Source organism: Urocitellus parryii, chromosome 5 (assembly GCF_045843805.1).
Source record: "Urocitellus parryii isolate mUroPar1 chromosome 5, mUroPar1.hap1, whole genome shotgun sequence".
In the NCBI taxonomy this organism is placed as follows: domain Eukaryota; kingdom Metazoa; phylum Chordata; class Mammalia; order Rodentia; family Sciuridae; genus Urocitellus; species Urocitellus parryii.
In genome coordinates, this window is record NC_135535.1 from 176,071,941 (window position 1) to 176,216,119 (window position 144,179).

The window sequence follows — 144,179 nt, forward strand, 5'->3', positions numbered from 1 at the left end:
TCAACTTTATGATTTGAGGAAAGAACCTTTGTCTGATCCATCTTCATATCCCCCAAGTACCTGGAACTCTAATTCGGTCTTCAACTTGGAAAGGACTCAAGGAATCATTCTTATAGACTTCAATACATAAGTGGTAACAACTTCAACTATACAATATTAATAATAACCAACAATATGTATTTCTACTTTTAAAGTGTAAAACTTAATTTTTACTCAACTATATTGAGAAATTTTGTCTTTTGGAATGCAAATACAGCCTGGATAAAAGCCACCAAGCACTACATTTGAGGACTTTAAAATTTAAGGAAATTTGTGATTCAAGCAGAACTGAAGTAAAATTCGGAAATTTGGTTAATCTGATTTTTGCATTTAACATTTAACTAATTTTATGTACAATATGGCTGGAAATAAGTCTAATTATAATGCTAAATAGCAAGGTTAAGTATTTTCTCCCTTTGAATTACTTATAAATTTTTTAAATCATAGTAAAAATCCTTAACTACTTAAAGAATGAATCTAAATACTAAATGACTTTTTTCCCCCAGTACTGGAATCAAACCCAGGAGCACTCTACCACTAAGCTACATCACCACCCTTTTTATATATATTTTTTTCACTTGTAGTTGGACACAATACCGTTATTTTATTTATTTTTATATGGTGCTGAGGATCGAACCCAGCACCTCGCACATGCTAGGCAAGCGCTCTACCAATGAGCCACAACCCTATCCCCATTTTTATATTTTATTTTGAGACAAGGTCTCACTAAATGCTGAGACTGACTTCAAAATTTGCAATCCTCCTGCTTCCACATCCCCTCGATTACAAGTGTGAACCACTATACCTAGCTACCAAATAACTAGTTTGTATTTGTCCCTTGTTAACAAGAAGGTTATACTGGATTGATGGATGGATAAGTGATAAAGCACATATATCAACATGTTAAAAACATCAATTAAATCAGTGGTTGAGGGCCAGGGTTTTGGCTCAACAGTAGAGCACTCACCTAGCACATGAGAGGCCCTGGGTTCGAGCCTCAGCACCACATAAAGATAAATAAATAAAGATATGTGTCCAACTAAAAAATAAATATTTAAAAAAAATAAAAAGTAATAAATCAAGGGTGATAAACTTTCTCTGTAAAAGTTCAGACAGCAAATACTTTAGGTTTTACAGTCTCTGTCAAAAGTATTTAACGCCTTGGTGTAGTGCAAAAGCAGCCAGACACAGACAGGAACTAATGGCCATGAATGTGTTCCAATAAAACTTTATTTACAAAAATAGATCAAGGAAATTAGAATTGGTTCACAAGCTATAGTTTGCCAACCCCTAATCTAAATGGTGGGTATATAGGTATTCACTATGTAATTTTTTTTTACCTTTTCTGTATATATTGAATACAATATGTCTATGAATTATCCAAAGGTTTTAAACAAGTACCCAAAAATTTAAATATTAAAAGTTTATCCGGGCTGGGGTTATGGCTCAGCGGTAGAGCACTTGCCTACCCTGGGTTCAATCCTCAGCACCACATAAAAATAATAAGTGAAATAAAGGTATTGGGTCCAACTACAACTAAAAAATATTTTTTAAAGTTTATAAATTGTTACCAAGTTTTGGTTCTTGTATATGTTCTTTGATACAGCCTTCAGATGGTATAAATTAAATATCAAATTTTCTTAGTTGTGTATTAAAATCACCCTGAGCAGTAATAATTAATCCAAAAATGGTTAATCCTTGGCAATGGTAAGAAGAAAAATTTTCCTCCCTGCTTTTCTTGATCAAAGCTACAGTGACTTTCCACTTAATTGTGACCTTTCCATTCTTGTCAGGAAAGGGGAAGTGGATTTTTTTGGCACTATTATTTTATACACAGTGTATGTGCCTTTTTGCAGGTCTTTTTTTTTTACATTCCATTTTTTAAAGCTGACATTATCTAAAGTTGACAGCAGTGACTTTTCAAATTATGTTATTTCCCTTTGAATAATTCCATCTACATGGTCCTTAATACAATTTGACATATTTTCACTTTCTTAACAATGTGAGCTATTTTAAAACTACATTTTATGGAAGTTGTGACCCTGATTACTTTAAAATGTTAAAAGGAATCTAAATTTGTATGTGTTTAGAATATCAGCTCTTGTGAACAGAGCAAGATGACAACCAGGCTGTAATACACCTTTAGGATCATATGTCCTTCTTAAATTGAGCAGAAAAAAAATTGTTTTGTAGTCACTGCCTTAATTCTAAATCCAAACCAGATGTTAGGAGATCGTAGTGTCCCAACAGAATTTTTCTTTGAGCCTATGAAATCATCTGGCCTTAGCACTAACTGCTCAGACCAACTGATCACTATAGGAAACAAAAAAAGTATGAGCCGGGAAGAAAATAGTCTATGTTGTAGGATCAGTTTGGCCATCCAGTCATAAATGCTTCCATTTGCATTGTGATTCCCAGTCCTACTGGTTGCAGGGTCCCTGCCTAACTCATACTACTCAGCTCTTTCAAGTAAATCTCTTGTGTAAAACCCAGTGGATTTCTTCAGAGGATTCCAGGACCTGGCCTTCATCCTGTGCCACAGTCATTTACACTAAGCACACGTGTTCCTCATTCTGGGTAGTTATTTTAAATAAATAAACTGAGGTTGGGAGGAATTACATGGCCTCCCTTCCTGCTCTGCAAATCCTGGCAACTCTGCTCTTCTATGTCTGACTCAGCATCATCACTTCCTGCTATCTTGCCAATGCCCTCTTTGCATTCAAACTCTGAAGTCAAATAAATCAGTGTTCAGCTCTCACAATTATCCTTATTAGTTCTAGATTTTGATTAAGCTACTTACTCCTACAGAAGTACTCAGATAATGGTTCCAAAGGGTAAGCTCAGGTTTTAACCCTTGGAACCTGTGAATGTTCCCTTATACAGAAATTTTTGGAGTGTGATCAATTAAAGGTCTTGAAATGCAGAAACTATATTGATTATCCTAATCAGTATAATTATCCTAATTAGTATAATCCTAATGTTGTCCCCAAATGCCATCACAAATGCCCTTAAAAGATACACAGGGAGAGTAGACACCACACAGAGAAGACAATACAAACACAGAGGCAGAGATTGGAATGATGTGGCCATTAATTAGCTAAAGAATCAAATAGCCAACAGAAGGTAGAAGAGTCAAGTAATGGATGCCTCTCTGAACCCTCCAAAAAGGACCAGCTCTTCCAACACCTTGATTTCAGACTTCTGGTCCCCACAATTGTGGAAGAATAAATTTTTGTTGCTGGTTGTTTTATTTTTTGTTTTTGTTTTTTGGTTGTACACATTACCTTTATTTTAACGATTATTTTTATGTGGTGTTGAGGATCGAACCCAGAGCCTTGCACATGCTAGGCGAGCATTCTATAGCTGAGCCACAACCTCAGCCCAATTTTTGTTGTTTTAAGCACTAAATTTGTGGTCATTGCTAAACCTCAGTTTCTTCATCTGTTAAACAAAAATAATATATGCCTTGCTGGGTTGTTATCAGAACAAAAGTCATAAATATAAAATACTAGTTAATTCTCCAGCACAAAGGAGGCGTATAGTACACAGCAGTAGCTACTTTTTCTATTATAATTATCTTTATTATTTTTTAATATGGATTTTTTTACCCTAAGCCTAAAACTATTGTTTTAAGAATCAAAACAGCCTATAATTGTTGCTACCCAGAAGGCTGAGGCAGGAGGAACACAAGTTTAAGGACAGTCTCAGAAATTTAAGGAGACCCTGTCTCAAAATAAAAAATAAAAAGGGCTGGAGATGTAGTTCAGTGATAGAGTGCCCCTGGGTTCAATCCCCAGTACTGACGGAAAAGAAAAGAATCAAATCAAACCATACCCAATGGTTTCATCTTCATATAGGAAGAATTGCAATTCATATTTATAATTCATAGCAAAATAGTGCCTTTCATCAAGAAGCTGTCTTCTTGCTATATTATTATGATATGTCAGATCTATTCATGTCAATAATCAAATAAGCCGTGTCGCACATTTCCAAGTATCTAATTGTGCATTTTACCATAAATTATATGTTGAAGATGGAAAATAAACAGTTGCAGCTGTCTTGAAAACAGCAAATCTAAATTTGAATTGCTGGATTTTAGAAAAATGACAGATCGTTAATATGCTACTATTTGTTTAAACCAACATCAACTCTTACTTATTCAGAAGCTGAACATTCATGGAGATATAATTAGGGGAGAGTCGAAGTTTTACGTGATGCAAGATTGGCTAGAGGTGTACTATGTAGGGAAGTAATCATTCACCTAATAAATGATAATGAAACCATTGTGCTGAGTACTAGAGGGTATAAGGGTGAATAAGAGGGAGTCTTTACTTTGGAGGTACATATACAATAATAAAGGACATATAAATATAAAAGATAGATTGAAATTCAGAAAAATAGTAAAGCTAACACAAGAATTTATTATATGCCAGGCACTGTATAATCCTTCCTATGCATGATCTCATTTAATATACTCAATGGAGTATGAGTTTGTTGGGATGAAGCCAACTACTATGTATAAGCAAAAAGCTTTAATTAAAAAATAATAATAAGGGGCTGGGGTACTGGCTCAACACTAGAGTGCTTGCCTTGCATGTATGAGGCACTGGGTTCAATCCTCAGCACTAAATAAATAAATAAATAAAGGCATTGTGTTATGTACAAAAAAATTTTAAATAAATTATTAATAATAATAATAATAATAATATACATAGTGGTGTTTTAGTAAGCTTAATTTGCCCAAGTCACATCATTTAAGAACAGGAGCATAAAAAAGCCACAAGATCAATTTAAGAAAAATGTCAAGGAAGATAAAATACAGCAGTTCACAGGAGAAATTAATTCAAATTATTAATTATTTAAATAAATTGCTCATTTTGAAAAAACAATTAGGGCACCTCTTCCAACCAGCAGACTATGGCAGGAGCCCAGACTGCCCACACCAGCCCATGCAGGACCCTGGCTCTCAGTAGGTCCGGTTCACTCCTGCCTCTGGCACAGGACTGCCCCTTCCAACCAGCAGACTACTAAGGGAGGTGAAGCCCAGTGGCCCAGATCCACCTACACTGGCCTGTGCTGGTCTCAGGCTCACAGCAGGCCCAGTCCACTCCTCCGCCAGAGGGGCAAACACCTGCCAGAGTCTAGCCTCTGGCATAGGACTGCCCCTTCCAACCTACTGACTACCAAGGGAGGTCAAGCCCAGTGGCCCAGATCCACCTACACTGGCCTGTGCTGGTCTCAGGCTCACAGCAGGCCCCGTCCACTCCTCCGCCAGAGGGGCAAACACCTGCCAGAGTCTAGCCCCTGGCATAGGACTGCCCCTTCCAACCTACTGACTACCGAGGGAGGTCAAACCCAGTGGCCCAGATCTACCCACTCCAACTTGCACAGGACCCATATCCAGGATGCAGTAGCATTCATTGAGGGACACCAGCAGGGTCTGGAAGTCCAACATCAAAGTGAGGTACAGACAATCTTCACAGGTACTACAAGAATTTAGAGAAAAAAACTGTAATGTCTCAGATCCACACTGCAAGAAAGGAAGACACATAGACAACATGAAAAAACAAGGGAGGAAAGTGCCCCCAAACAAACCAGGACACTACAATAACAGAACCCATGGACAGCGAAGTTGATGAAATGTCAGAGAAGGAGTTCAGAGGTTCATAATTAAAATTATCTGTGAATTTAAAAATGACCTAAATGAGCAAATACAGGCAAAAATTGACCACTCCAATGAGATAAAAGAGCAAATACAGACAGCAAAATATTACTTCAAGAGAAAGATAGAGACTCTGAAAAAACAAAATAGGAAATCCTTGAAATGAAGGATACAATAAATCAAGTAAAAAACTCAATAGAAAGTTAACCAAAAGACTAGATCACTTGGAAGAAAGAACATCAGATAATGAAGACACAGTATATAATCTGGAAAATAAAGTTGATCACACAGTGAAGATAGTTAGAAACCATGAACAGAACATCCAAGATTTATGGGACAGCATCAAAAGACCAAATCTAAGAGTTATTGGGATAGGGGAAGGCACAGAGTTTCAAACCAAAGGAATGCACAATCTCTACAATGAGATAATATCGAAAAATTTCAAGCATGAAGAACGAATTAGAAAACCAAATACAAGAGGCTTACAGGACTCCAAATGTATAAAATTACAACAGATCTATACCAAGGCAATGAAAATGCCTACCATGTAGAATAAGGATAGAATCTTAAAAGCCACAAGAGAGAGGAATCAGATCACATATAGGGGGAGACCAATTCATAGCTCAGAAGATTTTTTTTTTCAACCCAGACCCTCAAAGCCCAGGAGCTTGTGGAACAACATATACCAAGCTCTGAAAGAAAATGGATGTCAACCAAGAATCTTATATCCAGAAAAACAAAGCTTTAGATTTGATAATGAAATTAAAACCTTCCATAATAAACAAAAATTAAAAAGAATTTACAACTAGAAAGCTGCACTACAGAACACCCTCAGCAAAATATTCCAAGAAGAGGAAATAAAAAACAATGATGAAAATCAACAGAGGGAGGGATTAAACTAAAGAAAAATCTAATCAGAGGAGAAACCAAGTCATGTTAAATACCAAAAATAAACAAAAATGGCTGGGAATACAAATCATGTCTCAATTATAACCCTGAATGTTAATGGCCTAAATTTACTAATGAAAAGACATAGACTAGCATGATTGGATCAAAAAAGACCCAACAATATGCTGCCTCCAAGAGACTCATGTTATAGAAAAAGACATCCACAGACTAAAGGTGAAAGGTTGGGAAAAATCAGATTCACATGGACTGTGGAAGCAAGCAGGGGTTTCCATCCTCATATCAAATAAAGCAGACTTCAAACTAAAGTCAAAACAGATAAAAAGACACTACATACTGTTCAAGGGAACCATAGACCAACAAGACTTAACAGTTATAAATATGTATGCCCCCAAATAATGGAGCATCTACATTCATCAAACAAACTCTTCTCAAGGTCAAGAGTCAAATAGACCACAAAACAATAATTTTGGTGACTTTAACACACCTCTTTCACCACTGTGTAGATCGTCCAAACAAAAGCTGAACAAAGAAACTACAGAACTCAATAATACAATCAATAACTTTCACTTAACTGACATATATAGAATATTTCATCCTTCAATGAACAAGTACACTTTCTTCTCAGCAGCACATGGATCCTTCTATAAAATAGACCATATATTATGCCACAAAGCAACTCTTAGCAAATATAAAAAAGTAGAGATACTACCCTGCATTCTAAGATCATAATGGAATAAAATTAGAAATCAATGATAAAATAAGAAATAAAATCCACACCAACACTTGGAGACTAAATAATATACTACTGAATGAACAATGGGTTACAGAAGACATCAAGCAGGAGATATTAAAAAATTTTTAGAGGTGAATGAGATACAACATATCAAAATCTCTGGGACACTATGAAAGCAGTTCGAAGAGGAAAGTTCATTGCATGGAGTTTATTCCCTAAAAGAAGAAAAAGTCAACAAATAAATGTCTTAACATTACATCTCAAAGCCCTAAAAAAAGAAGAACAAATCAATACCAAAAGCAGCAGAAGATAGGAAATAATTAAAATCAGAGCTGAAATCAATGAAATTGAAACAATTGAAAAAATTGACAGAATAAAAAGTTGTTCTTTGAAAGAATAAATAAAATTGATAGACCCTTAGCTATGCTAACAAAGAGAAGAAGAAAAAAAACTCAAATCACTAACATGTGATAAAAAGGAAATATCAAACATACACTACAGAAATACAGAAGATAAGTAGAAATTATTTTGAAAACTTGTACTCCAGTAAAATAGAAAATATTGAAGGCATCAACAAATTTTTAGAGTCATATAATTTGCCCAGATTAAATCAGAATGATATACACAATTTAAACAGATCAATTTCAAGTGACGAAATAGCAGATGCCATCAAAAATCTAGCAACCAAGAAAAGCTCAGGACCAGAAGAATACACACCCAAGTTCTAAAAGACCTTTAAAGAAGAACTAATACCAATACTCTTTAATTTATTTCAGGAAATAGAAAAAAGAGAGAGCACTTCCAAACTCATTCTATGAGGCCAATATAACTCTGATTCCAAAACCAGGCAAAGACACATCAAAAAAAGAGAAAACTTCAAACTAATATCTCTAATGAACATTGATGCAAAAATTCTCAATAAAATTCTGTCAAATCGAATACAAAAACATACCAAAAAGATCGTTCACCATGATCAAGTGGGATTCATCCCAGTGATGCAAGATTGGTTCAACCATATGAAAATAAATAAATGTAATTCATCACATTAATAAACTTAAAGAAAAGAATCATATGATCATCTCAATAGATGCAGAAAAGGCATTTGAAAAAATACAACACCCCTTCATGTTCAAAACACTAGAAAAACTAGGGATAACAGGAACATAACTCAACATCATAAAGGCTATCTATGCTAAGCCCCAGGCCAAAATCATTCTAAATGGAGAAAAATTGAAGGCATTCCCTCTAAAAACTGGAACAAGACAGGGATGTCTTGTTCCACTTTCACCACTTTTATTTAACATAGTTTTTGAAACACTGGCCAGAGCAATTAGACAGACTAAAGAAATTAAAGGGATACATATAGGAAAAGAAGAACTCAAATTGGAACTATTTGCTGATGATATGATTCTATACTTAGAAGACCCAAAAAGTTCCATCAGAAAACTTCTAGAACTAGTAAATGAATTCAGCAAAGTAGCAGGATACAGAATCAACACCCATAAATCAAAGGCATTTCTATATATCAATGACAAATCCTCAGAATTTTAGAACCTTATCTTAAGTGAGGCAATTTCTGGAAAACAATCCCAATATTTCCTTTCCAAGTACAATCATCTGTATAATTCCCAAAAGAGAAGCAGACAATAATCCTGGCTTCAATAAAATAATTAGAAGTTAAAAGAGAGAGAGAGAAATGAAGGGGACTGGGGATGTGGCTCAAGTGGTGAGCGCTTGCCTGGCATGCACGGGGCCCTGGGCTCAATCCTCAGCACCACATAAAAATAAAATAAAGATGTGTCCACCAAAAATTTAAAAATAAATATTAAAAAATTCTCTCTCTCTCTCTCTCTCTCTCTCTCTCTCTCTCTCTCTCTCTCTCTCTTCCTCCCTCCCTCCCTTCTTCTCTAAAAAAAAGAAAAGAAAAAGAAAGGGAAATGAGGAAAACTACCCCATTTACAATAGCCTCAAAACCAAAAACAAAAATACTTGGGAATAAACTTAACAAAAGAGGTGAAAGATCTATATAATGAAAATTACAGAACCCTAAAGAAAGAAGTCAAAGAAGACCTTAGAATATGGAAAGATCTACCTTGTTCTTGGATAGGCAGAAATAATATTACCAAAATGACCATATTTCCAAAAGCACTATACAGATTTAATGCAATTCCAATCAAAATCCCAATTACATTCTTCATAGAAATAGAAAAAGCAGTCATGAAATTCATCTGGAAAAATAAGAAGACCCATAATAGCTAAAGCAGTTCTTAGCAGGAAGAGTGAAGCAGGTGGCATCACTATACCAGACCTTAAACTATACTACAGAGAAATAGTAACCAAAACAGACTGGTAGACCAATAGTACAGAATAGAGGACACAGAGACTAACCCACAAAATTACAGTTATCTTACATTGGACAAAGGTGCCAAAAACATGCATTGGAGAAAAGATAGCCTCTTCAACAAATGGTGCTGGGAAAATGGAAATCCATATGCAACAAAATGAAATTAAACCCCTATCTCTCACCATGCACAAAACTCAACTCAAAATGGATCAAGGACCTAGGAATAAAACCAGAGACCCTGCGTCTAATAGAAGAAAAAGTAGGCCATAATCTCCATCATGTGGGATTAGGCCCCAACTTCCTTAATAAGACTCCTGTGGCACAAGAATTAAAATCAAGAATCAATAAATGGGATGGACTCAAACTAAAAAAGTTTCTTCTCAGCAAAAGAAACAATCTGTAAGGTGAATAGAGAGCCTACATCTTGGGAGCAAATCTTTACCCCTCACATATCAGATAGAGCACTAATCTCTAGGGTATATAAATAACTCAAAAAACTAAGCACCAAAATAAATAAATAAATAAATAACCCAATCGATAAATAGGTCAAGGACCCTGAACAGACACTTCTCAGAAGAGGATATATAATCAATCAACAAATATATGAAAAAATGTTCATCATCACTAGCAATTAGAAAGGGATGGGGATGCAGCTCAGTGGCAGAACTCTAAGATTTCATCTTACTCCCATCAGAATGGCAGCTATTATGAAGACAACAATAAGTGTTGGCAAGGATGTCGGGGGAAAGGTACACTCATATACCACTGGTGGGACTGCAAATTGGTGCAATCAATATGGAAAGCAGTATGGAGATTTCTTGGAAAATTGGGAATGGACCCACCATTTGACTCAGCTATGCCTCTCCTCGGTCTATACCCCAAAGGACTTAAAAATAGCATACTACAGGGCACAGCCACACCAATGTTTATAGCAGCACAATTCACAATAGCTAAACTGTGGAACCAACCTAGCTGCCCTTCAATAGATGAATGGATTAGAAATGTGGCATTTATACACAATGGAATATTACTCAACAATAAAAGAGAATAAAATCATGGCATTTGCAGGTAAATGGATGGAGTTAGAGAAGATAATGCTAAGTGAAGTTAGCCAATCCCAAAAAACCAAATGCCAAATATTTTTTTATATAAGGAGGCTTATTTATAGTGGGATAGGAAGAGGGACCATGGGAGAAACAGAGAACTCTAGATAAAGCAGAGGGGGTGGAAGGGAAGAGAAGGGGTATGGGGTTATAAATGATGGTGGAATGTGATGGTTATCATTATCCAAAGGACTTGTATGAAGACATGAATTGGTGTGAATATACTTTGTATACAACCAGAGATGTGAAAAAAACTGTGCTCCATATGTGTAATAAGAATTGTAATGCATTCTACTGTCATACATAAATTTTAAAAAACCAATAAGGTAAGAAGAGAAGAGCACAAACATACAGCACAGGAAATTTCAAAGGGAACATAAATATATATATATATATATATATATATATATATATATATATATATATTGAATCTCTATTAATAAAAACTTTCTGAGCCAGGCATGGTGGTACACGCCTTTAATCCCAGTTACTTGAGAGCCTGAGAAAGAAGAATCAGATCATAAGTTTCAGACCAGCCTCAATAACATAGCAAAACCCTATCTCAAAATAAAATTAAAAAGGATGGGGATGCAGCTCAGTGGTAGAACACTTGCTTAGCATGTGCAAGGCTCTTGATTTAATTCCCAATATTAGAGGGGAAAAAAAGAAAAGGAAGAGAAGGAAGAAAGGGAGGATTGGAGGAAGGAAAGAGAAAAGAAATTATATATATATGTATAGATATGTAGAGATACACACACACACACACACAATGAAATCTTTCATGCGAAGGTGGTAGATGTGATAGAATAATACCAAAGAACTTTTTAAGTGTGCCAAAAAATATTCCCCCAAAGATATTAGGTTATAGTCCCATTGGTTTCAGATTGGTTCTTGCATGTCTTAAAGAGAAATATGTAATTCATATGCTAAAGAGTATAGAAAAAGAAGAATTTTTTTTTGTTCACTTTACCAGATGATATAACCTTGATAATAAAGCCTTTAAAAATGGGGAAAATAGGGCTGGGGCTATAGCTCAGTGGTAGAGTGCTTGCTGCGTACATGTGAGGCACTGGGTTTGATCCTTAGCACCACATAAAAATAAGTAAATAAAGATATTGTGTCCATCTACAAATTAAAAAAAAATTCTTAAACACTATTTCCTTTTCTTTTTTAATATTTATTTTTTCATTGTAATGAACAATACCTTTATTTTATTTGTTTATTTTTATGTGGTGCTGAGGATTGAACCCAGGGCCTCACACATGCTAGGGGAGCACTTTACTGCTGAGCCACAACTCCATCCCCCAAATAAAAAAAAATTAATGGGAAAAATATATTTAACTCACATTTAAGAACTTTAAATTCTAAAAAAATTACTAAAAATTATCCAGTAGTATATTTTTTAGAATTATCTTAATTTGTAATTCAATTAACATAATTCTCCATGTTACCAAACTAAAAACATAAAAACTATATGATCATCTCGGTAGACATATACAAAGAATTTGACACAACCCAACATCCATTCCTGCTGAAATTCTCAACAAACTAGGAATAAAAGGGAATTTCCTCAACACAATAAAAAATAAGCATGAAACCTGCAACTAATATCAAACTTAATGGTAAAAAAAAAGCCTAAATGTTTGCCACCTAAGAACAGAAACAAGATAAGAATCTGCTTTTGCCACTTTTATTTACCATTGAACTGAAGATTCCAACCAGTGTAATAGGCAAGAAAAGGAAATAAAAACCATGTTGACTGGAAAGAAAGATATAAAACTGCCTTCATTCACAGATGACATATCTGTAACAATCTGATAGAATCTACAGAAGAAGCTATTAGAACTAATAAGTGAATATAGAATGCAAGATCAATATACACAAATGTAGTTTTACATATACTAGTGTAAGGGTCTGGCGAACGTCGGAGGAAGAGACTACCAAGAGTCCAGCTCATGCAACAGCAAAAGGGGTTTATTGAGGATCCAATCCAGCACGCTGGGGCTCCAGGCTCACTCAAGATAGGAGAGCAGCCAAGAGCCCTGAGCAGGGGTTGAGCAGTGCTTAAGTACACTTTTGGGGGAGGGCAGGGGCTTTGCATACATCACAGTCTCCTTTAACAAATCACCATATACCGCAGGAAAATCAAACAACAATTCCCAAACATGATTAGTACATTCATTGGCAGGAACAGGTCGGGCGGGAGTGATAGGTCAGTCCTAAGAAGGGGGGTACATTCAAACTGATTGGTTTGGGCCCTGAGATGCCTACGTGCCAAGCTGCACAGGGTCCTAGGTTATTAAACAACTAAATGGTCTGGGGGAATATCTACTGGGCAGTCCCGGGAATTGTTTTAACAGCTACAGAAATTTCAGGTTTTGAGTGCAGTTTAGAAACTTTACAATACCTGATCCTTTACATTTTAACTCAGGCTTTGCAGCTTAGAAGCAGCTTTACAATGCCTGGTCCTTTACATTTTAACTCAGGCTTTGCAGCTTAGAAATTTTACCCTTTCACTAGCAATGGGGAATCAGAATTTTAAAATAATACCATTTACAATAGCAAAAAAAAATGAACTATTTTAAGGACAGATACAACAAAAGATATGGAAGATTTACAATTTGAAAACCAGAAAACAATGGTGCCATTCTTCTGCATCTTAGTAAATAACACTTCCATTAAACCAGTTGCCCAAACCAGAAACTTGAAAGTCATCATTGATATTTCATACTTCCTTAATTCCCAGATATAATCCATCACCAATTCGTCCTGATTCCGCATTCAAAATATATCTCAACCCACATTGTTGTAAGGACTTAGCCCTGTCCTAGCCACCTTTGTTCCCCTTCTTATCTTTTGTTATAATCTTTTGCCTTGATCATTCCACTTCCACTATTTCCCTTCCCAGTCCATAGCACACTAGCCAGAAACATATTCTCAAAGTGTAAATCTAATCAACTCTCTTCAGTGGCTTCTTAATGAAAATCCAGAACCCTCACATCTACATGATCTGGCTTCTGGTATCTCTTCAGCTTCATCTCATCTCTTTGATCTCCCATTTTCCTCGAGCCACACTGCTACTTTCAAGTCTTCAAACATAACAAATTCTTTCCACCTCATGGGGTCTGTATGTGCTTTTCTCTCTTCCAAACCACTCTCCATGAGTCTTTGCCCATCTAACTCTTATTTATCCTCTGGCCACAGTTTAAACATCACTCCCTCAAAGTGGCTTTCCTGACCATTATAATCCCCAATTTAAATAAGATCTCTGTAGGTCACAATCTTGTGCTTTGCCTTCATAGAATTTATATTGTTTTGTGTTGTACACCAATTTAAAAGGTTATTTCTAATGTGTTTTCCCATTAAGGCTAGATATCTATATCTATATAGATATATAGGTATATATTTTACTATATAATTTACACATATAAATATCATATATATATGGAGAGAGAGAGAGAGAGAGAGGGAGAGAGAGAGAGAGAGAGAGAGAGAGAGAGAGAGAGAGAGAGATTGAACTCAGGAGCACTGACATCCCAGCCCTTTTTATTTTTTTATTTTGAGACAGGGTCTCACTACACTGCTTAGGACCTCCTTACATTGTGAGGCTGGCCTCAAACTTGTGATCCTTCTGCCCAGGCTTCTGATCCTGGGGTTACAGGCATGCACCATTGTGCTCAGCAAGATGAGATTATACAAAGCATGAGGACAGATACCAGGGAATATTGGTTTGACTCATCACTTTTATACCCAACACTTTACACTGGCACACAGTCTTGTGTTTTCATTTTTGATTCTCAATTTTTTTCATGCTTGTATTAGTGAATATGTGAAGATTCAGCTCAAGCTTCAATTCTTCTATAATACAACCACCCTCACTACCTGCCAACACTGGTAGATTTTAGCACTTGCCTCTTAGTTCTGCACTTAGTTCTGTACCTATATGCCGCAGTCTGGCTGGGCACAAAAATCATGAGCCACTCACACCTTGTAGATTCAAACAGCAACTCTTTTTTTTTTTGTTTGTTTGTTTTTTTTTTTTTTGTTTTTAAAGAGAGAGTGAGAGAGGAGAGACAGAGAGAGAGAAATTTTAATATTTATTTTTTAGTTCTCGGCGGACACAACATCTTTGTTGGTATGTGGTGCTGAGGATCGAACCCGGGCCGCACGCATGCCAGGCGAGCGCGCTACCGCTGAGCCACATCTCCAGCCCAAACAGCAACTCTTTATTCACCGGCACTCTACACACGTTCTGGGGAAATCCACGTTCTGGGCAAAATCCACGTTCTGAATCCCAAATACTCTCTGAATCCCGCTCAACTCAACAGAAACTCAAGGAGCGGACATGCCTGAGGCAGCAGGATACGCCTTATTCCCAGCAGGGTACACCTTAAACCTGGAACCGCCCTAAACCCAAGGAGCAGGATACTCCCTAAAACCTGACCCGCCCCAAACCCGGATCCGCCCTGGTCCTTGAGCAAGGTCATTTTACTCAAGCATACATGCAATGCCACTGCAAATGACCTGGGTCCAAAGGCAAGCCCATTTCCACAATGGAGAGTCCTTCCTCTAAGCAACATGGAGTAGGCTGACAAAGAAATTGCCATGCGTCATTCCTACTTGGCAATGGCTCTCAGCACCTATAACTCATATTGACAACCAGTTTCACTAAACTTCAAGTTCCTAGATGAGCCAATATTCCATGTCACCTTTCAACCTTCACATATGCTATTCCTTCCTTATAGCAAAAGGGGGAACCCTTTTGCCTAACACCTCTCCACTCATCTTTGGGGTCTTAGTTTGGACATCATTTCCTTCAAGAAATCTCAATATCTCCCCAACATTTTTCATTGTAATTATCCATTTAGTTAACCTCATCCCTGTGCAGAATGTGACCTTGTAAGGGTCCGGCGAAACGTCGGAGGAAGAGACCACAAGAGACTGGCTTCATGCAACAGGCAGGAGGGAGTTTATTGGATCCTAATTCAGCGCGCTGAGGCCCAAGGCTCACTCAGGAAGGGAAAGAGGCCCAGAGCCCAGAGCAGAGGTCAAGCAGAGCTTAAGTACACTTTTTGGGGAGGGCGGGGAGGGGGGGGGCGGGGGGGGGGGCTTTGCATACATCAGAACAAATCATCATAAGGCGCGGGAAAATTGAACAACAACTCTGAGACATGATTAGTACATTCATTGGCGGGAACAGGCTGGGCAGGGGTGATTGGTCACTTCTAAGCGGGGTACGCATTCAAACTGATTGGTTTTAGGGCCTAAATAACTACGTGACATACTACACAGAGTCCCAGGTTATTAGACAACCAGGGAGTCAATGAGAATATTTACTGGGCAGTTCCAGTATTGTCCTAACAGCTACAGGGATTACAGGTTCTGGGGGTAGCAGAGGAATTTTAACAATACCTAGTCTTTTACTTTTTAACCCAGGCCTTGCAGTTTAGAAACTTTACAATGCCCGGTCTTTTACACTTTAACTCAGGCTTTATGGCTTAGAATCAGCTTAGAAATTTTACCTTTACAACCTCATGACCTGTGTTTGTCTTGTTCACTGCTCTTTCTCTAGAACATAGCACAAAATCTGTCACATAGTAAATGGCCAATAAGCATATGCTGAATCAATGAATTTGCAAATACTTACTAGCTGTTAATTTTTAAAAGAAGAAAATTAATGTATGTAGTTTTCAAACTCTAGGTATTCTCTTCATTTAGCCAAATGTTTCAACTCACATGGTTAGAATCAATTTATGTTGGAGAATTAATTAAAACCCTACTTAAACAGTTCTCTCCCTATAAAGATGAGAGTAGACCTGCTTCTACTGAATCAAATCAACACTTTTCTGTAACAATCATAATAGTAATAGGAAATTCTAAAATGACCCTCTACAGGTTCCAAAAATCACACTCTACTGCTGAAAATATTACCATTTTAACTTCATCTCTCACTAATGAAATAGAAATAAATAAGCAAACCAGATTCTCTAAATTGGCTTCCAGGACAATTCCAGCACTCTCTGTGTTAAAATTTCAGGGGGAAATGCAATCATTGCATAAGATGAGTGCCCAGTTTTCCAAACAGTCAAAATTGGCTTTTTCAGAAGAGCAACCTTGGAAGTATGCAGAAATCAATTGATTAGGCAAATGCACACTCAGCAACTGCAAAGTTGGCATAGTGTTTAAATCAGCAAGCAAAAACCAGGGAGACCTTCACAGACACTATTCCAGTAAAGATATACCCTGAGAACAGAGTACAGCAGGTAAAAATGACTAAACATTCTGATATCAACTCAATCACCAATGGTATATGGCATGTGCTGTTTTTTATAACTATGTTGTAGGCACCATAGTTTGGCTCAGTTGGCATCCATCTCAACCTTTTCTTTCTTGGTTTCTTCTACTATACTGAAAAAGCTAAATAAGCTCGTAGCCAGTTTCTCTTCCAATTAGGGGTGGCTAAAAGAATAGTTTGGGATAAATAAGACTCTGGGAAAGTATTTCATGATAAAGGAGGCAGAAGTAACTAGCACCACATTTCCCTTATCTTTCTGCTTAGACCATGAACTAAATGTCTGCAATGGTAGTAGCCATCTTGAAACCATGAGGCAACACACCAATATGCAGAAGACAAATAGATAAAATGCCTGGAAATTTGATGATGTCTACCCTGTACTGCCTTCCTTCTGATCTTTTTGTTATATAAGAAAAACAAACCCTTATCTGTATGAACTACGATTCTTGCAGCTGAAAATATTTCTGAATGATACTATGACAATGTTACTCAAAATATGGCCTGCAAGTCAGCAACATTAGCATCAGAATACCTGGGAGCTGTCAGAGATGGAAATTCTCACCTCTGTCTTTCTCCCACCTCCATCCCCACTGCCGTTCAAGTTCTATTTCCAGCCTTCCAATCTTTCCTTCTCTTCTAGTTTTCATTATGTCATTTCTTGGATATTTCTCTTCCTTTCTCCATGTTTTTATTGGGACTGAAAAGGTTAAATATTAGATGTGCATAATGCATTACTGGTAAGAGTAGATGGTACAAAAGAAAATCATAGGCATTACCACATATCTAGTTTGCACTTCAAATTTTTAAAATACAAAACCAAAGTCTTGATTTTTATTTTTTTCCTCTCAAACTGCTCTTCCCCTGGTGTTAATTTCAATTAATGACATTTCCATTCTCCCAACTGCTTGAGTCAAAAACTTGGAGTCATTCTTGACTCTTTTTTTTTTCTACATACCACATTTGATCCATTAGTAAATTCTTTTTGCTCCACTTTCTTAACATATCCCCAATCCTAATACTTCTCACCACTGTGCCATTTCTACCTTGGTTTCAGCCAGCATTATGTATTACCTGAGCCACCATAGTAGTTTCCTATTTGATTTCTCTGCCTCCATCTTTGCCTCCCTACAATCTATTTTTCAAAAAAATAGATGAAGCAATCTTTTCTAAAATGCAGACATATTATGCCTTTGCTCAAAACTTCTAATGTCTTTTACTGTATGAAATATGAACTCCTTATCACAATCTAAAAGGCCTTACATGATCTGGCCTCTGGCTACCTCATCAACATCAGTACCTACCACTCTTTTCTCGTTAACCCTGCTTCAGTATTGTTGGCCGTCTTGCTCTCACTCAGCCATGGCAAGCACATCCCTTCTGAGGACCTTTCTATGTCTTATTCCCTCCCCTGGAGTGCTCTTCTTCCAGATACATTTCCCCTCGCCTACTCAATTGTCACCTTATCAAAGTTGCCCTCCCTGAAAACTTTCTCTAAAATAGAATGCTGCCCATCTCATGCTACCATTTACTTTCTTTTACTTGATTGCACACATTGCGACTTGACCTTGTATTAAATATCCATTACTATTTACTTATTATCCCCAAAGTGCAAACACAAAACACACATCCCAACATCTTAAAAAAATGCTTGACATGTATTTGTTAAATTAATAAAATTCCTGTAGACCTGAGTTAAATATATACCATATTACCATTCCCTACCATTTCCTCTACTTTTTCTAAATTGATAGTTAAGGCAAATTTTATTCATTGTCCAATCAACACTTAAGCCTCCTATTCCACTTTTATGACTAAAATTCTATTTGTCAACTAAGCACAGACTGGCTTCAGCTAGTCATAGGTAATTGTATTCTATGTTTCCATAGATAGTTAAATAACAGTTATTTGATCTCATTTTGTAAAATAAGGTGTCCTACTTTATAGCTTAAGCTAGAAGTGTAATTTTACTAAAACGTCTCTCTTCTCAAATAAAAAGACAGAGATTTGGAAGTATCAAATTGTTCATATTTATCCCTTCCTTCATGGAACATAAATTTAAGGAGATGAGGCTACTACCTTGAAGTTACCAAGTGGTATATATAAAAACTGAAGGTCAACCCAATAAGGATAGCAAAGTGGAAAGACAGGCCCTAAATCCTTGCTAATATCATTGAGTCATCAGTTATGCCTGAAACTGCCCGTTTCCAGAGTTCTTATTAAATATCAATACATGTTCTTTTTTAAAATTTTTTTTAACATTTATTTTTTAGTTATAGGTGGACAGAGTATATTTTATTTTTATGTGGTGCTGAGGATCGAACTCAGTGCCTCACACATGCTAGGCAAACACTCTACTTCTGAGCCACACCCTCAGCCCAATACATGTTCTTATAGTTGAAGCTATTGTTGGTTAAGTTTTCCTTTATTTGCAAACAAAATCTAACTAATTTAATTATTTTATTTATGAATGTTTGAGGAGAAAAATGTGATTTTTTTTCTTTATATAGAACATTCTAGATAACAAATGGGAGATAAGGAGAAATAAAATCAAGAGAGGAGGAAGGAATAAACAAACCCAAGTAATTTATGAATGAAATAATCCTGAAAGTAAAGCAAGTTATAAGAAATAGGGGAAAAAATACTCAACATCTTCCTCACTCATCATCTAACCTCAACTTCCTCTAATCTTTCTTTTTTTAAAAAAAAAAGTTGTAAATGGACACAATATCTTTTATTTTTATTTATTTATTTTTATGTGGTGCTGAGGATCAAACCCAGGGCTTCACACATGTGAGAAGCGCTCTGCCGCTGAGCTACTACCCCAGCCGAGGCCCTTTTTTTAATATAGAAGAACCATAAAATAAAATGCTACTTTTATACGTCTACTACCACACTGTAAAACCACTAATAGCTTCTCATCATCTACCACATAATGTTTGTCTAGTCACCAAAGATTCCAAAACCAGTCACACCAACCCATTAAATTTATCTCCCACTATTTTCTAATCTAAACCCTCCAGCTTAAGTAAAAATAAAAACACTCTCCTTATTGTCCTCTTACTCTATGTTACATCTAAGCCACTGATCTTTCCACTCCCAGTGGTGAATGATTCAATAGACAAAGTAAGTAGATATTGAAAACACTACAACTCAATAATGATGGACTGATCCACAATTTTCCAACCAGAAAATCTGGAATAAATAATTTCATCAGACATACACATTTTATGATTTACAATTTTAGAATTACTTTATTTTCAATTGTATATGGTGTGTGTACATCATAATTTTTCTTCTAAACATTAAATTGAGTCTTGACCACTTAGAATACATTTTTTTCCTCTTATCTAAATCCTTCCTTATCCCTTGAGTCCAAATTAAAGTCCAATCTTCTCCAAGAAAACTTTCCAGACCAGAACAAGGTCTTCCCTTAATTAAATGTGTACAATTTTTTAGACTCAAAATTTCACTTAAATATATATGTGTATTTGTATTATAATATTTTATGTGAATTATAATTATCTCTCTAATAAGACTGAAAGTTTCTTACAAAGAAATCCTCCAAAATGCATTGTACTTTTTAAAATCTCTCACATACTAACACAGTAAGAATGCAATGAACACTTGTTAAATGGAAAGATTATAGAATCACTGACCTGCCAATTTATGTAACCATGTGCAGATGAACATTTAAACATAAAAGCTTTATTTTCCAAGAGTTATCAGCTATCTTTTGAGCCAAAGAGAAATTCTAGCTTAAGCTAGACACCACTATCAACATCAATAAATTGAGCCAAACTCTCTCTTGGGATTTGGGTTGTGGCTTGGCGATAGAGCGCTCACCTCGCACATGTGAGACCCTAGGTTCGATCCTCAGCACCACATAAAAATAAAATAAGTGAAATAAAGGTATTGTCCAACTACAACTAAAAAACAAATATTAAAAAAAAAACAGCCAAATTCTTCTTTGGGAACTGCTGCAGGAATCCATCAATTTTAACCAATTGCTCCTTGCAAAGTCTTCCTAAGGAAGAGCCATAAAGAGTACTCAACTGATCAGACATCAATTTCCTCACCCAATACCATCCCTTCCAAAATGCCCAGCACCATTACCAAATCAAAAGTATGAATTTTTAATCGGAATATAGATTGGCAAACAACAGCATTTATGCTGTACCAAATTGATTGCCAACATATTTCTCACCCTTTCCCTTAAGACAGTCTGGTACCTGCCTCAGTGACAAAAATTGGTAGCTGATTCCTTCCCCTTTCAGTATTAGTGGACTATCCTGCTCTCTTATCTGGAAATCATAACCAAAGACACTCTCCATGAGCTATCTCCAACATGCCATAGGGAAAGAATAGGAACTTGGGCACCCCAGTTTTAAATAGTGCCACTTCAAGAGGTATAAGGAAGACCATATTTTTCTTCTAATTTGGACAGAGCCTATTTCCTTTTTTGTAGTCATTAGTTGATGTTCTTAGTAGGGAACAAGTAGAGTAAGCTTTTTCCAGGATGGGCTTATACCCTCAGAAATATATCATCCAAAATTAAAAGCCAAATTTCTGATTGTTTCTCAGTTTGCACCCACTTAGGCACCAAAACACCTCATTCTTTAAAAAATATTCTAACAAAATTTAGAGCCAAATTTATACTTCATTCTGCCTGTGCCCAATGACAAGTCATTCCAATTCTTTTTCTCTTTTGTCTATTTTATTTCCCTTCTACTCAATTAAAAGAGAAATCTTTTTGTCACTGGTATTCACTGCATTTCCTATTTTTTCCCTTTCCTGTACCCAGGCCTCAGTTTTCCTGCCCTCTGCCTGAGTAAAAGAAAAAAATTATAAACTAAATTGTAGGTAATCTATAATTGATATTTTAAGTTCAAGATATAAAAACTGAATATAAATATAATTTGACTCAATAGATAATTTATTTCTGTATACATCTGAATCTAGTTACACAAAATGTTTTTAAGGAGAAACTATCTTTCCTTGGGAAATCTGTTTTGGAAGATTGCATGCTGTCAATATCACATTATAATAAGGTAACAAAAATAAACTACTACAAATTCCTTCCTATTGGAATCAGTGGTAGAAGTTTAATAGGCAATTCAGGGCTCCAGCTTCAACTTTAATCAATGTCAACTCTCTGATAAGTAAGCTGTTAATGAGTAACTAGCTGCAGAGTAAGATCTCAATTTGATTGCAGCATGTTATGTACAAACCAGACCATGTTTTTTTTAACACAGTTAAAGAGTAACAAATATGTTTTTAAAGGCCATGGAAAAGTACCACATTTGTGGGAAAACTGAAAAAAATAAATGCTCCTAATTACAGGGTAAGTTATTTTCATATTCTGGGCTTGATTTTTCCTTAACATATCAAGAAGATACAATATGAAATATTGAGCTACAGAAATAATAAACAACTTATTGTATCAAGAAGATACAATATGAAATATTGAGCTACAGAAATAATAAACAACTTCCACCAACATTTATATTATTTAAGTCTTGGTTGTCCAGTTTGAGGACTAGGTCTAACAGTTCAAGCACAACCAAGATATTTTTTAGCCTTCCTTTGAGAACTCATCAAGATTTGAGTACCAATTCTATCGTTCAAGAGCTGTCACTTAAGAATATAATTGAGTTTTTTAATTCTCAGTTTTCTTATTGGTAAAGCAAAGATCATAACCGACCTCAGGAGTAGTTGAGAGACTACACATAAAGTATCAAATTTAATGCTCAGAACATATTGAATTTCCTTCAAATTCTTTTCCCACATGCTCCATCTTTAAACTTCACTCTTACTGTTATGTATCATTATGGATGTATGACGATCTCTTCCACTGCTTGATAGCAATGAGTTAGACAAAAATCTTTTTGTTGTTAGATGTTCTAGCAAAATATATCTTTTGTGTGCAGGTAATTTTAATTTATATAAATAGTACTATGCAATATATTTCATTCTACTTTTTATTCTTTTCTGACTTGGGGTTTGGAGGAATTCTTTGCTTCTTATTGTGATTTGGGAAAAATATAAAATCTGTCTTTCACAATTCCTTTTTGAAGGCAAATTCAAAAGTGAGATTTTATAAGTCAGGAATGCCCAAACTCACTTGGAACAACTTTATCTGAAGAGATTAGATATACATGGAGAGCAAATAAATGATGAAAGGGTGCAGAAGTTTTTATCTTAGATCTTTTGTGGGAGGAGGGGTGGATGCCCTAGCTGCACAGGGTTGGGTTGATCATATTCTTCACTTAAAATCCCATTATCATCATTGGTCTGTGCAGGGCCTTGCCCATGTTTTATTTATTTATTCTCCCATTAATCACCATCCCCTGCTCCTTCCTCCTTAATCTCCCTGTAGGCAACTATGCCAATGAATGAATATCTTTTTGTTCATGTTCTTACAAAATACATGGTTAGCATGAAAAAATTTGATAAAGGTAGTTTTAATTTTCTTAAGTAGTAGTGTGCATCTGATTATCTTTTGTTTTATTCTGCTTTTAAGTTCATCTATATGCCATATGTAAATCTACATACTTACTACTAGTTCTTGCCTTATTCCCATGGTATGCAATTTCCACATTTTACCCAGCCAGTCTCCTAGTGTGGGACACTCAAGAGAACATTCAAACATTGGCCACCATAAATAATGCTGAAATTAATATTCTTACATGAGCTTCCACGTGAACAGCCAAAGCTATGAGGAATGGTGATGTATGTACACAGTATTTCAATATGAAAAAGCTGACTCAGCCATAAAGAGACCTGGAGATTCTAGATATGGAACCAAACCAGTTAGAGAAATAGGCTAAGAGATCACAATCTTAATTTTTGCTTAGTTTTATTTTAAGAACAGAAATTTAAAGATTTCAAATGTTACTTCTTTTTGAAATTTCACCTTATAATAGCAAAATGATCTTTGGGAAGAATCCTACTGATCTGTTTTAATAAAACTATCATCTGAAGGGGGGATTTAAAGCAAAAGCTAATACATCAAAAACCATCACTAGTGCAAAGTTAGCAAACCAAAATTTTGTAATTTAAAATAAAAGCTTTTTGGAATTAATTTTTAGAAAACAAAAGTTACCTCCTAAAAAAAAACACTACCTTATGTTTTTCACTTATACAATTTGTCCATAGTAAAAATAAAATCAAATTTTTAGATAAAGATGAAGTTGACTATCTTCTTAATTTATTTCTAATAAATAAATGAACAAAATTCCGTCCAAATTCATGATCTTATAAAAGTAACTGAAAATACAAGAGATCATGTGCTATTAAAAACAACGATGCTTTAAATAACTTGAAATGCACATGTGTTGATTCCATTAAAGTAACATTATCCTTGAGAATGTACATTTTAAATCTAAAGAATATATGTATATGTCCTAAACCATAATAATTTTGAACAACAATTAGGCTATTTCTAGGAATAAGGCAATAATAGATCAAAAGCATTACATTTCTATAAACAAGATGTCTTATAATTTTAAAACTAATGCATAAACAAAAACAAAAAAATGCAGCATTTTTAAAAAGTAATAAATTTTAGCTAATTTAATTATATGCCATTACATATTCACAAGAATAGCTAAAATCAAGATAATATCAAGTGTTGAAGAAGATACAGATCAACTGAAATCATACATTGCTGATGGGAATATATACTGGTACAACTCCTTTGATATATAGTTTATAATAACATTAATTATATCCACACCCTATGGCCTGGCAATCCTACTTTTAAGTATCTATCCAAGAGAAATGAAATTATAGGAACACACAAAGATTTTACACAATTACTCATATGAGTTTTATTCATACTAGCAAAAAAACTGGAAATAACCATATGCCCATTAACAGGAGAATATATATATATATATATATATATATATATATATCCCTATATTATATATATATATCCCTATATTATATATATATATCCCTATATTATATATATATATATATATATATATATATAGGTAGTTCCTATCTCATATCCATGCTATAAAGTAGCTCTTTAGTTGCTCAAAAACACTAACATTATGAATCACTTTGTAGCATACATATAGATTATACATATCTATATGAATACCATTCAGAAATTTAAAAGAATGAAATATGGATCCTCAAGGCAATATAGATATATCTTACAAACATTAGGCTGACAACAAGAAGCCGTAAAAGAGTACATACCATATGTTTTTATGAAACTCATGAATAGGCCAAGCCAGTGGCTCACACTTGTAATCCCAGCTATTCAGGAGGCTAAGGCAGGAAGATTGCAAGGCCACTGCCGGCCTTGACTACTTTGCAAGACCCTGTCACAAAACTTTAAAAGGGATGAAGATATAATTGAGTGGTAGAGGGCTGGCCTAGCAAGTAATACAACAAAAACAACAAAGAAAAAAAAAAGAATAGGCCTTGGAGGGAGACAGAAAGGCTAATTGAGAAGGAGCATGATGTAACATATGATATAACTAACTAGGATAATGAAAATGCTTTCTACCTTGATTTGGGTTGTGTTCATACAGGGATAGCCATAGGTAGAATCACTGAGATATATATACTTAACATCTCAGTGTCGAAAATTCCCGTTCACAGAATCTTCTTGTTGTCTTTAAAACCCAATGTCACTTACATTCTCCTTATACAAAATCAATGCTGTTTAAATTGCCAGAATTGATGGCAGTGATTTCAAACTGGTATTCAAAGGCAATTTGTCAGTTTCAGAGGAAAAAACAATGAAAAGACTTTTTTATCTAAAAGAACTTTTTTATATCATTTTGCATTAATTTTTATATTTATAAAATTTGCAGTTTTTTTACTATTAAGTTGGGTTATATTCTCTGGTTCAAAAATATATATCAAACTCAAAAGTGATTAATTGTAGTATAAAAATAGTACCAAACATAATAGAAATATCATCATTAAGAATTCTATTACAAGTATACAGTGGGAGAACAGAACTAGAATTGGTACAGAGTACTTTGAGTATACTTGGCTTCACATGAAATCTGCAAAAGAAAAGTACCACTAAGTATAATGATCAATACCTGGAACATAGGATTTTTGAGAACTGATGATCCATTTGCTCATGGTCGCTAGAGCATTATCTATTACCAAAATGTTTCAAACAGCTCATGTCATTGAAACATTATGGTAAGTAAAGCATCATGAACTCTCCAGTAACTAATATGCACAAAATTCTGTTTTCCAGTCTTAAACTGAGATACCTTGGTTGCCAGGGGCAAAAAGGGGGCCAAATTTTAAAGGCACCACTCGAAATTTCATTTCTTATAATAAAAACCAGTATAAGTTATAGTACTGGTAAGAAGTTTAGAATAATAGCCATAATTAATAAAATTGATGTTTTTCTCATAGAAATAATAATGGGCTATTAGCAGAATTTATAACACTGAATTCTGAATATCCGGAATATAGCTTTGGAAGGTAGTTGCTATCATATATCCATGCTAGAAAGTAGCTCTTTAGTTGCTCAAAACCACTAACGTTAAGAATCATTTCATAGCATACATATGGATAATACAGATAACAGAATGCACTTGATGATTTTATGCATTTATAACTGAGAATCCATGCTGCAGAAGAAGAAATTATGGTTAGCAAATATTTTGTGAAATGGAAAATGTATAGTGAGTGGATTTAGTAGTAACAGAACGCTGGGTATGGACAGAACCAGTATATGTTGCCCATGCAAATGAAACACCAACACACAGGTGGCTATGGTTACAGAGCACAGACAAAAATTGACATATACCTTCTGGTATTCACTTGGTGTTGTAGGAAACAGACAACTGTTACAATGATCAAGATATGGCTAATAAGAACACTAAGCTTGGGATGAGAACAAATTTTAAAAAGGTCAAAGTTTTTTATGCTAAATAAAACAAGTAATTACATGAGCTTTTAAAATCAAGACAGAATAAAATTTTGCTCTCAATTCTGATAATGTTGGTAAAGATCTTTTTAAAGACTTCCATAAGCTGCATATCTGAGTACCATATCTAGTATCTTGACTAGTCAGACTTATTTTAAGGTAAAAATATGCTGATAATCCTGAGGTTAAAGTGTTGGGATTTCATGAGAAAACTACATTGTAATAAAAATGATTCAATAGACAATCATTTCACTCTACAAATATTTGGGGGTTTTTTTACTCTTCAAAGAAATAAATAGATGGTATATTATTGGGCATATTTTTAAACTACAAACAAACACTGCAACAGAAATGTCAAGAAATTTTTCTTAGAGTTGCAAACAACCAAATTTTGAAGTATTAGTATCTATATCACTAACTGGAGAATTACATATGTTCTTCTCCAAAATATATCTCTGGAAATGTCTCCCCAAAATTTCAGGATCCATATTCAACCCCAAAGTCTTCACAAAGTCTGAAAACATTTCTTCCCATCTCTGATGCTCATAATTGTGAATTAACACTTTCTAATTTAGAAGAAAACAAAGAGTAAGAAAAGAAAATATAAAATCTGACCTAGAGCTCTAGGCATCCATCATCAAACCTATCAAAGGTTATTGTTAATCATTTTAATGTTCTTTATTTTTGAATATGCTAATAAATTTTAAACCTCTCCACTGTAGAATTGCATATGCTATAAAAATTCATTAAGTGACCTATGGACCTCATAAGTTAAACATGGATGGACAGTAAGACATGATAAATGAGAGTTTCACTGTGTGTTTCTGGGTATCACTAATTCACAACTAGTATCCAAGGAACTAAAAAGAAAGAGTTGTTCTCTTCCTAGACTAAAGTCACAGGTGACCATGCTATTACTATGTTATTTTTATCCATAAGAAAACTGTAATCTGGATAAGTAAAATGAGCAAAGTCATACAGGTGATAAACACCAAAAGCATATCTGACTCTAGTATTCACATTCCTAATTCAAAATCCTGGCTTTATACCATTCCTTCTCAGAACCAGAGCTGTTGAGTACTTTTGGTATATCAGTAGACTTTAGTTTTTTAAAATATCAATTTAAGGGAAAACTTATCCTGTAATCTTACTGAGCTGGTAGCTGCCAACTACACTTCCTACACCATAGCCAGGTGCTGGTTGTTCAGCTTACATTAAAAAATATTCTGCTATACTACAAAATTATATTTTTCCTGTTATCTTAGGGAGCATTCAAAGCAGCCCAAAGCAGTGCATACTTGAATACAGTACTGCTTTTATTCTGCTTCTATTCTGATGACCCTCTATTCCCTGAACCAAAGCACCGGTTTATCTCCCTAGCCCAAGATCCCTTTCCCTACTTGCAGGCCTGAATATAAGGTAAGGAGCATCAGAATACTCAATGCTTTTTTAAAAATACTTCTTAAGCCTTAAACATGGTAGTTTGCAGTTGAGCCATGGGTTCATATTCACTTTATTTGCTAGTCTTTTAAAATTAGTAGAACTATTTCCACTAGATGGCTGTCTTTACCAAGAACTGTAAAAGCTATTCCAGCTTGTGATGATTTGCAAGTTTAAAGATTCGTATGTGCAGCCATTTAGAAGACTTACTCATACAAAGCAACTATGATGTTATTTTCTCACTCCTACAGAGGAAAAAGTCAGTATGTTGAAAATGTAATGAGATTTTTAAATAGAAGAAAAAATTTCATGTTGAAGATTTTCTTAAGAAAATAATGAGTTTCACCCAGAAGACAGATAGAAAGCCAGACGTATATAAAAATTATTTGTGTAATTGCTAATGTTTTCAGATGAAATGTTCATTATAAAATTAAGTGTTCTATATTTAAAGGAAGAGATTGACTATTGCTAGTTGTAGTAGGCATTTGTTTGGCATCTTATCTTCAGTGATAAAGGGAATTTATTATATGTTATAATTTCAACTGATGATCAGTGAAATTTGTTTACTTCTATCCCACACTTTGTTATTTGATTAGTACTTGATGCCTTATTATTTGACTAGAAGAAAAAATCAGCAGCATGTTTAGAGAGGATTAGTTCATGGTTGTTCAGTAAAGATTTTATTTAAATGTAACAAAACTAAAGAAAAGTATGCAAATTGTAAGCATATAGCTTGATTACTTTTCAAAGGAATGAGATTAATGTAAATATTTTCACAGAATTGTAGATTTCATCTTAAGTTTTTGGGCTTTTTTTTTTTTTTTTTTTTTTTTTTTTTGCTATTTGTTTGGTTATCCAAATAACAAGAATAAGAACTAGGACTCTAACAGCTACCCAGAAGCTTATTTATGCTTCCTCCTAGAAATGTCCTCAAATGGTGACCATTTTCCTGACTTCTAGTATCATAGGTGACTTTCATCTGTTTTTGAAGCTTATCTGAATCAACTCACTTCTTTTGCTTTCCACTATGTTTGTTAAAATTTTCCATGTTGTTTTCACAATGTATTCATCCTATTTCTGGATACTTGGCTAGTTTCTGGTTTGGAGCTATTATGAGTGTTTTATGAAGTTTTTGTTTTGTTTTGTTTGTGGTGTTAAGGATTGAACCCAGGACTGCATATGCTAAGCATGTGCTCTACCATATCCCCAGCCTATAAGTTTTTATATGTACTGTAAGTCAATATGTGTATTGACTTATGCCTAGAATTGGAAATGCTAGGTCATGGGTTTTGCATATATTCAGTTTTAATAGATACTGCTAATTTTCTACAGTTGTTGTACCAACCCACACTCCCACTAGCAGTACATAAGGGTTCCGTTACTTCAATGTCTCTTCAGCACTTGGCATTGTCACTCCTTTAAATTGTAGCCATTTCAATGGATATATAATGATATCTCATGTGGTTCTAAAGTACATTTCCCTGAAGACTGATAGAGTTGTTTGTACATTTATTGGTTGATAATGTTCTAATCTTTTGTTCATTTTCTATATTTTCTCATTTTATGTTAATTCATATGAGTTCTTTATAAAATCTGAAAGTCATCCAGTCAGTGGTCAGATATAAATATATTGTAACTATCTTATCCTACTCTAGGGCTTGACTTTTTATATTTTTAATGGAATCTTTGATAAAAAAAAATTATCAATTATTGTCCTTGATGGTTAGCATATTGTTAAAAAAAATCTTCACTTATTCCAAACTTATAAATATATTTCTTTTGTGCTTTTTTCTTGGAGCTTTATCAGACTTAATCTAGCTTCAATTGCTTTTGGTCTATTGTGTGAAGCACAGGCAAAAATTTATCATTTCATATGGGTATGAAATTGTTCCAGTATCAATTTTTGAAAAGACTATTATTTCACTACTGTACTATTGTTTCTTCTTTGTCATAAATCAGATAATTGCACATACTGTCGGTTTTATTCTGGATTTTTTATTCTATTTCTTTGATATATTATCTCTCCTTGGGTTCATGGCCTTCATTATTAACAGTAATGTAAGAAGTCATGATATCTAGTAGTCTAAGACCTACCCCCCAGCTTTGTCCTTTATCCTGACTGTTCTTGATCCTTTACATTTCCATAGAGATTTTAGAGTCAACTTATACATTTCTACAGGAGGAAGAAAAATAACTGCTGGGATTGATATTGGAAATGAACTAATCAATAAAACAATTTGAGGGAAGACACACACCTATGTGGCTTTGTATTGTGTCAATTTCGCTAGGTAAAACTACATCTCCCCAAATCCCCTTCTCTAATCATTTAGGTTAGGGTGGACCACAAGAGACTTATTTTGCAGAATATTTGACATGAAGAACAAAGCAGTAGCAATAATTTTTGTGTTCCAGCGTCAGAACAGGCATTGTTATAGCTCATGTACATTGATAACTTTCTTTTGGATCACCTCATTGGTATGGGAACAACAGTTGGGCCTGTAATTACTCCAATTTCCTCTGATTCCTCTTTCAGCTTCTCTGTCTCCTTGACAAAGTTTTCCTCCTGCTAGACACCCAACATCACCAAGTTTGAAGGTAGTGAGAGCTGGGCTCATATAGGTTTCTATCCTAGTCTACCTCCTAATATTCTTCCTTTCTCAACTACTTGCCATACAGAAATCAAACTCTAGCATTAAATGAAAGGAAAACAGCCTTTTAGAGGCTGTTTTATGAGCTCCCTCATTATGTAAGTTCAAATTCTTTTTAACTGTTATATATTCTGTAGGGGAAGACACTAGGAAAACAAAAAGTTAACCATGTATTATGGTTACTGATTGGATTTAGCAAGATATTAGAAAATAGGAAGATCTCAAATAAAATTGGCTGATTTCAAACAAAAATTAAAGGGAATAAAAACAATTCATAATTGTGGGCATTAAAGGACCAAAAAAAAAAAAAAGAAGGAAATTGAGAAAAACTTTATACAACAAAGAGCCATTAAGATTGAGATGGGGCCTGGGGTTGTAGCTCAATGGCAGGTGAGCCCAGCATGTGTGAGGCACTGGGTTCCATTCTCAGCATTACATATAAATAAATAAAAAATAAATTTCTATCAACAACTAAAAAATATATATTAAAAAAAGATTGAGATGGGTTGTGCATCTATGAATATCTAAGAACAAATCCAACTGTTGTGTATAATTACAATGCATAATTTAAAAAAATAAATTAAAAAAGAAAAAGATTGGCACCATAAGTCTAGAAGAGATAAATTAAAACACACTCAAATTCACACTCAAACCCAAGTAGGTATTAGATGCCTATAATCCTACCTAGGGAGCCTGAGGCAGGAGGATTGCAAGTTCAAGGCCAGCCTGGGTGACTTATCAGGACTCTGTCTCAACATTTAAAAAATAAATAAATAATAAGGGCTCAGCGGTAGAGCATCCTTAGATTCAATCCCCAGTAAAGCAAAATGATCATGATAATGATGATGATATTGAGACAAATGGAAAAGAATAAAGGAATGGCCTCCTTCCCAAGCCCAATGGCCTTAAAGTAACTATCATTAAGAGAGAAAAACTCGATGGCATTCAGGAAGCAGGAAATAATCAAGTTTGAGAATTGTATCTGCAAAATAATTTAAGTGCCATTACAGGTATATGAAATTAACTACAAGCAAATTAATCTGAAACCAATTAAGTTTAGAAGGAATTGTTTTGCCAAAAACAAAAACTAACAGAGTCAACCATAGAATCTGGACTGAAAAATCATTCAACAATTCTAGTTTTAAAATAAACTTTGGGTTCTAAAATTTGCATAGCTGCAAGCAGGCTGAGAAAACTGTGCAGTCCCCATAAAGGGTATATTCCTCAACAACCTCTTCATGTATGGCCATGAAGAAAAATAGACAAGGAAGAATATCCAAGAAGGTAAAATCAAGAACCATGAACAGAATTCCTCAAAGGGAACAGAATTAAGGTCTAATAAAAAATTAGCCTACGTCTCCACATAGGAGATATTTATAATGAATGCTTCAGAGGATTTTATAGCTACTATTGACCAATGACTGCTATTAAATATTAAGAGTATGGTATTGGAAGAAGGATAATAAATCAATCAGTGGAATGAAAGAGAATCCCAAACTAATTCGTAAATATGAGGAAGCTTGACGTGGCACTGTAGTTCTCAAAGTAGAGACCACTTAATAAGTGGTGCTAGAAAAATTTGTTATCCTATAATAAATCCCAAAATCAAGTCTATGAATACTAATAACTTAAATATAAAGGTAAAAATTTTTAACTTGTAGAAGAAAATAAAGAATATCTTTACAGCCACGTGTTAAAGGAGAATTCTTAAGAAACAAACTCTAGATGAAAATCTTTATAAATTCATCTACATTAAAATTGAGACATCTTCTCATTGAGAAAGTCAAAAACAAACTACAAACTGGGAGAAGATATTCTCAACACATATAACTGACAGGATTAGTATCCAAAATTTATGAAGAATGCTTATAAATTTATAGCAAAAGATAAACAACATGATAAAAATGGACAAAAGACAAACTCCTCTAAGATTCAAGTTGAATTTAATCTTCACTGCAATAATATTAAAAGGTTTGGCCATTGAGAGGTGATTAAGACCTAAGGGCTCTACCCTTATGAATAGAATTAGTACCCTGAAAAAATGGCTTAAGTTTGAAAGGAGTTCTCTCTTGCTTTCCATCCCTCCTGCCATGAGAGCACAGTGTTACTCCCCACAGGCTGCAGGAACAAGACACATCTTAGAAGCAGACAGCAGTCCTCACAGTACACTAGGCTGCTAGCACTTTCATCTTAGACTTTCTAGCTTACAGAACTAAAATAAATGTTTTTTTAATTTATTATAGATATTTATAAACAATAACCCAGTCTTGAATACTTTGTTATAGCATCACAAACTAAGATACTCAATTTTATTAGCTTTTTTTGCCATCTTAACCTTTTTATTTATTTATTTTTCTTGTACTGGGGATTGAACCCAGGGGCACTAAACCACCAAGCCACATCCCCTGCCCTTTTTTATATTTTATTTAGAGACAAGGTCTCCCTGAGTTGCTTAAGGCCTTGCTAAATTGCTGACGCTGACTTGGAACCCACAATCTTTCTGCCTCAGTCTCCCAAGCTGCTGGGACTACAGGCATGGGCCACGGCACCTGCCTTATTTTAACAATTTTTAAGTGAATAGTTCAGTAATCTTAAGTATTGTTATACAACATTTTTCCAGAAATTTTTCATTTTATAAGACCAAAATTCTATAAGCATTAAACAATCTTCCATTTCCCTTTCTCACCTGCCTTTAATAACCACCATTCTACTCTCTGTTTCTGTGAATTTTACTACTTTAGATACCTTACATAATGAGTTGAATTGTGTCCCCAGCCCCCAATTCTTCTGTTGAGACTCTAATCCCCAGTAGCTCAGAATGTGACTATATTTAGAGAATGAGTCTTTAAAGAAATAATCAAGGTTATACGGGGTCATTTGGTGTGGGTTCTAATCCAACCTGACTGGATTCCTTATGAGGTGAGGAATTTTGGGCACAAAAGAGACAACAGAGTTGTGCATGTGGAGGAAAGGACATGTGAGAAGGAGAGAGGCCTCAAGGAGAAATTAACACCTTGATTTTGAACCTTCTTGCCTCCATACAGTAATAAGTGTCAATTCTTTAAACCATCCATTTTGTGGCATTTCCTCATAGCAGTCCTCAGAAAACTAGTACATTTAATTCAAGTCATATACATGGAATCACATACAAATAAGACAGTCACATACATGGAATCGTATGTGACTGTCTTATTTCACCTAGCATTGTATCCTTAAGATTCACTCATGTTGCCAGGTGCAGTGGCCCATACTTGTAATCCCAGTAACTCAGGAGGCAGAAGTAGAAGAACTGCAAGTTCAAGGCCAGCCTTAGCAATTTAGTGAGACTCTGTCTCAAAATAAAAATAAAGAGGTGGGCTGGGGCTGTATCTCAGTGGTAGAACACTTTCCTAGCACGTGAGAGGCACTGGGTTGAGCCTCAGCACCACATGAAAATAAATTAATTAATTAAAATATTTAAAAATAAAAAGGGGTGGGAATGTGGTTCAGTCATTAAGCACCTCTGGGCTCCATCTCTTGTACCACCACTCCCACAAAAAAGATTCACTCATGTCATAGCATGTGACAAAATTTCCATCATTTTGAGGGCTCAATAATATTTATATAAGTGTGTGTGTTTGTGTGCTTTGCTTATTCATCCATCCATTCATGGACATTTGGGTTTGTACCCCTCAGCTCTTGCAATGCTCTTATGAACATGGATGTGCAAATATCTCCTTGAGATCCTGCCTTCAATTCTTTTAGAGATACAGATACTAAGAAGTGGATTGATATCTCTATGTTTAATTTGTTTGAGGAACTACCCTATTATTTTCTATAACAGGTGACAATTTTTTGATTCCACAAATTGTGCAAAAGATTCTAATTTCTCCACATTCTCACCAACACTTGTTCTCTCGTATTTTTTTTTTAATAGTAACTTACATCCTAATGGGTATGAGGTTATAGCTCACTGTGGTTTTGATTTGCATTTCTCTAATGATTATTTGCTATTTCAAAAAAAGTCAACTACTATCTCTCTGAAATATCATTTACATTTACCAAGATGGAAAATTAGTCTGCCAATACCAAGGGTGGGTGATAAAAAATGAAAACTCCTATATGCTGCAGGTGGGTATAGACATTATTAACAAAATCCCTTTGAAAAACAATGTTACCTTGGAAAGTGAACATTTATATTTCCTGTAATCCTTTCTTTCAGTGTTTTTCAAAACTTGGGTCACACTTACTAGTGAGTTCTGTGATGCATTTTAAGAGTCTCAATTAGCATTTTTTGACACATAGGACAGGTAAATAGGATTTTGTTATTTTAAGAAACTTTCATTGGATATAGGCGAGTGTGTTTCCTGGTTGAAGACACCAAATGAATTTCTTATACTATGAGTAGTGCATAATGTCTGAAAGCCTCCCATACTAAATTCTTGCACAGGTGTACTAGAAGAGTGGAAAAGAATGTTCATAACAAAAAAATTGGAAACAAACCAAATGTCCAGCAAAATTGTAAAATTGTGGTATGTTAATTTAATGCAACTCTATAAAGCAATGAAAAGAATGCATGAGTCTCACAAACCGTTAAGTGAAAAGAAATTACAAAAAAAAACCTGATATTTTTATAAATCTCAAAAATAAAATAAAATAAAAGTGACCAAGCACAGTGGCTCAGCCTATAATCCCAACTACTCTAGAGGTTTAGGCAGGAAGACCACAAGATAGAGAACAACTGGGCAATATAGCCTGACCCTGTTTCAAAAAAAAAGAAAAACAAGTAAAACTAAACAACGTGTTGTTTAGGGACACGTACATCAGAAGCAAATACATAAGTGGAAATTACTGAACAAGAAACAGTAATAAAAATTGGGAATATATTTGGCAAGTTGGTGAAATGAGGAAGAAAAACAAGAAACAATCATATTGACAATGTTCTAGTACTTTGGTGAGTTCAAATGCACCAAAATTTTGATTTATATTAAGCATTTCAAGTACATACGATTACTTAACTTACATATTTATAACAACGTTCATATTTATAAAAATGCTTTTGTAAAAAGTGGACATTCTCTTCTAGCACAGCAGTGAGTCAACACTCCCAAACAAAAACTGGATTTCCTGAAAAACAGGTTAATACGATAGGGGAGAAAAGCTTGTCAGCATGCCAAAGGTCAACATGAATAGTTACGCAGGCAAAACCTATCTACTTTTTTTTTTTTTTCTTGAGGTCAGGAAAATCTTTCACAACTATGCCTCTACATTGAGCAGGAAAATAAATTAGGTGCTTTCCTTGTATTCCCTGGTCACAGAAAAAAAAAAAAAATCACAATTCAGAAGCCTTTTCCGGAGATGTGCACGCCCAGCATATTGGCACCACTGCTGTGCCCTGTACAATACTGACTTATAGACAGGTCTTCCAGTCAGCACTAAGCACATAACTTGCTATGAAAAAGTAATTCAACAGAGCCATTCCTCTCAGTTGTTACTTTAGAATTGGAATAACTTTCATCACTTTCTTGATTTCCTTTATCTTGGGGCAGTTCTTCCAAACTTGGTTCACTTCTGAAAAGTGGCTTACAAGAAACAAAAGCAGTTGCGGGGGCTTCAGGAGAGAAATACGGTAAAGAAATCCTACAGAAGAAAAGGAAGCTTAAAATACAGAAAATTTCCACCCTAACACTCCCAAAAGAATATGCAAGAACGGAGAGAAACTTCCAAAGGCTCTTTTTCAGTATATTAACAGGAAGAAAATTCATCTCGGGAAATCTGTGCCCTCTCTTTTTTTAAAGGCAATAGGCAGAGGCGCTCGGTTTCGGCCGAACCGCTGTAAAGATGGCGGTGGGACGAAGCCCCTTCTCCAGCCGCCACCTAGGACTCTCGCCTCATATTTCCCACAAACCCCTCCGCGCGGCCCCACTCGCCCAGAGCTGCCCGGCCGGTGTCCCCGCAAGTGCGCACGCGCGGAACGACGTCACGTGAGCTCCCAGGGCTCCACCGAGCTGGCAGGAGGGGCCTTGCCAGCTTCCGCCGCCGCGTCGCTTCAAGACTCGGACGGCTGGTTCTCGCTGCTTCCGCTGCCGCGGGGCAGCCGGAGGACACCGACCGATGCTAGGGGCGCGCGGCGGCGCGGCCATGGGACTGCGCCGACTCCGGTGACAGCAGGGAGCCAAGCGGCCCAGGCCCTGAGCGCATCTCCTCCAGGGGGCCTCGCCCTCCTGCTCGCGGGTCCGGGGCTCCTGCTGCCGTTGCTAGCGCTGCTGCTGGCGGCGGCGGCCAGGATCATGTCGGGCCGCCGCTGCGCTGGCGGCGGTGCGGCCTGCGCGAGCGCTATAGCCGAGGCCGTGGAGCCGGCCGCCCGTGAGCTTTTCGAAGCGTGCCGCAACGGGGACGTGGAGCGAGTCAAGAGGCTGGTGACGCCCGAGAAGGTGAACAGCCGTGACACCGCGGGCAGGAAGTCCACCCCGCTCCACTTCGCTGCAGGTAACCCAGGCCAGCGCTGCCTCCCCTAGCTCCCGAGCCCACCTGTGCACCTCGGGCTTGCAGGCCCGAAACCACGCCGTGCTCCTCTGCCCCCGACCTTTCGCTCAGGACGCTGGTCTTGGCAATCTCACTCCCATCTAAGTGGGAGATTAAGGAGATTAGGGGTGGGTTAGCGTGCTGTACTCTCTGGAAGTGGGGTTTTGGTGTGTGGAGGGGTTGGTTTGGTTGGTTTGGGGCTTTATTTTCTTTTACAGTATCAACAATACCTGTACAACTTCCGGTCTTGCTACCCTGAGAGGCCCTTAACACACAAGAAAGAATGGGGAACATAGTAAAAAGACCTTCTGATTTGAAAGAAATAATACTCTCAAACATTTATCGTTATTGCAGGCTCTTCTGCTAACTCTTATCAATACGTTGAGTTAAAGTCTAGAGACCTTTGTAAAGTGCTAGGATGTAATTTATAAGTTGGTTAATCGCTATTGACACAGCGTTAATTGGTTTATCAGAGTAGCCAATCATTAGCAAGTTTCCACACAGACTAGAACTGAAAAAAGCAAGTTGGAAGAACTGAGATCTGATTTAGGTTGGGTGTGGGTAGTCCCTGCAATACAGTGAAAAGATGGTGTAGGTTCTTTAGCTTGGGGCTAACTTTGTCACATTCTGAGATTTGGAACATTTGAATTACTTTCTCTTACTGTTTATTAGATTCATTTTATGACACTAGAATGTTAAATTTAATTGAAGTATTTGAAAGAGCCAGAAATGGGAATAGGACAGTCACCTTAATTCCATAAAGCCTGTATGCTTTTTTCACTTTCAGGAAAGGTTGTGACTATTTCTAACTTCAAGTGGTTGAAAATGGGAGAAATCCTCATACTTCGATAATCCTGTATTTTACTTGATGTATATCATGATTGTTTTAAAACATTCTTTTTTTTTAAAGCTGGGAGATACATTTTAAAGTATCCTTGTTCTTTGGAGGCAGGAATGATGAGTGGAGGAGCTTGAGAAAGATTTCCTTGTTCTTAGACATTGCTTGTAGGGTTTCTACCAATTGGAGATTTGTTTGCTTTAACCTGTTCCCATTTTAAAATGTAAATACTACCAGGAAACATGCTTTCTTGATCAATTGCACCTTTGTTCTGTTTCTCACTGCAGAGCCTTTTTAAGAGAAAAAAGCTTGGGTGGACCCATAGTTGTGAGAACTAGAAAAAACTTGTGGGCAATGGAAATAAAAGCAAGAATACTGAAGTCATATCTCACCTCTTTAGCCATTTTGCTTTAGATTTGGGTGGTCATTACTGCCTTCCTTCAGTTAATTTGAATTGTCCTGTTTGACCATGTAGTCAACATTTAACCAACTGATTTGGCAAACTGTTACAACCAACTGATACATAATCCAAAGGGTAGTATTACTTAGATTATGTTCACTTGATCTGTGAGATAAAAATAGCCAAGGAAGATCTTAGTTGCTACCTTTCAAGAATTTGGTGTATTAGTGAGTTCATAATCTGAAAATAGTAATATTTAGAGGTGTAATGTTATGGTATTATCTTCTCACTGACCTTGTTTCTCCTCCACCGTCCCACCTTCAGTTCTCTCCCAACATTTCAAAGTATCTTTTACATAGATTTTATGTTCAGATTGAAATGGAAAACTTAATATTTGAGGAACTGGTCCACTGCTCACAGTCTATTCAAATTCTCAGGTTTAGGTTATAAGATTAAGAATTGAAGTATAACCACTTTATGTTAGCCTCCCAAAATAAGTAAGACTGGAGGCTACAAAGAAGGATTCTCAGACAGAAATGCCTGATAACTATCAAAAGGAACTGCCAGAGTAGTTTTTAGTTTAAGGCCTACAGCTATTTCTAACCTACACAGGTAGGCTTGGTGTTTGCTAGTATGATTATCCAGCCCTGAGTAACAAGATTAAAGGTTTCTCTATTAGACACAGAGGTCATACTAGAAAAAAGATTTTGCAAGATCAGATGACATTAAATTATTAAACTGTATCTTAAGAAAAAGGACATCTATAACCCTAAAAGTTAAATGTTGTGTTCACATCCCTGACAATTCTGGCAATGTGACAAATATCCTTAAAGATTTACATGCTCAGATAGAAGCCATGTCCTCACCAACTTTGTCATGGGAACAATATCTTAGCTCCTGGTTCTCTGTTACTTCATGGTGGAAAACATTGTTAGTCTCTGTCTTTGGCATCATACTCATTGGCATATTCCTGTGCTGTGGCATTTATTGCTGCATCAATCTGGTTCCAGTACTAATGAATTCTTGTTTCTCTTATAGACCACCCATCACTCAAATGGCCCTCCAGCCTATTACTTCTCAATCGGACTTCTATCATGGACCACTCGATAGACCCGATTTTTAAAGGGGACTCCAAACTGCTTGCCCAACATCATCCCCTTTCAGCCTGAAGAAGCCAGAACGATCTTCACCCCCTTTCCTTACAGCAGTAAGGAGTTCCCAAAATTAGAGGTGGGGAATGAAGCCAGATTTAAAATTAGGTAGTCAGGGTAGTTAGGTAAATTGGGTCTAATATCGAGTGAAATCTAAAATGGAGGCCATGTTGAGAATGAATTTCCGGAAAAGTTGAGCAACTCTTGAAAAATATTAATGAAGTCCCAAGAAAAGCCCTAGGCCCAAAGAAGTGTTAATGAAGTCCTTCCTGCCCAGATTACTTCTTTGGCCCACCTGTTTCCCACCCCTCAGGCCTTCCAACCTACATTCCATCACTGAAAGAACTATAAAAAGGGGAAACAACCGCACTTCCACGGATTCCACCTCTTGGGTCCCCTTCTTCCTCCGGGAGAAATCTTTTCTGCTGTCCTTTAATAAACTTCTAATTTCTACTCTGAAAAAAAAAAAAAAAGAATTGAAGTATAACATTTTAGCTAAAGTTTTCTAAGTCCTGCATTTAAACCAAAAGGTTAAGAAATGTTTTTTTAAAGATGGTTTTGTAAACTTAATCTAAAAAAAATTATATTAAAGAGGCACTTATTTTCTTTAAGTATACTCAGCTTCATTTTTCTCTTAGTATTTGGAGAATACATTTCACAGGTTGTTTTGTAACGTGATATATCAGTCATGTTAATGTATATGGAAGCATTCTGTTGGGTGCTCAACATAGGTGTTGGTACTGTGTTACTGCCTAACCAAGCAATTACTTGTCTCCACACATTGTAAAGGAACATGGGAGGAGGGTCATTCTTTTTAAAAATCTTTTTAGCCAATTAAAGTTTGGAGATTTTATTGGTGGGGGGGCATGTTTTGTCTTTGGTTTGCTTCCCAAGGAAGAGAAGGAATGAGATGTGTGTAGACCTCAGAAAATGCAGAACAGTTTAGAAAAAAATTTGTTTTGTCTTTTCATTCAAAGAAAATCTTTCTTTGAATGAAAAGACAAAATCAGTTCCAACCCTAAGGGAATTAAATTGTTAATGGAAAAGGTAATTAACATAAACAGAAATTTTTCTTCTATTATTGTGTGTTTTTTTTTTTTACTAATGAACTAGATTACATATCTATAGGTAACTATGATTTAAGAAGTCATTTCTTAAGAGAAAAGTTATTCTGGAAATAACATCCTTTTTCATCCACCCTCTGCCTGACCCCTAACCACACGCAGGATATGAATGATTTTTTTGTGACACATCATAGAACTTGTAGAGGCAAGTTGGTGGTAGGGTGGCATTATCTCTAATTCTACTAAAAGGAGGAATATCTGAAATTCTTGACATTGTAAGCCCCAAGAAAACAAACTTCAGTAAGAAAGACTGCTTCTCTAACTTACTTCTGAAAAATAGGAAGTGACAGAAACTTTGGAAAAAAGACACTTAGTGCCCATTGTAGTAAAAGAAATATGGCCTTCCTTAGAATCTTAGAACTCAGAGTGAGGGCGTAGAACTCCATGACTTAAGACTCTTAAATATTCTTTGGAGCATACACAGAAGTAGCATTCAGTAGTGAAAAATGTTTATTAGGTTCAAGAAATTCAAGTATATATATGGCAAAAAGATTATATGTGTAATTGGGAGAATTACAAGTTGAAAATAAACTCACATCATGAAGTCCCCACTGGTTAATACTTGTTTTGATTGATAGTAATATTATTGTTCCATATCCATTTAGACTGAACTTGAATTATTATATGCAGTTATATAGATTGATTACTAAAGGGAATTTTTTTTCAGAGAAGGAAAGTAGAATTAGAGTTTCTGGAACATATGCAAGCAACAGATCGGAAAACTAGGGGTACTTATTCGAGAGATGAAAAACTAGACCATGTTATTATCTTCACATGTGGAAGAGTCAGTCATGTATGAGTGTATATGACTAGTGTGCCTACAGCAATCAGAACTAAGGACAGTAGGATAAATGTTACAAGGATTCAGACAGACTAACCATCTCAGCTGTGGAACTGGCTGGAAGTATCCAAGCAGTAGCTAGATTGTCATCTTTCAGAGATGTTATAGAAGGGATTTCTACATTAAGTGGGCAGTTTGACTTAACAGGTCATTATCATACTGGTAACCAAAAAAGTAGAATGGTTCCTTCAAGATTTTGACAAGTAAGGTGCCAAAGATAAATGAAATTTTTAGGGTTGCTATTTGTATCCTTCCCACAAATGATCCTGTCAAAGACCTCTGAAACTCCTTCAATACCATTTCCTTTTTGACTATAGGCCACCATCATATTTATGGGAGATGAACATGGTGTATCTTCTCTGCCTGTGTCTTTAATTATAGATTATTATTTTCAGAATTTTTTTAATGTGAGAAATAATTAAATCATGAACAGAAAACCCCCGTATCAATTATGATCAGTCTGTTCAAGAATTCAGAATCCTTGCTGGATGCGTTGACACACACCTGTAATCCCAGCAGCTCAGGAGGCTGAGAGTAGGATCTCGAGTTCATACCCAGTCTCAGCAACTTAGCGAGGCCCTAAGCAACTCAGGGAGACCCTGTCTCTAATAAAATATTAAAAAGGGCTAGAGATATGGCTGTGTCAGTAAGCACCCCTGGGTTCAATTCCTGGTATCAAAAAAAAAAAGAATTCAGAGTCTCTACATGACCAGTGAAGCTCCACCTCTTGTACAAGAATGCTATCCTAATTAGAAATACTCCAGGTATGTATAATATGTCAAAATACACTCTTCCTGTAGTGTATAACTAAAGCCCCCAAAATCACTTTGTATCTAAATATGTACAAACATCCTGTGCCAATCAAAATTTTTAATTTAAAACAATGGTTATCTTCAAGAATGGCAACAATTGCTTTGCATGTATTGAGCATGGCCTACTTACTAGACAGTGTGCAAGTGCTGCATATCATCTTATTTCATTCTTATGACAATACAATTATCTATATCTAAACCATTATTAAATTTTTAGTACTGTATAGTCAATCTTAACGTATTTTATCACAAAGCAATGAGATAAAATATATTATTTTAGCCCTAAAGCAAGATTGACTATTGGTTCCAAAAGATTTACAAAACCAATTAATTTATGAGTAACTACCATATTATATAGTGAGATTTGATGCCTGCAAATGAGCTTCCCTAAAAATATCAATTTCAGTCCTCACCATTATGTTTGATGTTAACATAAAAAAATTTATCACTGTGTCTGAATGGATTTTCAAATTTGTGATATCTCTTATTAGGCTATAAATGCCATTTGGTGTTTTATTGTTGTTGTTTGGTTGGTTGGTTGGTTGGTTTTGGTTTTTTGTTTTGTTGTTTTTTTTTTAAGAATTCAGATTTTTTTTTTTTTTTTTTTGAGGAGATCCTCAATACATGTTGAAGTCTTTTTTTTTTTTTTTTTTTTTATTTTCTAGTTCTCGACAGACACAACATCTTTGTTGGTATGTGGTGCTGAGGATCGAACCCGGGCCGCACGCATGCCAGGCGAGCGCGCTACCGCTTGAGCCACATCCCCAGCCCCCCAAGAATTCAGAATTCTTGACACACTAAATCTCCAGCTATCTTAATCAAGATCTTGAGCTAAGTGGCTGGGGTAGTGGTTCAATGATAGAGTGCTTGCCTAGCGTGTGTGAGGCACTGGGTTTGATTCTCAATACCACATATAATAAATTAAATAAAGGTCCATTGGCAGCTAAAAAATATTTTAAAAGATCTTGAGCTAAGCCATTTTATTCAACTCCCCTTGAATCTAGAGTAGATAGTTGACTTCAATAATTATTTTGGCATACTCTTCAGTGTTCCCCAATGCAGATGGTCAGAATTTCATCATCCTAGTGCCATGACATTATTCTTTTCTAAGTTTCTTCTTGTCTGGCCAGATATTATATCTGTTCCAAGTTGAGATGGGTAAAGCCCTCTCCCTTATATTCCTCATTATACAGAATACATGTGGGAAATAGCTTTTCTGGATTTTTGTAAACTAAAGTAATTATCAATTGAGAAATGTAAAATGACATTCCTTTGAAAAATCTGTTGAGTAGCCCCTGCTATTTAAGACAAAACTGAGGCTCTTAATTATACTTTCCCCATCTCCCAGAACTCTGAAATTTTCTGTTTCATGGCATTTGTTCCTTTTTGTTTCTGAACTTTTTCTCTGATAAAACTATGTGATGTTGACCTATGTTTAGATTAGTAAGACATCATCATCTTATATTGGACCATTTGTATCTTCAGTGGCCTGTGCCACCTTTGGACTAAAAACGGGGATGAGAGTGGTACTAAATGTAACTTCCTCAGAGTCTAGGTTGGTTTTTTTTGTAGTGACTTCTACCTCTGTGCTTTTTGGAAGCCAGTTAGATGAAAGCATATTTCCAGTATATGCTGCAAAATATGGTACTGTTAACAGTGGTCATGATTGGCAAGACAAAGACAGTTCCTGGAATTGTTGAAATTAATGACATCTGAATAATAAAGAAACTTTGACAAGATAGAAAATGAATAAATTGCTTGTCTTAGTGATCCAAAGTCATCAACTCTATTCCCTGAGAGGGTTCTTTGTTTGCTATTCCCAAAAAAAATGAGGCTTAGATTAAACAAATATTTATCAAGCCCCACTGTTTGCTAGACATTGGCCTTGTCCCTGAGAAAACTGAAATGAACACAATACCTGTAATTAAGTGACACAGTTATTGATCAAATAAACTTTCTAAATAGACCTTCACTTCTCTGTCAGAACTTTATAGTAGATTCATACTTGATGTATGATTTCCTCAGGATTTTTAAACAGAGCAGTGTTTGACAATGAATGTTGTTCCGTAATTATAAAATAAACTATAATGTGTCCTGAACATTCACGACTACCAACTTTAGGTTTCTGATTCCTTTGTAAAGAGACTCTTAGGATATGGAGATTAGCATTGACTCTTAGGATACAACTGTTCACATTTTACCTGACCAGTGAGAACATGATCAGAATATATCCTATAAAGCTATTTCCCCCACTCAAGAATCACTGTTTTTAAGACCATAAGAATAAAGATTTCATCAAGGGATTACCTGAGAGTATGGGAAGCATCTTAACTCTTTAATATCCCAACAGTGAAAGATTTTTTATTTGTAAGAGCTGCCTTCTAGCTCCCTCCAAGTAATTTCCTTTAGTGCCAAAGTGTGGCTTTAAATATACAAAAATCATCTTCTACTGTATTAATGTAGCAAACTATTGCCACCTAACATAGTCCTTATGATGTGACTTTGGAAACACTGACCTCTCTCAGTCTCCAGCCTGCTTTAGACATCTTAATCAATAAGGAACTATGTTGGCATATTGTTGACAACTAGTTAACAACTAATTGGTAGTTGGATGACCTAATTGAGGAGGACAGTGTGATCAACAGTGCCCAGATAGTGATAAAGGAAGACTGAAGTCAGGACTAATGATAACTGACTTTACTTCTACAGTGCTGTTCTTAGTTTTACTTTACTCTCTGTTCTGAAAGCCTGATTTATTAATATAGCAAATGTCAACAGATATTATATACTACATACCAGGGAAGCAGTGATGATCTAGAAGATACATGACTCTTACCTTTTATGGAAGTAAGAGAGAGGTAAGAAATAGTTACAAATTGTGATACTACTGTGAACAGCAGAAACCAAAATCCCTGCTTTTATGGAGCTTGCAGTCTAGTCAAAGAGATGGGGAGACAGACTAATAAACAGTGTTAATATAGAAAATAATGTGGGTGGGCAGAATGGAATGCTTTAGATAGGATGGTCAGAGATGACCTCATTAAGATAGTGACATTAAACAGATTAGACAATAAGTAGAAGTGAGGCATAATATGTTCAAGGGAAGAACATTCCAAGCAGAAAGATGGCCTTTACCAAGTCCCTAGCACACTTTTTTTTTTTTTTTTTAAAGAGAGAGTGAGAGAGGAGAGAGAGAGAGAGAGAATTTTTAACATCCATTTTATTTTTTTTAGTTCTTGGCGGACACAACATCCCTGTTGGTATGTGGTGCTGAGGATCGAACCCGGGTCGCACGCATGCCAGGCGAGCGCGCTACCGCTTGAGCCACATCCCCAGCCCCCTAGCACACTTGATAAACTAAAAGAAAGCTGGATCATAGTTGGGAAAGAGAAGAGTGGTATGAAATTCAGTTAGAGAAGTGATAAAAACTATTTTATTCAAGTAACCCTGTAAGCCACAATAAAGGGTTTGAATTTTATTCTAAGAGCAACCATTTGGAGATCATGAGTTATTTTAAAGAGAGATGTATTATGATGTCTGTTTTTGAAAGATCACTAGGGACATAAGTGGAAATGAGAGGCCTACTTAGGACACAGTTGGAATAGTTCAGGATGGAGGTGATACTGGTTGGATTCAGACAGTGTCCATGGAAATGGAGAGAAGCTGCGGAACATGTGGAGTTTGAGATGCATTTGAATTATCAAGAAGAAGGTATGTCAAGTAAACATACTGAAACTTAGGTGAAAAATCTAGACCAGAGATTTAAATTTGAAGGCTATATATTTAGATAGTTTTTTAAAGTCATAGGAGTAGATAAGATTGTATAAAAAGATAACTGAGTCTTGAGGAATTCCAGCATTTAGAAATTGGGTAGAGAAAGCAGCAACCCCACCCCCACCCCACCCCCGCTGGGATGGGGGGGAGATATGACATGTCCAATACTTGAACTCCTCATCCTTTGCCGCGAAGTGTGTCTTCTGCAGCTTTCCCCTTTCTCAATGGATGGCAGCCATACATCACTAAAGCCAAAAACCTTGGGGTCATCCAAAACTCCTCACTCATATTCAGTGGCTCTTGTTCTCTCTCTCTCACCCCATATCTAATCCATTAGGAAACTGCTGGCTCTACCTCCAGAGTATCCAGAGTCTTAAACTTTCCACTATTCTGACAAGTACCATGAGATTATGGTCTAAGCCACTGTAAGCTCTCACGTGCTTTTACCCATAACCTCTACAATCTATTCCAAGAGTAGTCAGAGTAATGTAAGTTATGTCATGTAATTTATCAGCTCAGAACCCTGTGGTGACTCTCCATTTTCCTCAATTTAAAAAATGAAATTCTTTTCTTTTTTTTTATTGTTGGTCGTTCAAAACATTACATAGTTCTTAATACATCATATTTCACAGTTTGATTCAAGTGGGTTATGAACTCCCAATTTTACCCCGTATACAGATTGCTTACAGTGATCTTCAAGCCTCTTAATCTGTTGTCCTTATCTGGTCCTCATCACTTCTAACCTCATCTCCTATGCTATCTCTTTCTCTCTCTACTCTAGCCACTCTGGCTTTATTACTGTTGGCCAGTAAGGCTAACTCCCTCATCTTTTTTAAGCTTTTGATCAACTGCTACCATCTCAGCAAAGATGTCTGTCTAGTCAAGTAAGGACAGGTGTGTCCCTTGGATTTGGCAATGTGGAGATTATAAGTGACCTTATTGAAAGAAGTTGTAAGGAAGAAGCAAAGCCAATCAAATTTGGGAAAATAGAGAGGGGAATAATATAGATTGGGTTATGTGAAGGAGCAGAGAAATGGTAAAGTGACTTTAGGGAGAATACTTTTTATAAAATGAAAGGGATTGGAACATGTTAAAACATTGAACATAAGAATGATTTAATTAGAGACAGGGAGAGGTGGTGTTCTCTAGTCAACTTCATGAATATTTATGCATGATTCAAATACTGTCTGTATGATCATGACCAAAAAGTGTCTCCAGGCTCAGACCAGTTTCTCCAAATTAGCATCCACAGAACTTACTACTTACTAGACGTTTGTCCTACAAATGCTTCAAATTTAAGCATTTCCAAAACCAAATAAATCACTGTGTTCTACCAATTTTCTCTTCTCTCTCTTTAGATACTCTTAGCAACATTGTATGAAATGATAAAGGACTGGAAACAACCTAATTATTCATGAGAATGGAACTAGTTAGCTTTTGATTCTTCCAGTAAAGAATATGTACTACTAGTAGTGATTTCTAGGATATTACTACATTTTTCTTTAAAAGAAAGGAACAAACAGTATCTTTTTAATAATTAGAAGGTGTTTGCTTATACATATATAAAATAATTTTGGAAATATAAGCAAAAGAAAATTAGAATGAAGGGAAATAGGAGGTTTGGAATAGGAGTTGAGAACAAGGCTTCATAGTATCCCCTTTTACCAATCATGTGAATATACCTATTCTGTTTACATGAACAGTGTGAATGAGACAACAAATCAGTCTCAGTTTTGACCCTTATCATCTATCACATGGACTTTGGCAGTGGCTATCTAAAATCTTAAGGACCAGACAGACCTTACTACTTCTTTCTCTTCTCATTTTACCCATTTATCCACACAATCACCAAGGTTATCTTTCTTTTAAAAAGAAAGGAGGCAAAAAAGCCAACTTAACAAAGTGGACTACTCTGAACAAGCCTTTGTAAATACTAATGTGTTGTGGGAATGTTTTTCCAACTGTTCCTAAGAGGTGGCTCAAAGATACAGGGATATTTAGATATTTTCTTTTAAGTCTGAAAAAGAAGGATATTCATTTCGTTAATTTGAACTTCGTGAGTACCAGCTGAGTACCAGCATTAGCTATTTAACAATAAAGATAACATAAACATGCATTGAAATTATAAATAAGATTTCCTTGAAATCTTCTGTCTGAAGAACACCAGTCCATGGAACAGAGTCCATACACCTCCTTAGCATGACAAAAGGTTCTTTCTGATTGGCATGTGCCTATTTTAGCATTCTGTGCCATGGCTGTTATGAAGGATTTACTCCTTCATACCTCCTTTCCCAGGTACTTTTTGTTTTTTTTCCTGCTTAACCTGTAATGTCTTGCCCTTAAATTGTGAGCTTTTTTTTTTCTTCTCTTTTAGTTGTCAATGGACCTTTATTTTATTTATTTACATGCGGTCCTGAGATTCAAACCCAGTGCCTCACACATGCTAGGCGTGCTCTCTACCACTGAGCCACAACCCCAGCCCCAATTGTGAGCTTTTTAAAAGGAGGAACGAGGATACGAGGATACTCATCTTTGTAGGCACAGAGCCTAACAAGATTAAAACAAAGTTAATCTTTTTAACCATCTTTAACTCCTCAGTTGCAACCAATGTCCTGTCAACCCAAGAAGTCTACCATTGTTTTTTCATCCATTCCCATGCTAATCATTTTAGGATTACATTCAGAGTTGAGGATTTAAGAATATTCTTTTCCTCTCCTTCAGCCCATAGACAAACCTCTCTCTGCTTTAACTTCTGCCTGGGATCCTTTTCATTTCATGATTAACAACACTAAAAGGATATTAAGTATTAATATATGAAAATTGAGTTACCATGCTCTTCCTTTTATTTGGTTTGTGGGGGTGGCTTTTGAGCAAAACTATGGAAATTAAGTAGCTAAAGGAGGACTCCTGGGAAGAAGTTGCTTATGTTGTGCAAGTGGCAGGTTAAGGGCTCTTTTGAAAACATCTGATTTGATTCTTTTTTTTTAGTGTCACCTTTTCTCACTACAAAGACAAATATAACCTATAAGCGGATCTTGTCTTACTGCTATCTCATAGTCCCCCACAGAAACATTTTATGAGACAGATGTGGGAAAGAATTCTAGTAAGAGTTAGTTTTGTCACTATTTCATAATGTAGTGGTTTATATACTTAAGTTATATACTTTGAACATGTGAAAATATGTGTACACTAAATATGCAGAACTCTTTATTTACAATTTGAATCCTTATAAAGCTATTTAGCTTTTGGTCAGTTATTTTGTGATCTTTCTCTGAAGATGATAGTAGCACCAACTAAGGCACTACTGCTGTACCTCAGGCTACTTAGCAGTGCTACCCTTTAGATTTATCATTAAGAATAGTTACTAACATTTTAGATCAATTTTTCAGTAATTAATCCTTGGATTATTGAATCTATTATTTTCCATTCTGAAACATTTTAGCATGACTTGGACTCACTGAGTCTAATTTATTAAAATAATTTGTTTTCTTCTAGGTTTTGGACGGAAAGATGTAGTTGAATATTTGCTTCAGAATGGTGCAAATGTCCAAGCACGTGATGATGGTGGGCTTATTCCTCTTCATAATGCATGTTCTTTTGGTCATGCTGAAGTAGTCAATCTCCTTTTGCAACATGGTGCAGACCCAAATGCTCGAGATAATTGGAATTATACTCCTCTCCATGAAGCTGCAATTAAAGGAAAGATTGATGTTTGTATTGGTAAGACTATTTACTTTTCAGAATTTCCCAGAAATTCTAACTGTTTAAGAGTTTATATTGAATTATTTGTTACTATCATCAAATTCTGCCATACTAAATAAAATAAGAACACTTCATGATTTTTTTAATTTATTTATTCTAAACAGTTTGTGATTTTTAATCTAACCACTGTTTACTGAATTGCCTTTTTGTGTATAATACTTACCCTAAATTTCTTTGCAGAATAGTTTACAAAGTTCCTTTTCTGTGGAAACATGCATTCTCTTGGGAGATAAAATACACAACCAGCTAAAGATACAGTGGAAGTGAAGTTGACTGTTAAAAGGAAAGTGATTAGGGCTATGACTAGACTGGAGTCAAGTCTCAGAGCCCAGTTTCCTAGAATCTTTCTAGTCTTTCTAGTGGGACACAGGTTAGGGATTTCTTTATAAAGAGCTTTGAATTTTAGGTTATGGAGCCTGATGTTGCTAAGTAAGTAGTGTGCAATATTGAAAATAATTGAGGTGAACAATTTCTCGAAAGTAGTATATTTTAGAAACAGTAATCTGGTAGGGAGCTGGGTAGAATGCCAGCATCAGGGAAACTAGTTAAGAAACTGGAAAATAACCCAGGTAAGAAATGAGAGAATGACCTCAGGTCACTCCAGGAGATTAAAAATGACAGATTAAGTAAGAAGCGTTTGGTGGAAAAAATATTATGTCGAATATTTGAACCTAACAAGTGAGACAGGATTTGCCTGACAGGTTGATCCCTGACAAAAATGATACATGAGAAGGCTGTTTGAGATTTTTTATTAATCAGGGATTTGGGATTCATTGTCACCTTAGCTCCATTGTTTTTCCTGATTCAAAACAGGAACACTTAAAACTCTTTTAACACAAAGAAAGGCAGGTCTGAGCACCAGGAAAAGTCCAGGAGCTCTGTGCTGGAATTAAACTGGCCTTCCTCCTCCAAAATCCTCATTTACTACACCAAAGTCATTAGTTTGAAATGGGTCATTTATTAAGATGCAAAATGAAGGACTTACTTACCTTTGTCCAGTTCTCCTTTTCTGTGTGTTAAATTATTCTTGCCCTTTGGTCAGTCTACTCTTTGTACCACATAACGCATCCCTAGTGCCTTGGGATGCGTTATGTATTAAAATTGTATTAAAATTATTTATTATTATATAAATAATTTTAATACAATAACATGGAGTTTTCCAGATGTGGTTATGGATCCATACTCTCCAGTGTAGTAGCTAAGGACTTAGAATGGAGGCTAGTCTTAATTGAGTGTGCTATAAAGTAAAATATACACACTATTTCAAAAACTTAGTACCAAAAAATAAAAGAATGTAAAATATCTCATTAGTAATTTTATATTGATTATAATATGAATATAAATATTGAATATTTAATGTATGTAATGTTAAAATTAATTTAAATTTATTTTTAATGTAACTACTAGAAAATTTTAAATGACATTTGTGGCTTACATTCTAACACATTTTATTTCTATTGAATGGCACTATTAAAGACTAGAATGAAATGGAAATTAATCTATTAAAGAACAGGGGCTAAGCTGAGCTTTTTTGTTTGTTTTGTCTGTTTTCTCTTAGCTCTTTATTTATAGAATGTCTTGGAATGTCTTCCTATAACAAATAACAATATGAATCATAGCATAAGGCTTCTCCTCTTATGTGCCTTAGATTATATCTTTGAGGAGTTTTTTTTCTTTTTAATGTATTTATTTTTATATGGTGCTAAGGATTGAATCCAGTGCCTCACACGTGAGAGGCAGGCGCTCTACCACTGAGCTACAGCCCCAGCCCCTCTTTGAGGTTTATTGATGACTTTTTAAAAGAATTTACACATGTACAAAGTATTTTAGATATGAACAAAAAAAATATTTACCCATGTGATTTTTTTTTTTAATCCTACACATCTTATTTATGGGCTATCTATAGCTTTAGACATTTCATTTATGTCATGGTAGAATAGTCTCCATTGGAATGAGAAAAGCTTTCAAGCAAACTTGCCCTTTTTTCCCTTATGTACTTACCTGTTGTTAGTCAACTCATTACCATCTATATAAATAGCCAAGGAAAATCTCCCATTAAACTGAAGGGAAACTTATTTAGTGTGTCTTTAACACATTAAATACTAGACTATTTTATATATTCTTAAATTTAAAATATAACATTTACCATGTTATAATATGAAAGATTTTTAAACTTCTTTGAAACTTCTGGAACAGAACTCTTAAGAAATTGATTTACTTCAAAAAAAAAAAAAAAGAAAATTATTTATTAAAATCAGTCCAGCTGGGGTTATGGCTCAGTGGTAGAGCACTTGCCTAGCACAGGTAAGGCACTGGGTTTGATTCTCAGCACCACATAAAAAAATAAATAAAGATATCCTGTTCATCTACAATCTCAAATATTTAATGATAAGTTGCAGTGACAGAGCAGCAAGGACTATATTCAAAATGTAAAATGGACTACTATTACATTTTTTTAAAAAAATCAAGTTAATTATAGTTACCATTTCTTAAAGCAGTGTTGCTATTTTTCAGTGCTCTTACAACATGGAGCTGAGCCAACAATCCGAAATACAGATGGAAGGACAGCATTGGATTTAGCAGACCCATCTGCAAAAGCAGTGCTTACTGGTAAGTCTGTGTACTGTCTTTGGTTATTCCAGGAAGACTATAAAGAACAAACTTACTAGGTAGACCATCTGCCTCCTGCAGTTAATGATCTCAACAAGGATTTTTAAACAGTTGTCAGTTCAGTGGCTATTTTTTTTCTTTTCAAATTCATTTAAAAATTTGTCATTGTTATCTTATTAAGTGTATTTGCCATTGGGTATTCAGGATACTTTTTAAATATCCCTGAATGTTTCAAATGTATCTACCCCTTTATAAACTATTACTTCGGGAGGAGGGAGTGTACTTTAATCATTTTTTACATATCCTTTCAAAAAAGCACTAATCGTTATCTTTTACTAATTATCTTCATAACAATAGTCTGTGCATACTCCATTTCAGTACTAAGAGTACTAATTATTGTACTCTGCTCTAACATATTCATGTCATTGAAATCCATCTTCAAAAAACTTTGGGACATAAAGAAGCCTTGCTTTAGTAATCAGTACACAATTCACATTGTAAGCAATAATTTGAATGTTGTTTCAGCAAGTCTTTATACTAATTTAAATTTTGTTGATTTTATACTTTCATTTGTATTATTTTATAAATGTTTTCAGCATAGTTTATAATTAATCATTTTTGTATATGTAAAATAGTATCAAATAGAAACAGTCAATGTTGAAAAACTCTTTGGATTCGTAAGGATTTAATATTTATGTTCAATTAGTGATGCAGTAGATTTTTTTTGTAATATTTGTAATGTTGTTATATTAGGTTTGTTTTGTTTTGTTTTGATTGTTGTTTTATTTTCCTTTTGGTGCTGGGGCTTGAACTCAGGGCCTCACGCCTGCTAAGCCTGTACTCTATCACTGAGCTACACCCCCAAACCCCTTATTTTGGTTTGAATGTTTTGGATACATTTGTCAATTATGTTAAAAAAATAACATCCTTATTTTAGGGGAAAAGAAGAAAAGAAAAAGTTCACCGATAATCTACCAGCCCAGATAAAACTTTGTTAATATTTCCTTCTGGGTTTCTGTTTCTCTGTGTATATTAATTTTTTGTAGGTGTAGTCATACTTAATTACATAACATGGAATCTTTTTTTTTTAACTTTCATAACAATGATATTTCATGTCCTCATGTAAGTATTAAACTGCACGATATTCTGTTTATTAACCCCTTTCCATTTTAGAAATTTGTTTTCAAATTTATCTGTTTTAAATAGAATAGGCATCTTTTTGCATAAAACTGTCATTGATTTTTTTTTTTTTTTTATTTCTTCTCATTCCCCCCCTAATTCACAGGAGAATATAAGAAAGATGAACTTTTGGAAAGTGCCAGGTATGTACTGATGTTATTGAATATACACCATGAATTTTTACGATTAAAATTTTTTTAATTTTTACGATTAAAAATTTGTTTATAAAAGTATACATTAAAAGAGAATGATAAAGGGAAATCAGTAGAGGGACCAAAGGGTAGAATGTAGAGAGGAGGGACAGGGGAAGTGCTGAGGAGTGGTATTGCTCAAATTGTATCATTATATTGTGTATTGTATGCATGTATGAATATGTGCAACTATAGTGAACCAATAAAAAAATATATGGTAGTGGGGATGAGAATGAGTTTTGTCTTAATGGCCCTAATACATGCCTCTAGATATGATTTGATAAAGAATATAAATTGCTGGACTGGAGATGTAGGTCAGTGATATAGTGCTTGCTTAGAATTCAAAAGGCCCTGGGTTCGATCCCCAGCACCATACAAGAAAACACACATAAATAGCTAATACTTTTTTTGTGTTCTAGGAGTGGCAATGAGGAAAAAATGATGGCTCTTCTTACACCATTAAATGTCAACTGTCATGCAAGTGATGGCAGAAAGGTACTTCCTTTTGTAATTAAGTTTGTGCTTATCTCCTGGTGATGGGTAAATTAAATTGAGTAAAGTACTGATTTTTTTTAAATAGCAATTCAGATTAATTCTTAGTTTTAGTAAATGACTTGGCACAGTGGCATACATCTGTAATCCAGGTATTCTGGAGTTTTGAGACAGGAGGATCACAAGTTCAAATCCACCCTAAGCCACTTGGCAAGATCCTGTCTGAAAATAAGAATGGAAAGGGCTGGGCATGTACCTTAGTAGAAGTAGATTGCCCCTGAGTTCAGTCCCTATTACTGGGATTTAAAAAAGAAAAAAAAAAGCAAATTTAGTGGAACTTTATTGATAATAAACATTTTAAGTTGTTTGCTTCCCATATGCAGTAGTGAACATCAAACTTTAATATGGTGCCCTCAGTATATATGTTATATTTTATTTAAAAAATTAAATTGATGTTATACAAGTTGTAATTTGATTTTCTGGTTTTATATTTGGGATTTTACCTTTTTATATATTTTATTCATTCATTATGTGATTTTATTAATTTATTTGATTAATATTTCAGTCAACACCATTGCATTTGGCAGCAGGATACAATAGAGTAAAGATTGTACAACTGTTATTGCAACATGGAGCTGATGTTCATGCTAAAGATAAAGGGTAAGCATTTGAGCAAAAATAAGGACTTTGTTTGCAGTTCACTCTGAAGTCTTATAAAAAGCATGTTTTTGACTAAACAACATTATCATTTATTGAGTTTTTACAATTTACAGGTTACTCTGAGGATAGAGAATTATAAAACCTTAAGCCTCATATACAGTACTTTATGGATCATGAAAGATAACTGATAAAGAGATCTGTACCAAGTGCCAGGTGATAGAGAGGGTTTTCCAGGAGTGGGTCTATCAGTGAGGGATGAAGTGGTTGGGAAATCCTTCAGAAGGCGGTGGTACTTGACCTTGACTTTAAAGCCAAGTCTTAAATAAGAAAGCAAAGTGGGGAACATCACTCTGTAAGAGAATCGATGTAAGTTTAGGTACTAACTCAGATGATATAGTACATTTAAGAAACTATAACCGGCGGGCTGGGGTTGTGGCTCAGTGGTGGAGCAGTTGCCTAGTGTCTGTGAGGTACTGGGTTCAATTCTCAGCATTGCATATAAACAAACAAAATAAGGTCTGTTAATAACTAAAAATAAAAAATACATTAAAAGAGAAGAAAGAAACAGTGACCAGGGATGTTGCTCAGTGACAGAGCACCTAACTTGCATGCACAAGGCCCTGGATTCAATCTGTGGCACTGAAAAAAAAGAAACAATGAATAGATCAACTTGACTGAACCAGATGATTCATATGTGGAACAAATAAAAATTTAGGATTGGAGAAACAGGTAAGAACCAGATTTTAGAGAAGTTGATATCCTATCCTGAAGAATTCAAACTTTATTCTTTCATCATAAGCAATCTATGATCTGAAACAAGGGGATTTTTTCCCCCTAGTGGAGTTTTAGGAGGCGTATTCTGGAGCAATGTGTAAGGTTAATTGAAGAAGGAAGAGACTGGAGCAAAAGGAGCAGTTAGAAAAGTGAGCATTATAGGAGTTTGGACATAATGAAGATCTTTAATGATGGTAGAGAAAAATGAAAATAAAGGCATAGATGCAATAGATATTACAGTGTAAGAATGGACAAGATGGCACAGTCTAGACATGAGAGAATGTGGAATAAAAGGAAATCTGTTTTACATCCTGAAGTGGAATGAGACCCAAAAGTACACATAATGAAATACAACAGTGAAAACTAGGGGAAAACAAGTTCATTTTTACAACTTTTGGTTTAATGTGAATATGATGGGAATTCAAATGGAAATGTCTACTACATATTTGGGAATAAAATTGAAGTTTAGGCAAGTAAAGAACCATATATTTAAAAATGGTATGGCAGAAAGCCATTAACCTTTAAAGAGAGATGTATAGAACTAAAGAGACTAAATTGCAGATGGCCATCACTTACCATAGATCATCATGATAGTGGCTATAGCAGTTACTTAGTGACTAATTCCCCAAGAAGGAGAAGCTTAAAATAGGATTTGATGTTCCACATACCTTTCCATATATCATGTTCTTCCATTCTCATCATGAATGAATTGGATTTCAGTTTGTTGAGGAGTGTAGCAGTTCTCCTTAAAGGATTTTAAAAATATTTCAAAGAAGAGCCATTGTTTGGGCTGAGTCTAGAAAAGATGTGTAACAGTGATTGATCCAAAGGAGGGAGAGAAATTTATCCTATACCCAGGACGCAGTATGTATAGAGACAGAGGGCACTGTAAGTTCAGCATACTTTTAGTAAAAGGGAAAGGCCAGAGAAGGAGTCTTGTTAAGAAGTTACTACTATCTCTTAAAAGCAACAAGGAACCACTAAGGATGTTAAAACAAGATTAACCACATAAGAAAAATCTGGCTGCAAGCAGGCATGGTGGCTCATGCCTATAATTTTGGTAACTTGGGAGGCTAAGGCAGCAGGATGACAATTTCAAGGCCAACCTGAGCAATTCAGCAAGACCCTGGCTTAAAATTATTAAAAAGGCGGGGTGGGAGGGTGGGCTGTGTGATGTACCTTCCTGATGGCACATCCCTGGGTTCAATGTTCAGTCCCAAGAAAAAGAAAAATCTTGCTATGCTATAGCTTGCAGGATAAACTGGAGTGGGGCTATTTAAGTGGTTCAGGAGACAAATAACAATAGACCTAAACAAAATTAGTGGAAGAAAAAAGAAAAAGAGATTTGAAAAAGAATTGGGAGTTAGAATTTTTAGGACTTAGGATTCAAATGGATGTTACCAAAATTGTACATTTTTATTAGAAGTTCACATAAGCCATTTTCTACTTAAAAACAAGTATAAATTTAGAATAATTTAAGTTTGAACATATTTTAATTTGTAAATTTCTCTACACCTAGGGAATGTGTAATAATATAGGCTTCCCCCCCTCCCCCTTTCATTGTAGTGATCTGGTGCCGTTACACAATGCCTGTTCTTATGGTCATTATGAAGTAACTGAACTTCTGGTCAAGGTTAGTTCTCTTATACCTTTCTGATTATTTTCTCCTATAAAATTTTGTAAAGTACATAGTGTATCTGGGTTTGTTCCTGTGTTCTAAATTCTTAGTAGAAAAAGAAGCCATATGCCAGGCACGGTGGCACATGCCTATAATCCCAGCAGCTCAGGAGGCGGAGGCAGGAGGATCATGAGTTCAAAGCCAGCCTCAGCAAAAGTGAGGTGCTAAGCAACTCGGTGGTCGAGCTCAGTGGATATGGTTTAGTGGCCGTGTACCCCTGAGTTCAATCCCCAGTACCAGAAAAAGAAAATGAAAAGAAGCTATATGTATAATCATAAAATACAGGTGATTAATAGATTATCATCTAACTGCTCTCGTATTTTTGAGATACCATACACTTCTAAATATAAAATAGTACTACCATCATGGGAATAGCAGATTAAATGATTCTGTAATTTGTAACTAAAGAAAGCAAGGTTTAGTGGCTCATATTATTTAAACCAAATATATTTGCAAGATTTGCTAATTTGTATTTTAGATTGATGCAGGCTTACTTGGTAAGCTTTACTAGCAAGAAACTTATTTTGACCCATACTGAATGAGAGTAAAAGACATGTGTCATCCTTGAGAATGAATCCAAGGATGTTACTATCCCTCAAATACTTTTCCTTACCCTCTCAGCAGCCATCATGGGAAGGAAAAGAAGGCACTTGTCCTCCGTGCTTCTTTTTTGGGCATATGCCACCATGGAATACATTTTTCCCACAGAAACAATGTGTAGCATTTAAGCAAACCTCTTTAAATACCTATAGTATTGGGCATTTGTAGCACTAATGCTTTTGCTTCTTGTAGAAGTGATTCTTGAATTCAATAGCATATTTGGAACATTACTATGAAGAAAGAGTGAAACAGATTGGAAGTATTCAAAGTATAGCCCAGTGGTAGAGTACTTTTATAGCATGTTCAAGTCCCTGGCTTTAACCCCCGGCACATAAAAAAGTAAATAAGATTGAGAAACTGGGACTAGGGTACAGTGGTAGAGCACTTGCCTAGCATGTGCTCTGGTATGAGGTCTTGGATTCAGTCCTCAGTACTGTGGGGAAAAAAGTGGGGGATGGAGTGGAAAACTGACTAGGGGTCATACTTAGAAGGATGTTAGGTGAGGTAAGTTTAGTATACAGTAATAAAGTTCAGGAAACTCAGGAGAAAGGAAGTAGATAGGAATTGGGAATACATGTGAGGTCCCAGGCAACACCAAGTTGACAGCCATAGCAAAAGAGTCTGGCTAATAGAAACTGTCATGTAATAGCAGACATTCAGTGACTGCTTTCCAAGACCAAGACATGATCTCTAAGTCAATGAAGTATGATACCAGCAGACACAAGAATACAAGGAGTTCTCTTAACTTTTTCATTCTAAAAGGCCTCTCAATACAAGGAAGCAAATAGGTGGATCTGGTCATAATGAGGGGAAATTTTTGTTAGGTGAATTCTTAATTAAACAACTGTGCAGAAAGTGATGACTAGTGGGAACCTTTAATGGCTGCCAGAGGTTCTATCTTTGCCTTCATTGTGATCCACATTTTCATTGTTGGCTTGGTAAAGAATTAGAAAGGGATACTTATAAAATTTGCAGATTAACATGAAGCTGGGAAGGATAAGTAAGCTTGGGTTGAAGCCAGTAAAATGAAATTTAATAGATTTAATAGGATCAATAAGGAGACAGGTTTATAAATCTAAGTACACAAGAAGAATAATTGCAAGGAGAATATACTTTGATGTTTGTTTCTATAGCTTAGCCAGGCATGGTGGCACACACCTGTAATCCCAGTGGCTCAGGAGGCTGAGATAGGAGGATCGAAAGTTCAAAGCCAGACTCAGCAATTTAGTGAGGCCCTGTCTCAAAATACAAAATAAAAAGGGCTGGGAATGTGGCTCAAAAACCTCTAGAGCTTTTATGTTGCCCACTGATTGAATGTAAGTATAAATTAATGTAACTCCCTAAAAGCCTATTATAATTTTATGCCAGTAGTACAAGTACAGTGTTAAGAACAGATGTATTGGGCTGGGATTGTGGCTCAGCGGTAGAGCGCTCACCTAGCATGTGTGAGTCCCTGGGTTCGAATCTTGGCACCACATAAAAATAAAGATGATATTGTGTCCAACTAAAAAATAAATATTAAAAAAAAAAAAGAACAGGGGCTGGGATTGTGGCTCAGTGGTAGAGCGCTCACTTAGCACAGGCGGGACCCGGGTTTGATCCTCAGCACCACATAAAAATAAAAGGCATTGTGTCCATCTACACCTAAAAAATAAATATTTAAAAAAAGAACAAATGTATTCATGAACATACTATATTTTGCACAGTCAAACCACTTTGCAAATCTATTGTTATTTTAGGCTCACAATATTTTTTAAAAAATGAATTTCTTAGACTAAAGTATGTTTAGTTGATGGCTACAAGGATGAGTTTAGAAACCATCTGATATGAAGGATGAGTGAAGGAACTTTGAGGTATGTAGACTGGAAAAGAAAAACCTAAGAATATTACAAAATTACAACAAAAGAGTATTGATCTTTGATGCCCAAAAAAGACAAATGGAGCAAATTTTGAAGTGCATATATTAAAGTAGAAGTGAACATCCTAATGGGAATTCTGTAGTACCTATAAAAAGCCATGTTAGCCAAGAATTGGCTCCCCATCACTGAACATATAAAAAGCAGTATCTTTTTCACTGTCAGGAATGCTCTGGAAGAGATTTTGTGTTTGATGGGTCACAGTAGTATAACTTCTACAGTCCATCCAACTCCAAGGCTTGGAAATGACTAAAATATTGTTAAGTTTGACCAATGAAGTGTTAGCAAGGATATAGAACAACTGGAATTCAGAACATTGCTGTTAGCAATGTAAAATATATAGCCACTTTAGAAAATGGTTTCAGTTTTTGGTAAAGTTAAACATTAGACCCATTTTGACAGCTGCTTGTATAATGAAATGTTCCTCAGCAGTGAAAATAAACTATTGATACAAAAAAATTTTTTTAAAACGTGAATAAAGTTAGACACAGAAATATACACTGTATTTTTTCCTTTTTATGAAATTTAGAAACACATTAACATGGTACTACAAGTAGGATGAGGCAGAAATTGCCTATAAAAAAGAGCATGAGGAAGCATTCTGAGTGTCCTATATCTCGATTCAGATTATTGTATTTTTGTATAGATATATCTGTCAAAACTCACTAAAATTCAAACTTAGGAGTTTTGCATTTCACTATATGTAAATTATACCTCAAAAGGGGATGGGGGTGGTTCTTGGAGAAGATATAGATTAAATCTAAAGCTTCGAGTTAAGTAGGCCCCTTGTGGACATGCCTAACAATCAGCCACTATTCCTCCATTGGGAAAAACATTTTCGTTTTGAATTAATTGGCTTAAAAAGTGAACTTTAGGAACATAACCATTTTAAGCTTACATGATGTTAATTGCATAGTACTAATAATTCTAAATTCTCTTAAAATTGAACATTAAATGTACACTTTTTCCTCCCAGCATGGTGCCTGTGTGAATGCAATGGACTTGTGGCAGTTCACTCCTCTTCATGAGGCAGCTTCTAAGAATAGGGTTGAAGTGTGTTCTCTTCTCCTAAGTTACGGTGCAGATCCAACACTACTCAATTGTCACAACAAAAGTGCTATTGACTTGGCTCCTACACCACAGTTAAAAGAAAGATTATCATGTGAGTATAAAAATTATGAATGTCCAGCTAGGATATTATGGTATCATTGACCTGAATACTTTTCTTTCCTATAAAATTTTCAGAATGAAATATTATCCTTAAATATAAGTACAGTTGTTTAGGGAGCTTCAGCATATTCTAGGTGCTATGAAAAGAAAATATATTTGTATAGGGTTTTTGAAGTCAAGTTATACTTTTTATATGTTTTAGTCTTATGATATTTTTTTGAAATGAAAGCATGAATTTCAGTCACATCTTTGATATGACTTTCTAGTTAACCTGTTAATGAAGTTAGTATTATTTATCAGATTGCCATCTTATAAACACAGTTCCCAGGTCTTAACATTTAATAATCTTTAATACCTGGGCTGAGTTCTGTGGTTTTCTGTTTTTAGCTGAAATAGATGCAGAAAGAAATAACCACTATATTCAGTATTACTACATATATTATGTAGTACTTTTACAGTATTACTACATATAAATAGGCAACTTGAATTAGTTATATTTTTCTGGAATAATAAAGGATAAGGGTGATTTCACAAGTCTAATGAGTAAAAGAAAAATACCCTCTTTTGTTTGATCATCATAGGTGGCACTTAGTAATAGACAATTTGTCTAGCACCCAATTATCTAATAGATCTAAACAAAACTATCTTTATGTTAGTTTAGGGGTTATTTATTGAGGAAAGTTTTGAAAATTTTTTGAAAAATTCTCACAACACTATGGTCTGGGAATATATTATAGTACTCTAGATAGCTCTAGAGCAATTATGTATTTGAGCAGATCCTCAATCTGCCATAACCTAAATATGTGTGTACACTTGAGGATGAATTGAGCCATAACAGAGAAGAACTGGAATACCACTATAGGCTATTTGGGAAGATTATTTTCAAAATAACATCAAGAATCATACTAAATGTCTTTTACTGAGTAAGTTCTATTAATTTGATGATGCTCATGAAGATCTGAATGCTTCTTCATCTAGATGAATTTAAAGGCCACTCATTGCTGCAAGCTGCACGTGAAGCTGATGTTACACGAATCAAAAAACATCTCTCTCTGGAAATGGTGAATTTCAAGCATCCTCAGACACATGAAACAGCATTGGTAATTTTTCAGACTTAAGTTTTTAAAAGACAGTAACTAAAAACATGCCAAACTCATAATGTTCTGTTTTAGCAATGACATTATTTTTTAAATCTGTAATTAAAAAAAATTAAATTAATGCCCACACATATATAGAGAAAAGAGTCAAACAGTATAAATACCCTCAACACACACCCTCTAAAAGGCAATATTATTATAAGTTTGAGAATCTATCCAGAAAAAAATTTTATTCATATATTGGTATGTGTTACATCCCATTTGCCATTTGGAGAAGTTATAAAAATTATAAAGGCTTATTCTAATAGAAAATTTTCACTGAAAATAATGAAAAAAAATTACACCACCATTCAAATAAAAACCATTTGGTATATTTCCTTCAATATTGGATTATTTTCTCAAAATTAGTTCTAAAGTGTGAGTAAAGTATCTTAGAGGCTACTTCCCTGATAGAACTAAGAGTAACTCTGAACTCATAACAGAGTAGATGTGAGTAGGGAAATATGAGGAAAGGCAATCAGAAAAGTATGGGTAAGTGATGAAAGATAGAAGTATAGTATAATCAGTGGCGACCTTAAAAAGGAAAAATTGTGAGCCAGGTGTGGTGGCACAACCAGCAACTCCAGATGCTGAGCAGGAGATTGTGAATTCAGACCCAGCCTCAGCAACTTAGTGAGGCCCTAAGCAACTCAGCAAGACCCTGTCCCTAAAAAAATATGATAAAGGACTGGGGATGTGGCTTAGTGGTTAAGCACCCCTGAGTTCAATCCCTAGCACCAAAAATAAAAGGAAAAAGTTCTTATATGAATTACATAATATGTTTAGGTGAGAGAAGATAACTTAATGTGTTTAATAGATTTAACTCAACAATAGCTGTACTTAATAATCTTTTATGATAAATTTCTTTTCCTTTTGCCTTAATGTAAGCTATGTGAAATTTATTTAAAAACCTATTTATAAATATTTTGTATCTTTTTGTTACTTCTTTTAAATCATCCAAGTAAAAAAAAAAAAAAAAAGCTGCAGATTGTAAGAAATGCTAATAAAAATTAAAGCCACAGCAGCATTAAAATGGTACAGAGAAACTTCGAAAGACTAACATCATGGGAAAATGTCTAGTATGAAAAGCTAATACAGTTATACCCCTTTATCTGAGAGGAATATCTTCTAAGACTCTCATGGAAAAAAGAAACCACGGACAATAGTGAGCCCTGTGTGTGCTGTTTTTTTCTTTTTTTGTTTTTGTTTTTTATTCCTCTATACCTATGGTACAGTTTAATTTATAATTTAGGCAGAGAAAGAGATTAACATCAATAACTTCACTGTAGCCATTAGAAACCTCAGAATGCAATTATTTTTCTTTCCTTTATATTAAGATGTTTCAAAAAAAGAAGCACTTAAACAGCTTCTCTTGAACATATCAAAATTGCTGGTATCGTTATTCTTGCACTGGAAGCCATTATTAAGTAAATTAAGGGTTATTTGAACACAAACACTGTGATACCTCAACACTTGATCTGATGATAACCAAAATGGCTCCTAAGTGATAATGAACAAGTGACATAGGCAGTTGTGTATGTTCACTAGAAAAAGAAATGGCTCTCATCTTGAGCATAATGATGCAAAATGTCATCACACTTCTGAAAACTGCTTCTAAAACTAATGAAAATGAGTACAGTGGCACATACTTGTAATCCCAACAACTTGGAAGAGCTGTGACAGGAGGATCACAAGTTCAAGGCCAGCCTCAGCAAGTTAACAAGGCCCTAAACAATTTAGTAAAACCCTGTCTCAAAAAAAAAAAAAACAAATGGTTTATGTAATTTTCCATGTAATATTTTCAGACTGAGGCTGACCTGAAACAATGGAAAGCAAAAACATGAATAAGGAGGAGCCATTGTACTAAACATTGTTTCCCCCCAGATACCATGCTATTAAACAACTTGTTGTTAACCTTCAAACAACTAGAAGTTAAGGGTCAATGGGTAGTTGAGGTACAGGAGCAGTTCCTTCTTCCTTTCCAGAGATTGCAGGCCCTGCACCAGGATGGTGCAGAGGAGTAGAGGTGTATTTTGAGGTGGATGTGATAAAGTATTCTTGGAAATAAACTATTTCCATTTTTTGTGCTCTTCTGAAAGATCTTCTGGGAGTTATTATCCTTAAGGTGCCAAAAGAGCTATGTTCACAAGTTGGGTTTTATTTTCTTAAGGGCAAAGGAGTGATTTTAGTGAACACAACAGTATCAAAGAATGAGTCTTTAGCCATCATGAAGATCTGACTTATGATTAACAGATTACAATCAGAGAACAAATTTCATGTGTACTGTGTGTTCAGTTGTGTAGAGCAGCTTTGCTTATAAATTAACCAGAACTTTTATTCTAGGGAGTTTCAGATTTCAGTTTTAATATTATATGCATTTATTTAATCATTCATCATTCAGACATTATTGAATACTTGTTGTCCATGAATATTATCCTATAGGTTGAGGTTGCAAACATATAGGCCATGACCGTAAGATACTTACTAGGTTTCTGACTGGAAATCCCTACCTTCTGCCTCCTTTCTTCCTTAATATATCATAGATACAGATGCTGCACCTTCGAACTCCAAATGGAGTTCTAAAACCGATTGTATCAAACAGGTAATCCAAGCTTCTTGTTCTGCTACAGCAGCTAGTTGAGAGAAGCACCTTATTAGCTATTAACCAAGCAGAATTCAAAGTGGAAGAGTATTCTTTCTTCATTGTAAAGAAGCCCCGACCTTTGGGGTATTTTCTTAACCTTTTAAACAATAACGTAATACCTTCAGAATAGGTATCGGTCACATTGTGTTTCTTCACATCCACAGTGGCTTTTTCAAAGAGATGAAAAATTTTGAACAGAATATTTAATAACAGGTACCATTTAGTACATAGGGTTTCAGACATTGTCATAATTTGGTAATTGTTGTTACTATCCACTACAAAGTCTTTGGAAAATAAAGTTAGGTCAGAAGTAAAACATGTTAAATAATTTGATTATTCTTGATTGGAAACACAAGTGTTCTTAAATAAAAATCAGTTATATATAGTCCTTGATTAATGCTGCAATTTGAATTATTTAGCATTGTGCTGCTGCATCTCCATATCCCAAAAGAAAGCAAATATGTGAACTGTTGCTAAGAAAAGGAGCAAACATCAATGAAAAAACTAAAGAGTAAGTATACTTTAAATAATTAAATATTATTGACATTTTACTCTTTGGAAGATATACTCATTGTTTGGCTGACTTTTTGTCTTTTAAGATTCTTGACTCCTCTGCACGTGGCATCTGAAAAAGCTCATAATGATGTTGTCGAAGTAGTGGTGAAACATGAAGCAAAGGTATACTTCCTTTTTGGTAATCTTGGTCACCCAACAGTTTATATTCTGTTCAACAGATGAAATGCCTACTCCCTATTTACAAATTAACTGTTTTGTTTTTTAATCTACACCTAAATAGTCCTGCAGCTGGGCGCAGTGGCACATGCCTGTAATCCCACCTATTTGGTAGGCTGAGGTAGGATTGCAAGTTTGAGACCAGCCTGAGAAACTTAACGAGATCCTCTCTCAAAATAAAATTTTTAAAAGGGCTGGGAATATAGTTCCATAGTAGAGTACTTGCCTAGCATGGGCAAGGTCCTGGGTTCAATCCCCAATGCCACCCTAAAATAATAATAATAATAAAGTCCCTCAGGTAATTTTTTCTGTATCCAGTTTTTTTGACAGAAAGTTTATGTATTTATTCACATATATATTATTTATTTATGACCTTCTTTCTCCATTCCTTTTGTCCACACCCCATTATTACAGTTTTATCACAGTTATCTTTAAGGTCTGTATCTAACAGTACACTCTCCAGAATATCCCCAGCTAAAGTAATACTGATTCTGAACAGTCGTCTTTTCTTACCGAATCTTTTGTTCCTTGGTCACAAAGCTAACTCCTGCTCTTTACCCCAGTGATGGTCTTTCCACCTTCTTTTATTTATGTAACTAAGTCAAAGACTTTTTATAGGAGGAAACTAAGTAATTTGGATAAAAGCATTCCATGGTGATAAATTACTATTCTTTAGTTAGCACTTGTACACAAATCATTTTATACATTGAATATTTGTTCTTCTATCAAGGCTAGAAATCATTATTTCTTATCTAGAAAATTCAAAAAATACTACTTCGTAAAAGATACACATCTCATATTGGAAGAGATGACAGAGATGGTCACCTAATTCAGCAATTTTTCAACTTTTAGCCATAGATGCTTTCCTTCTTCAAACAAAATCTTTAATAGATATTTACTGTCTAACAGAAAGGATGGAGCTGCTTTGAATGAAAAGAGAAGAAAGAAACATACCCCTTTTTGCTTGGGTGGCCCTGTAGCCCTTCCCTAATGTGTTTTACAGACTAGTCTTCTTATCTGTCCTTCCTTCACTCAAGGAACAACTTAGAATTTCCCACTTTCTTTTCATGTTGCCTCTCAGTGTCCTAATCTCTTTGATTTGGGGGAATTCTCGATAATGTATAATCTTGATCTTTTCTATTGTAAATTATTGAATAAAAATTTATTTCCGCTTGACTGCTTGGCATACCTCATTTGTCTCTGTTCTGTAACTTTTCTTTGATTGCTGTTTTTCATATATGTGGTATATTTCTTTTTAAGTTCTGAAACTCAGTGAAACAATCTTGACTAGGGTGACCAACCACCCAGTTTTATCCAGGACGTAGGGATTTCCAGAAACAAAACTTTCAGTACTAAAAGTGAGAAAATCCCAGGCAAATCAGGACAAGTTGGTCATCCTAATCCTAATACAAAGTAGTACTCAAATAAAATTTTAGCTAGTGGATGTTTTTCACTTTTCATTGAGTTTGGAAATGTTAATAAATAATTGCCCTGAGCATTTTAAATAGATTTTTCAGGTTCTATAAACATTAAAACTAGTTATTTATAGTTTCATGTTCATTGAGAAGTTGGTGTTATATTCTTCTTAAAATATTCTGATTCCATGAATATGAATTGGCCAGTGTCTCAAAACACCGATGGACACAGAATTGGTTACTAAGTAACTTAATTTCTCAGTTATATTTCAAAGAATTGTTTGCATGGTGGGAATATGGAGGTAGAAATGAGATAGGGGGAGTCTTATAGTCTTATTTTTTTCTTGTGAAAAATTTCAAAGATATATATAAGTAATTATAAGTAATTGTATATCCATCATCTAGTGTCTGTCACTAATGTTTTACTATATTGTTTTATTATACATCCTTTAATATATCTTATTTTGAATACATGTCAAAGTAATTTGCATATTAGTATACACGTCTCTAAATCCAAAAGTTCATCAACTAGAGTTCAGCATTTGTTTATAATTTTTCTTAAGATACAAAATTTACATTCAGCAAAAACTTATAAATTTTAAATGTGCATTTGCTGAATTTTGATTAATGCATACATCTGTGTAACCAAAACTCTTGTCAAGATAATAAACATCCTCTGCCAAAGGTAATGCTCCAACCTAGGCCATCTCCACCTCTAACAGTATCAGCCATTTTTACTTTTTCTGACAGATTAGATTTGGCTGCTCTAGGCCTTCATATACATGGAATCATACAATATGTGTTTTTTTGTGTAAGGCTTTTTCCACCCAGTGTAATGTTTTAGAGATTTCATCTACCTATCAATAGTTGTTCCATTGTATTGCTAAGAAATAATACATTGTGTGGATATACCATGTGTTTATCTATACAGATTATATTTTACATGATAAATTGGATAGAGGATTAAGCCAATAGCAGTAAATATTTTTAATACTAATTTAACTCTAGCTTTGCTGCCGACTGTTGTCCATCTTGGGGTTAATTTCTAGAACTCCAAGATCCATAAATAGAGATTCAGCTTTTTTAAGCAATATCTAACTTTAAATACAGTGCACCTATAAATAATTTGTTAATAAATTCAACTGTCACTCGACATTTTAGCCTAAAATTGGGTTTTTCTTCTGATGTCAGCCAGCCTTTATAAGTTGGTGTATATTTGTGTTCTAGATTTAAGCAAAAAATACTTGCTTTGATTTCATAAAAGAAGAACTGAGCTAAGTGCAGTGGCACACACCTGTAATCCCAGTGACTCGGGAGGCCGAGGCAAGAGGATCACAAGTTCAAAATCAGCCTCAGCAGTTTATCAAGGCCCTAAGTAATTTAATGAGACCCTGTCTCAAAATAAAAAGGGTTGGAGATGTGGCTCAGTCCCAGTGTCAAAAAGAAACATTCAAAACTTTTAAATAGGTAGCAAGTGTTAAATACATGGTTGAGTGGTTTTAAATTATGCACTGCAGGCTAATTTCAACTTTTTCTGCATTATTAAGGTTAATGCTCTTGATAATCTTGGTCAGACATCTCTGCACAGAGCTGCACATTGTGGCCATCTGCAAACTTGCCGCCTACTCCTGAGCTATGGGTGTGATCCTAACATCATATCCCTTCAGGGATTTACTGCCTTGCAGATGGGAAATGAAAATGTGCAGCAGCTGCTTCAAGGTATTAAATGCTTCTGTGACATTAATTTTTTTAATTAACCTTTATGTGTTTAACATTATGGTGTTTAACGTAGGAGCTGGTAATGAAAATAAAATTTTTGAGAATTTTTGGCTATTTCTTCATAATAGTACTCTTTACAAGTACTCAACTACCTAAATGTCATGAAGTCACAATTATGATTTCTTTACAACGTTTATTCTGCGAAAATAGATGGCTCTCAAGTTTTTATCAAGAAAAATTTTAAGAATAAGATATAATAGTTGCTATTTCTTTTTAGAGAAAGGAAAATCTGAAAAGATGGATCTAATAGGACCACAAGCTGGTAATGCATAATACCCTAAGTACTGACATTTATTCTTCATTCCTTTTTAGGGTCCTTTTTAGATCCAGCATATTTCTTTGTACAAGGTACAAAAACTTATTTAGCTAGGTGCATGGAACATACCTATAATTCCAGCAGTTTGGGAAAATGGGTCAGGAGTGTCACATGTTCAAGGCCAGCTTGGTCAATTTAGTCCCTGTCTCAAGAAAGACTAGGGATATATAGCTTAGTAGTAGAGCAGCCCTGGCTTCAATCCCCAGTACCACACACACACAAAAAAAAAGTATTATTTAACTATTAAAGGTACTCATATTCTTAAAACTTAACATTTAGAGCAGCTGTCTGAACACATTACAGGTTAAATATTTCAGTGTAGAAATCCAGTCACATAATATTTGAAGTATCTTTGCTTCAGGCAAGGTAGCACTTGCCCGCCTCTAATCCTAGTGACTCTAGAGATAAGGTGGGAGGATTCCAAGTTCAAGGTTAGCATTAGCAACTTAGGTCTTATCTCAGAAATAAAAAGGGCTAGGAGTGTAGCTTGGAGGTAAAGCACCCCTGGGTTCTATCCCCAGTACAAAAAAAGTATCCTTACTTACATCTCTACTTTCTCTTAGAATCTAATAGAGTGGCTTTGAAGTCTCAAAGCTCAGATAATGAAGCAAGCATTCTTAACAGTCATTTTGATGATCTTTATGCCTGTTGTCAGGGAATCACATTTTGAGAAACACTGCTTGAAAAAGTGAAGGCAGATTGATGTAGCCTCATAGAATCTGCCAAAACTAAACTGACTACAGTGGCTCTCTGGATTACCTTTTTTCTATGTTTTACACATCTGTTTAAGGATAATAACACTAGCCCTATTCAGTTGCCTAATGATAAAATTTAGTCTTACCAATTTTATGCTAAGTTCTGTTGTTATTTATAGCTTCTCTTAATTTTCAAACTAGCTTCTGAAAATAAATTATTAAAGGGAAATTTTTCAATCAAAGAATGGTATATAATTTTCAAATTGCCTTCTAAGAAAATTATATGTACTATTTCACAAACCCACAAAAAGTATTAAGATCTGTTTTTGTTGTTATACTAGATACTGTAAATATTAATATTTTTCTTAGGTAAACATGCCTCTATGAATTAATAGAAAAGGATGCTTTTTTTTAGTGCAAACTAAAGAAATACTGTTAGTGTAGCTCCACATTTCCACTTTGTATACTAAGTGGGTAAGAAAACAATAGGATCTTTTTAAATTTGTATTTGATAATGACCAAGTTTGAACATAATTTTATCTTTATTGATCATTTCTCTATTTTTTATATGTGAATTACTTGTTGTCTATTTAAGCCTTCTAGTATGCTCATAAGAACACCTTATGTTAGATATAGTATTTCTTAAACTGTATGTTGAAATGTGATTTTTTTTTTTTGCCATTTTGTTCTGTAATTTGGTTAATGCTCTGTTGCCTGCCAGTTATTTTTCCAAATCAGTTTTGCTCTAAGAAGCTTTTTTAGTTCAAGATATGAATATACTTATCTATGTTTTATTCTAGTTCTTTTAAGGTTTAATTTTTTATACATAAATCTTGAGTCTGTGTTCAGTTTATTTTGTGCTAAGGTAACAGTAGATGTTCTTTTTTCTGAAATGTTAAATGAGCTGTAGAACAGAATTTCAGACCTGGAAATAACTTTATCTGTTTTTTAGTTCAGCTTTCTTCTTTAGAATTAAAAATATGTGAGCCTCAGAACACTGATTTGCCCCAGTTCAGATAACTAGTAAATGGAAGAACCACTATTAGATTTCTGGCTTTTGTTCTCCTGATGTAATACTTTTGTAACATTCCATATGGCTTGATTATAGAGCACGCTAGCTTATCATTTATTTTATGTTCCTTTTTGTTGCTTAAATCATATTTTGTAATTATGCACAGTTTTAATATTTTTCCCCCACTGCGATGGAGATTTCCTACCTAGTCTAGCAGACTGTAAAAGGACTTTACCTTTTGATAAGATGCCTCACTTGAAGCTTGGTCCTATTTTCTTTTTTTTTTTTTTATTGTTGGTTGTTCAAAACATTACATAGTTCTTGATATATCATATTTCACACTTTGATTCAAGTGGGTTATGAACTCCCATTTTTACCCTTATACAGATTGCAGAATCACATCAGTTACACTTCTAAACAGAAATTAATCACTCTTTCCCTCTCTCTTTTTAGAGGGTATCCCATTAGGGAATTCAGAGGCAGACAGACAGTTGCTGGAAGCTGCAAAGGCTGGAGATGTGGAAACTGTAAAAGTGAGATATAATCTTTATGTATTTGTTAACCATGCGTTTTTATTTTGACATTTAATGAAGTCTGTACTATTATAATGAAGAGCTTGGTTTATTTATATGTACCTTGCTTTTAAAGGACAAAAATATCTAGTTCTCTACAGATAAAAAACACTTAGTGATGAAAGAAAAGGACTTTTTAGTTTCATATACATGTCTTAGAGTTCACAGATTTTAAATTACTTGTTGTCTGTTTAAGCCTTCTAGTATGCTCATAAGAACACCTTATGTTAGATATATTTAATATGTTTAACATATTTAATATGTTTCGTGTAATACAAATCTTCCCAAATAACCTTTCCTCAGATTCTGTTTTGATTTTTACCATGTCTACATATATTTGTATGTAAATACATATATATACACACATACAAATACATGTGTGTGTATATATATGTACATAAAAATATATGTATGTATATATACATCCAGGTAAATAACTCAAAAGCCTAATATATTGATAGATCACAATTCAACTAATATAAGAATTTAATTCAACATTTTTTCATGAATTAAATAATTCTTCAGTAAATGTAAATATGTTATTTTTATTTTCTAAGCTAGTAAGGGAGAGAAAAAACCTTGTATTTTCCCTTTTAGATACTTTTCCAAAACTACTGATCCAAATTAAAGGGGCACTAGTGGGTAATAAGTTTTATAAAAAGCTGTATTTGTTGACTTAATTCATGGCAAATTTAGCTATTTGGAATAATTTTACTATTTCTGTAGGGGTAATTCTAGTACTAAACAGACCCACTAGACAAAATCAATTTTAGATTTTCTAATACATATGAATATTGATCTCTTTCTAGAACTTAACTGGTCTTTTTAAAAAAAAAATATTTATGTATTTTTAGTTTTAGATAGATATATTAGTTTGTTTTTATGTGGTGCTGAGGATAGAACCCAGTGCCTCATGCCTGCTAGGTAAGCATTCTACCACTAAGCCACCACCCCAGCCCCTCCACTGGTTTTATAAATGAAGAGCTTTCTGTAAATTGATCCTTTCTTTTGGATTTATCTTTATACGTAATAAAGGACAACTAGCTGATTCCCCCCCCTCCCATGTGAGGGAAGGGAGACTGATAAATTTTAAATGACTTTTCTCTATACATACTAAAAAACATAAAACTCTTCAGTAAGCACAATATGAAGCATTTTAAAGACGGAAAGGGTCTAAAGGAATAGAGAAATGAAGAAGACATAAGGTAGAGGCAGGAATTTAACTTAGAGAATAAAATAACACCACTGGATTAAGGAAGACCAGCTCTCCTAGTGATAGGTATTAGGCTGTCTTCCCTCCCCTCTCCTTCTAAAATCACTTGATAGACATTTATCTCCACCAGCCTTTCTTTTTTCTAAGGTGGCTCTGTATGAATCTCTGAAACAAGAACATGTATGTATTATCCAATGAACACTTTATTGTGTCCTCAGTTGTTTAGTGCTGATCCATCAGACTATATATTTAATTGGACTACTATTAGAAAGCCTGTCTCAGGGGCTGGAGAAATAGCACAGTTGTTAGAGTGCATGCCTTACATGCACAAGGCCCTGGGTTCAATCCCTAGCACCACACACACAAAAAAAAAGCCTGTCCCCAGAATGGACATAGTTAAACTGAGAAGTAGAGAGGCCTGTGATAATACCACACCTAACACCTGATATGCATTAAAAATATTTGTTCCTGATGCCCAACTTCATAACCTTTGAAACACCGTTTTTTGAATAGACCCCTGAATTTATATATCTATGAAGTTCTTGTTCAGTAAACATAATGAGCTTTGCTAGTCCAATGATAAAGCCCCTTGAGGTAAACCCACTGACTGACTCCTTGGTTTATTGAGCTTATATATTCCTGCTTTTCAAGGTAGGATAGTTAAAGGAGGAAAGAGTTTTTACTAATAGTGACTTTTTTGGATTTTGTTTTGTTCTTTTTTGTTTTACTCTTTGAGCACTGTGATTTATTATCTATGTTGCTTTCCTTCCTTAAACTTCCATGTTCTTTTTTTTTATTTATTTATTTTGAGAATTTTAATATTTATTTTTTAGTTATTGGCAGACACAACATCTTTGTTTGTATGTGGTGCTGAGGATTGAACCTGGGCCGCACGCATGCCAGGCGAGCACGCTACCGCTTGAGCCACATCCCCAGCCCTACTTCCATGTTCTTCATGCAAAATATTAAATGAGGACTGGGGTTATGTCTCAGTAGTAGAGCGCTTGCCTAGCATGTGTGAAGTACAGGGTTCAGTCTTCAGCCCCACATAAAAATAAACAAAATAAAGGTGTTATGTCCATCTACAACTAAAAAAATTTCAAAAAAAAAAATTTAAGTGAGGATTTCTCCATTCTGCCTCCTCATTTGAACCGAAAAACAGAAAATTATTTGAGTAACTATAATTTTCTCAAGATTAACCAGTAGCATTTTATTAATTTATTCTGTAAGAATAGTTCCTTGACCACCAGTGTCACTTAAAAACTTGTTAAAAATGCAAATTTTCAAGTCCTGCCAGAGACACACTGAATCAGAAAATCTAAAGGTGGGACCCAATACACATGGAAATTTGAGGTCCACTGGTCTAGAACATTACTTTCCAAACTTTAATGTGTGTACATATCAATTCTAACTCGGTACATAGGAGTCTGAGATGCTGAATTTTTAATAAGAACCTTGACAATGCTGGTGCTCCTGTGATCCAGTGTACCTGTACGTGTAATTGCCACAAAATGGAAGTTATACTTAGGTTATCTTTATGTAAGGAGTAGTAGTAAAGGTAAAATTGACCTACTTACTGTAGAAAAAATAGGAGATACAGGCATAAATGAGAGGACCAAAGGGATATTCTCAGTAAACAACAAGATGAAATAAGAATAGATTTCCTGGGGTTGGGGATTTAGCTCAGTGGCAGAGCACTTGCCTAGCATGCGCAAGGCCCTGGGTTCGGTCCTCAGCCCTGGGGGGAAAAAAAAAAGAATTGATTCCTGAGAATACTTCTTAGATAAGAAAATGAGGGCTGGAGTTGTGGCTCGGTGGTAGAGCACTTGCCTAGCATATGTGAGGCCCTGGGTTTGATTCTCAGCACCATATATAAATAAATGAATAAAATAAAGATCCATCAACATCTAAAAAAAATATTTAAAAAAAAAGAAAATAAGCCAAACATGAAATTTCCTACAACACGGATTGAAACAAGAAATGACAACGTGTATGTATGCTGTGTTCAATCCTACAGAAACTGTGTACTGTTCAGAGTGTCAACTGCAGAGATATTGAAGGACGTCAGTCTACACCACTCCATTTTGCAGCAGGGTATAACAGGGTGTCTGTGGTGGAATATCTTCTACAGCATGGAGCTGATGTGCATGCTAAAGATAAAGGGTGAGTACCAACAGTTACTAAGGTCTCTCTTTTCCTTACCTTTATCTGCCCTTTTAGGAAAATATGACCCTTTTTTGGTACCTGCAATTGAACCTTGGGGCGCTTAACCACTGACCACATCCCCAGCTCTTTTTTTTTTTAGTTTGAGACAGGGTCTTGCTAAATTGTGGAGACTGGCTTTGAACTGCATCAGCCTCCTGAGTTGCTTAGTGAAAATATTTTTTAATGGTTGGTAGCTTTTTTTTTTTTTTCCTAGGAGGTAGTCTGTTTTCCTTACATTGATTTAAATATAGCTTTTAATTTCAGTTAACATTTTTTTAAATCTTTATTATTGTAAGACTCATTTTTGTCTGGTTTTGGTTTTGGTTTTGATTGAACTCAGGGCTTTGTACATGGTAAGCAAGTGCTTGACCATTGAGCCATAATCCTAGCCCTCTAGTACTGATTTGTTGTTGTTGTTATTGTTGTTGTTGTTGTAGGTGGACCAATGCCTTTATTTTTATTTATTTATGAGGTGCTAAGGATCGAACCCAGTGCCTCACCTGTGCTAGGGGAGCACTCTAACACTGAGCAATCGATCATCCCAGCCCTAAAGTATTGATTTTTAATGTAGTGTTTCAGTGTTTGTTGAGGATATTTGAATTTTTCCAGTTTATCTTAAGATCATTATTCATTAAAAATATACAGTTCTTAATGTTCTACTAAATATAATCAGTATAGTCTCTTAGTTCAAGAAATTTCTTTCATCTTTTACATATAATTATTGAAATTAAATCATCCTTCTCTAGCATTATTCTCATTTAACTTTTCATTTCAGGGGCCTTGTACCTTTGCACAATGCATGTTCTTATGGACATTATGAAGTTGCAGAACTTCTTGTTAAGCATGGAGCAGTAGTTAATGTAGCTGATTTATGGAAATTCACACCTTTACATGAAGCTGCAGCAAAAGGAAAATATGAAATTTGCAAACTTCTGCTCCAGGTATATTTAACTACTTACTGTGGACAGTGTAAATTATCTAGAATATGTTAACAGTTTTGGACCTCCCCCCACCCCCCAAATAACTCCAGTATAAATAGTAAAAGTAGAAAACAAAATTATCTATCTGTAACTAGATTCCAGAAAGGAAAAAAAACTATGAAACAATTTTAAATTTTACTCTATAAGTATATTTGCCACACATGAATTTTTGTTTATGACATGATCTCTGATTATTATTTTTTTCCTAATAATTTAATCAAAATACTTGATGAGTTGAATGGTTTATAAGCCTAGCTTATTTAGCATAAAATTGATGGCATTGGTTTAATACAGATACCAATAGATCTTTTACAGCAAAAGCCAAGAGAATAGATTCATGATTTATTTAATTGTTTGTGTAAAGTAAAAATAAAGTTATGAGCTGCATATTGACATTTCACAATGGATTGCATTTATGACCATGCGCCTATACAATTATAATGTAGCTGAAAATTTTTTACATTTTTTATTTGTTCTGTTTAGATACACATTACAGTAGAGTGTCCTTTGGTATATTATGCATACTTGGAGTATAATTTATTCTAATTAGGATCCCGTTCACATTGTTGAACATGACATGGAATTACACTGGTTGTGGTTTTAATTTGCTTTTCTCTAATTGCTAGAGATGTTGAACATTTTTTCATATATTTGTTGTCCATTTGTATTTCTTCTGTGAAGTGCCTGTTCAGCTCCTAGCCCATTTATTGATGGAGTTGTTTGGTTTTTTTAATATATCCTAGAGATTAATGCTCTGAGATGCAGGTGGCAAAGATTTTCTCCCACTCTAAAGGCTCTCTCTATCCGTTCTTGATTGTTTCCTTTGTTGTGAAGAAGCTTTTTAATTTGATACCATCCCATTTGTTGATTCTTGTTTTACTTCTTGCACTTTAAGAGTCTTATTGAGGAAGTTCATTCCTAAGCCAATATAATGGAGGTTAACATGCATTTTCTGTATTTAGATACACAGATACTCACCACTGTGTTACATTTGCCTGTAATATATAACTTATAGTTTAGGAGCAATAAACTATACCATATAATCTAAGTATGTAGCAGCCAGTACCATCTAGGTTTGTGTTAAATACATTCTGATGTTTGCACAATAAAACATCTCCTGAGGATGCTTTCTTCAGAACATGCCCCATCATTAAATGAAGCATGACTATAGAATGTAATGTTTAATAACATGATTTAAAACTCTAATTTTAAACATTATAAAAACCCAATAGTACTTAACTGCCTCTTTGTTCTTATTATAATTTTCTGGTATAGGTCAATTTTTTTTATTCTAGTTAGTTATACATGAGAGCAGAATGCATTTCAATTCATTGTACACAAATGGATCACAACTTTTTGTTTCTCTAGTTATACATGATATAGAGTCACACCCTTTGTTCAGTCATCCATGTACCTAGGGTAATGATGTCTGTCTCATTCCCCCATCTTTCCTTGGGTTAAGTTTTAATAGTCATTTTAATCTTTAAGGTAGAGTCTTAGTATAAATTGATGTTCTTTGGTATGGTTACATTTGACTATTTTCTCGTTGATAAAGGGCACACTTAAGCCAGTTTCTCCTCCCTTCCTATTTTTCACATGCCTAGCATGGTGCAGACCCTACAAAGAAAAACAGGGATGGGAATACCCCTTTGGATCTTGTTAAAGATGGAGATACAGATATCCAAGATCTACTTCGAGGAGATGCAGCTCTGCTTGATGCTGCCAAGAAAGGTTGTTTGGCCAGAGTCAAGAAATTGTCTTCTCCTGATAATGTAAATTGTCGTGATACCCAAGGCCGACATTCTACACCCTTACATTTAGCAGGTAAGTGAATAAAATTTCATATATTTTGGCTAGAAATTTCATATATTTTGAGATTGGTTTTACCAGAGTAAATATTTCCTGTAACTAAATTTGAAAGATTCAGATCAAATGTCTTTTAATGCCACCATTATATACTCTTTCATATACAGGGCAACCATTCTTCAAGCTATTAGCTAAATTCCAGTTCATTTCAGTACTAGTATGTTGCATCAATAAGAACAATTCAAACAGGCTATGCCAGTCACCATGTACTTTGGCATCTTTCACTCTAGTTCACTACATTGTTTGAATCAATTTTGATGAGTGAGTTTTGAAATATATGCCTGCTTGAGTCAGCCTTCCTCATGGGATACTAAAGCTTTTCATTCTGATGATAACTGCTAAGAACGGATACAAGAAAAAAAAATCTTTAAAAAGTTTCAAAAGTAATATAAACCTTACCAAAGTTATTCCTTGTTTTACTTTGCAAGAAACTGCCATAATCCAGCCAACCATGGTGGCACACACCTCTAATCCCAGTTATTCAGGAGGCTTGGGCAGGAAACTCACTAATTCAAGGCCAGCTCCAGCAACTTAGTAAAACCCTATCTCAAAATAAAAAATAGAAAGCCCTGAAGATGCAAGAAAAAGAACTTTCGTAACCAAATACCAAAGACTAGATGACTTTAAACAACAGAAATTTGTTTTCTCACAGGTATAGAAGCTTAAAGTCCAAGATTTAGATGTCAGCAGGTCTTTTCAGAATATTAGTCAGATCAGATTGGGGCTTACCCTAACAGCTTCATTTTAATTTAATTGCCTCTTTAAAAACCCAGTCTCCAAATACAGTCATATTCTAGTTACTGGGGTTAGGTCTATAACCCCAAAAGAATTTGGGGGAACACAGTTCAGTCCATAACATTTGTTCTAAGTTTTCACTCATAAAATTGGCACAGACTACCATTGTTTTTTAGTCCAGTTGAACAGTGATGTAGCATCAGGGCAGCTTTTTCAGCTTTATGGCAGATGACAAAGAATAAACCTTGAAAATCACTGAGCTAGCTACAGCTAATATCTCAGTAAAGTTTCATCATGCACACAGTTGTCTAAACGTGGTTTAAACAAAAGAAAAAAATTAAGTAGTGCACTTATTACTGCTGCTTGGTATAAGAGAAAAATATGTAGTTTATTTCAGTCTTACAGTATAACTTAATGTGTTGCTAACATTTCAAAGATAGTATTCAGGAAGCCAGGGGTTCAGTGTTAGAGCACTTGATTAGCATGTACAAGGCCCTGGATTCAGTTGCTAGCACTGTAAAGAAAAAACAAATATAATTTTGTCCACAGTGGTGCATACCTGTAATCCCAACTACTTGGGAAACTGAAGCAGGCAGATCACAAGTTTGAGGCCAGCTTAGTGAGACCCTGCCTCAGAATTAAAAATTAAAAGGTTTGGTGATATAGCTCAGTGTAAAGCACCCTGGGTTCAGTCCCCAATACTTTGGAGAAAAAAGTTAAAATAATAATTTTTTGTTTTGTTTTATTTTTACCTTTTTTTTTTTTTCTCTCGTGGTGCTGGGGATTGAATTCAGGGTCTTGTGCATTCAAGGCAAGCACTCCACCAACTAACCTATATTCTTAGCCCTTATTTCCACCTTTAAATTATCAACTTCATGTAAATTTGGACTATGGTGTCCAAGAAAATTAATTTCTTTATCCATGTGTCTTTTGGTGCATTTTGGAAGTTATAAGCCATAAATGCTAATAGGGTAAGAAAGCCTTACCACTTCCAATATCAGAAGTTTACAAGAGAAGCTATGACCTGACCTCTGGTTAGAAATTTTGCTGTTTATATTTATATGAGATTTTATATCTTTTTTGTGGTTTATCTAGAACATTTAACATTACTGTTAAAATCCATGTTGTCTTTGTAAGTCACAAACAGGTTATGTACACAAAATATTTTGGCCTACTTATGCAGTGTTAAGTAGTATACCTAGAAGGTATAATATTAAATTGAAATCTAGAAGGACTGTTAATCAGTGTAATGCTAAATTTAAGGGAATTTTATGGTTTTGTTTTTCTTGATCTTTTTAAATTCTGCACTTTAGGTCCTCCTTCAAAAGGATAAAAACTACAATAAAAATATGAATAAAACATTTTGAACAATTTTCAAGTCAAGTGCTATCTGTTTTTATATTGGCAACGTTAAATTCCAGATTTGTTTTCTGTGTGTCAAAATAAAATATGCTTTCCCATAAAAGTATTTACTGAGATAGCTCACAAGTAATAGCTAGGAGTTTATAGCACGTTTCCAAAATACTAAGCTTTACTTCATGTCTTTTGGAAATATGTACCCCTAAGTTTCCTGAATAAAAAGCATGTCTTGCTGGGCGCAGTTGGACACACCTGTAATCCCAGTGGCTTAGGAGGGCTGAGACAGAAGAATAGTGAGTTCAAAGCCAGCCTCAGCAAAAAATGAGGTGCTAAACAACTCAGTGAGACCCTGTCTTTTTTAAATAACATACAAAATAGGGCTGGGGATGTGGTTCAGTGGTCGAGTGCCCCTGAGTTCAATCCCTGCTAACCCTCCCCCTCCAAAAAAAAAAAACATGTCTTTACAACCCTCTAGGGAAGAAGAGTACTACCCAGAGGCCCACTCCAGTGTGCTTCCTCCTGCCTTACAGCTACTTGTATTCCTAACATGACTATTTATGATTGGATGTCTATGACTTGCAGCCTTTTGAAACCATGGACCTGAGGTTAGGAAGTTGTAGTAAACAGAAAGGCAGGTTTTAAATGGAAAAATATAAGCAAATCAATCAATATAATTCTGAGAGTCTCTAAAACAAATGGATGTTATCACCAAAAGCTTCCAATTTTTGAGGTCAGTGGGAAATTTTTTTCAAAAAGATAAATTTTTGTGGACTCAAGAATTTCAGATTTATATAAAAATCTCCTTTTTTTTCCAGTGATGTCTGTGCTGTATAAATATTTATAGCTGTGTGAGTTTATGTTGGACTTTTTTTAATTTATAAGTAAAAGTAATGTAACTTCTTTTCTAAATTAGCTGGTTATAATAATTTAGAAGTTGCAGAGTATTTGTTACAACATGGAGCTGATGTGAATGCTCAAGACAAAGGAGGACTTATTCCTTTACATAATGCAGCATCTTATGGGGTAAGTTATGTTGTCTTTTAAAAAAAAAAAAATCCTATGGAATTTTCAATGTGAAAGTCAGTATTGCAGTTCATATGAAATTTTGTTTGAATTTCTTATTTTCAAGGAAGTAACTATGAAGTTAAATAAGTTCCAAATTTTAGTTTTCAATTTGTTGTCACTTGTTTTATTACCTTCCTTTTCACCCATCTCTTAGTTTCGGTGAGATGGTGGTTTTGTTTTATTTATTTTTTGGTGCCCAGAAAACTCACAATGTTTCACAGGAATCTGTAGAGATTGAGATGTATGCTCCTATCTTAAAACATCAAGGATGTTTTCATTATTAACCAATGTCAGTGATAAAGTTTGAATAATTAAAGAATGTGTTTATAGATTGATATTCAGCAGTTATAACACATGATTAAGTCAAAAGTCATTAAAGTTGCTTCCAACTCTGTAGAATTCTTAACTATTTTCTAGTCTCTCAAATTACTGAAATACCTACTATAATTTTTAAACAACTACCCGTAAGTTATGATATTGGAGAGAAACAGCTTTACTTTTCATTTCCAAAGTTAGTTTGAAAATATGGGGGTAGGTACAGAACTAGTTTCTTCTTAAGACTAAAATGTGATAATGTTTCAGACTGTAACAGAAGTATTTTCTTTTACAGCATGTAGATGTGGCAGCTTTACTAATAAAGTATAATGCATGTGTCAATGCCACGGACAAATGGGCTTTCACACCTTTGCATGAAGCAGCCCAAAAGGGACGAACACAGCTTTGTGCTTTGTTGTTGGCCCACGGAGCTGATCCTACTCTTAAAAATCAGGAAGGACAAACACCTTTAGATTTAGTTTCAGTAAGTGATGGGCTCTTGGAAAAATCTCAATGCTTGCCTGACCTTTTAAAATTCACTTGATACATGTTTTAAAAAAAAAAAAAAAAGTCTTCATAGTGAATGTGGCAAAATATGGTTTTTAGCCTACTCTTCAGGATCTCTTTGGTATGATATCAGTTATATAGTACTGTACTATTATGTACTTTGGAGATGGAGAAAAGAGCACTAAAACTGTTTACATTAGTGGAGAAACAAAACAATTCCAGGCCAGGGCACTGTGGCGCACTCCTATACTCTGAGCAACTTGAGAGGCTGAGGTAGGAGGATCTTGAGTTCAAAGCCAACCTGAGCAATTTAGCAAAGCTCCAAGCAACTTAACAAGACCTATCTCTAAATAAAATACAGAAAGGGCTAGGAATGTGGCTCAGTGGTTGAGTGCCCTGGGTTCGATTCCCAGTACCAAAAAAAAACCAATCCCAGGCCCTCCATAAATGCGGTTACTGTGCATACAGTGCAAGATAGTACAAACCATGGGTCTCTTGTCTCTCCCACTCAGTACATTAACCAGAGCAGTAAAGGAAAAGGAAGAAGAAATACTTTTGAGATGGAAAGGAAGAAGAGTCTTTTCTTAAAACTGTTTTCTACTGAAAGAGATTTTGTTGTTTCAGTACAATGAGAAGATGATTTAGTTCAGCTTCATTTGAGGTTTAAGTAGATTTTTCTCAGCAGGCTGACAACCAACTGCATTTGCAGCATTGTTTCTCTAGGAAATCATCTTTTCAGTTCCAAGCTATTTTAGAAGTAAACCCATGTCTTCATTTACCAGATAGTATTAAGTGATAGTGACTGAAATAGAATGCTGTAGAGAATATTCACAGTCTTTAGAGTCAAACAGACCTGGACTAGAATTCCAGCTTTATCACTTAAGAGTTGTACAGTCATACAAGTTGTCTAGCTTCTAGGCCTTAGATACATCAACTATAAGAGAGTATATCTGGTCAGTATGAGAATTACATAAGGTAATATATTTAAAGTACTTAGAACAGTATTTGGTACAGAAAAAGCATACAATAAATGATACTGCTATTACAAACAAATGTTATATACAAGCAGTGAGTTTCACAAGAATGCACAGATTGAAAAGGAAGATGATGAGGATTGGAATAGGCAGTAAAAATGACCGTGAAAACAAGTACTTTTGGGCTGGAATTGTGGCTCAGAGGAAGAGCACTTGCCTAGCATGTGTGAGGCACTGGGTTCGATCCTCAGCACAACATAAAAAGAAAAATAAAATAAAGGTATTGTGTCCACCTACAACTAAAAAATAAATGTTTTTTTTTAAAAAAAAGTACTTCATGCTAAATGTTTGTTTCTTAGTATCTGAATTGATCACTGTGAAAGAATGATTATATGTCACTAATGAAACAAATTAATGTACTGGTCAGTTTAGGGCTTTTTTTCCCCCCATTCTGGCAGATTTGATTAAGATTGATTATCTTTGTTATCAAAACAAAAACATCTTTTAATTTTGAGGAACAGAGATATCACTGAATGTTTTCTAAGAAAAGCAAACATAATTCTTTGAAGTTTCATATGTAGTGTAAATTTCTTATTTCAGAGTAATTGTAATAAGGTTGTAAAGACCTTTTAAAATAGATATTTTTGTAATTAATATCATTGCCTTTTAATCTAAACTGCATTCTGTTAGCTATAATAGAATTTTAAAACTTGCCTGTGACAGATTTTATCTCTTTTAAATGTACCCTAGGCAGATGATGTCAGTGCTCTCCTTACAGCAGCCATGCCTCCTTCCGCTCTACCTTCATGTTATAAACCTCAAGTACTCAATGGCATGAGAAACCCAGGAGCCACTGCAGATGCTCTATCTTCAGGTCCATCCAGCCCATCTAGCCTTTCTGCAGCCAGCAGTCTTGACAACTTATCTGGGAGTTTTTCTGAACTGTCATCAGTAGTTAGTTCAAGTGGAACAGAGGGTGCTTCCAGTTTGGAGAGAAAGGAAGGTGAGACATTGTATAAAAATAACTGGTATCATTAGCCCCATATTTCTCATTTGGAATGCTTGAAAGTACTTTTTAGCCTTAAATACAATTATTAATATCAAATCAACACAGACTATAAGTTTTGCCCTTTGTGGTTTTCTTTACGTTATTAATAGAATTCATAATGAAAGTTTTGCCTTTCACATTGAAAGTTGATGAGTCTTATTGTTGCCACCTACTGTTCAAGTATAAATTTTTTAGATGTCAAAATTCAGCTTGTCCTGTGTAAGAATGTTGAACTCGTTTTCATAAACTTTTTGTAAAGGAACTTAACAGCCTGAAAGTAAGAGTTTTGTTGATTTTAAAGATACAATTAAAAATAAAGTTTAATGGTGCATGCCTGTAATCTCAGTGGCTCAGGAGGCTGAGGTAGGAGGATCTCAAGTTCAAAGCCAGCCTCAGCAACAGCAAGGTGCTAAGCAACTCAGTGAGATCCTCTCTCTAAATAAAATACAAAATAGGGCTGGGCATATGGCTCAGTGGTTGAGCGCCCTGAGTTCAATTCCTGGTACTAAAAAAAAAAAAAAAAAAAAAATGAAATAAATAAATAAAATTAAAGTGTAAAACAAAAAGTGAGACTTTTGTTTTGTTTTATGCTTTGTTTTTTGTTTCTATCTGAGAAGTTTTTGGGCAGGCCCAAAATGGCTAGAGTTAGACTCACATGGAGGCTTCCAGCCAGCTATGTTTAAAGTATATAGTTAAGGCATGAACACGCTGATTCAGCGTATGTACTCAAGGTCATAAACATTTCTTGTAAACTTGCCTACTTATGCAACCTGTTGGCAGTGTGCCACCTTTGTCTGGCCTACATATAACAAAGGCCTATAGAAATGGCTCAGGGGGCTAAATGGAACTGGCTGGAGCAAAATGGGGCTGGAACTAGAGGTTAGGGGCTGTTGCTGCCTCCAGATAAAAATGTCTTGAATCTTCCATCTGCCAGGATCTGAGCCTCTACCCAACAAAAGGCCTCATAGATTAACTTAACAGTTATGATGTTATGATGTTGAAATTTTATAGGTCTGTCTTAGCAATTTTTAATGTTACATACAGTATTCTATCCTAAGGGACTATATTTTTTTGCTTCATACTTACTTCAAGTAAATAGGAACATCAAAGACCTTTATTGTTATAATGCTGTACATTATTGTGATGTGAAATTTTGTTCTGCTTTCCCCCTTCCCCAGTTCCAGGAGTAGATTTTAGCATAACTCAATTTGTAAGGAATCTTGGACTTGAGCACCTAATGGATATATTTGAGAGAGAACAAGTAAGTAGATGAATTGTATTGCTTAGTTTAGTGTTTTTGAAAACTTAAGGAAAATTAGGATATACTTGAAATCCCTTGAGCCTTGTAAGCTATTGGGGAGAGAATGGTTTCATTGGGTTTTGGTTTTGGAGTTTGTTTTTGTTGTTTATTTGTTGCTAGGGATTGAAGCTAGGGCCTTGTGCAGGCTAAGCACATGCTACTATTGAGCTACACTCCTGGCCCCAAGAATATTTTTTGTAGGACTGGAAATCAGTTCCTCTTCTAATTTTCCATTTTTCCTATCAGACCATAAAAACTGATTCTCATGTAGTAATAAAATAGCTTTCTTGAATGACAGGTTTATCTTAATCAGTTCTCGAATGAAGTTAAAGTATTCTGCCAGGATACAGTGACTGATTTTTGTTGTTGTTGTTTTTCAGAAAATATAGTTACTATAGGCTTGTATCCAAAGAAGCTTTCAATCTAGTTTTGGAACTAGAAGACCATATGAAAACTTTAAGGTTTGGTGTGGCTTAGATTTAAGAAATTCAAAGAAGGAAAAAATTACCATGAACTTTGGACTATTCAGGGATAGTTTCTTAGAAGGTATACAGATAAAATAGGATTGAATGACTTTAGTTTCATCAAGTGAGAATAATATATTTTAGGTAAAAGGGTTAGTTTGAACAATGATACATAAGTACTGCTTTAACATAGTCCAAACTCTGGGGAAACCATTGAAGCCATTTTGTAAACAGGTTGGATGTTAAGGAGTGATGGAAAAATATAGTAGAAGAGATGAAATGGGGGCCCAAGTTGTAGCTCAGTGGTAGAGCATTTCCTTAGCATGCCCAGGATCCTCGATTCATGATACAGTATCATAGAGAAGAAATTGTATACCTCAGTGTGGTTAATTTGAAGGTACATTCATGACTCAACATTTTTGATCCAACTTTTTAGTTAATTTCAGCTTAGTGAAGGATTTATTTTCGTATCAGAGCTATCTAAAATAATTTGAAGCAAATGCATGAATCTAATTTATTATGAAAATACCAATATAAGATGAATGTCCAACAAATGAATAAGCACTCTATAAATAGTTTCATTCTCTTTTGTAAGATCACTTTGGATGTATTGGTTGACATGGGACACAAGGAGCTAAAGGAGATTGGAATCAATGCTTATGGACATAGACACAAACTAATTAAAGGAGTTGAAAGACTTATCTCTGGGCAACAAGGTATTTCATTTTCATAATTGTTGTTACCAGGTTATTTACATAAAGGCAGCCTTTGGTATACTAAGTGATAATATAAAAGTTTGTAAGAATCTGTTTAAACTTTCTCAGCTGCTAAACTTTGTGAGCCTAATTAATTAGAAGGCCATTCAGAAATTTGAGGAAATTTTAGTTCCTGAAAATTGAAGTTAAAATGAGATGATTTGTGAAGTTACTCTAGCTCTTAAATTTTGTGACTCTAAACAACCTGAAACTTAAGTATCTTATATATAATGCCAATATAACAGATAATGACTAGATAGTAAGCTAGCCCATGAAATAATATAGTAAGTCTCTCGCACAACTAAAATTCAAAGCGCTTGAAATAAAAATACTGGAAAATAATGTTACAGCTAAGGAAATTAAATGAAACAAAGTTGGATGATATTTTTATTTCTCATTTATGTTAGTAATTAAGGAAAAGGCAAGTTGCACTCACTCAACAGGTATTAACACTTCCTATGTACCAGATCTGGTTATTAAAAGGTGTATTGTTTTAGGTGTTAAAAAACACATTTTAGTTTCATTGTTAAACTGGAGGGAGTTTATGCTGAGGCCAGAAGCATCCTATAATTGAAGTTCTGGCCATATAACTGCTGCAGTGTTGGTAAAGGAAGTAATGGGGGGGAAAATGTGTTCCAGACAAAGAAGAAAAGGATTTTCTAAAGTATTCCCACAAAACTCTTAACAACTTATCTGATCAAAAATTAGTAATCTGAATGCAGTGTGGTAGTGTGGTATCCTGGAAAAAAAACAGGACATTGGTAGGAAAACTAGTGAAATCCAAGTGCAGTCTGACACTTGTACTATGATTACATGAAGTGGTATAAAACCAATAGGAAAGATGGGTAAAGGATACAGCCGTCCTATCAAGTATATATTCCAAAATTAGAAAGTTGTTAAAAATGGTAGGAAGCTAAGCTGGGTGCTGCAGTATATGCCTGTAACCCTGGCTATTCAGGAGGCTAAGGAACGGGGATCACAAGTTTGAGGTCAACCTTAGCTCCAGACCTTGTCTAAAAAATTTTTATAAAAATCAATAGTAAAGGCTGGGGCTGTAGCTCAGTGGCAGAGCGCTTGCCTTCCATGTGGGAGGCACTGGGTTCAATCCTCAGCACCACATAAAAAAATACACAAATAAAGGCATGCTGTCCATCTACAGCTACAAAAAAAAAAAAAAAATTAAATCAATAGTAAGCATCAAATTATTCAGGTGCTTGTTTTTGGTTGGTGTTGTTTTACTGGCATTTTTTTTTTCAAATTTCATTTCATAGGTCTTAACCCATATTTAACTTTGAACAACTCTGGTAGTGGAACAATTCTCATAGATCTGTCTCCTGATGATAAAGAGTTTCAATCTGTGGAGGAAGAGGTATGTTCATATTCCTTAAATAAATGGAAAAGTAGCTCAGTCACATATATTGTTAGTTCTGTTTGCTAAATTGCCTGGAGGTTTCCAGACCTATTTGAACATACAGTATGGGTTTGAAAATCATTCCTCTTTTTGCCACCTGAAAAACTGAAAATAAGCATTTAAGATTTAAGGCACATTCCCACCATAAAGTTCAATTCCAGTTACTTGATTCAGCACTACAGTTGATACTGACACAAAATTCTGTTGGAGAAGAGTTTGCTTTCATTTGAAAGAAAATGCTAACATTCTGTCCTTTAATTAGAACAATTACAAAGCCTAGAGACTCAGACAAAGCCCAGAACATGTAGATACTGTTTATCCAGGAAAATTTTATTCTAGTGTTCCTTCCAAAGATCTTTAGAATCTACTGAACTCTTTGAACATTGTCCTCCTTACACTTTGAGTAACACATGCTGTATGTGTATGAATTGAGCACAAAGATACAAAGTTTAAAGATATTTAATTCTAAAACTCAAGAAACTTCAACTGTCAGTGAAATACATATTGTGCTTTATTAGGATAAAATCAGAGCAAAACATTTTGCTTTTTGTATGCTTTTATATGTTTAATTCAACTTGCATTTTCTTTTTCTTTAATTTTACATAATTTTCACCTGTAAATATGGTTTTTAGGATGATTGGTTAATAGTTACTTCCTATCTTGTATTCTCAAAGTAAAATCAGATGAATCAAGTTGCATGTTTCCCAAATCAAAAAAGACATAAAGGCTAACACATGGGCTGGGGATGTGGCTCAAGCAGTAGCGCGCCCACTTGGCATGCGTACGGCTTGGGTTCGATCCTCAGCACCACATACAAACAAAGATGTTGTGTCCGCCGAAAACGAAAAAATCTCTCTCTCTCTCTCTCTCTCTCTCTCCCCCTCTCTCTCTCTCCCTCTCTCTCTCTCTCTCTTTAAAAAAAAAAAAAAAAGGCTAACACATTTATTTTTCCATCAGATGCAAAGTACAGTTCGAGAACACAGAGATGGTGGTCATGCGGGTGGCATCTTCAACAGATACAATATTCTCAAGGTAATAAATTAGTGAAAATAAAGTTTCCTGGACCATAGTTTCCAAAACCTTAAACATGAAGTAACTGGTAAGAACATAATGATCTGTCTAGCCTAATAGTTCTTTGACATGGCATCGAGGATTATTATGGGGAAGACTATATTCTTGGAAAGTAAAGATCCTCAAAGTCCTTCTACTATTTTTAATAGCCCAATAATAATTCATTTCTTTTTGAACATAATGAAGTTAAGGAGTTAAGTTAGGATAATGATAAATCCAGTAGGTTCAAGACTGTATTAGGGGCTGGGGATGTGGCTCAAGCGGTAGCGCGCTCGCCTGGCATGCGTGCGGCCCGGGTTCGATCCTCAGCACCACATACCAACAAAGATGTTGTGTCCGCCGAGAACTAAAAAATAAATATTAAAAAAAAAAAAAAAAAAAAGACTGTATTAGATAGCTTTTTATCGCTGTGACCGCGAAATACACAATAACAATTTAAAGGAGGAAAGATTTATTTTGCTTTACAGGTTTAGAAGTTTCAGTTTATAGTTGGCTGGTTCCATTGCTCTCGACCTGAGGAAAGGCAGAATACCATGGCAAAAAGATGTGGCAGAGGAAAGCTGCTCAGCTCATGGCAGCCAGGAAGCAAAGAAGAGAAACACTGGGGTTCATTCCAGATCCAAACTTTATTAAAAGAACTTTAAATATATGGAGTACTATTCATGTATTTTATTGTAAGAAAGTCTAGTATTACTTTCATAGTAATACTAGACTGCTATTGTTATGGTGGTATGTAGTCATGTTAATTGAAATCAGTTAAGTAATTGAAATCAGTTAAGACAATAAGACTCTCTTAACTGATTTCAATTTCTCTTCTCAGGACCTTTTCTAGTGTTGTTGTACTTTCCTTTAGTTATAGCAATCAAAAACTGCATACACCACTTGAGATGCATCATAATTTTGTACTAAGTACATTGATATATTTTTAACAGTAATTGTAAAAATTGGACTTAAGGCTAGAATATCTGGCAAATGTATTCCTAATACATATGTTTAAAATTCAGTGAATTGTATCAACTAATATACTATTATAATATTAGATTGGTATTTTCAAGATAGGGAATGTATATTGAATGTTTTTAGTTTGCTGTGGTCATACTATCAGAAATCAGATGATTTAGAACACATTATGGAAGTAAGGGATCATAGTTATGTGTGGAGGTTTTGTTAAGCATATTTGATTTCTAAAGTACTATATTTGGATTTGAGAAAGGTGTTTTCCTCCTCTTATAAAGGTATTTTAGTGAAATACTTCAATTTTTTCGGTGATAAAATGGTTTATTTTTATTCCTTTTTTATACATAAATGAGATCTGGCTTTGCCAGTTAGGGTCCTTGATTAGGCTGTGGCAATATTTTGAATTGTGTTGAGCCAAACTAGAACTCATCAGCTCCCGGGTATGCTCTAGGGACCACCAGGGGGTTGTATCATCTTTAAAACAGCTAAAACAACAACACTAGGATTGTGAGTTTTGACCAACAAATACTCCTAATGAGACCTGCATTCATCTTTAAATCTTTTCCAGACAAAAATTTTTTAAATTGGAAGATAAAAGGAGGAATAGGAGTGTGTGCATGCATTTTAAGAATGTTTTTTGTGTGACTATTTCAAATATTTTTTTTATTAAAAACAGACTTAGTGGGCACTTTGAGCCACATACAGTAGGGGGAAAAAAGATCACTGTTCTCTTCCTAATACATTACAGAACTCAGCATGTTTGATTTAGATGCATTTTTAAAACAATTTGGGGGGCTGGGGTTGTGGCTCAGTGGTACAGTGCTTCCCTAGCATGTGTAAAGCACTGGGTTCAATTCTAAGCACCACATGTAAATAAATAAAGGTCCATTGACAGCAAAAAAAAATATTTTAAAAAATATTTGGTAACTATTTTTTATTAGCAATAATTTGAAATTTAGATAATTTTAAAATTGAAGTTTTTAATATTTTATGCTTTAATTGTAGATGGACACAATACCTTTTATTTATTTGTTTGTTTGTTTGTTTATTGTGATGCTTAGGGTTGAACCCAGTGCCTCATATGCATGAGGTAAGTGCTCCACCACTGAGCCACAGCCCCAACCCAAAATTGGAATATTTTAATCAGTTAACAGTATTCTTAATCCCTTCATGTATGGTCATGTGTATGTAGCCTTTTTTCTCTTTGAAGTTGTTGATTTTTAAAATAAAGCTATACTCCCAGCTTTATGGTTAAGACATAATAATTTTAGTTGACTAATATATATATATTACATTTTAGAAAGAAGTTGTGCGTCCCTTTTGGCTAAATATGTGGCCCAACTTTTGGTTAAGATGAAGAAGTAGGGGCTTGGGGTTGTGGCTCAGAGGTAGAATGCTCGCCTAGCATGCACAAGGCACTGGGTTCGATCCTCAGCACCACATAAATGTAAAATAAAGATGTTGTATCCACCAAAAAAAAAAAAAAAATTTAAGAATAAATATTTTTTTAAAAAAAGATGAAGAAGTAGGTAGTTACTAAGACCTAAAGATTTTATTTTTCTGGTTTATTTTTTATAGATTCAGAAAGTTTGTAATAAGAAACTGTGGGAACGATACACTCACCGGAGAAAAGAAGTTTCTGAAGAAAACCACAATCATGCAAATGAAAGAATGCTATTTCATGGTAAGATTACTTTCCCCCCAACCCTACTACAGTGCTCCTCTACATTAGTATAGGTTTTGTCAGATACAAAATAATAATGCATCTATATTCTTCCTGTCATTTTTATAAATACACCCAATATTTCTCTAACTTTTATACTTACATTTATGTCAAGTTGTTTTGAATTGGTATATTTTATAATGGATTGTTTATAAATAAGATTACTTGATGGAAAAACAGAAATAGGAATGTCAACTATTCATGGTTGTTTTTTTTATTTTTTCCCCCTTTATGTAATGAGTTTTGCCTAATATCACACTGGGAATATATTTTACGCATTTAACTACTTGATGGAATTAAAATAAAGCCTGGAATCACCTGTAAATAACGTGTGCTGCATCCTCTCTGAGTTAATTTGTCTGTATTTCTGTCAAGTGGAATTTAACATATTTTACTGTCCCTTGATAAAAAGGGATATTGATTTTGATTAATCACTTACCTCTGTTAGTTTAGGTTTTCCCACCCCCATCCTCCCTCCACTCCCTGGCCTGGTTCCCACAACTTTCTCTGGCTGCAGCCCTTTTCTTGGCATACAAAGGAAAAAGTGCTGTGTTTATAGATGAATGTAAATCTTATGTAGCAGATAATGGAAGACAGAGGACAAGAGGTGTAAAGAAGAGAATATGACACAGATTCCTTAGGCCACTTTTGATATCTAGAAAAAATGCAGATAGTAGGCAACATTGTAAAACTTTTTGCATTCAGCTTGCTATACTAGATGAATTATGAGACTTCATTCTGGATTTGCATTCCAGGCTTTATTTAATTTGGGAACTGGAATCTAATAACTCTTGCATTGATATTTCAGGTAATCTGTTTTTCTAGTAAATCTGTCCTTTGGCATCTTAACCACCCACCCTATTGAAAACATTAATTGACATTAGGATTTCGTTATTCTAAAATAAAAGCCTGGAAATCACCTATAAAAAAATGTATGCATCCTATTCTGAGTAATTTATCTGTATTTCTGTTATGTGAAATTCAGTGTGTTTCTTTGTCCCTTGACAAACAAGGGACACTGATTTTGATTAATCACTGGTTTGATTGAAACAGCTGACAGTTAACTTTTTACTCCTTTTTGTTTTAGCTTTATTGTGCTAGTACTGTGTCGTTACATGTTTAAGGATCTACCTTCTAGGGCTATGTGTATGTATGGCTTAGAGGCAGAGCACTTGGCTAGTATGTGTAAGGCTCTGGCACCAAAAAATAATAATAATAATAATAATTAATTAGAAACTTCTAAGAGGCCTTAGCTTTTTCTAAGATAAATTTTCAAATTGTTGTTACCAATTTATGTGTATTTCAGGGTCTCCCTTTGTGAATGCAATTATCCATAAAGGCTTTGATGAAAGGCATGCGTATATAGGTGGCATGTTTGGAGCTGGGATTTATTTTGCTGAAAACTCTTCCAAAAGCAATCAGTACGTATATGGAATTGGAGGAGGTACTGGGTGTCCAGTTCACAAAGATAGATCTTGTTACATTTGCCACAGGTAAGAGACTCACTTGTTGTCATTTATTTTGATAAGAATCAGATAAGAACTGATTACATATTTGGAAAGTTTAGGGGACAAGGCATTATGTCTGACAACTTTAGGTATCTACATGAGATGTATTTTACATTGTTTTGGCCCTCTCACCAATTATAATAATTGATATTACTAAATGACCTGTACAGGCCAAGCATGATTCTCAGCAGTTGACTGGTTTAACTCATTTACTCATTAGGACACCTGATGCTACCACTGAGCTACAACCCCAGTCCTATATATTTATTTTTTATTACAGACTTTGAACTCTAAAAATTTAGTAGTGGGGGCTAGGATGTAGCTTAGTGGTAAAGCTCTTGCCTAGCATGCACAGGCCCTTGGTTTGATTCCCAGCACTGCAAATAATAATCTAATATTCACATGTTAGATGGCATTACTTGGCAAGTTCAGTCATTTTTTGTAATGCTTGAAGAGTCTCCTTTCTACTATAATATGATCCTGGATCCCCAGTTAATAATATTGCTACTGGAAGAGATATAATTAAAACTCACTTGAATTTCACCATACACACTTTGTAATCCCAGCCATTTGGGAGGCTGAGGCAGGACAGTCACAGATTTGAGGCCAGCCTGGGTAATTTAGCAAGACCATATTTCAAAATTAAAAAATAAAAAGGGATGGGGATGTCACTTGGTGGTAGAGTGCCCTTGATTCAAACCCCAGTAATGCAAAATTACACCAAGGTGAAAAGCTGCAGTCCTGGAGAGAAACAAGCTAGTGGCAGTATATTTGTTTTATTCTTGTTGTTATTTTCCCCCTAAATGTACAGAGGGATTCATGTTCATGACCTCCCACCCCTTCTATTTTAGATCATAAATTGGACTGTTTAGGAAACTTGTAATTTCCCAGGATCCTATAAGCTGAATGCTGTTTTTACTTGTTATATATAGTCTGGAGGCTAAATAGTTCTGATTACTAGTAGTAAGCAATGTTATAGTGAGTACATCACCATTTAAAATGTTTGATTGTCTGGAAATAAATGTATCCCAAAAGCAATAAAGTGAATAAACTAGATTTGTGGCCAAAACTCAAAAAAGTTGAGTAAGAAAAGCAGTACACAAGCTGGGCACAGTGGCACATGCCTGCAACTTAGCAGGACCGTGTCTCAAAATAAAAAATTTGTGTTTTTACTGGAATAAAGATAAAATGGTAGTTACTCCATTTTTCAGTCTTATAGTTAAAATAAGAATTAACTAAATGGACAGATTTCTTTCACTAGTAAGAGCAGTAGAAGTTGGGACAGTGGCACACACCTGTAATCCCAGCATCTCAGGAGGCTGAGGCAGCAACTTAATGAAGCCCTAATGCACTTAGTGAATTTCTGTCTCAAAATAAAAAATTAAATGGGCTGGGGATGTAGTTCAGTGTTCAGGTGCCTCTGGGTTCAATACCCAGTACCAAAAAAAAAAAAAAGGTAGTAGAAGATAATTTTACAAAATTCTTTCTAGATAAAATGATAAAAACAGGTATTTAGCAGTTGGGATGTAGCTCAGTGGTAAAACTCTTGCCTACCTGTCTCAAGGACCTGAGTTCTATCCATAGCAGAGCAAAGCAAACAGTTGTGTTTATATGTAAATGGATTTTTTAGTATAGACACACATACAAAAAAATTGTTATGTTGGTGTATGAATTTTGTCTCCAGGCTGATCTTTTCCTTTTTATGTTATAGGCAGCTGCTCTTTTGTCGGGTAACCTTGGGAAAGTCTTTTCTGCAGTTCAGTGCAATGAAGATGGCACATTCTCCTCCAGGTCATCACTCAGTCACTGGTCGGCCCAGTGTAAATGGCCTAGCATTAGCTGAATATGTCATTTATAGAGGAGAACAGGTAATTCCATTTTATTTGTTCATTTTCAAAAGTGTGACTTTTCAACTTCTTACTAATCTCTTAATCTTACCATCTCTTATACTGACAAACATACTTCTTTGAGAACTAGATTCTTTTGAAATTTTTATTTGGGAATAATTACAGGCTTGAGAAGTTACACATAAGAACTAACTACTGTGTTTTTTCTTTCTAACCAAAATTCTGCTTTCAGTAAGTTAAATCTAGGGCTGGAGATATAGCTCAATTGATAAGAGTGCTTACCTTGTATGCACAAAGCCCTGGATTCAATCCCCAGACCCACAAAAAAAAAAAAAAAAAAGTCTATCTGTAGCTCAGAAGTATATAATCTTTTTCCTGCTCTGAGTGAAAACTTGTTCTAGAACAGCATTCTCAGTAGGGGATAGGTATTGGAATCACTTCAGTTAATAAAAACAAGCATGTAGTTAATATTAACTTAGACCTGCTGATTGAGAATTTAAGGGATGATTAACTGGAGTTAAGGTTAGGATGTTTTTTGAGAAAGGGCCCTAGATGATTCTGATCTGTAAGGCTAATTTAGGACCTCCTCCCTAAAGATTAGGAATCCTTAAGGAAGTTCTCTTTATCTTTCAAAAAGTTTTGTTTATCTATATTTGAATTAATCTTTCTCTTCTAGGCTTATCCTGAATATTTAATTACCTACCAGATTGTGAGGCCTGAAGGTATGGTTGATGGATAAATAGTTGTTTGAGGAAGGAAACTAATTCACCTAAACCTAAAATCACCGAAGCAGCTGGTGGCCTCTAAGTTTTTTTCCTTTGCTGGAAAAATTCATCTTGCTTCCAGGCCTATGGCAAAAGGATAAAAAATGTGAAAGAAGTTTAACATTCTGACTTGATAAAGCTTTAATAATGTACAGTGTTTTCTAAATATTTCCTGTTTTTCAGCACTTTAACAGATGCCATTCCAGTTTAAACTGGGTTTGTCTGTACCGAATTATAAACAGTTAACTTGAACCTTTTATACGTTATGCATTGATTCTAACAGAAACTGTAATGCCCTCAACAGAACTCATTTTACTAATACAGTACTGTGTTCTTTAAAACACAGCATTTACACTGAATACAATTTCATTTGTAAAACTGTAAATAAGAGCTTTTGTACTAGCCCAATATTTATTTACATTGCTTTGTAATATAAATCTACTGTTTTAGAACTACAGCGGTTTACAAAATTTTTCATATGTATTGCTCATCTGTACTTCATCTTGCATTATACTCATTGAGTGATCTTTATGTTTGATTGCAGAGGCTATGTTGAGTTGTTAGTAGAAACTTAGCTGGCAAAGATTAATTTATCAGATTTAATTTACTGATGAAAGAATTTCTCTCTCATTAGAAATCTTTCTCACTTAAGAACATTATGAATACTCTGGGGATTTAATTTGTGATGCCTTTGTATGTATTAGACACACATTCCAAAGAGCTCTTAACTATGATAGGTCCTGGTTATTAAAGAAGCTTCTTTTCTGGCCTCAAACTCTAGGTTTTACTTAGGAAATTTTTCCAGTGTCATTCTGTGACAATTAGAGCAAATGCTTCTGTTTTTGTAGAGAGGTTAAATCCTAACTTTTGAACAATTATGGTATTCTTTTTATGGAATGTAAATAGGAAATTAAATTTCAGAGTTGGAAAAAAGCAATCCTGGATAATTGCCTGATTGGTTCTAATTACCTTAAATCTAAAGGGAGGAGGATAGCAAATAGGAGTGGGTAATTTTTTTATCCTAAGTGTTGTTTGTTTATGCTCTTTTTTTTTAATCTTATTGTTATATTTATAGCCAATCTATACATCATGGGTAAACTGAACCCAGAACCATGAATGTAAATGTCTCAGTCTTTCCTTGGCCCCTGAATGGGCAAGTGCATTGAGACAGGTACTTTCTGATCCTGGGTTGCCTCTACATAACACAGTGCTTAATTGGAAATATGCTTTCATTTGTGCACCATGTGGTGACCAAACTTGTGTCCAGTTTGGCAGCTGTGGAGGGAATTGTTGTTCCGTAAAATGCCATTCCTATTTTCAGAAGTGAAACTATCTTTTCTACAAAGCATACTTGGGCATCCTGGTATAGAAACATGCATAATGGCTTGGCATTCTATTTTACCTGTTCTAGCTCCCTCAGAAGTCAAGGAAAGATTTTTATCCACCTAAGTCCTTATCAATGAGGACGTTCCATTCACTCTCTGTGTCAATTCACCTTTGTTTTACCTTTTATTCAGTCTCTAAATTAACTGACCTTTTCAGTAACCTGTATATAAAGTGCTAGAAAGTCATGTTTCTTGTTCTGAATAAGAGTCAAAGTAAATGCATTTGTGGAGTTGTCTCTATGATATAAATTGTGATCATTAGTTAAGAAGTCAAATCTTGACCTTGAAATGCTTTTATACAGCTCTCTACTAATTGCAAATATGATCCTAAAGTCATTTCTAAGAATACAAATGGAGTATGCCAAATTTTATACACATTTTTCAGGTTCTCTAGGCCTCTAGGTTTTATAATTAGAGAATAATGAGATGAATTAATGGATTTATATTTACATATCTTGTTATCAACATTTAGGCCATATCACTCACCCTTTGAGTAATTTTGGATTTGTGTGTCATGTAAACCATTGTGGTCTATAAGTTTACAATATTGTAAACTGTGTTATTTCATCTAATCCATTGCTTACTTAGTGTGTTTTTCCATGAATGATTATATTGTGGTTAATATGTTAGCATGGCAATATTTTCAGGTAGCTTTTTGTTTATTGGGAGATTGGGATTTGGGAGGAATTTTTTAGTGCTTTGCATGAAATATCTTACTTTTAAAATGATGGAATTGCTTTCTCTTTTTTCTTGTGATTTTTTTTTAAGTGAGATTTAATTTTTTTGTGTGAGTAGTAATATTATACCCATCTTGAGTGTCTTGTACTGTATCACATTCCATACCCCCTCATTAATTCTTAATAAACTGTTCACTTGTTTTACTGGGTAGCATGTTAATTACTGGTGTAGTATAAACGTGTTGAATGGTCTTTGAGAAAATGGATTGAGATTATAACAACCACAAATAGAAGGCAACGTGTAGTTCTAAGTAATAGTGATGAAGAGTACAGTTTAAAGTCTAAAATATTGAATGTTGTGGCCATGTGTACTCAGATACATTAAGACTAAAATAGCTATGGGCTGGGGTATAGCTCATTGGTAGAGCACTTGCCTAGCATGTGTAAGACCCTGAGTTTAATGCAGATGCTTTTAGACATTTAGACCATCCAACACAACTTTCAGTTAAACCTTAAAGCTCATTCCTGGAAATCAGTCTTTTTAACTTATAAAAAGGAATATATTTTTGTTTTCTATGCCATATAAAAACATTACTGGTAAGCTTCTAAATCTCAAAGTTAGTGGTATTTTTTTCTCTTAAAAGAAAGTATAATAGTGTTATGTATTTTATATTTCAATATGCTAAGTGACCGTGTGTGTGATCAATTCTTTGCTGTCCATAATAAGAGAATGATGGTGCAAATAATTCTTAAGTCTGGCTTTGAAGTACATTTCAGCAGCTTTATCTTTTATCTTCCTGCTTCATTTAAGATAATATTGAAATGTTTACTATTTCCTAAGCATGCATGCCAATGTATGATGTGATCCAATTGTTTGCAGGTTAATGAAGCAAGAAAACATGCAAATAAATTTCCCGAAGCTCTTATGATTAGTACTCCTGACTGTGCCTTTACCTACTGTCCTGTCCTATTAGAGGACTGGAGTGACAGAGGAAGCAAGTAGGAGAAATAGTACTAAGCAACTAGGAGAACTGTCAGATTTCTATAAAGTTAGATTGTAACATGGCCTTTTTCTGTCTTCTGAGTCCCACTACACCACATTATGCTTCCTAGAACAGGCAGGCTGTGGCCTAAAATATTTATACTCAAGAAGTTTTTTTGTTCACAGTATAAGACACCATTATTAGAAATGTCTTTGTCACTCATTCACTTCGTCATCCACTCACAGTCATCCTCCCCATGACACAGATATACCCAGCTCCCAAAATAGCCAACATAATAATGTTGATCATTGCTATACAAAAGTGTGGTCTGCCGATGGGTATGGGTCTGCAAACTCTTTATTACCTGCCCTTGGAGAGAGGCGAATATAAAAAGTAAGGACAGGGCTGGGGGTGTAGCTCAGTGTAGTATACAATGAAAGCGCTGAGTTTGATCCTCAACATCACAAAAAAAGCGGGGAGGAAATAAACTTTTTAAATAACTTGATGTTCCTGCAATATATTTATTTAATATTTACAAAAATATTGGTCTGTAGCAGATAAGAAATTAAGAAAAAATTCTTCGCAAATCATTTGAAAGGTTTCACAACGCTATCTGTTTTGTATATCAATGGAACTAACACCTAGCAGTCTGTCATATAGTATCTCAGTAAATTTTTTGTTGAGTGAGTGAACAAATAGTGATTAAGTGATTGGTTGGTCAGATGGATCTGAATTTGAATTCCTACTCCTTGCCAACTGTGCGATCTTGATCTCAAATAAATTACATAATCTTTATAAGTTTGATTGTGCTTATTACCTCAGGGTTATTTCGAGAACTAAATGATCATTCATATATACCACTAAGCTTTGTACTTGGCAGTTAACTATTTATCATACTTAACATTTCACTGAACACTCAGGACTAGGCTTCAGTTTTCCCAGTTGTCAGGAATTTTAAAACTTTTAACCACTAGTCCCTTTGTTCTAATGAAATCTTAAGAGGGCCAAATATAAATCCCTAGTTGCTGAGAACCTGACAACCTAGTTGGACAAGGAAAACATACCCAAACCCAAGTTGCATGTCTTCCTAGAGTAAAAACAAGCCCCACAGACACTGTCATCCAAAATTCACAGCAGTTCATTTGGAACACAAGTCAATAGACACAATATTGGAAGGTTGGCATCCCACAAAGTAGCATAATAACTATGGAATAATAATTTTTTAAAATATTTTGTTGTTGTAGGTGGACACAATACATTCATTTTATTTATGTGTGGTGCTGAGGATTGAGTCCAGCACCTCACATGTGCTAGAAAAGCGCTCCACTGCTGAGCTACAACTCCAATCCCAGAATAGTTATGTTTTTAAGTGATGGTGGGCCAGGGTAAAAGGAATAGGAACCATTAGACCAGGTATGGTGGCAAACACCTGTAATTCCAGCTACTTGAGAGACTGAGGCAGGAGGACTGCAAATTTAAGGACAGCCTGGATGACTAAATAAGACCTTGTCTCAAAAAATTAAAAGGGATGTAGCTCAGTGGTAAAACGCCCCTGTGTTTAATCCCCAGCACCACAAGGGAAAAAAAAAAAGAAAAACAAGTAGAAACAATGAACACAAAAATGGCATTTAAAGGAAATAAAATAGACAAGATAATCAAGAAAAATAAATTTACGATGTAAAATATTAAAATGGGTTGGGCTTTGTGGCTCACTCCTGTAATCCCAATGGCTTGGGAGGCTGGGGCAAGAGGATCACAGGTTCAGCACCAGTTTAGGAAATCTAGCAAGACCCTATCTCTGTAACCACAAGTATAGAGAAAATTTTAAAGAACTTTGAAGGATTTGCTCTGCTCTGTACCAGTAAATTTGGAAATGTACCTTAAATAAATCCTAGGGTAGTATTTTAGTAAAGCATAAATTATCAGAACTAACCCTAGAAAAAAGCAAAATAAACCAGATGCCAAGGAAGAAATAGAGAGATGCTATCAAAAAATGGTCCCAAACAATTCCTGGAAGAGTTATATAAGTAAATTCTGACAGCCCATTAAGTAATGAGCACATAGTTTTTATGTTCAACTGTTCTAGAGTGGAAAAAAACAACTTCCAATTTTGGCAGGGTGAGGGTACTGGGGATTGAACTCAGAACACTCAACCATTGAGCCATATCCCCAGCCTTCTTTCCTATTTTATTTAGAGATAGGCTCTCACTGAGTTATTTATCACCTTGCTTTTGCTGAGGCTGGCTTTGAACTTGCGATCCTCCTGCCTCAGCCTCCTGAGCCACAAGCCTCCAATTTTTAAAGTACAGCAATAGGGTAATACTAAAAGAATGGCTGTTAATGCACAATTCTTTAAAATATCTGCAAACAAAATCTAGTAGAACCTTAAAAAAACAACACCAGCAGGAAGAGAAACCACAAATGAGCATAATAGAATTGGGAAATGATGGAAGTGTTAAGCCTCTTTTTAAATTTGTTTTTGTGGTACTGGAGATTGAACCTAGGACTTCCTGCTTGATAAGGTAAACGCTCTATCATAGAGTTACATCTCCAACCCTTACAACTGCTTCTTATTTGTAAGTAGGAAGGCTACTGTACTTGGCAGTTAACTATTTATCATACTTAACATTTCACTGAACACTGAGGACTAGGTTTCAGTTTTTCCAGTTGTCAGGAATTTTAAAACTTTTAACCACTAGTCCTTTTGTTCTAATGAAATCTTAAGAGAGCCAAACATAAATCATTTTTTTAATTAACTTTATACTCACCCATCTTATGAATATTTTTGGTGTTCCCACAATTTTTCATTATTTTTTTTTAAATACTTGTGCTCAATGGTGCATACCTACAACCCCAGGAACTCAGTAAGCTGAGGCAGGAAGATTATGAGTTCAAAGCTAGCCTCAGCAACTTAGTGAAGCCCTAAGCAACTTAGTGAGACCTGCCTCAAAATAAAACAAAAAGGGCTGGGGATGTGGTTCTATGGTTAAGCGCTCCTGGGATCAACCCCTGGTACCAAAACAGATTGATAGACCAGTGGTACAGAATAGAGGACACAGAGGCTAACCCACAAAATTACAACTATTTTATATTAGACAAAGGTGCCAAAAGCATGTACTGGAGAAAGGATAGTATCTTCAACAAAGGGTGCTGGGAAAACTGGAAATCCATATGCAACAAAATGAAACTGAATCCCTATCTCTCACCATGCACAAAAGTTAACTCAAAATGGATCAAGGACCTAGGAATTAGACCAGAGACTCTGCATCTAATAGAAGAAAAAGTAGGCCCTAATCTTCCCCATGTGGGATTAGGCCCCAACTTCCTTAATAAGACTCCTATAGCATAAGAATTAAAACCAAGAATCAACAAATGGGATGGATTCAAACTAAAATGTTTCTTAGCAAAAGAAATAATCTGTGAGGTGAATAGAGAGCCTACATCCTGGGAATAAATTTTTACCCCTCACACATCAGACAGAGCTCTAATCTCTAGGGTATATAAAGAACTCAACAAGATAAGCACCAAAAAAAAACAAATAATGCAATCAATAAATGGGTCAAGGACCTGAACAGACATTCTCAGAAGAGGTTATACAATTGGGCTGGGGATGTGGCTCAAGTGGTATCGCGCTCACCTGGCATGCATGCGGCCTGGGTTCGATCCTCAGCACCACATACAAACAAAGATGTTGTGTCCACCAAAAAAACTAAAAAATAAATATTAAAATTTTAAAAAAGGAAGATATACAATCAATCAACAAATATACAAAAAAATGCTCATCATCTCTAGCAATCAGAGAAAGAATACCATCTCACCCCAATAAGAATGGCAGCCATTATGAAGACAAACAACAACAGGTGTTGGTGAGGATGCAGCGGAAAAAGGTACACATACACTGCCAGTGGGACTGCAAATTAGTGCAGCCATTATGGAAAAAAGTATGGAGATTGCTTGGTAAGCTGGGAATGGAACCACCATTTGACCCAGCTATTTGTCTTCTCGGACTATACCCAAAGAACCTAAAAACAGCATACTACAGGGACACAGCCACATCAGTGTTTATAGCAGCACAATTCACAATAGCTAAACTGTGGAGCCAACCTAGATGTCCTTCAGTGGATGAATGGATAAAAAAATATGGCATTTATACGCAGTGGAATATTACTCTGCACTAAAAAAGAATAAGATCATGGCATTTGCAGGGAAATGGATGGCATTAGAGAAGATTATGCTAAGTGAAGTTAGCCGATCCCAAAAAAAACAAATGCCGAATGTTTTCCCTGATATAAGGGGGGTGACTCAAAGTGGGATAGGGAGAGAGAGCATGGGTGGAAAATTACCTCTAGATAGGGAATAGGGGTGGGAGGGAAAGGGAGGGAGAAGGGGAATAGGAAGGATAGTGGAAGGAGATGGTCATCATTATACAAAATGCATGTATGAAGATGTGAATTTGGTGTCAACATACCTTCTATACAAACAGATTTGATAAATTGTGGTATAAAGGTGTATTAAGAATTGCAATGCAAAAAAAATATGAATGTAATGCACTCCACTATTGTCATGAATGTAAGAAATAATAAATGAGTGATATTCAAAATATTTACTACCCAGGCACTATCCAGTCAGAACAGATTTAAGGTGCCCTCTTCTGCCAGGTGTTAATTCTTCATTGGGTTTGGGCAACTGGAACCTCTAACACCCTTGGGCTTAGGGCAGCAGCTACTTACCAGAGGCAATAGAAGTGTGCTGATGTCTAACAACCATCACAGCCTCACTGCTGATTATACAGCTACAACTGCTTCTTATATGTAGTAGGAAGCCCAAGGGGAGAAGAATACTTCTTCTGCATTATTGGGAAACAATTTCTAGAAGCAAAATGTAGGCTGAGGGGTAGCCCAGTGACAGACCCTCATAAAAAATAAAATAGGCTGGTGATGGAGCTCAGTGGTTGAGCACCCTTGAGTTCATTCCCTGAATTAATTAATATCTAAGGGCTTGGGGCTGGGGATATAGCTCAGTTGCTAGAGTGCTTGCCTTGCATGCACAAGGCCCCTGGGTTCAATCCTCATCACCACCAGAAAAAAATAAAATTAAAAAATATACATATATATACACACACACTACGTTTTAAGGTGCAAGTCCTTTTTTTTTTTTTACTGTATTTAGTGGGTTTTATTTATTTATTTATTTATATTTATTTTTTAGTTTTCGGCGGACACAACATCTTTGTATGAGGTGCTGAGGATTGAACCCGGGTTGCACACATGTCCGACGAGCGTGCTACCGCTTGAGCCACATCCCCAGCCCCTTCCAGTTGTTTAAAACAAAGTTGTCATACTGTCTTTCCCTAACATCTCGCATACAGTCCACTGGTTTCTCTACCCTTGTCCTCCACCACTCCCATCTCCCCAGCTCCCACAGTCTGTTTTCAACTAAAGTTCCAAAGTGATCTTGTTGACCCATGCCACTTAATTTGCTCAGAACGCTGCAGTGTCTCCCATTTGCTTAAAGTAAAAAGCTAAAGTCTTAAAATGTAGGCTTAATCCTGTATGGTCTACACCTCTGTATCCCAGTGACACCATTTCCCATTCTACCAATGGATCACTCTGCTGTGGCTTCTCCAGCCTTCTCCAGAACACAGACATTCTCCCCAGATGTCTTTGCAATTGCTCTTTCTGTACCTAGAGTGCTTTTTCCTCAGCACTTCCTGTGACTTAAGCCCCACCGCCTTCACAGTTGTTGGAATGTTTTCTGGATCCCCGTATTGCATTGTATTGTATTGTATTGTGGAGGGGTTGCTGGGGATAACACCATTTCTACATCCCCAATCCTTTTTTTTAAAAAATATTTTTTAGTTGTTGGTGGACTTTTATTTATTTATTTATTTGTTTGCTTGTTTGTATGTGGTGCTGAGATTCGAACCCAGTGCCTCACACATGTTAGGCAAGCGCTCCACCACTGAACCACAACCCCAGCTCAATCCTTTTTATTTTTAAGACAGGGTTTCACTCAATTGCTATGGGCCTCACTAAGTTGCTGAGACTGGTCTCGAACTTGGGGTCCTCCTGCCTCTACCTCCAAGTTTCTGGGATTACAGGTATGTTCCACCTCACCTGGCTGGACCCCTTGTTTTAAATCCCATTGTCTCATTTCCTCCCCCAAATCACTCCCTATCCTTACCCTGCACTCTCTTTTTCTACAACTCTAATTACATCATAAATTCAGTAAAGAGGCTAGAGGTGTAGCTCTGTGGTACATTTGCCTAGAGTGTACAAAGCCCAGGGTTCAATCTTCAGCAGCACCAAAAATAATAATTCTATAGAATTTATGTATTTATTATATTTATCATCAGTCTCCTACACACACTAAAATGTGAACTTCAGAAAGATGTATTCAGCCGGGCATGGTGGCTCATGCCTGTCATCCCAGCAGCTCGGAAGGCTGAGACAGGAGGATGGCAAGTTCAAAGCCAGCCTCAGCAATGGTGAGGCGCTAAACAACTCAGTGAGACCCTGTCTCTAAATAAAATACAAAAAATAGAGCTGGGGATGTTGCTCAGTGGTCACATGCTTCTGAGTTCAATCCCAGGTACAAAAAAAAAAAAAGATGTATTCCACTGATGTAGCTTCAGGCCTAGAACAGTGCCTGGCATATAGATGATATGGAATAAACACTAAGTGAATGAATGGACTTATGTTAATGATCTCCATTCAGCTCTTTTTGTGATCTACTCACCATTATATGGAGAAAGCAATAGCTAATACAACAGTCACTTACAAAGTCAGCAATAACAAAGTCAATAATCATTTATTTTTAAAATTTACCATAAGTAATGTCAATCATCACAGTTGTTTCTCAAATCCACTACCAGTGGATCAATTACCATGTAGCAATCCAATTACCATGTAGCAAACAGTATACTAAGAGCCAGATAGTCCACATGGACGATATTAAATCTGTCTTCCAGATGAGGGCACTAGGGCTCAAGATTTAAAGAAATTTACTGGGGCTGGGGATGTGGCTCAAAAGGTAGCGCGGGTTCAATCCTCAGCACCACATACAAACAAAGATGTTGTGTCCGGCGAAAACTAAAAAATAAATATTAAAAAATATAAATATTAAAAAATTCTCTCTCTCTCTTAAAAAAATAAAGAAATTTACTCAAGACCCAAGTCACTATGCTCCTGGTATTGAGTAAATCAGTCCCGAACGGTTGGAAGTAATCCTCAGTGATTTGTGGGCTTGTCATTCGTTGCTTATGCCCCATAAGGATACAAAATGGTAGGTATCTGCAATGTTTCTGGTACTTGCTGTCTGAGATTATGGGTAATAACTGCTGTGTCTCTGTTGCAACCCCCACTCCCTCCCCACCCCTACACCAGACTGCAGATTTGTTGGAGGAGCTTTACATTCTTCAAATCAACTTGCCTTCCAAGAGGTTTGGCCCAAGGAGGAAGTAGATGGAAGTCTGTGCCTGTGGTTCTTCCCCCTTGAAACAGATGACACAAAGGATGTTTTTACTTAGAATCCTGAATCTGCTGTATTTTAAACTGACCAATTCACGGAACAGATGGATTCTGGATAAAGCTGTAACCCAGAGGTTGAAACTGATTTCTGTTGGCTGTTTCAACCCCCACGTATTTGTGAATGATGTTAATTCGTGAGGGGAGGGAGGTCGTGGTAGAGGATGTTCTGTTCCAGAAAGAAAAAGAATACTTCTGTTTTGACCACTAGATAAAATGAGAATGAATCTAGGCAGAAATGACCTGACTCGAGTTTAATAGATTTCTAATATAAAAAGGCTAGCAGATTCCAGTAGAAGTGAAGATACTCTATTTGTATTTATACACAGGGATTAAACAAACTAATCCAACAGGAGTCTGTGCAGGCAATTGTTTGGGAGCAAGATAGATCCATCTGCGTGCAAAGAATTGTGAATGAAGGAGCATCCATGGCTCAGTGGGCAGGCAGGGCACAGGGGAGACCACCAGTCTGAATAATCAGACATTCACATTTCCCACTGTTTTGTTCTATTGTATCCAAATGTGAGAAGCTGCTCTTCAGGCCTCCACATACAAAGCTCTTTATTGGACTTTATTGAGGCATGATCCCAGCTGCTTTACTCAAACTGCCAGCCTCTGAAGGAGTTTGGCTTGATGGTGTCTGGCAGCTTGGCTTTGCCCCCAAGTAGATTTATGAGCTGTGAAAGATAGTCAAATTAACACCCTAAGCATTCCTGATAGGATTAGAGGCCTGCATTTGCATACCACCCTGACATACCACACCATCTTTGTATCTTCCCAGCCCTCCTGGGTGGGGTTTGGAGAGGGCAAGTAAGAGGTGATGCCACACACCCCTCTCCCAGCTGGCTATACAAATGGTCACCATGCAATTCCAGATTATGTTATATGGCATTTAACATCTTCTAATGGCAGCATCTCCCAATCAAAAGGACTGAACTGAAGAGGCAAATGCATCCCTTTTCAGGGCTGGATTCCCAGAGAAAGAGAAAGAACCAGCCTCTTTTCTGGGGTTGGATGAACTCCTCCAACTGCCCCAAGGAGTACTGGGGATTGGCCATAAAACAACCATTGAAATCAAACTAGTAACTGATTGTTCTGATTTTAACAGTGAAGCATATTCAAGGTAGAAACTTTGGAAAATGCTGTAAATACAGCAAAATTTAAAAATTATCCATATATCTTATTACTTACAAATTATTTACCAGTAACATTTTTATGTCTTTCCAAGCTGTTTTCTATGCATATAGACAGGTGATCTGGTGTTTGGTTTGGTTTGTTTATTGGGGATCCAGAGCCTTGCATATTCCCTCTACCACTGAGCTATACTCCCAACCTGTTGTTTTTAACTAAGCCAGATCATATTTATTCTGAATCTTTTTCTTTTAATTTTGTATCCCCAGCCTTATGCCATGTTACTGCCATCTTTTTTGTACTGTGAGGTCCACTGACAGAATAATCACATCATCACATCACATACTTGAGCCTGGTGACATGAAGTGACACTGAGTGTAGAGGCAAGAGATGACTAGGGTGGCAGAAAGTTATATATATAGTTGAAATTTCATGAAACTGCTAAAGAATGGAGTGAAGCCAAAACATAATGTTTAAAAAAAGTTAGAAAATAACTTCCTGATTCTCCATCCTGTCTCATGTATCAGCTTAGATAAATCTATGGCAAGTTGTAATACTGTATTCCAACCAGGAGCCATTGGGTATCGCTTAGCATATGTATTTGGTTTTCTTATCTTTTATTTTCAGGGTTAAATTGTTGTTTGTGGTTTGAAATGGGTTTTCAATACTCTCAAACCCTAGTACCCAACCTTGTACCGATGGAAAATTTCATTTTGGTGATTTAATTAAGGGCTATCATTGAAAAATCATTTAGATTATATTATTAAATAGAAGGTTGTTTGTAAATCTATTGTATTGGGAAAGGGATTCTCAATGCTGCCTGTGGTTAGAATCACCTGGGGAATTTAAAAGATACTAATTCTTGGGCCTTGGTCCTAAAGATTCTAATTCTATTGGTCAAACATGGATTTAGAATACCTCAGGAAATTCTAATTAACAACAGGAATTGAGATCTTCCATATTTAATTACCTATAAAAATCACCTTCCCAACAAGTCTGCTTGCTCCACCAAGACAAGGAGGGGCCATGTCAATCTTGGTTGTGACTATTCCCAGCATCCAGCCCAAGCTGGGGACATTTGTATTAAATGAATACAATGATGCCCTTCTTAAAGTTCATTGATTTAAGACCTGAGTGACAACCTGTTTAGACCCACCACTCAGTCTTTGGGGAATTGGAGGTTCTGAGAACTGGTTTGAGCCAAATTCTTCAGAGGTAACAAAGGAAGCAGGTAAAGATAAACCTTTACATAAGCAACCAGGTTATGCTGGGATTTTAGCAAGAGGCAGGGGCAGGCTCAGTTGGCCTTGGATATAAGAAAACAGATTCCTTATGAAAGCAATTATACCTCCACCCCCACCCCAAAGAACCTAGGAACTGTGGGAGGAAAGTGAGAGGTGGGGCCAGTTAAGAACTTGGAATAGAAAGGAGTTGGCATAGCCCAAGGAGCTGTTGAGATACCCATGTTCACAGCTGTGTTTCTGCAATCCTATCATTCCAAGCACGAAGTTGTGCTATAAATCAGAGCTCTGGTAGCTTCAGCAGTGTTCAGAGGGGTGTCCCAGTGAAGATTGATGAGAATTAGTAAGTGGCGGGGCGGTGGGGCGAAGGACAAAAAGCTGACATGGAACAGTTCCGAACACTAAGAAGCCAAAGAGAAGAGATGCTGAATTGGATTTTCTACAAGTCACTGAAATGATGAAGGGAGGCAGAAGGTCGAATAGTGTTTTGTTCTTGCCCTGAAGCAAAATTATAATGGCAGTGCTTGGTCTAAAGGAAGGAGAAGCCAAAGTGTAATTTTTATATATTTGTTATATATTAATTTTGAATAGGTATTATGAAGGTATGTGATATGTATAGACATTTATTTCTTTTTGGCACTGGGGATTAAACCCAGGGCCTCACATATACTAGGCAAGTGCTCTATTACTAAGTTAAACTACCATCCCTCAAAGCACAATTTTAAAAAGAAAAATGAGCATAGCATGAAATTCAGAGGTATAAAGGATATAGGGTAGAAAGCAAGTTTCCCTCCTTTTCCCTCCCCTACTACTCATTTCCCTCCATAGAAGCAATAATCATTATCAGTTTCCTATGTATTTTCTCAGAAAAATCTATGCTTAATCATATATAATCATTTTTTCTTTCTTTTAAACACAAATAGTATGTAATGAAAGCAAATAAGAGAGAATACAAAAAGAAAGAAAAAGAAAGAAAGAAAGAAAGAAAAAAAGAAAGAAAGAAAGAAAGAAAAGGAGTCAGACCTCAATGGATCAGTGATGCTTTATTAAGCAAGGGACAGGCACACTTTTAAGAGGAAAATGGCGGCTAGCTACAACAAGAGTCTGAGTTTTATGGGGTTTAGCAGGGCCATGTCATGGGAAGAGTTGGTCAGTTGCTTTTGGCAGGCTTACTTTCAACAGGCAGGGGGATTGGGGTAGATAAAGGAGATTGAGACAGATCATGTTCCTGAGATCCCTTTTCCCCAAGGGTTTTGTAAATCTTCCTTTCTGTCATATAAGACCTTTGCTTTTTTTCTCTTGACTATATAGCCCAAGATACTTCCTTGTCAATATAATGTTGCCTCAGTCTAAAGGAGAATTTTTAGCCAGGTATGTGGTGCACACCTATAATCCCAGCAACTCGGGAGGCTGAAGAAGGATTACAAATGCAAGGCCAGCCTGGACAATTTAGCAATTACCCTGTCTCAAAAAAAAAAAAAAAAAAAAAAAAGAGTGGGGAAGGAGCTCTGTAATAAAGTGCCCCTGGATCCAATCAGAGTACCACCAAAAAAATAAAATAAAGGAATTTGGTGTGTGCCTAGCATGCACAAGTCCCTGGGTTTGGTTCCCAGCACTGCAAGGAAAGAGAGAGAAAGAGAGAGAAAGAGAGAGAGAAGAGAGAGAGAGAGAGAGAGAGAGAGAGAGAGAGAGAGAGAGAGAGAGAGAGAGAGAGAGAGAGAGAGAGAGAGAGAGAGAGAAGAAGAAGAAGAAGAAGAGGAAGGAACAGGAGGAGGAGGAGGACGACGACGATGATGAGGAGGATGAGGAGAGGGAAAAGAAAAATTTTAAATAAAACCTCACATATTCATTCTGTTATTTGCTAAGTCTTTGTGGATTCCTGGAATCTGTCATATCAGGCACCTGCAGGTCTCCTACCCCATTCAGCCTTCATTCATTTTACACATTGGGGTTCAGCATAAGGATTTTGTTAAAGGATTTGCACCTGTTATACTCCCTTGGACTTCATAAGAAGTTTTTGAGGCCCTGAGAAGTTGAGTGACTTGTACAAGTTCATCCAACTGAAAAGAAACAAAATCTCCCAAGTAATGCCTATATCCTGCTCTTCTCATGCCAGGATCCTAGTCCATTCAAGTTGGCACAACCAGTGCTCCACCTTCTTAGGATTGCTGGTGTCTTAAATTGACAATTATCAGAAGGTTTTATTTTTTCTTAAAGTGATGGGGATGGAACCTAGCACCTCACACATGCTAAGCAAGTGCTCTTCCACTGAGCTATATCCCCAGCCCCTTCAGATGACTTCTGTGCATGTCACTATCTGAAACCAAAGAATTGCTTAAAGAGAGAGCATCTAGCATTCTGGAAGAATCACTAGGAGAGTGTTAGGGGAAGGAGGCAGCAGGTAGGCATCTGTCCTCCCCAGCAGAAACAAGGACAGCTTGGTTCCAGGAAAGGAAACGTTAGATCCAAGAGCTTGCAGGAACTATGAATCAGAATAAAACACTGCTTTGTCAAATAAAGTCCACTCATGGGGAGCCTCAGGGAGTTAAATTCCTATATTAATTAGCTTTATTATTGTTGTTGTTATTTCCAGAGCTGGGGATCCAACATAGGGCTTTGTGCATAGTAGGCAAGCACTCTACTACTATGATGCAGTTTTATTAACCTCTAGGAACTTTTGCATCTCTTTGTAAGAAAGCAGGAAGGCAAATACAAGACATTTCTTTTGTCTCATTGGTCTTCCCTTGAAGAACTATCTTCAACTGTGACCCCATGAGATTTACAAGGGCAGTTTTGTGACTTAGATTCATGTCACAAAGGCTTTCCCAAATCCTGGCCAGGGCCAAGAATGGGTCTGAAAGGAAACCTTTTTCATTAGACCCATAGCAGAGGCAATAAAGTAGCTGTGCCTTTGAAACCAACAAGTTGAGATAAGCACAAAGCTTGAAAAGCAGAAGCTGGCCTAAAATAAGGTGAGTCACAAATAAAGCCCACTGACAAGGATGGAAAGTGTGTTTAATAGGAATTTAAGTGTAGATTTTTTTTTTCTTTTTTGGTGGTCCTGGAGATTGAACTCAGGCAAGCACTGTACCACTGAGGTACATCCTCAGCCCTGAGTGATATGGCGTGTTCTTTAGTCAGAACTTCCTAGGTCTCTTAGAATGTCAGACACTAGAGGCTTCTACCATCTTTCCCCTAAAAAGGGAGTTCAATCCCTGTGGTCTGTGATCTAATGAAAATGCAGTCTGACTCAGTCTGGATTAAAAGAGTTTTGTTTTGTTTCCTGTCTCCCTGTTAACTGATGGAACTACCATTCAAAACAGGAGATAAATTGCAAGAGGCCATTTCATGCTGGAGCAGTTACAAAGCAGAACCCCCAAGAATGCTTAGCAAGAAAGTGGAGGCCAATCATTCTCTTCTGAGAGCTGCAGGGATACAAAGCAACTGGTGAGTGGAGAGAGCCTTAGTTAGCTTCCAGCCCCAGTGGCTTGTCTCAAGGAACAGGAAGGAATATTCTTTCTTCTGTGGCCTCTTCCTTGGGCTAGTCTTCATTTATCATGATTAACACACCCAAAATTTTGGCAAGCTTTTGGCTTTTTTAATAAAGAGGGAGAAATCACTTAAAAATAGAAACAAAGCTATTTGGACCGTGGCCTATATAGTTATGATTATAGCACACACCTGAAGATGGAGCAGATGAATTGAGAGGAGTGACTTTTTCTACCAACTGTCAAAATGTTGCATTTTACGTTCTCCTTAGGTGAGAATTCACCATTGTAAAATTTAGACTCTAATTAGTGCTAAAGGGCATTCTTTAGGAAGGCCTAGTATGCTAGTCTGCTTTCCAGTCCTATAACAAATACCTGAAATGATATAAAGAGAAAAAGGTTCATTTCAGCTTACAGTTTCAGAGGTCTCAGTCCACGGTGGGTTGGTGGTGTTGTAGCACATCAGTGGGTTGGTGGTGTTGTAGCACATCGTGGCAGGAGGATGTGGCAAAGCACAATCACTAACCTCATGACTGAGAAGCAAAAGAGAAAAAGAGAATCTTCCCCCATTCAGGCATACCCTCAGTGACCTTAAAACCTCTCCTTAAGCCCTACCTCTTAAAAGTTTCACCACTTCCCAATAACACCAGCTGGAGACCATGCATGGGCTTTTGGAGGACATTCAGCATCCAAACTATAGAATCTGGTTGTTTTTTGTTGTTGTTTGGTTTGGTTTGGTTTTGCAGTGCTGGGGATCCAACCTAGGGCCTCAAGCATACCATGCAAATATTCTGCCACTCAGCTAAACCCTGAGCCCCTAGGATTAAACCCAGGGTCTCGCACATGCTCAGTAAGTGCTCTGCCACTGAACTATATCCCCAGGCATTTATTTATTTATTTATTTATTTTAAATTTTGAGATAGGGCCTTGTTACATTCCTGAGGCACCCTGAACTCTGCCATCCTCCTGCCTCAGCCTCCTAAGTAGCTGAGATTACATACATGTGCCACCGTACCAACTATGTTAAGATTAGTTTTTGCTCTAACTCCAATAATAATGTCCTGAGTGGTTACTAAAAAGCAAGACAGTGCAGAGGAAAAGGAGGAATAAAAGAATAATTACTAGCACCTACTACATACCTACTGGCCAGATACTTTTCTTCAGAAAAATTTAAAAACATCACGTTTCCTTTCTCTGCTTTAGTAATAATTCCCCCAAATTTTGCTGTACATTGGAATCACTTGGAATCTTTTTTTAAAAATATGGATACCAGACTCTCAGCCTCTGGCATTTTGATTTAATTGCGGTGTGGCCTGGGCCATGAGGAATTTTAACAGTTCCTGAAGTGATTTTGATGTCCAGCAAAGTTGGAGAACCTCTGGCTTAATGCCTAATGTATCTTCAGGATACCTGCAGGTGGCTTTCTCCTCTTTCACCAGCTCCAAGCACCCATGACCTTGACTCTGTGGGGTGTCTCTCCTGCAGCACCTGTAATTTATCCTTTGGCCTCTTTATTCTACACTCCTCAGGAGTACTCAGAGATCCCCAAAGGCAAGACCATGTCCCCAGGCATCATTGAATTCCTACACCACCATGGGCTCTCTGAGTACTAATTGAAGGAGTGAAATAATTTTCTATTTGGAGGGGCTGGGGTTCAGTGGTAGAGCAGTTGCCTAGCATGAATGAGGCATGAATGAGGTTTGATCCTTGGCACTACATAAAAACAAACTAATGTGTCCACGTAAAACTAAAGATACATAAATAAATATTTTTTAAAAATTTCTATTTGAACATATCATTTTACTCAGTTAACTTTTTTTTTTAATTATAGTTGTACCTTTATTTGATTTGATTATTTTTATGTGGTGCTGAGGATCGAACCCAGAACTCAGCGCCTCCCAGGTGCTAGGCACCTGCTGAGCCACAACCCCAGCCCCACCAGTTGACTTTCTATGGCTAAAATAAATGTCGTTTTGTTTTTGCTCACTTGGTCATACTTTCTGTAATTTTAATAATCATTGGATTACCTTTTGAAAGAAAGCATTTACATCATTTTATGTTTTACATGTTTTAAGATACGTTTGCCAGCTGTAGTTATCAATACAAGCAAGATTCCAAATGCAGTTTGTCAAAATAAGTTCAATGATTATACGTGGGTCAGGATTATTTGTGAAGACATATATTTCATTTAAGTCTCCATAGACTTAAAACCTGGTTTTCCTTTTAAAAACAAACAAACAACAAAAAAAAGTTCATACTTCATAAAATTAAAAGGTAAATTCTTAAAAGTGTCTCCTTTTTGCTTGATTACTATGGAGTTCAGGACCGGCACACACATTTCTGAAGTTGTATCACGCTTTATTTCCAAAATGCAAACAAAGAAATGGCTTCACAAGCAGTCTCCTGTAACATCGCGGAAGCGGTCAGATGGCAAGGCTGGGCGACCGGCCTTCAGAGCCACTGTAATTGTCCCCACGTTCCTGGCCCAGCATTTCTAGTTCCCGCGACATCCGCAGACTTCTAATGTCGCGCTTTGTAACCCCGCGGGGCCGCTTGAATGGCGGCGAAGGTAACGTGACTGAGGAGCCTGGGGACCGCCCGGGAGGGGCGCCGGCCTGGCCAGTGGGAAGGTCGGACGCTGAGCGGCGAAATCACCCCACCGGCATCAGACCACCGTCGCCATTCAGCAGCGGAATGTGGGCGGGCGGAGGACGCGCGGCCCCTCGCCCGCGGTTAACCCTGTGTGCGCCCTTCATGCTTATCTGTAATAAATGTGTACCAAGCACTAGCTATATGCTAGATACTACATAAAATGGGGTTATATCCACCTAACAAGATCACAAATAGTGGTTCCCCTCTAGTAAAGGGTGAAGACTGATGCATTCAAAGCCTGTGGATGTAGAACTGATAGAAAGTCACTCTGAACACAAATATTTGTTCCTAGAGGATGAAGGACTGAGGGGTTGGTAGAATGTGTTCAAAGTCCATGCCCTGATGATAAGACAGCTATGCGGTATTGGGAAGACCTAGTTTCTAGTTCCACTCTGTGTCCTTGGAGAAATTACTGAATATCTCTGAACCTGATTTTCTCACCTTTTAAATGCCATCTCACAAGGTAGATAAAGAGATATACAAGAAAATGCTTTGCAAATTAAAAAAAAAATACAAATTATGTGAGTCATTATTGATGAGTTTTCTATAATAAAGACTTTAAAACAAGTATGTATGATACCATTCTGGAGAAGCAGAGATTTGGAGGAAACAATTTTGAACACTAGATTTTCTATGAGATGGAGAACAGCAGTGGCATTGAAGATTTCATTCTTAGGCATGTAGGTAGAACACCGTCTTCTCAGTCTTAAGGCAGTACCAGTTCCAGCCTCTCCAGCTTTATACATGGTTTGGTGCCTGGGAAGAGGCTGCAATACAAGGCAGAGTTTACACTGAACAGGATAGTCACTGAGTATTGTGCATCCCTGAAGCTCAGGCAGGTAGCATAAACTCCTAAGAGGAGCAATACTACACTTAGGGCCAGGTCAGGAGGTTCTCTGCTTGAGCCTGCTCTGGAGAGGGCTCTGCATAGCACAAACACATTTCATATATATATTCAGCCAGGCATGGTGGTGCATACCTGTAATCCCAGCAACTTGGGAGGCGGAGGCAGGAGGATCACAAGTTGAAGGAGAGCCTTAGCAATTTAGGAAGTTCCTAAGCAACTTAGACACTGTCTCAAAGTTAAAAATAAAAAAAGACCCGGAGATACAATTTATTGCTTCTGGGTTCAATCCTCAGTTCAAAAATAATTAAACAAATAAAAGAGCACCTGGAGTTGGTTTTACCCCAGAGATTCAAGGATGGTTTAACATACAAAATCAATAAATGTAATTCATCACTTAAATAGAACTCAGGACAAAAAAATCACTTAGTATCTCAATAGATGCAGAGAAGGCCTTTGACAAAATCCAGCACCCATTTATGATAAAAAAAACACTGAAGAAGCTAGGGATAGAAGGAAGCTACCTCAAAATCATAAACATTATACATGAACCCAAAGCCAACATTATAGTAAATGAGAAAGAAAACTGAAAGCATTTCCTTTAAAATTTGGAACAGGACAAAGATATCCATTCTCACCACTCCTATTTAATATAGTGCTAGGAATTCTAGCTAGAGCAATTAGGTAAGAGAAGGAGATAAAAATGGAAAAGAAAGAAGTCAAATTATCACTGTTTGCAGATAATATGACCCTATACTTAAAAGATCCAGAGATATCCACCAAAAGATTGCTAGAGCTAATAAACAAACTCAGCAAAATAGCAAGTTACAAAATCAACCTACTTTCCTATATATCAATAATGAATCTGCTGAGAAAGAAATCAGGAAGCAATCTCATTCACAATATCCTAAAAAAAAAAAAAAAAAAAAAAAAACCTTACCAAGAGGTGAAAGACCTCTACAATAAAAATTATAGAATATTGAGAACATAGGAAGATGGAAAGATTTCTCATGTTTATGGATAGGCAGAATTAATATTGTTAAAATATTACCAAATAATTAAAATTGTAAAGGTAAAATTTCTAAGCTGATTCTAAGCTGCAAGAGTCTGAGTTAAAGTGTAAAAGATTGAGCATTGTAAAGTTTCTAAATTGAAAGGCTTGGGCTAAAAATAATAATAATAGGCCAGGTATTGTTAAAATTCCTCTGCTACCCCCGGAACCTGTAACCTCTGTAGCTGTTAGAACAATACCTGAACTGCCCAGTAAATATTTCCATTGATTCCCTGGTTGTTTATTAGCTAAGGGCTCCAAATAGCTCAGACGTAGGCATTGCAGGACCTAAACCAATCAGTTTGAATGTGTACCCCACTTAGGAGCACCAATCACCCCTGTCCAATCTGTTCCCGCCAATGTATGCACTAATGGTGGCTCAGGGTTGTTGTTCAATTTTCCCGCGCCTAAAGATGATTTGTTCTGATGTATGCAAAGCCCCCCACCCTCTCCAAAAAGTGTACTTAAGCTCTGCTTGACCTCTGCTCTGGGCTCTGGGCTGCTCTCCCTTCCTGAGTGAGCCTTGAGCCCCAGCATGCTGGTTCAATAAAACTTCCCCCCCTGCAATTGCATGAGGCTGGTCTCTTGTGTGGTCTCTCGCTCCGACGCTCCGCCGGACCCTTACAAAATAATACCAAAGTATTATATAATACTAAAGTAATACACAGATTTAATGCAATCCCCATCAAAATACCAATGACATTCTTCACAGAACTAGAAAAAAAAGTCCTAAAATTTATTTGAAAGAATAAAGGACCCAAAATATCCAATTCTATGTTAAAGAAGCAACATTGTAGTTGTCACAATATCTGACTTCAAATGATACTACAAAACTGTAGTAACAAAAACTGTGTGGTACTTACATAAAAATAGACACATAGACCAGTGGTACAAAATTGAAGACACAGAGACAAACCTACACATCTACAGTCAACTGATTCTTCACAAAGGTGCCAAAAACATACACTGGAGAAAAGACAGCCTTTTTAACAAATGGTTCTGGGAAAATTGGTTATTCATATATAGAAGAATGAAACTAGACCCTTATCTCTCCCCCTGCACAAAAATCAACTCAAAAATGGATGGAAAAATCTAGGAATTAGCACAGAAACTATGCAATTCCAAGGTGAAAACATAGGATCAACACTCCAATATATAGGCACAGGCAATGATTTTCACAATAGGACCCCTAAAGCTCAGGGGAAATTGTCAAGAGTTAATAAATGAGATATCATCAAATTGAAAGTTTCTGCATGGCAAAGGAAACAATTAAGAATGTGAAGAGAAACCCTGCAGAATGGGAGAAAATCTTTGCTAGCTAATCTGCTAACAGAAGATTAATATCTAGAATTATATAAAGAACACAGAACACACAAAAAAAACTGAAAACCAAAAAAAAAACCAATAAATTGATAAATGAACTTAACAGACACATTTCAAAAGAAGAAATACAAATGGCCATCAAATATATGAAAAAATGTTCAATATCATTTCTCATTAGCGAAATGCAAATCTCATACCAGTCAGAATGCAGTCATAGAGAACACAAACAATAATTCTTGAGAGAATGTGGAGAAAAAGGAACACTTTTACACTGTTTTTGGAATTGCAAATTAGTACAACCACCCCGGAAATCAGTATGGGGATTTCTTGAAAGACAAGGCAAGAAACCACCATATGACTCAGCTATGCCACTCTTCAGTATTTCCCCTAAAGAATTAGTCATCATAATGTAGTGATACATACATATCCATGTTTAAAGCAGAATTTACAATCGCAAGTATGGAATCAGCCTAGGTGTTGATCAGCAGATGAATGAATAAAAAATATGTGGTATGTATACACAATGGAGTTTTATTCTGCCATAAAGAAAAATGACATTATGTCATTTCCAGAAAAATGGGTGGAACATGAGAACATTATGTTAAGCAAAATCAGTCAAACTCAGAAGGTCAAAGATCCTATGTTTTCTCTCATATGTACAAGCTAGAGAGGTAAAAGGAAAATAAAGGTAAGGAATGGGGATCTCATGGAACTCAAAAGGTGATCAGTAGAGGAAAGGGAGGGGAAAATGCTGGGGAGGGATATTGGCCAAATTATATTGTTATATTCTGTGTATGTATGAATATGTAAGAACAGATCCCATCATTATGTACAACTGTATTGCACACACACACAAAAAATGTGAAAAGGAAAGAGGTTGAAGAGAGTTGCCTTTCCCCTTCTGTCAAGTGAAGACAGAATTAGTGCCTTTATCAGACACTGAATCTGCTATCACCTTAATATTAGACCTTTCATCTTCCAGAACTCTGAGAAATAATTATTTAAAGATTAAAAAAAAAAAAAGAGCATAAGGGTAACTCTGTCACTTGAGAGGGCTTGGTTTTAGCATAGTTGGGCCTATAACCTTACATATCCACTTTTGTGACAGTACTGTTTAGACCTCAGGGAAATGCTTCTCCATATTTCTTGGCCTGTGTCCTCAAAACACAAGGTAACCATGAATGCTCCTGATCTTGGAGATTGATTCTCCTCAGCGTATGAGGAAGAGTTTGTCAAAGAAACCCGCGTGAGAAGAGATGAATTAACATGTCAATGCTTCCTCTCAGCAGAAATGCAATAGATTCTTGCACTGTGACTTTTTATTATTATTTATTTTCCAGTAGCACTACACGACAATTTTCTTCTTCTCTTTTATGTTCCAATTTATGTTTACAAAAGTATTCATGAATAAGAACAGTGTTTAGGGGCTGGGGTCATGGCTCAGTGGTAGAGCACTTGCCTTGCATGTGTGAGGCACTGGGTTTGATTCTCAGCACCACATATAAATAAATAAAAGAAAGTTCATTGACAACTAAAAAAAACAGTGTTCATAATGTAAGTGCCACCTAACTTTTTTTGATTAGTAAGCAATTTATATAACTCTTAAATTTATGGGTCTAAACATTACGTACATGAAACACTAAAGAAGTGTTTTCCATCAGCAAATAGAAATAGACATTGAATGAAAGCATTGATAATAATTTTATGTTTAATAAAATTTCAAAAAATAAGTTTTTAGCTTTATTTACATAATTTTGATTTAAAGTTTTGAAATTTTTTGTTTTATATTTTCCTTTTGATTTAAAAGACTTTTTGTTTTGTTTTTACAGTGCTGGCTACTAAACCCAGGGCCTCTCACAAGTACTCTACCAGTGAGATACACCCGCAGCCTTTCTTTGAGTTTAGTAAATAGATAATTTTAATATTTTAGGAGAAAACAACATTTATGAAATAATTTAAATGACTGGATTTTCTCATTACTAAAATTTCACATATTTTTAATAAAGATCATCAATTTTTGTACCTATCAGATGTTATTACATTTTATTTTTAATTTTTTTTTTAATTGCTGAAAACCAAACCTAAGGCCTCAATTATGGTAGATAAGCACTCTACCACTGACCTACATGTCCAGTCCCACATTTTATTTTTTACCCTGTAATTCACTGAGAGAATGAGTACTAGTTAAGACTGTAATGGAGGGGCTGGGGTGTAGCTCAGTGGTAGAGCACTTGCCTAGCATATATGAGGCACTGGTTGGATCCTTAGTACCAAATAAATAAAGTAAAGGCATGCTGTCCATCTACAACTATATATAAAAAAAATTTTTTTAAAAAAAGACTGTAATGGAAAGTATCAAAATGAAACTCGGAACTGAAAAAAAGCTGAAAGGAAAAGAAGGAAAAAAAAGTTATTAAAGTGACTTATTTAAATTTTTTAAAACTCCAAACCATAAGCTATGATTATCTTGGCTGGTGTATGCCTATAATCCTAGTCACTAAGGAGGCTGAGCCAGAAGGATCACAAGTTTAAAGCTAGCTTCAGCAACTTATCAAAGCCCCTAAGCAACTTAGACCCTGTCTCAAAATAAAAAAATAAAAAGGAAATTTAATTAATTAATTGAAAAAAATTAAAAGGTTAGGGATATAACTCAGTGCTTAAGCACTCCTGGGTTCAATCCCTAGTACCAAAACCAAAGCAAACCCAAACAAAACACCCAGTTATGACTATCTTAAAATGTACAAACTGGAAATTTGAAATTTTTTTTACCACTGATGATTTAGTTGCTTAATTAAATTTGGATTAAAAAATTTATTCTTATCAAATCTTCAGCTTGAACAAGTGAATGAAATGTTTTGCACCTCCAAATTATTATTATTTATTTATTTATTTTTATTTATTTATTTATTTATTTGCAGTAATAGGGATTGAACTCTGGCCTTCGTTCACTGAGCTAAATTTAGCTCAGTGTATGAAGGCCAGGGTTCAATCCCCAGTTTTTTATTTTATTTTAAGACAGGGTCTCACCAACTTGCCCATGGTGGCCTCAAACTTGCAATCCTCTTTCCTCAGTCTTCCAAGTAGCTGAGATTACAGGTATGCACTGGCTGCACCTTCTCATTCTAAAATGGAGATATAGTGATAACACAAATCAATGAGGATAAGAAAGAATTATCCCTATTAAACCACAACTCAGAAAGTTCAAATGCTACTCTGAACTGTCTATTAGGAAGTGGAAAAAATTATATCCATGAAATTGACAAACTGGATAGGAAGAAGAGAACTTCAGAACTTTACTGAAGTTTTTAGATAAGCATCCTAGAAAATGGCTATTTCATCCTTCTGGCAGCAGGAGAGAGTTTCTAGCAAAACACAATTTGACTCAAAAGAATGATTATCCAATTTTCCTTTGAATGAACCTGGCATAAGTTGTAATATTTTACTTTATATCAAATTCCTTCAAATCAGAAACTAGAAATTGGCTTTGATATGCTAAGCCACAAAGATAAAATACCCTGTAGCTACTTTAACATCTCACAACCAAATTCCTGATTACCTTTAGCCAGTGAAGAAACATTTAAGTTCACTGATACAAGTATATGACTGTCACTTGCTCATTCAAAAGCAAAAACAAAAATAGTATATGCAATTATTGGAACTTAAAAAAAGGCTGAATAAGCAGCAATTGATAGATTCACAATGACAACTAAAGGCTAATATAAAACATTAAGGTAGTAGTCCTAAATTAACAATAGATGTTCAATACTTAGTCGTACATTGTGACATTTTTCATGGCACTTGATAGCATATTATTTACAGAAATAATGAGAAATTTCTAGATTTAGTAAACATGACTTCAAAAGTTAAAACTAAAACAGCCAAATATGTAAGACAGTTAAGAAATAATCAAATAAAGGATCACTATGTGGAATGAAGAATTGGAAATGAAATTATTAATTTACTTGGAAAAAGAAAAACTGAGCTGGTACCAACATTAAGGTCATAGAGCTCAGTAAGGACCCTCTCACCCTTAGACTTGAGCTATCATGTTCAATATTTATTTATTTATTTTTTATTTATTTAAGACTGTCATTTATTTGTTAGTCTCTGTGTATGTCTACCTATTTTCTGACTGCATGGTTAATTCTAGACTTATTAGTCTATAACTCTGGATAAATTTGTGTATACGCTGTTTTATAATAGCAACATAATTTTTTTTTCTCATGGTATTTTGAACCAGGTAGAGTAGACAAGGGAACAATTAGATCAGAAAATTTTTCATTTCTCAAAGAACAATTTCTTTTTCTTTTTCTTTTTTTTTTAATATTTATTTTTTAGTTTTAGGTGGGCACAATATCTTTATCTTATTTTTATGTGGTGCTGAGGATCGAACCCAGTGCCTCATGCATGCTAGATGAGCACTCTACCACTGAGCCAAGACCCCAGCCCCCCCCAAAATTTCTTTTATAATTTTTTTTTAAGTGTTGGGGATTGAACCAAGGGCCTCATTCATGCTGAGCAAGCGCTCTACCACTGAGCTACATCCCCAGCACTAGAACAATTTCTTTTGAAGGTCCACAAGATATACAAAATAGGTCTTATGAGGCTTGATTACATCTAAAACAAAACAAAATAATCTTCTTTTGTAACCAAATGATTAAAGGAGGTAATAAGTGATAATTTTTTCTCTTTGTGTACGTACATGTACTTTCTCAAGACTCATGCATTTTCAAACTAATATCAGTAGATGGTGAACAGTGGTAGGCTGTATTTATCATTATAAACGTTTTCTTTATATGAACCTTCTCATTGAATCACCTTTTTAGAGCATAACCCTGCTGTGAAGGGAGTAGCCCCCACTTTTTTTCTAGCCTCCTGAAGCCGATGATTTTAGAAGAAATTCCACATCTGTTTCCTTTTCTCTTTGCAAAATTAGGAACATTTCTGGCTAAGGAAAAAAAAAGTGGTAGAGAGGAGAAAAGATTTCTTTCCTCACCCATTGCAAGGTTCATGGGGCAGATATTCCTGTATCCAAAAAAAAAAAAAAAATACTGGAAATAAAATACATGTAGAGAATTCATTGTTTCTCCTTGTGATCACATGATTGACTGGAAATTACAGCTTCTGCTCACCAGCATTGCAAAAGAGTACAATACTATGTGTAACTAGCATTTACCCGTGTATTATAAAGGATGCAGGTGAGAAAGTGCACAGGGTGAGGTATTAGGGAAGAGGCACAGAGCTTCTATGCCCTTTCCAGGTACAACCCTCTTCAGGAACCTCTACATATTCAGATACTTGGAAACTTCCCTCATTTTCAATATTTAACAATATTTAGCCAAGAAGTCTATGAATTTCAATTAGGATATAACAGCAAACTTCCAGATAAACAATATAGTAATTAATCAAGGCATTTTTATGCTGTATTGAACCTTATAAGACTACAGTAACAAAATAATACAATAGTTACCGGCTAAATTATTTTCTAAGCAAGATCAAAATTCAGGATCAGTTAAGCATTAAACAATAGTAGTGTTATTATTATTATTATTATTATTATTATTATTATTATTATTATGGCAAAGGAAACTACACAGCCATTAAAAGAGGAAGCCTCCTACTGGCCGTGGTGGCACAGGCCTGTAATCCCAGCAACTCTGGAGGCTGAGACAGAAGGATTGAAAGTTCAAAGCCAGCCTCAGCAAAAACAAGGCACTAAGCAACTCAGTGAGACCCCGTCTCTTAATAAAATACAAATAGGGCTGGAGATGTGACTCGGTGGTCGAGTGCCCCTGAGTTCAACGCCCCCCCACCCCCGGCCCAGCAATAAAAGAGGAGGATTGGGCTGGGGATGTGGCTCAAGCGGTAGCGCGCTCCCCTGGCATGCGTGCGGCCCAGGTTCGATCCTCAGCACCACATACCAACAAAGATGTTGTGTCCGCCGAGAACTAAAAAATAAATATTAAAAAATTCTCTCTCTCTCTCCTCTCTCTCTCTCTCTCTCTCTCTCTCTCTCTCTCCTCTCTCACTCTCTCTTTAAAAAAAAAAAAAAAAAAAAAAAGAGGAGGATTCCTCTTCTCTCTCTCTGTTTTTTGTACCAGGGATTAAACTCAGGGGCACTCGACCACTAAGCCATATTCCCGGCCCTTTTTTGGTTTTTGGGTTTTTTGGTTTTTTTTTTTTTTTTTTTTTTGTATTTTATTAAGAGACAGAGTTTCACAGAGTTGATTAATGCCTCAACTTTTGCTGAGGCTGGCTTTGAACTCCCTATCCTCCTGCCTCAACCTCGAAACCACTGGGATTACAAGTCTGCACCACCTTTCTGGCTCCCCTCTGCTCTTTTAAATAAATTTACCATTGACTAGCAGCCAAAGTTTGAGGCTGCAGCCTAAATGCTCCTGCTGGCTCCCTCTCCTCTTATATCCTACCAGAGGGTCCCATGAGGCTAATTGTCCTGTTAGCAAATAACTTTAGCTCTCCAGCTTTTGATATGTACCCTGCCTTACGCCCTAATCATACACGGAGATCATTCATTCCGGTGCTTGGAGATCATTCATTCGGGTGCTTCACTAAAAAATTGTATCTGTGTAGGTGCCAGCCAGCCAGCCACAGTTCCACAAAGTGGTTTTATCCTCCAATTTTCCTGAGGGTTTGTGTTACAGATCTTAACAGGGCTTTGCAAGAACATCCAAACCCATCTAAGGAATTCTACCAACTCAGGAGGCTGAGGCAGGAGGATTGCAAGTTCCTCAGCAGCTTAGGAGACCCTGTTTCAAAAAAAAAAAAAATTGGTTGGATACTAGCATACCCATGTGGTTGAGACTGTGATGTGAGGTAAGGAATTAAAGACTGAACTGTATTAAACATCATCTTTCCTCTAGGAACATCTGTTGCTGACACGTTTTCAAAATGCTCCAAGCCTCTGTGCTGTGTGTGTGTCTTTGAGGGGGGAAGGGTGTTTTCTTTGCTTTTGTTGTTGATGTTTAATTGAGTACATTCCTGAGCTTTGGGCAATAATAGAAAGGGATAAGAAGACAGGAGATTAAATAGCTGCCTCTAAATGCTTGTATTTCATCCCATGGCACTACCAAGGAATATTCATACAGTATTTGGTTAAGCATAAACTTTGACATTTCACCCTTCTGGCATTCCATACTAACTCTCTTCCATTTAATTCCCTCCCAACATCTTTAAAAATCAATGCAGAAGGACCCTATCTCTATCTCCATTTGGAAAATTGTTCTCATTGAAATCATTGTGCCCAGGAACAAAAGAACATATGGATCAAAGGTTTAGGATCTTCAGGCCCCACCACCATCACATGACTACCCAGCTCAAAGGCAGCAACTGTCAAGTGAAGTGCTGGTTGGAAGCTTCAGGCTTTTCAAGGCAAGTCCCTGTGGTTACCTAGAAACGCCCACCCCCCTCAACATACACACATCGCTTACATTGTTTTGCACTGTGCTGCCAACATTCTTTTGGGAGACTCTGTATTAAGCCATTTCAAGTTGTACTCCTTAATGAAAGCGTCTTTCTTTTGTTTCTCTCTCTCTCTCTCAAACATGCAATCTTGCCTCCTTGTACCTCCCAAATTCACTTTTGGTTTTCCAAGGGAACTTTAGAATCAGTTTGCCTAGGATTTTCCAAAATCCTATTGATACTTTGATTGTAATATATACAATTTTAATATATAATTTATATATGTATATATATATATATATTTATATATGTATATATGTATATATATATACAATTTTAATATATAATTTATATATGTATATATATATATACGTGTATATGCATATACATTTATATATTTATTTATACATATATAAATAAATCTAGAGAGAATTGACATTTTTTTAAATGTTAAAACTTTTTAATTAATAATAATAATGAATCCATGTGTTTTCACTTATTTGAGCCTTTCTTTTCTGCCCTCAGAAGTATTTCTATGTTCTTCATACAGTTTTCCCATATTTCTCATTGAGTTCACTCTTAGGTATTTTACCATGGGTTGCTGTTATTAATGGTATCTTCCACTGTGATTGTCTATGTTAGATGACCTCCAATACTTTTTTTTTTTTCTGTGCTGGGGATCAAACTCAGGGCACCACCCATGCTACTACTGAGCTCAGTTCCCAATAATTTTAATATGGATAAAGTAGGCTTCTTTCTTTAAACAGGAGAGGAGGATCTTGGTCTGCTTTTATGGCTGCTTTTACAATTTGAAATGGGGACAAGTTTGAATGTGATGAGCCAAAGGTCATGGGAGGGACAAAACTTGAGTAAGTTCATCAAAGCCCTGCAGCTGTAAGCTGTGGTCAGGAACTAAAGAAAATCTTTCTTTGAAGTTATAAGAAAGCTGTGAAGCTGGGAGGTCAGCTGTGGTATCCCAGACTCCAAGACCACATATGAACTCCTGGACAGAAACATTTTCATTTCCTTTCAAGTCCTCCATATTGAAGGAGATCTTCCAACCTCTTATGCCTCCACATTAAGGATAGGAGTACTACACATTGCTCTTATCATCACATAATTCTCTCTGCTACACCTACACGTTTCTTGCTCACTTCTTTCTTTCTTTCTTTCTTTCTTTTCTTTTCTTTTTTTTTTTTTTTTTGGTGTATGTTTGCACGCTGAGGATTGAACCCAGAGCCTCGCACATGCTAAGCACAAGTTCTACCATTGAGCTACACCCTCAACCCTTCCCATCCCTATTTCTTTTTATGCTGTTCCAAGCTGAGATGAAGAGTGGCTGATCACCATTTTGTGTAAGTGCCCTTCCACTGAAAGTTCCCTCTGGATGCTTGCACTGGAATACATAAAGAAATAGAATCCCAAACAATATATTATTAAATTTTTGCAATGTGTCAAGCACTGTACTATACATGACCATTTAATTTAATGCTCTCCACCACCCTACAGGGAAGTGCTATTACTATCCTTCTTATTTTACAAATGGGAAAACCAACACTGAGAGATGAAAAAAAATTGTCCAAGGTTACACAACTGTTCATGGTAACACCAAGATTCGAACCCATGTATGTTGGTCTCCATTGCATACATTCTGAGTACCTTTTAGCCATAACATATTTTTATAGAGAGGGGAAAAAATACCCCAATCATGCCTCTGTCAAACTGAAACATTATTCTCTTTCTAAACTTTTTTTTTTTAGCAGCCATGGGAATGCCTACTCCCTTTAAGAAAGTACCTTTTTGAGGAGTGTGGTTAGGTGACCATTTTCAGAATCCACCAGTGTTATCACTAAGAGTGTGCGCTCATTGAGACATTCCCATCAATGACTACACCTACAGGAGAGCTAGAACCAGGCCATTCCTGTCCAGTGTGGGGCTCCTTCAATGGACAATCTGTGTGCTGGGACTCCCCATAGGCATGGCTAAGATGTTCTCAGAACTGCACAAAGCTGAGGCTCTTCTTACCCAATTCTCCTTCCTCCCACTCAACCTGCACATGACTCAGAGCTTCTTCCCACCTACTCCTGTACCCTCCTCCTTTATTCCTTACAACCATCACCCCTAATTTACATTTTTGTCATATGTGTCTTAAAGGTCCCACTATATCTTTCAAAGTTTCTTTATCTCTGTGTTTTAGGATGGGACATAATGCTGTAGTCTGACCAGAACTGAGCATCAATGAAACTAGTTTTGGGTGTCTTTATATCCATTGTAGGGGCCATGAGCATGACCTCCGGTGAAGTCCTCAACAGAGCAATTGAGCATGTGCACAATCAGTGGTAAAATATTCATTTGTCAGTTTGTCTATACTGTTAATCTGCACTTATTATACCTGTTTCCTTTCCTGAACAGGAGACATGGAATGCTATTTAATAAGTTTATATCTCTAGCAATATCTAGCATTCTGCTACCCACTGGTTGGGCCTTTATTATTGTATTTCATTGAATTTAAAGCTCAATAAATTGTAATCCATGACATTTTAATGTGACATTAACAAAGTAAAAAGATACTGCCAACTAAATGATGACATGTTACCTATTATAAGATGTATTCTGATTTCAGATGTAAATGTGAGATACAATGGTGTATAAGATAGTCTTTATCTCTTCAGATCTCTCCACCCTTCCCTTTCCACAATGCTTTGGACCACTAAGCATTGCATCCTCCAGATCCCCTTGTCTCTGGCTTCTGATCATGTTCAGTCCATGAAAAGTAGAGACAGAAGGTTGAAGAGTAGTGGAGAGAGAAGTCAAAGTATTTGTTTATTTTCTTGGGTTCATTCCAGTAGGCCAGGAGTTGACAGCAGTTGCATTTATGTAACTAAGACTATATAGTTCTTATTGACCGACTTTGTCCTACAGCTACAGCTCACTCTCCTCCCATCCCCATCTCATTCCCTCTTTCTCTGCTCTGGAAATCACTCCTCCCTCGCCCCTTTGAACTTAGGGATGAAAATAGCTTCCAATTATTGCTATTCTTAGAAATGTCATCATTCCTTATTAGCCCCTGTATTTGTTTCCTAGAGCTGCCCTAACAAATTATCACATCAGCATGGCTTAAACTAACACAAAATTATTCTCTCACAGTTCTGGAGGTTTGGAGTCAAATCAAGGTGCCATGCTCATTTGGAATGAGGACCCTAGGGACAAATTTCTTCTGGCCTCTTCTAGTTTCTGGTGGTTACTGGCAACTCTTGGCTTGTATGTCCATAATTTCAGTCTCTGCCTCCTTCTTCACTTGACCTTCCTTCCTCTACATTTCTCTCGTCTCCTCTTCTTGTAAGGACACCAGTCAAAATGGATTTGAGGATCACCTTAATCTAGTATAATCTCATTTTAACTGATTACATCTACAAATACCCTGTTTCAATACAAGGTCACTCTTTGAGGTTTTTGGAAGGACAGTCCCCTTACTCTACACTTTTATAAACAGTTCCTTCAATAAATTCTTCAGATATCCCTTATTGTGTTATATATTTCATACAGGGACAATGATGATATGATGTATACCTAAGTATTCTTAAATACAGTGTTTGGGTTTTTTGTTTGTTTGTTTGTTTTTTGGTTTTGGTACTGGGGATTAAACCCAGGAGTGCTTTATCATTAAGGCATACCCCCCAGTTATTTTTATTTTGAACAGGGTCTTGCTAACTTGCTGAGGGCTTTGCTAAATTTCTGAGGTTGGCCCTGAACTTCTCAGCCTCCCAAGTAACTTGGATTACAGGTGAACATCACCACACCCAGATCAGCATTTGTTTTTGACTAATAGAAACTGCTAAAATCTTGCATTAGTTATGGTAAAGGGAAATCTCAGAATACAGGAGCTTAAATAAGAAATACAGTTTATTTTCATTATTTGTGATAGTGACATTCTATAGAGTTGGTGTGAACACTTAATTAGCAAATACTGAACCATTGCTCCTAGGGAATATACACGATTAGGTTTCTGCAAGCCTCTAGTCAAAACGTTTTATTTTCATCAACCACAGGATGCATAATTTATGTATGTTTCTGCTTAAAAACACTTATTTGATATATATGGTTGATTCATTAGCATTGTAACTCCTGAAAAATAGCACTATAAACAGTTTCCAAGTACCTGAAAAAAGCTTATTAACAGATGTTCAGCACATCAGAGCCTTCTCAGATTTAGGAAAGCTAGACAGCACTTCAGCACTATGTTTGGGGGCTATTTTTTTCTTTTAATTTCTTTTTAGTTGTAGATGGACACAATACCTTTATTTTATTTATTTTATGTGGTGCTGAGGATTGCCCCACACATGGTAGGCAAGCACTGTACCACTGAACCACAACTCTAACCCACTTGGGGGCTATTTTAAACTGCAAAAGAACTAACAAAGGGCACAAAATATGGGGAAAAAAAGTGGCATGAATAATATCATGTAAAAGAGATATATTTACAGTGTAAGAACTGAACCAAGCTGAGTGTGATGGTACATGCCTGTAATTGCAGTTGGCTCCAGAAGCTGAGGCAAGAGGATCATGAGTTCCAAGCCAGCCTCACCAACCTAGTGAGGCCCTTAGCAACTTAGCAAGACCCTATTTCAAAATAAGATATAAAAAACAGGGTGTGAATGTGGCTCAGTGGTTGAATGCTCCTGGATTCAATCCCTGGTATCTAAAAAATATATATATTTTTAAAAAGAACTGAACTAAGAAGGCAGTGTGATGTCTTGTTGGATCTCAGCTGGAAACAAGCATGTTGGGTAACTAAAATTTTTCACCATTCTGTGCATGCCCATGTCCACAAATGATTGCAAAATCATGGTAATGATATTGAAGTTACAAAGGAATTGTTAAGATTGCTAACTAACTGAACTTTATATGCTTACAAAGGTTTTTTTAAGTAAAAAAGAGGGAGGCAAGTGGTAATGGAAATAGAAGTTGAAATGAGATGATTGCTGACTTTGAAGATGGAAGAAGACTGTGGTCTAAGGAAGGTATGGAGCCTCTAAAAGCTGGAAAGGGGGCAAGGAAATTGATTCTCCCCTCGAGCTTCCATTGTGTATTTTCTTTGAGGTTGATCTGATTGTCTTTTGCTTCCAGCATGACTTTTTCAAGGTTTCTTGTTTTTGCCTTGAACTTTGTGTTGAATATCAAAATGGGAGGTTTACCACTAGAATTTTCTTTCAGTCAGCAGAATGTGGAAAATTAAGACTCATCTTTCAGGTAACAATATGCTCAGGCAATGAGATGTGGTGGAAAGTTAGGATTTTATAAGCCTAATAATATTCCCATACAGATTTGCTTTCTGGGTTAGAAATGTATGGCAGACAGTCAGCATGTCAAGCACATTGTGATATTTCCCATGTCTGCCAAATGAATTTACAGTCAAATTGGATTAGTTTCATAGAGGAGATGCCTTACCAGTTAAGTAAAATTGAAAGAAAAAAAAATCAATGGAAACAATATCCGTAAGAAAGGGAAATGTGCTTATGTATAATAGCAAAGAACTGATTCTTTGTGGCAAAAGGCGGGGTCAGAGAAGTTGTTATTGTTATGGGTTGAATTGTGTCCCCTGAAAATTTAATTAGAGTCTTAATCCCCAGTATCTCAGGATGTGACCCTATTTGGAAATAGGGTTGTAGCAGATGTGATTATTTATTATGAGGTCATTCTGGAGTAGGATGGACCTTTAATCCAACAGGACTTGGGTCTTTATTTTTTTAAAAAGGGGGGGAGGGGGGAGGGGGGAAAGTTACTGCTCTACTCAGGAGGCTAGAGAATCATTTGGACCCAGGAGTCTGGACCAGCCTGAGCAACATAGTGAGACCCCATGTCTTAACTTAAAAGGGGGGAGGGGAATTTGAAGACAGACACAGGGAAAATGTCACAGATAGAAGCCAAACAACACCAAATAGATTTATCACAGCTGTCAGAAGGAATCAATCCTTGCAGGCACCTTGATCTCAAACTTGTAGTTTTCAGAATCATGAGACAAAAAATTTATGTGGTTTAAGCCACCCAGTTTGTAATTGTTTCAGCAACCCTAGAAACTAATATAATTATAATTTAAGGAAGTATAAGAATAGAATCAAACCTTGCGGAAGTGCACAGGCAATTTTGATTTTGTGATTATTTCTTATCTTAATATTATTTCTTATCTTAATATTATGCACAAATAAAAACAATAAGAGCCAACTGCTACAAACTACATTATCATGTGAAAAATTAATTATGACTTCATTTATGCAAAAAGAATAAACCAATATATTTATAAACATAAATACATTTATACAATTAAATAGAACACAGGATGAAGATTTGAATAGCTCCTAAGAACCTCAGCCATAGACCACAGAGAAGTGATCTGAATATCTATTATATAAAAAGGTTTTATTAAAAAAAAAAAAAACTTATACCAGGCTGAAGTAGTTATTGGTGACTTCTATGGAGTGGAGGCTGTATGGGGACCAAAGAAGATATGGAAGGATTTTTATATTTTACTCTTTATACTTGTGTATTTTTTAAAAAATGTTTAATGAAAATGTCTTCATGGGAGTTTCAGTTGTACAATGTTATGGGTGGCGGCAATATAGCAATATCTTTCAAAAACCTAAGAGCATATATCCTTTAATCCATTAATTCAATGTATGCATCTTGCAGATAAACTAGCATACGTGCACAATAAAATAATTCCTGAATAGCCTTCCCAGATAATCAAACCTACATTTATCTTTCATTTCTCTAATCTCTTACATGTAGAAACCTAATTTCTGTTTTTGTTGTTTTCTAATGGTTTTATGGTATAATCTTAAATTCAAACTTATAGAAGGTAGGTACTATATCAGGATATGCCTGCCTCCCTTCCTTGATACTAAACACTACTCATTTTGTGTGTGTGTGTGTATGTGTATTGTGGTACTGGGGACTGAACACAGAACTTCATGCATGCTAAGCACACACTTTACCACTGAGCTACATCCTTAACCCCTTTATTTATCATCTAATTAATTGATTTTTAAACTTACCATTCTCTAAGAAAAGAAGAATTAATATTGGTTGGGTACATTTTATGGACCAAGCATTTGTGATACTGGGCAATAATTAATATAAAACAGTTTATTCTTCATGATAATGCTGCAAGTTAACTACTATTCTCATTTAACAAGAGAAGAGAGTAAAACAGACAGATTAACAACTTTCTTAAAGTAACCTAGAGTAAGTGGCAGGCAGAACTAGTATTCAAACCAGTTCTGTCTGATTCCAGTACTGATGTTTGCCCACCTCACAGGAGCTGCCTCCCAGGGCCAGCACTAGAAGGAGGGAAGTAAGATAAGGCTCTAGCCTTGGGTGCAAAATTCTAAGGGAAAAAAAAAAAAAAACACAAAACACAGTAATAAAGATAAATGCAAAATTAATATAACATTTTTAAAAATCAAAATCAATGCAAACAATCCATATTGAACAAAATATTGAATTTTCAAATAAAGATAGGATCATTATTACCGGTTTTCCTTTTAGGCTTTAATGTAGTTTCCCAAGGCACTCATCTTTAATTAAAATCATGAGTCATTGGATAAAATGTTTTAGTCGGCTGAATATGTTGGTGGTGTATAGGGCAAACCAAAAGAATGAAACCTGTGCTGCGCAAGGATGACATGCAAATCGTGAAGCATTCTATATTTTTTGAGATGGGCATCATTACCCTAGGTACATGTAAGACTGCACATATGGTGTGACGCTACATTGTGTACAACCACTGAAATGAAAAGTTTTGCTGCAATTGTGTAAAATGAGTCAAAATGCATTCTGCTGTCATATATACCTAATTAAAATAAGTTGCTTAATTAAAAAAAAAAAAAGAGTGAACTTAAGTAAACTTGAAGGTTGAAAAGACTTTGCCTAATCAAGGTAAGTTCAGGCTAGGAATGAAGCTCAGTAGCGGAGAGCTTGCCTAGCATGTGTGAGGGCTGTGTTTGATGCCCAATACCACCAAAAAGAAAAAAAAAAAAAGGTGTTCAGAAAGGCAAACTAGAGTTGGAATACATAAATGTAATTCCAGTTCCCCCTGCGCTAAGTAACTTGGAAATTAGAACCAAAACAAAGTGATCCAATGTCTGTGATAAGTTCTCTACCTCCCACAGACCATGCTGCAGTCCCTTGCTACTTACATTCCTGAGGTTTTTTTTCCCAGTACTGACAGTAAGCCTGGGTGTACACTGGCGAGTCTCCCTTTATTTCTAATGGCACCTGTAGTGGAAAATACCCACGTTCCTCATGTTCATCTCCTTGTTATTTTAGAGATTTTGATCCTGAGGTCTCCCAACGGCAGGATTGTCCTTCTAGTCTATTCTTCCAAATGTTTTTAGGTGCTCCAGATGTGGAAGCCTTCTGTATTTCCCTAGCCATTCATCTGCCTTCCTCTGAATGTCCATGATCTTCTTGGGCTATAGCATGAAAGAATATGAGATTCCCATGTTGTTATCTCTATGCAAAACTATGTGTAGGATTCTAGAATGATAACAGTGTACTTCAAGAACCTCAGATTTAACCCAAACCAATCCCCTAAATATATAGTCTTTTTTTTTGAGAGAGAGAGAGAGAATTTTTAATAATTATTTTTTTTAGTTCTCGTCGGACACAACATCTTTGTTGGTATGTGGTGCTGAGGATCGAACCCGGGCCGCACGCATGCCAGGCGAGCGCGCTACCGCTGAGCCACATCTCCAGCCAAAATATATAGTCTTGAAGACTCTAGGACTTAGCCTTGGTCATTCAGGAAGCTGATGGTAAGATCTGTCAATTTTCCTCCCACTGCAAGCAGCTGGCTCCTGTCAGTCCTTCTTTGTTCCCATGACAGAGTCATAGCACATCTCTTCTTAAAGAGCAAAGAAGCACAGGGAGTAGCATCTGTGTTCTTGGGCATACAGAGTTTTCTTTGAGGAAAGGTCATCAGACTGTCAAAGGGCACAGAGGAATTAGCTAGGAGAGGTACATCCCAATTCTAGCCATGGTTCTAGGCAATGCGGCTTCATTTTCAATACCCATTTCTGAGGACACTTGCTTTGTGCTAAGTTTTTTAGAGAAAGTGTATGTTGGTCCATATTTTGGGGGAGTAGTCTCCAGGTCCCCAAGTTTCCCTTTTTTGGCCATAACGAATTTTATCTAAAGGTCAATGTTAGAGTGTGAACTCATAAGCTTGGCCTGAAAGTATGTTGAATCTGAATGTTTTAAAAAATGTGTGAATACAAGAATATATAGAATAAGTATAAAATATTTTACATTTCCTGGAGGCATGTCAGAGAGGGAAAACATCAGGATGCAATTGTTGCATTTACTACTACTTTAAAAGGGGAGGGGTGAAAAGAACAGGTCAGCAAAAGGTTAAAACTTCATATTGAGGGGTGATTTAAATGTCCAGTGATCTCAGGCTGGTAATATAAATTAATAAAGTTGATTCATAAGATGAAGGAACAATGGAGAACTCTAGAAAATATATCTGAAAAGAGCCAATTGTCAATCAATAGTTTCCCTGTGAGAAGGTAAATCCAGTGTTGCCAGATCATTTTTCAAGACAACCAGAAATCTAGATTTTAATATGAAATTATCTAATTTTTAAATGTTGACAACTAATCCAAATAGGAAGAAAGAGGGAAGGAGGGAAAATGAGAAGTAATCTTAAACAGGATAGATTCAAGATGTGTTTGAGAACTTAATTCAAAGTGTGCTTGGAAGTAGTCAAATGCAGCAGAATTTCCATTGCCTTGCTGGTTCTTTAAATCTAATCAGACAGTTTTTATTGTGCACCTAAAAAGTGCAAAGTCAATCATTATATCACATTAAAACTGAAATACATTAGCAGTTAATTACATGAAAGAGAGAATGGTCAAAATGAGATCTTCACACTTTAACTGTTTTCAAAAGGATGATCAAAATAAAGAGATTTATTTGTTTTCTTTAAAAAGACCTTCTAGAGCCTTCAACTTCTACATTTCTGAATTTTGAAGGTTAATGGGAAAGTTTCAGAACATTAGTTTAAAAGGAAATCAGTTTAAAAGATAATCATCCTGAAAATCTTTTCGTGGAGACAGTTTTGACCTGTCTCCATAGAAATGGTCTGTGATGCTAAGCTACACCAAAGGTCGTAACAATTCAGAAAAGGAAAAAAATTCTGTCATCTCGTCAGCTATTAGATAAGAAGACAATGAACAATTCTGCCTGGTGTACATTATCTATTGGTCATGGTTACATTTTTTCATAAATTGTTAAGGTACATTGTACCCTGCTTCCCGTGAGGAAGTCTCATCACTTTAATCACTAATCTGCCTCTTATTCCCAGCCTATCTCTGTACCTCTCCCCAGCCTACAGTTTTTGCATATTTAAATGTACACCTATTTCTGTTTCCACTATTTCTTCTGCTTTTAATCAAAATCGAGACACTTCAAAATTGTTTAATTTTTCAAAAGCAAAATCAAAACAACAACAAAAAACCTTTCTGCTGCTTCAGAGATTCTCCATACCCCCCCCCCTACACTCTCACCCCAAGCTCCCAGCCCTCCCCTGCCCCATTGCAGAATCCAAACTCCTTCACACTCTATCCTGGTACCCCTTGGTCTAAGATGCTCTTCGCTTCCCTGCCCCAATCGCGCTGACATGCTCTTCCCTCACACCTGTCCCCACGTCCCTCCCCAGACCCGTAGCCTCAGCCGTTCCAGAAATTCACAAAGAAGTTGCAGAGGGAGTGCCACTTCTCAGCGCAATAGGTCTCCGTGAGCTGTGCGTTCTCCTCCAGCCCTTCGGAGCCGGTCCCGGTCCCCTTGGGTCGCTCCTCCAAGGAGCCCGAGGTCCCCTTCCTCTTGCCTGCTCTGATCTTCCTCTCGGAGGGCTTTTCCTTGGACAGCGAGTTCGGGGGAGGTGGAGCCGCCGCCGCACGGTCGGGCGCAGGCTGCCGGGGCAGCCCCCGGCTCCTGACCCTTAGCCTGGGTTCCCGGGGGAAGCCCGCGGCGGTGGGGCGGGCGGGGAGGTACGCGCCGGGCACCAGGCGCAGCTCGGCGCCGTGGCCCTTCTTGCCAGCGCACAAACGGGGCTGGAGCGGCGCAGGGTCGTGGCAGGGCCGCCGTTTCTTGCGTAGCCCGCCCAGCACCTGCTTCCAGTAGTGGGAGCGGCGAGCCCCGTAGGCTGCGCAGCGCTCTGGCTCTCCTCGGTAGGCACACTGGTGGCGCACCCCGTCCGGGCCTTGGCAGTGCAGCGCCAATTCGCTGCCGGCAGTGGCCCCTGGGGTAGGCAGCAGGAGCTGCCAGCTGCACACGTGCTGCTCCGGGCTCATGAAACGACCAGAAGAGCCACCCATAGAGCCAGAGGACGTTTTCACCACGCTGCCAGCTGCCCCCTTGTCCCTCCGGGCAGCAGCGTGGAGGCAACCGCCCAGCAGCAGTAGCAGCAGCAACGAGAGAGACGGTTGTAGTCTCGGAGGACTCATGGCCCGCGGTGTCCGCACTGTACTCTTCTGGGACCCCTGAATACTTCAGTGGAGGCGAGGCGAGGCGAGGAGCATCCCCGAATCTGCGGATGGAGGCAGAAACCACTACCGACTGAGCCCTGTGCAGCCCTATGCCCAGGCACATGCACCTGTGAACTTCCCTCCCCAGACTTCCTAGAAATTGGTTCCCCTAGTTGCGAGGGGCCCCCTCTGAAAAGCTTTCCTGGGAAGAAACAGCTTACTGTTTGAAACTATTTATACATGGAGATTTTTCTTCCCCATACAAACACGATAGCAAAATGATTACTGATAATTTCCTCCTTTACCCCTCCGTTTTCCACCCTTCAATAAATTATCAACAAAATGATTTCAGATTAGTTCTCTGAAATCTGCACTTTACTGCACTTTCAACTTACCGAGTTCTGGGAGAGGTGGCAGAGCCTTAGGGTAGAGGGAATGACTGCGTAGTCTGTTTTAGCCTGTTCCCTATGAATGAACATGTTATCAATGGAACAGAAGAGGCCTCCCCTGCTATGCCCCTCCCAACCAGACTTCTCTCACACTGGATTTTCCAACACACACACACACACACACACACACACACACACACGGTATGACAAAAGCGGCCCTGTGATGTGAAATACATATCTTGCATTTTGCTTCCACTTTAAAAAATAATCATGCAAGGTTTTCTTTTTCCTAAAGAAATTCATCATTTATAATAGTGTATTGGAACCAAGTGCATGAAAGCATCCACCTTGTTGACAAATGCGAGGGTGGAATCTTTTGGAATATCTTACTTGGATGTCTCACTATTTTATCATCAAGCTAATGCAGGTGGTGGTTAAAAAAAAAAACTTGCAAATTTTAACAAATTTTTTTCTTTTCTTTATTTAATCATCCAAAAAAACAAAAGTTAAACTGAAAGATGTTTTAAGCTTTAAATAAAATAAAATGGAAGTCAATATTCTAAACCAACCAGTATTTACACTATTACACTATTTTCCTACCATTCTGAGTCCTATATTTTTACCTATCATTTTACTGTTTCTTATAACAACTTAACAAATATTACTACTAATCAAATTATAATATCATAGTTTATTAACATACTATGGTGTCTAGCTGTTTAACCAGCGGTGAGCATTTTCACTTTTGATTATTTTTAGATGTTATGAATCAGTTATAAATGTCTTTCAAAAAGTGAAGGGTTTTGGGCTGCAGTTGTGGCTCAGTGTTGCATAGCATGCACGAGGCACTGGGTTCGAACCTCAGCACCACATAAATGTAAAATAAAGATATTGTGTCCACCTAAAACTTAAAAAATAAGTATTTTTTTTAAAGTAAAGGGTTTTATTTTTTTAAATATTTATTTTTTAGTTGTAGTTGGACACAATATGTTTATTTTACTTATTTATATGTGGTGATGAGGATCCAACCCAGGGCCTCACACATGCTAGGCGAGCACTCTACTGCTGAATCACAACCTCAGCCCACAAAAAGTAAAGGGTTTTAAAGAAATTATTTGTGTTATAGTTGAAAGGTAATATCAAATCAAAGGATTTAACATTTAAGAATTAATATGTTCTTAGAACAGACACTTCTCAGAAGATGATATACAATCAACAAATATATGGAAAAATGTTCAGCATCTCAAGCAATTAGAGAAATGCAAATCAAAACTACTCTAAGAGGGGCTGGGGATGTGGCTCAAGCGGTAGCGCGCTCGCCTGGCATGCGTGCGGCCCGGGTTCGATCCTCAGCACCACATACCAACAAAGATGTTGTGTCCGCCGAGAACTAAAAAATAAAATATTAAAAATTCTCTCTCTCTCTCTCTCTCTCTCCTCTCTCACTCTCTCTTTAAAAAAAAAAAAAAACTACTCTAAGATGTCATCTCGCTCCAGTCAGAATGGCAGCTATTAAGAATACAAACAACAATAAGTGTTGGTGAGGATGTGGGGGGAAAGGTACACTCATACACTGCTGGTGGGACTGCAAATTGGAAAGCAGTATGGAGATTCCTTGGAAAACTAGGAATGGAACCATCTTTTGATCCAGGTATCCCACTCCTAAGTCTATACCCAAAGGACTTAAAAACAGCATACTACAGGGGCACAGCCACATCAATGTTTATTGCAGCACAATTCACAATAGCTAAACTGTGGAACCAACCTAGATGTCCTTCAATAGATGAATGGATAAAGAAAATGTGGCACATATACACAATGGAGTATTACTCAGCAATAAAAGAAAATAAAATCATGGCATTTGCAAGGTAAATAAATGGAGTTGGAAAATATAATGCTAAGTGAAGTTAGCCAATCCCAAAAAACCAAATGCCAAATGTTTTCTCTGATATAAGGAATAGATTCATAGTGGGGTTGGGATGGGGAGCATGGGAAGATTAGATGAACTCTAGATAGGGCAAAGGGGTGGGAGGGAAAAGGAGGGGAATGCAATGGACATCATTACCCTACGTACATGTATGAAGACATGAATTGTGTGAATATACTTTGTATACAACCAGAGATATGAAAAATTGTGCTCTATATGTGTAATATGAATTGTAATGCATTCTGTGGTCATATGTAACAAGTTAGAATTAAAAAATTAAAAAAGTAATAATTAATATGTTCTTAGGGCCTGGTAAGGTGGTGCATGCCTGCACTCCCATTGACTGGTGCTGAGGCAGGAGAATGTCAAGTTTAAGGCCAGCCAAAGGGCTGGGGATGTGGCTCAGTGGCAAAATGCCTCTGGGTTCAATTCGAAGTACCAAAATAAATAAATAAGTAATTTAAAAAATCCTCAAAGCTGTTTGTTTGTTTGTTTGTTTATTTATTTATTTTGGTACTAGGGATTGAAACTAGGGGCATTTAACCACCAAACCACATCCCTACATCCCCAGCCCTTTTTATTTCATTCTTTTTTTTTCTTTTAATTTTAAGACAGGATCTTGCTAACGTGCTGAGGTTGACTTTGAACTTGCAATCTTCCTGCTTTAGTCTCACAAACTGCTGTGATTACAGGTGTGTACCACCACTCCTGGCTAAACAAAGCAATTGTTTTAAATGTCAATGTATTCCATCTATTTTAAAACATTTTCTCAGTAATGAATATGATGTTTAAAATTTAAAGAGTTTTTATTAGAGACTGGGAATGTAGCTCAGTAGGAGAGCACTTGCCTAGAACACACAAGATTCTGGGTTTGATTGTTCCCTAGAACCACAATTAAAAAAAAAAAAAAGTTTGTGCCTCTAATTGTTTTACATACTTTTTCCTAAAATAGTATTTTTTAAAATTACTGAACTGTCATTGGTATTGTATTTGAACAATTGTAATCCAATTATTACTATAAAAAACGAAATATTTTAGTGTTGGAATAATGTATTTAAATATATAGTGCTATATACTAAATATATACTGATGTATAGTGACCTAAGGAAAAAGATGTTCACCACTCTGGTGAGTTGGTAAAAATCAAATGACTTGCTCAAGGTTGTATATCATTGGGTGATATTGTCATAAGACATCTGTCTTTCAGTGGTCAATGATTTTTACATTATAGCTTTGTATTTTATTACTACTAATTTCAAAGTTAGTTGGGTCTTAATTACACCAGTTCAGTTTATAATGAAAACCATTTTTTTTTTTTTTTAACCTATAAAATTAAGAAATGGTAACAAGAGGCTGGGATTGTGGCTCAGTGGTAGAAGGCTTGCCTAGCATGTGTGAGGCACTGGGTTTGATTCTCAGCACCACATATAAATAAATTAATAAACAAAATAAAGGTCTATTGACAATTAAAAGAAATGGCAACAAATATTTCATAATTAGCAGTAAATTATTAATACTTTTCACAAATGGAAACAAATCCTTTCTTTTGCAGAAAAGCATATTTGTAGGGGTAGAGCACTGAAGAGTTTTTTTTTTTTTTTATTCCTGTAGCTTTGTCATTGTCACCTACAAAACATTTGGAATTGTTTTTCAGCTAGAGAGTGACATCTTGTGGCATTATGCACTAATTACAATGAAAAAGTGTATCTCAAGACATAATTACTGAGATTACAGAGACCCTGCTTTGTTGTCAGAAACATTTTTCCTGGGGGAAAAACTGAGGGCACACAGATGTGCCTACCTCATGTCAGAAAAGGAAAACTAATTTTCAAAAGTTATGGTAAAAAAACAAAATTTACCATTTTGACCATTTTTAACTGCACAGTTTCGTGCTATCCACACTGGGTTTTATCTGTTTTCAGTACTAAGGATTGAACCCAGGGGCGCTTTACCAATAAGCCACCTCCCTAGCCTTTTTTATTTTTTATTTTGAGACAATGTGTCACAAAAGTTCTGAAGGTTCCTGCCTCAGCCTCTCCAGTGGCTGAGATTACGTGTGAGTGCCACCACACCTGGCAACATCCACACTGTTGTGCTATCATCATCAACATTCATCTCCAGAGCCTTTTTCATTTTCCAAAATTGAAATCTGTATCCATTAAACAATGACTCTCTATCCCTTTCTATCTCCACCTGCTGGAAGCCATCATTCTACTTCCTGTCTCTATGAATTTGACCACTTTGGGTATTCTATAAAAAGTAAAATCATATAATATTTGTCTTTCTGTGACTGGCTTGTTTCTCCAGGATGATATTCTTCAGGCTAATTTATATTGTGACTTGTTTCTGAATTTCTTTCCTTTTTAAGATCGAGTCACATTCTATTGTATTTATGTATCACATCTTCTTTATTCTTCATCGACTGGTGGACACTTGGATTGCTTCTACATTTTGTATATTATGTATAATGCTTTAATGGACATTGGGGAACAAATATCTATTCCAGTTCTTGTTTTCAATTATTTTTAGTATATACTCGAAAGGAATAGAGTTACCAGGATACATGATAATTCTATTTTTAACTTTTTGAAGAATTGCTCTATCTTTCTATAGTGGCTGCTCCATGTTACATGCCAACCGACAGTGCAGAAGAGTTCCAATTTCTCCATATCGAATAAGTATTGACTTATTCGTTATTATTATTTGTTCCTGTGTAATATCCACTCTCGGGCTGGGGATGTGGCTCAGGCAGTAGCGCGCTTGCCTGGCATGCGTGCGGCCCGGGTTCGATTCTCAGCACCACATACCAACAAAGATGTTGTGTCCGCCGAGAACTAGAAAATAAATATTAAAAATTCTCTCTCTCTCTCTCTCCTCTCTCACTCTCTCTTTAAAAAAAAAAATATCCACTCTCTACGTGTGAAGTAGTATCTTTGTGGTAGTGATGTGCATTTCTCTGATGATTAGTGATGTTGATCATCTTTCCATATGCTTATAGGCCAATTGTTTATCCTCTCTGAAGAAATATCTATTCAAGTCTTTTGCTCATTTTACGATTGGGTTGGGTTTTTTTGTCAGTTGTATGATTTGCAAATATTCTCTCTGTGGATTACCTTTTCATTATGTTAATAGTGTGTTTTTTTTTTTTTTTTTTTTTTTTTTTTTTTTTTTTTTTAAAGAGAGAGTGAGAGAGGAGAGAGAGAGAGAGAGAATTTTTAATATTTATTTTTTAGTTCTCGGCGGACACAACATCTTTGTTGGTATGTGGTGCTGAGGATCGAACCCGGGCCGCACGCATGCCAGGCGAGCGCGCTACCGCTGAGCCACATCTCCAGCCCTGTTAATAGTGTTTTGTGATATGACATAGTTTTTAACTTTGTGTAGTCCAAGGAAGATTCCTTTTCCAAATATCATTATGTGATGTGATTAAGATGAAATATATGTCTTAATGTTTTCAAAAATCTTGTTTGCATCAACAATCCAACAGGCCTGTTTGGATTCCTATCATATACTACCTGATGGTTTATAATGAGGTGAAATTTTTTAATAATTTCAGTGATTGTTTGGTCCTATGAATCCCAAAAAAGAAAAATCTTAACCATTAAAAAAAAATAGTATTTGCAGCCCCTTGTGCTCAGATAAGGTGAGCTGTAGCACCTAACAAAATTCTATGGTAGATGGAATGTGAGTGTTCCTACTTTTCAGTTTCTTAAGACTTTGTCATTCTTCCTGAATATAAAATGAGTTTTGCATAGTTTAATAATTAAATATTGTTTCATGTATGCTAGCCTAATCTCCCAAATTATTATTTAAAAAATTTTTAGATGTTGATTGACCTTTATTTTATTCACTTATTTATATGTGGTGCTGAGAATTGAAGTGCCTCACACATTCTAGACATGTGCTTTACCACTGAGCAACAACCTCAACCCCTAATCTCCCAAATTATATTGGAAGGTTTTTTTAGACAGGATTTTTTAAAATGTTTAGTTGTAGATGGACATAATACCTTTATTTTATTTATTTATGTGGTGCTGAGGATCAAACCCAGTGCCCCACGCATGTGATTTACCACCAAGCCACAACTCCAGCCTTCGAAAGGATTATTTTAAAGAACTGTTTAAACCTAATAAAATACTCAAGACAAAAAGTAATTGTTTGAACTCTCATACGTGGTTAGTAGGAGTATTAAATGGCACAGTCACTTTGGAATACTATTTTGACATTTTCTCATAAAGTTAAATACACACTTACTCTATGATCCAGGTTTCTACTCCTAGGTATTTATTCAAAGTTAAGGAAAGACACACAGAAGAATGTTCATTGCTGCCGCAGTCTGGCTGGGCACAAAGCACTTGTATGTTCAAACAGGAAACTTTATTGCCCGAACTCCACCAGCACCCAACACACACTCCCCGGGAACTCTCCCAGCTCTCCTCCAGGCTCCCTACCCCACTCTCGGACCCCCCCCCCCAGAACTCAAGGGAACTCCAAAATAGCGGGGGCAGGAACCACCCTATTCCCAGAGCTGTCCTATTCCAGGAGCCACCCCATTGCCGGACAGCAGGGGTCCATATACAACTGAATACACAGCTTAACATAACCATCATCATCTCAATGGCTCATCTCTCAACCACTCCCTTCTGGCAGAATGCCATGCTTCATCCCGACTGGCTGTGGCCCTC

General features: G+C 36.1%; 2 protein-coding genes across 4 annotated transcripts; one reads left to right on the plus strand and one right to left on the minus strand.

Annotated features, from left to right (window-relative positions):
• The first annotated feature begins 36,747 nt into the window (after window positions 1-36,747).
• On the plus strand, window positions 36,748-98,199 carry Tnks2 (tankyrase 2). Of its 3 annotated transcripts, none has more exons than XM_026397330.2 (27): window positions 36,748-37,557; window positions 50,029-50,253; window positions 52,810-52,905; window positions 54,191-54,227; window positions 54,695-54,770; window positions 55,333-55,427; window positions 57,768-57,834; window positions 61,371-61,557; window positions 62,544-62,665; window positions 65,765-65,856; window positions 65,945-66,023; window positions 69,040-69,211; window positions 71,748-71,827; window positions 75,097-75,242; window positions 76,060-76,225; window positions 77,869-78,088; window positions 81,156-81,247; window positions 81,900-82,088; window positions 83,836-84,088; window positions 85,312-85,394; window positions 86,493-86,613; window positions 87,924-88,021; window positions 89,021-89,095; window positions 91,670-91,775; window positions 93,121-93,307; window positions 95,034-95,190; window positions 95,846-98,199. In XM_026397330.2, exons 1-27 carry the CDS (start codon window positions 37,359-37,361, stop codon window positions 95,906-95,908), a joined length of 3,483 nt encoding a protein of 1,160 aa, XP_026253115.1. In that variant the 5' UTR covers window positions 36,748-37,358; the 3' UTR covers window positions 95,909-98,199. The 3 variants fall into 3 exon arrangements, with proteins under 3 accessions (XP_026253115.1, XP_026253116.1, XP_026253114.1); XM_026397329.2 differs by having other exon boundaries at window positions 36,749-37,557; window positions 81,138-81,247; XM_026397331.2 differs by lacking the exons at window positions 65,765-65,856; window positions 65,945-66,023 and having other exon boundaries at window positions 81,138-81,247.
• A 38,181-nt stretch (window positions 98,200-136,380) lies between these two features.
• Window positions 136,381-137,157, minus strand: Fgfbp3 (fibroblast growth factor binding protein 3). Its single transcript, XM_026397320.2, has one exon. The coding sequence runs from the start codon at window positions 137,155-137,157 to the stop codon at window positions 136,381-136,383; it is 777 nt and encodes a 258-aa protein (XP_026253105.1).
• Between the last annotated feature and the right edge of the window lie 7,022 nt (window positions 137,158-144,179).

Bases quoted from the DNA above. Each gene is read 5' to 3' on its own strand.
- Tnks2 (XM_026397329.2), top strand. From the start codon at position 37,359: ATGTCGGGCCGCCGCTGCGCTGGCGGCGGTGCGGCCTGCGCGAGCGCT. The intron at 61,558-62,543 runs GTGAGTATAAAA...TTCTTCATCTAG, and splicing joins GTTAAAAGAAAGATTATCAT to ATGAATTTAAAGGCCACTCA. The intron at 62,666-65,764 runs GTAATTTTTCAG...TGAATTATTTAG, and splicing joins AGACACATGAAACAGCATTG to CATTGTGCTGCTGCATCTCC.
- Fgfbp3 (XM_026397320.2), bottom strand. From the start codon at position 137,157: ATGAGTCCTCCGAGACTACAACCGTCTCTCTCGTTGCTGCTGCTACTG.